Here is a 115,388-nt window from a genome sequence, read left to right on the forward strand (position 1 = left end):
CTCATCGAAAATAATGACAAGGTTTTCACCTTCCTGACCCTGGGTTTCGATCTTGCAACTTTTCAACAGTACTTACTTTGGAATTCTTTAAAATACTCATATTATAGGTTAGATGTTGTAAACTGACATTTGCCGGAGAATACTATATTACACCAGGTAGTATTATTTTATAATCTGAAGTGCTTGCAATAGTATTTTGTAATAAACTATAGAAAACTACTCTTAACTGGATATAGTATTTACATATTATCAATGTGTAATTATTAGGGGCATTTAGAGATAATGCTAAAACATTTTAGGGGCAGTTACATGACAGCATGATGTAACTGGAGGCCTCAGCAGTCATGACTGAATGGAACACATCTAGTGAGACACCCCAGGACTTCCTTATCACTAACAATAGCCCTGATGGTCAGCTGACTTGTGTTGTCCCCGCAAGTCTACCTCATTAGTCAGTCACTCAATGTTGGTGTGAGGCAATACGCATGACAAATCTTCTGACAGTAACTAGGAAAACCCTGAGGTACTTTAGGCCTCTTTGAACTGTCTGGAGTGTCCACTATGGAACTCACAACTTTGCCTGCTTGATGTTTTTTTCACAGATTGTTTTGTGTTGAATCGTTAATTGTTTTGACGTTGTTTCTATTTTTAGACTGTACACCTATTTTTTGCAATGTTAATAAAACTTAGTGGAGTCAATTTTTAGTAATTATTTAAATAGCATGGTGCATGTAACTTTAATATTGTTTCTAATCAGATCGACCAGCTCTACTTCAGAAAAATAATATATTAGCAATTGTCTTCCTGTTTAAAAGGCAGCCCTACAGCCCTATGAGGCTAATACAGAGAAATAGTGACCTCTGTTGAATGAGATGTTAAAGCTCACATTTAATCAGAATACAGTTATCTATGAGCACGTTAACCACCTAGTGGAGTGTAACATTCACTGCAGTTCTAGGTTTTTGAAGGACTAGGGCAGTGAACATTAAGCTTTGTTCATAAACTCATGGAGGTAGAAAGATTACTTATTCATAGAGATGGATTACTATCCGAAGAAGTCATCTTTCTATATGAATTCATGGAGATGGATAGATGTGCATCAGATAGATAGAGTTGTCTCTGAATAAGTCATTTTTAATAAATGATAAATTACCAATAGATATAAAGATGACCAATTCATTGAGGAAAAATAACTATCTGAATAAGTGATGTATCTGTCTTCATGAATACATAGAGGTAGATGAGATACCGATAGGTTGATCAACAATAAAAATAATAAAGATAGTTTGTAGCCAGTTAATACAGTGATAGGTGATCAAATAGATTAATTCAGGTACATTAAAAAATTAATTACAGAGATATGTAGTTGACACATTTATAGAGTAACTGTAGGTATACAACTCATTCATAGACATAGATTAATATGAGAGTTTGGGGATCTTATCATCTATGGTACATATTATCGTTAGAAGATTCAGAGAATCCAGAGAAACTCTGTACACAAGGGACAAGAACAAAAACCAATATTGGATGGCCGTGATCTTTGGGCCTTCAAGCAGCACTGCATTTAAAAACAGACCTGATTCTGTAGTGGACTGCATAGGCTCAGGAACACTTCCAAAAACCATTGTCTGTGAACACAGTATCACTGCATCCACAAATGCAAGTTCAATCTCTACCATGCAAATAAGAAACCACATATAAACAAGATCCAGAAATGCTGGCGGCAGCTCATTTAAATGGACTGATGCAAAGTGGAAAACTGCCCTGTGGTCTGACAAATCAAAATTGTTCATTATTTTTGGGAATCATGAATGCAGTGTCCTCCGGACTAAAGAGGCAAGGGACCACCTGGCTTCTTATCAGTGCACAGTTCAAAAGCCAGCAACCGTGATGGTGTGGGGTGCATTAGTGCACATGGCATGGATGACTTGCACATCTGTAAAGGCACCATTAATGCTGAACACTATATAAAGGTTTTGGAGTAACGTATGCTGCTATCTAGACAATGTTTTTTCAGGGACGGCCTTGTTTATATCAGCAAGACAATGCCAATCCCATCTGCATGTAACATAATGGCAGGCTCTGTAGTAAAAGGGTCTGGGTGCTAAACTGTCCTGGTCCAGACCTGTCCCCTATTGAAAACATTTGGCGCATGAAAGGAACGGACATACACAGTGGGGGCCAAGGTAGCCCCATCTGCTCAGACAAACTAGGTGTCAGGATGGACCAATCAACAAAGTAGAAATATGACAAAGTAGAAATATGACAAAGTAGAAATATAACCGTTGGATTAACTGCACTGATGTTTGGTCTTTTACTGTGTTTTCCTTAAATTGATGAACTCTCCAATAGGTTTCAATGCTGTACATGTTATTTATTGTTTGTTACAGATAAATGTTTACTGGATGAAGAATCCTGCAAAACCAAGTGTCTAGTTTTGGATGGTGCTAACTGAATATATGTAAATGTTTGAATGCCCATTGCTTTGTTTTCATTGTTTTAGCCAAGGTGAGGTGATCCTATTATAGATGCAATGGGGGGTTTGGAATTGGTCTGTCTGGGTGGGAAAAATAGGGAGGCTTGACTTAGTTCTTGGAGTCTATATTTAACAGAAGCTCCTAGCAAACCTTTGTGCTAGAGTGTCTTAAATACATATGGTGTACTTAGTAGACTTTTAGGCTAGTTGGAAGGACGTTGAATTGTGTTGGTATGTAACTATGTTTTGTATTGTAACTTTATTACTTGATTGGAATAAATTGTATTATAGATGAATATAGATTACCACGGCATTCCTTGTTCATCTCCATACTCAAGTTCGCAGGGTTACTGGTAATTACACGCACATAAGTAAGTCTAATCGAACAGACTTGGTGTCACTGAGTCCTAGATTCTCAAAGCAGTCTGGTTAGGCCCAGGAACACATTACATGGACTTGTCATTCGTGAGTCGTGGGTTTCGTAATATTCTGTGTAGCCCCAGGAACACATGCCATTTTACTGTATGGTTCATGTTAAATGACCTACACCTTATGGGTAGATTAGCTACCTTTTCTAAGAACTTCCAGCATATCATGGTCATTTATGATTGCGTATGTTTACAAACATTATGGAGTCTAAAATAAAATACTAAATTGTCACATAGGTCATAGATTCTCTTTGCATACATTTTCCTACCTGTCCACTCAGTAGCATTCAAAGGGGTTTACCTTTATCCCCCATACTACATACATTTCCCTTTCAAAACTACTGCAATTGGTCTCCTCAGTTCCCAAACGCTTACAGAGTGTTGTTAAAAGAAGAGGTGATGCAACACAGTGGTAAACATGCCCCGTCCCAACTTTTTTAAAATCTGTTGCTGACATCAAATAAAAAATGGGCATGTATTTTTCCAAAATATATATATATATTTTTTACATTTGATATGTTGTCTTTGTACGATTTTCAATTAAATCTAGGGATAAATGTATATTAAATATAGGAATTTGCACATCATTGCATTCTGTTTTAATTTGCATTTTACACAGCATCTCAACTGTTTTGGAAACATAGAGACAAGTAGATGCCAATCCACACAAAGATAGGGAATTAAATACATTTCATGCAGATACAAAAATGATAAAATCATGGATATTTTAAATGTTAATAATATTCCTCAACCACCACCACCTAGAGCATTGTTAACTCTGAAGGAACTACCGAGTTATATAACCAGAATGGGAGAAAATCTTATATTGTCAACTATTTCCCAGGTATTCCACAATGCTTGGCTATATGGTATTTGGAAAACACATCAATGATTTTGCAAAATGTTATCTGGCCAGATGATAAAGTGAAATTGTGCTTTTTGTCTAAGTTGCAAAACTATGTGTGTAGGGCCCAGCAGATTTTCCTGGGAAATCCGTTCTGTTATGGGCATGCTTTTCTTTGGCAGGATATGGGAAAAATTGTTGACAAGATTGAGGACAAGATGGATATAAGAACATCCTAAAGGAATGCAATGCTAATGTGCAATGCTGGTGGGGTGTAACTCAAAATAATCTCAGCTGTAATTGGTATGGTTTTGCCATGTATTGATTCAGTTTCAAAGGTATGTGTATGTGGTATAAATCAAATTTGGATGATCCCAATTAAACCCCTGTTGTTTCACTTAAAAAAAAACAGGTATACAGTACCAGTCAAAAGTTTGGACACAGCTACTCATTCAAGGGTATTTCTTAATTTTCACAAATTTCCAAATTGTTAAATAATAGTGAATCCATCAGAACTATAAATTGACACATGGAATCATGTTCCTCAAATGAAAGAATGTTTTAAACAATTCAAAATACATTTTAAGTAGCTACCCTTTGCCTTGATGACAGCTTGATGATACACTCTTGGCATTCTCTTAACCATCTTCCTGAGGTAGTCACCTGAAATGCTTTCCGTACAGTCTTGAAGGACTTCCTATATAATGCTGAGCACTAGTTGGCTGCTTTTCCCTCACTCTGTGGTTAATCCCAAACCTTATCAACCCTGTTGAGGTCAGGTGATTGTGGAGGCCAGTTCATCTGATGCAGTCAGTCCCGGCTCTAGCCCAAAGCAAAATTTGATTTGGGGCCCCTTCTCCCCTAACGGTTGGGGGCCCCCTAGCTGTGGGGGGCCCTAAGCTACTGCTTATGTCGCTTATGCCTAGAACTTGCCCTGAGTAAATGTACAGGACATTTTGGGGTGTGTTTCAAATATGCCCAGTCTACTGTTTCGGTTTGTGCACCATGTCTGCAGATCAGAGACGTGTTAAGGCATCTGTGAATGTGTGTGGTCACATAATCTTTTCGAGTGTGTGGGTCTGTGACTGATAAATGTGTTTTTGCTTCCCTTTTAGCCTCAGTGGCTCCTGAGAGAAAAGCAAGCGTTCCTTTGTCTGTTTCCCTCCAAGTGTGCTGCGCGCCGGCTATCTGTGTGTTCCAGTGAGCGTGTGTTTGTGCCCCCACCCCACCCCACCCCACCCCACTCGCTCCAGAGCGGCTGAGTGACAGTGATTCCGGCAAACTGAATGGAGCTCTTATGAGGCTGCATTCTTCCGTCTCTCAATGGAATGTTTACAGAGTGGTTTACAAGCCCGGCGATGCCTGCCCGCCCCCACCCCCCCCCCCCACCCCCTCCCCACACACACACACCCGCACCCCACCCCAGTTCTAAGCCTCTTGTGCCAACGTCTTATAATACCCTTTGTTGAGTTTTTAGCGGCTGCACCACACTGCACTGCTGTGGCTCGGCTGGACGGTCAGAGGCCTTGCTGCTTGCGAGAGGATGAGATCAGGGTGGAAACGGCAACGCTGCAGCTCTCCGTGGGGGGGACGCGGCTGGGCCCCCCTCCTGCCTCGGTGCGTGGGAGGGTGGTGCCACCTAAGCCGCACGCACGCACGCACGCACGCAAACGCACTGAAATCCTTGCGTCTCGAACCTGACTACGTCACTGCATTGTGCTGACTACGTGTTGTATTCAGAAATAGTTTTGGGTTCTAGTGGTCGACAATCATTGACTGAATCACAGATAGTGGGATGTTTTCATAGGCCAACGGAAATTCTCCTTGTTCATTCTCTGTACCAGTTTCCCAAGCTGTCTTTTTGCTCTGCAAACTTTCTTCTAGGATGGATATAAAGCTGCTTTATTTACCATGAGGGATATTAGTGTGGTGTGGTGGTTTCTGGATGGCTTGGTTTCTTTGATGTTTCATTGACTGAGCCCTCACTCCACAGTGCTGCTCAATTTAGCCTGAGGGCCAATGGGTTGGATCCCTGCCCACTGGATGCATTTGTACAAAGTGGTGTAGCTCTAACTGCCATTGTGGCACACTACTCCTTTTACAAAGTGCACTTCTTGTTATTTAGGTAATAGGGTGCAATTTGGAGCAACAGCCAAGCATAAGCCTGAATGTAATTTAAGAAAAATCCAAAATGTACAGCTACAATAGTATACATTAATAAAAAATAATCATGCAATATTCATGAAAATAGGCAACTGAAAACAAAAATGCAATAGTGAGCTTAAAATATGTCAATTTCTGATACACAAACATCCAGTATAACTCTTGTCAATGTTCCACAAAATAAGTTGATATTGATTACATTTCGTGTCTCACACATAAACCTTTGACAACTCTGTCCTTTAATCTGATTCAAACTGCATTCTGTTCCATTGGCCACTGGACATGGAGACAAATACCATTAGGAAGATGGCAAATGAACGGCACAGTTCTTGCACAATCGAAATGCTTTGCTTACACCACTCAAACGGTTTGTGTTCCCACAAAACATTTTGTGAGGCCCGTGCGAGAGGAGCAGAGGGCCCCCCTCCTCGCTCTTAATGTGCCCATAAGTACTTTGTAGCAGCGCCAAACGGCCAGACCCTTTATGTTTTGGTGGGGCACTCAAAGGGGCGAGTAGGCAGGGGGTTAAAGAATAGTGCAGATATCAGAGGCTTACACTGGATACGCAAAAATATCCCTGATAAAAACACAACACACGGGGACGTGGACACTATGAAAAGTGAAATTGAAACATCTTAGAGTCATGACATTGCCGTCTTTGTTTTCTGTTGCAACCGAGCTGAAGAACAAAAAAAATAGACGCCACCCTTTGCCAGAAACAGACCTATCAGGCACGGAGATTGATATCGGGGGTCTGTTTTGAGAACTGGTCGTCCCCCAGTCGTTGTCGTCGTCACCCCCCCCCCCCCCCCCTGGGAAAACAGCGACAACAAATTAGCCTTCTTTTATGTCCAGACCCAGGGACGACACTTGGACAGCCTTGAGATTGTCCGCCCGGGTTCCCATGAACCTCGCTAACCTTCCCTTTCAGCTAAGAAGGAAGCAGCCATTGTGCCAGCACCTGTTTCTGTGGAAATTGGTAAAATGATGGCTTTGTTAGGCATCACCCAGGCAACCAGGAGAAAGGGGACGTAGTGGGGATTGGCGGTGGGGGGTGGGTGCAGGGGTTGGACAAGGAGGGTCCCAACATGGGGGTAGATAAGGAGGAGCGCCTTTTCTGGGGATCAGGAGATGTGTTCCCTTGCCCTGATTCTGGCGTGACCGAGATAGGCTTCTAATCACTGATCTAACCAGGGGTTTTCAGAAAGCCTGGCTGGCCACACTCTGGGTCCAGCCCTTCCTTCTCCCACTCATCAGTCCTGTTTAATACTGTGTCAGTGAGCTGGTTGGGCTGAAACCGGTTCAATTGCTGAAAGGAGAAGAGAGGAGGGGCATGAGGTTATTCACAATCATATCCATGACACAGTCCATCCCAGTCATAGGCTATTTTCTGTTACAACAGGTGATATTTTGAGATATCGGTGGTTACTGGTGAAAACAGGTGTGGCCACATGAAAACATGTAATTGCCTTGTCTGGTCATATATTTCTTGTTATGAATGTTTACAATTTAATCTCTAAAGTTTTGCTTTTTTTGCTTTGTCATTCTTAATTACATTCTAGGTCGCTATCCTTTGTGGACGAAGCTGATTTGCACAATCAATCTTGTAACATGGAATGGCAATTTCCTCGTGGAGAGGGAAAGAGAATTCCTGACTTTACCACCAGATGGTGGTCATTCATTGCTACTACAGGTAAAGCCAAAGAAAGTTAACATCACATTTTCACCACAGTTTCCTAATGATTTCCCAATGCTTTAAGTTATTGTCATGTGACATTCAGGAATGGAACCATAATAACTTACAGTATACTGACAGTATAAATGGATCCTTGATACGTTTGAGTTACTAATATGGTTTAAATCCCTGGACAGACATGCTTATTTGCCTTGGTAAGGGTTTGAAATGCCCACCACTTCCCCTGGGGGACCAGCCACCCTGGAGAAGCCCACATATGAAGGCTTGATAGATATAGCCTTTCCAACAATAGAGGACTTACTGTACATCAAAACACAGTAAACTTTTTGGAGTAAAATGTAAGTATTTCACTGGTCAGAAAATATGGAAAATCCTTAACAACACACATATTCTCCTTTCTCCTGAGCCCAGTGGTTAACTAAAACAAATCCGTTTTTCATCAAAGAAATACCTAGTCAATCATTTAAAACTTTCTTTGGCATGGAAATCAGCTTTCCACTTGACAACATCAATTATGTAATCCACCTAATAACTAATTATTCTGAAATGTCCTTGGGTTTTCAGCGGTGAAAGGTTAAGTACAGGACAGCAGGCGCTAGTTGGGCAGACAGGAAGTAAATCATTGGTCTAATTTTGGATTTTGGCCATTCTGCCACAATGTTTCTCTCTCTATCACTCTCTCCCTGTCTCTCTTTGTCCTTCTTGCCTGTCTAATGGTGTTATACAAGGTGGTGGCCAAGCAGGAGATGCCATTCCTCTTAGATGTCTAATAGGGCTAGTATGGTATGGCATGGCATCCGCAGGGCCTTTCAGAGGCACAGAGACGGGCACTTCAGCCATAGAGGTGGTCCTTTCTCCATTGGGGCACCCACACAGGCTTTGTGCCAGGGATGAAAAGATACTTTATTTAGCATGCAGGTTCACTTCAGCCCACTTGGTGCCACGTTGACCTAGTCGTTCAGGATCACTGTGGGCAGACTGGTTGAGGAACAGCTCAGTCTGACTGAACACAGAGGAAGGCACAGTGAGATGTGCAATGATATGTGCACAGTGAGATGTGCAATGATATGTGCACAGTGAGATGTGCAATGATATGTGCAGAGTGAGATGTGCAATGATATGTGCACAGTGAGATGTGCAATGATATGTGCACAGTGAGATGTGCAATGATATGTGCACAGTGAGATGTGCAATGATATGTGTATAGTGAGATGTGCAATGATATGTGCACAGTGAGATGTGCAATGATATGTGCAGAGTGAGATGTGCAATGAAATGTGCACCTCTCTGCAGCATGTTATGGTGAGTAGGGTGTCTGCACGTATTTTGGAGAGAATGAGTGAACTCATCTTTGTACCTGCATCTTTATGGTGTCTGACAGCACAAACGGCTCATTTGATGTTACCTCTATTTTAAAATTGTACCAAGCATCAGCGACTGGGCTGCAGAACCCCATGATGGTTGTGGATAACTCCAATATTTTTCAGGAGAAAAGCTTTGAATCTTCAGATGCATAGCCAGCAGATTAACTCCAACAATTTATCTTGGGTAGTAAGTGATTATTTGTAAATATAAACAGCGCTAGTAGTACATCAAAGGTAATTTGAATAAAAAAATAACAATTCAGCATGACAAATGAGTTGAAAAGGAGGGTTCAATTCTCGCTTTACTGGCAGAGGGATACAGTGAATGTCAGGTTGCTCCCTACCTGAAAATTTCAAAGACGGCGGTTCATAAGAACAAGGTCAAGCAACAGACATTGGGGACAACAAAGTTGCAGACTGGCAGAGGGAGAAAACGACTGTCCACTGACTGAGATGACCGTCAACTCATTTGAATGTCATTCAACAACCGTAGGATGACATCAAGTGACCTACAAAAACAATGGCAAACAGCAGCTGGGGTGAAGTGCACAGCGAGGACGGTTCAAAACAGGGTTCTAGGGGCAGGGCTGAAGTCGTGCAAAGCTAGAAAAAAGCCCTACATCCATGAGAAGCAAAGAAGAGCCAGGCTGAAGTTTCCAAAAGACCATAAGGATTGGACCGTAGAAGAATGGAGTAAGGTCATCTTCTCTGACAAGCCAAAGTTTCAGCTTTGCCCAACACCTGGTCATCTAATAGTTAGACGGAGACCTGGAGAGGCTTACAAGCCACAGTGTCTCGCCCCCACTGTGAAATTTAGTGGAGGATCTGTGATGATCTGAGGATGCTTCAGCAAGGCTGGAATCGGGCAAATTTGTCTTTATGAAGGACATATGAATCAAGCCGAGCACAAACACATACTTATGAATAGTAAAATCAGAGAAACTGATAATTTTTCAGTGGTCTCTTAATTTTTTCCAGAGCTATACATCTATATACACATATACACTTACCTAAAGGATTATTAGGAACACCATACAAATACTGTGTTTGACCTCTATTCGCCTTCAGAACTGCCTTAATTCTACATGGCATTGATTCAAAAAGGTGCTGAAAGCATTCTTTAGAAATGTTGGCCCATATTGATAGGATAGCATCTTGCAGTTGATGGAGATTTGTGGGATGCACATCCAAGGCACGAAGCTCCCGTTCCACCACATCCCAAAGATGCTCTATTGGGTTGAGATCTGGTGACTGTGGGGGCCATATCAGTACAGTGAACTCATTGTCATGTTCAAGAAACCAATTTGAAATGATTCAAGCTTTGTGACATGGTGCATTATCCTGCTGGAAGTAGCCATCAGAGAATGGGTAAATGGTGGTCATAAAGGGATGGACATGGTCAGAAACAATGCTCAGGTAGGCCATGGCATTTAAACGATGCCCAATTGGCACTAAGGGGCCAATATATATATAATAGTGTCACTGCAGTATGTTAAATACGTTTTTATATTTTACAAATAAATCCTAACTACCTAAATTAGTGGCTTTGGTTCAAATTTCAGGTGCCTTAGACTTTTGCACATTGCTGTATTTCAAAAAATGTGTTTTCCACTCATTATAGGGTATTGTGAGTAGACTAATGCAAAAAACATGTAATCTATAACTAGAAAGTGAATAGGTCTGAATACTTTCCAAAGGCACCGTATATTATTTAATTTTCTCCAGATATCACCAGAAATATTCAAAGGAAGTTCAAAGGAAAAGTGAGGTAGGTAGCCTGTCAGACCTATTAGCATTTAGTGTAGCTGACACAGTGTTGCAGACAAGAGTAACACTGTAATGCTAACATTCATTGCCATTTGGGAATATCATAAATGTATTCGTTCATTGGTGTAATACCTTTACTTGCTACTAATGTTTAAGACACATGGGCTGGATTTAATTTAAAACTACTTCATACAATAGGCCTTTGGCCTCTACTTTTGGTGATTCTGCAGTTTCAAAACCTCCAATAACATTTGAATTGGTTTTGATAGACATATCATTAAATATATCATATTATTTTACCCATTGGTAAGAATATTTTTGTTATTATTGAACAGCTTAAAATGTTTCTACTGAGGCTTCTTTATCACTAGGACCCATCTCATACTAAGTTTTGGCAACCGGTAATCTTTTTGGTTAAGTTCTGCCGGAAAAGTCTGAAGGTTGCTGTTATGCTGAGGTTGTATTTTCATGTACTATGTTTCATGTTCTTATGCACTGTGACTGTGTGGACCAGACACATGACACTTCAGTTCACTTCGGAGATGATGTACATCTGGCTAAGTTGTTAAAGTTCCTTGGTGGGGGAACTTGAAAATCAACTGTAATGTTAGCAGTATGAACAGACTCAAATTTGACAAAAAAATTCCCCTTGATTACATCGTAAAAGCGTAGCTAACTAGTTAAGTTACTAGTTAACACCAAACTTTGTATTAATACATGCTTAGTTTAAGCCTAGAGATATCACAACCATTAGTTATGCAAATACTATTAGCCAGTGCCTAGCTAGAAATGTTAGCTAGTCTACAAGCCAATGAGTCATCTAAATAACGTTAATAGCATAGCTAGCTAGTTAAGTGAAGTGAAGTCATCTCCATTCTTTGTAATACGTGCACACCTCCAGGAAGTGGAGGTGAGTGGCAACGATTGGGGCTGATCCCTCTCATCCTGGAAAGGGACTATTCAGAGCTCTGCCCTCTGGCAGAAGGTTGAGGTCTATCAGGACCAAAACCTCTCGCCATAAGAACAGTTTCTTTCCTACAGCACCAGGAATTATGAACATGCCCCCAGAACCAAAATGACTATAGCCTCCATACACACACAACCCTCAACTGGAAAAAGACATAACCCCTCCCCACATATACACACCACCCTCAACTGGACAAATACATAACCCCTCCCCACATACACAAACCACCCTCAACTGGACAAATACATAACCCCTCCCCACATATACACACCACCCTCAACTGGACAAATACATAACCCCTCCCCACATACACAAACCACCCTCAACTGGACAAATACATAACCCCTCCCCACATACACACACAACCTTCAACTGGACAAATGCATAACCCCTCCCCACATACACACACAACCTTCAACTGGACAAATGCATAACCCCTCCCCACATACACACACAACCCTCTACTGGACAAATACATAACCCCTCCCCACATACACACACAACCTTCAACTGGACAAATGCATAACCCCTCCCCACATACACACACAACCCTCTACTGGACAAATACATAACCCCTCCCCACATACACACACAACCTTCAACTGGACAAATGCATAACCCCTCCCCACATACACACACAACCTTCAACTGGACAAATACATAACCCCTCCCCACATACACACACAACCCTCTACTGGACAAATACATAACCCCTCCCCACATACACACACAACCTTCAACTGGACAAATACATAACCCCTCCCCACATACACACACAACCTTCAACTGGACATATACATAACCCCTCCCCACATACACACACAACCCTCAACTGGACAAATACATAACCCCTCCCCACATACACAAACCACCCTCAACTGGACAAATACATAACCCCTCCCCACATACACACACAACCCTCTACTGGACAAATACATAACCCCTCCCCACATACACACACAACCTTCAACTGGACAAATGCATAACCCCTCCCCACATACACACACAACCTTCAACTGGACAAATACATAACCCCTCCCCACATACACACACAACCCTCTACTGGACAAATACATAACCCCTCCCCACATACACACACAACCTTCAACTGGACAAATACATAACCCCTCCCCACATACACACACAACCTTCAACTGGACATATACATAACCCCTCCCCACATACACACACAACCCTCAACTGGACAAATACATAACCCCTCCCCACATACACAAACCACCCTCAACTGGACAAATACATAACCCCTCCCCACATACACACACAACCTTCAACTGGACAAATGCATAACCCCTCCCCACATACACACACAACCTTCAACTGGACAAATACATAACCCCTCCCCACATACACACACAACCTTCAACTGGACAAATACATAACCCCTCCCCACATACACACCCAACCTTCAACTGGACATATACATAACCCCTCCCCACATACACACACAACCCTCAACTGGACAAATACATAACCCCTCCCCACATACACACACAACCCTCTACTGGACAAATACATAACCCCTCCCCACATACACACACAACCCTCTACTGGACAAATACATAACCCCTCCCCACATACACACACAACCTTCAACTGGACAAATACATAACCCCTCCCCACATACACACACAACCTTCAACTGGACATATACATAACCCCTCCCCACATACACACACAACCCTCAACTGGACAAATACATAACCCCTCCCCACATACACACACAACCCTCTACTGGACAAATACATAACCCCTCCCCACATACACACACAACCTTCAACTGGACAAATACATAACCCCTCCCCACATACACACACAACCTTCAACTGGACATATACATAACCCCTCCCCACATACACACACAACCCTCAACTGGACAAATACATAACCCCTCCCCACATACACACACAACCTTCAACTGGACAAATACATAACCCCTCCCCACATACACACACAACCCTCTACTGGACAAATACATAACCCCTCCCCACATACACACACAACCTTCAACTGGACAAATACATAACCCCTCCCCACATACACACACAACCTTCAACTGGACATATACATAACCCCTCCCCACATACACACACAACCCTCAACTGGACAAATACATAACCCCTCCCCACATACACACACAACCCTCTACTGGACAAATACATAACCCCTCCCCACATACACACACAACCTTCAACTGGACAAATGCATAACCCCTCCCCACATACACACACAACCTTCAACTGGACAAATACATAACCCCTCCCCACATACACACACAACCCTCTACTGGACAAATACATAACCCCTCCCCACATACACACACAACCTTCAACTGGACAAATACATAACCCCTCCCCACATACACACACAACCTTCAACTGGACATATACATAACCCCTCCCCACATACACACACAACCCTCAACTGGACAAATACATAACCCCTCCCCACATACACAAACCACCCTCAACTGGACAAATACATAACCCCTCCCCACATACACACACAACCTTCAACAGGACAAATGCATAACCCCTCCCCACATACACACACAACCCTCTACTGGACAAATACATAACCCCTCCCCACATACACACACAACCTTCAACTGGACAAATACATAACCCCTCCCCACATACACACCCAACCTTCAACTGGACATATACATAACCCCTCCCCACATACACACACAACCCTCAACTGGACAAATACATAACCCCTCCCCACATACACACACAACCTTCAACTGGACAAATACATAACCCCTCCCCACATACACACACAACCCTCAACTGGACAAATACATAACCCCTCCCCACATACACACACAACCTTCAATTAGACAAATACATAACCCCTCCCCACATACACACACAACCTTCAACTGGACAAATCTATAACCTCTCTCCACATATACAAAACTGGACAATTCTTTCACCTTATATACTTTTTTGTATATTAATGTATATTTTTTTGTAATTTATTAATGCTCAGTCTACTGTTTTTATGCTCAGTCCACTATTCTAATTTGTTTTTATGTATTTTTTACAAAATTGCTGCACTAATGGACCAGAATAAATTCCTAGTTTGTTGTGAAACTTGCTTGGCAATAAAACTCATTCTTATTCTGATTCTGACATACATTTCCAAACTATCACACCTAGTAGCTAGCCAACTATTAGCTAGTTTGTAAAACTATGTCAACGCTACAAGGATGTCTTTATTAGCTTCCACTATTAGCTGATTGTCCATGCACTGTCACAACTCAATGACAATAATGTTGTATATTTCTCATGCTTACTATTTACCTAGTTTGCTTGTAAACAATGCATGTTTTCTAAAATATATTACAAGTTACCATACCAAAAACAACAAGTAGAAGATATAACTGTAAATGACAAATGTAGGAATTAAGATGAAACAGTGTTCCTTGGCACACTTTCGTAACATCTACCTGACCATCAAGTTCAAGCATCAAGCATTGACTGCATCGCTTTAGCTGACGAGGGGATGGGAAAAGACTGCTCAGCATCAACAACAGGGTCCATTATTCCTGCTGGACAATAGCATAATGGTGTGTTGGCGTCTCTGTGCGTCCATTTGTGAGAATAGATTGACTGTGGATCTGCGAATGCAAGTAAAAGAGAGGATTGTTATTTCCTGGTGCGTGTATGCATGGTTAGTGTACATGAACATATTCAGCTAGCTACTCATCATTTCTTTGACTCATTCTTGTCTTCTTTTTTTGTTAAATTATCTGGAAAGTAAGTAATTGATTAAAAAATATATAAAACATTAGAAATTTCAGCTGTGATACTTTTAAACAAACACTTTAACTACAAATACATTTGTCAGTACAGGATGTCAAAAGGTCTGTTACACTACTAGCAATATGATCGATGTTACCTCCAAACAAGCATTTGTGCTGCGGCACCGTGAGAAGTCGCTGGATGACCGGGGTCTTATGAAACCTACTAAAAGTGTCTTCACAGCCATCCAATGTGTGTTATTTATCCCTGCTGTGTGTGAAGTTACCTTGACTGTGGGATGAGACCAGGACATCTGGACTGGGAGGTTCTGTGGGGGAAAGATTCAGTATGGGGAGTTGAAGCCCGTCTGCATGAGTCCTACTGTTACTGTCAAGCCCCCTTTTTAAAAGTCATCTCCTGGTTTTCTGTTAAATAGTTTTGTGTAGGAGGGGGAATATTGTTCCAGGGGTTTGGAGAAAAAAATGGATCCAGCTGCGCGCACACACACTCACACACACACACACGCACACACACCCACACACACACCACTGTCACACGCAGACACACAGAGAAGAGAACACATGGCTGGTTTTCTGGACTGGCCTCTGTATGGTGTGTGAGGGGGCTAGTTAAGGATGATTTATTCCCGTTCAGGGATTTACAGGATGCCTCCAGTTCAACTGATTTCCCAGAACCACCGGAAGCTGCTACCAGCCACTGCAGGTAGGAATTCTCATCCCCTCCTCATCATCTGTGTGTCAGACAGTGATAGGCAGGAGCAGGGAAGGCAAAGAGACTTAACTGTCTCTTTTGGATTGTATGGGTTTTATATAGTGCTGTAACAGCCCTATCTTGCTGGCTTGGATGAAAAATTAACCCAGTCATTTTCCAGATTTACCACAAGGGGGAGCTATTACAGAGTAAAATCCAATTGTCAAATCAGATTGAATAAGTGGGTAAATAAATTACACAAGGTTAATAATTGCTGTAAGTCCACTGAGTTTTATTAGACTTTTTTTTTAACTTTTTTTATTGAAGCCTCATAATACACACAATTCTTTCCACATATTTTATGGTGCTTGGAGTTACAGTCCTATGGGGACATGAGCAAATGTTAAACCATGGTGCAGTACCATTTATTACAGAATATATTTACAAAGTTATTTATTTAACTTTTATGGCGACAGTTATATTGTTTAAGCTACAATGTTGGACTCAAAAAATGAAGTTTATGTTAAATTAACGTTATACATGTTAAATTCTACATTGTATGTCCATTTCAGCATCACTTGAGGTAAAATACCATCTTAGTGCTGTCATATATATACATATATGTCATAGAATTGTGTATTAGTAACAACATAATGTGTTTGAGAGTTATCTGGTGAATGTTTAGCCAAAAGTAGTCAGGGCTATGACCCTAGTTGTCTCAGGGGCCCTGTGGTTCCAGCGGGTCCTGGTGTCCCAAATGGTGCTATATTCCCTACGTAGGGCACTACTACTGCCCTCGTCAAAGGTAGTGCACTATATAGAGAATTAGTTGCTATTTAGGACACGGCCTAGATGTGCAGCTGTGCCTGTTTACATTCAAATAGCTCTGAGGGTGAAGGACCTGCTAGGGTGGAGCTCTGCTTGTTTCTTCGGAAAGGGAATTGTTACTCCATCTCAACAATTGCACATGTAGGCCTAGCTTGCCATGGGTGATCTTGTAATGGTTACTACGTTGCACACACACAGACACACAAATACACACACACCTATGCACTTACACGCGCGCACACACACACACACACACACCTTAGCCATGCTATCCCACACTGTGCGCTGATAGGACCACACGTAGTGTCTCACACAAAATGTTTGGAATGCTGTAAACATTTATTTAAACAGAATGTGCCTTAAACCAGTGTATAACTGCATGTACACTGTTGATTACAATGTGTAAGGAATAAAACATGACCAATGAATGGAATTTTAAATAAAACATTTAAATAAAAAGTTGTGCTTTTATTTCAAAGGATCCTGTGTGAAATTTAGACTACAGTATATGTGAGCTTGACACAGAATTATAGCTACGACACTCAAAAAAGGGTTATACCTTAGTCCTAAATGATAATGATGATGAATGATGAACTTCAAAACATTATTATCCGAAACGTTCTTTTAGTGAAACATTTCATTAGTTACCATTTTAACAGTGTTGTGTGACTTAATAATTGTAGAGCAGCACAGCTCAAAACATCAGGATAATATTCAGAAAACTGCAGGGCCATATGGAAAATCAGAGTGTGTCTTCAACGCTGGCAGGTGTCTTCACTGATATTTTCAGACCGACCCAGTCATTCATATCAACTTGTTTCAAGCGGACCACCACAGCTTGTATGCCCAAGAATGCAAAGGCATCTTTCCGAAACAAGTTTAATAAAGTAGCATTATATAAAATGCTGCACATTACTCACATCATCATCATCTTCTCTGAAGAACATCTAAAAGGGGGAATAGGAGAACATTGTTAGTAATGCTATTCACTTCCAGCGCATCGGTTAAAACACCATAGTGCCCTCCCAAACTGTTACTCAGTTCAGGACCCTGCAATCGAACCCTCTTTGCAACTGTCCTGGACTTTCTGATGGGACACCCCCAAGTGGAGAGGCTTGGTAACAACACATTTTGCCGTCAACACGGGGGCCCCTCAGGGCTGTGTACCGTGCTCCTTGTCTACTCACAAATGGCTGGCCATGTACAACTTCCGCACAAGGTTGCCGAAAATCTCCTGATCTCCAAACGGCAACAAGACAGCATATAAGGAGGAGAATCAGAGACCGGGCACCGTGGCGCCATGACAACAATCATTACCTCGACGTTAGTAAGTCAAACATGCTCATTGTGGACTATAGGAAATGAATGCCCGAGCCAGCCCCCACCAACATGGCAGAAGTGGAGCGGGTCGAGAGTTCGAAGAGGTTAACACACCCTTGATATCATCATCATTATCATCATCTTCCGCTTATCCGGGGCCGGGTCGCGGGGGCAGCAGTCTAAGCAGAGACGCCCAGACTTCCCTCTCCCTAGACACTTCCTCCAGCTCTTCCGGGGGGACACCGAGGCGTTCCCAGGCCAGCCGGGAGTAATAGTCCCTCCAGCGTGTCCTAGGTCTACCCCGGGGTCTCCTCCCGGTGGGACGGGCCCGGAACACCTTCCCAGGAAGGCGTTCCGGAGGCATCCGAAACAGATGCCAAAGCCGCCGGGACCCCATATTCCCGAAGCACTCTCCACAGGATGCCGTGAGGGACACAGTCAAATGCCTTCTCCAAATTCACAAAACACATGTGGATTGGTTGACCAAACTCCCATGAACCCTCCATCACCCTATAGAGGGTATAGAGCTGGTCCAGTGTTCCACGGCCCGGACGAAAACCACACTGTTCCTCCTGAATCCGAGGTTCTACTGTCGGCCGTATTCTCCTCTCCAGAACCCTGGCATAGACTTTCCTGGGGAGGATGAGAAGTGTGATCCCCCTATAGTTGGAACACACCCCCTTCTTAAAAAGAGGGACCACCACCCCGGTCTGCCATCCCAGAGGCACTGTCCCCGACTGCCACGCGATGTTGCACAGGTGTGTCAACCAAGACAGCCCCACAACATCCAGAGACTTGAGGTACTCAGGGCGGATCTCATCCACCCCCGGTGCCTTGCCACCTAGGAGTTTCTTGACTACCTCTGTGACTTCAGCCCGGGTGATGGACGAGTCCACCTCTGAGCCCTCATCCTCTGCTTCCTCAATGGAAGACGTGACAGTGGGATTGAGGAGATCCTTTTTTTTTTTTGGATGGTTTGCCAGAATCTCTTTGAGGCCAGCCGATAGTCCTTCTCCATGGCCTCACCGAACTCCTCCCAGGCCCGAGTTTTTGCCTCCACAACCACCCGGGCTGCAGTCCGCTTGGCCTGTCGGTACCCGTCAGCTGCCTCAGGAGTCCCACAAGCCAACCAGGCCTGATAGGACTCCTTCTTCAGCTTGACGGCATCCCTTACTTCCGGTGTCCACCACCGGGTTCAGGGATTGCCGCCTCGACAGGCACCGGAGACCTTACGGCCACAGCTCCGAGCGGCCGCTTCGACAATGGAGGTGGAGAACATGGTCCACTCGGACTCAATATCTCAAGCCTCCCTCGGGATCCAGTTGAAACTCTTCCGGAGGTGGGAGTTAAAGATCTCTCTGACAGGAGACTCGGCCAGACGTTCACAGCAGACCCTTACAGTACGCTTGGGTCTGCTGAGTCTGTCCAGCTTCCTCCCCCGCCATCGGATCCAACTCACCACCAGGTGGTGATCAGTTGACAGCTCCGCCCCTCTCTTTACCCGAGTGTCCAAGACATACGGCCGCAGGTCAGATGAAATGACAACAAAGTCGATCATTAAGCTGCAGCCTAGGGTGTCCTGGTGCCACGTGCACTGATGGACACCCTTATGCTTGAACATGGTGTTCGTTATGGACAAACTGTGACTAGCACAGAAGTCTAATAACTGAACACTGCTCGGGTTCAGATCAGGGGGGGGCGCTCCTCCCAACCACGCCACTCCAGGTGTCACTGTCGTTGCCCACGTGGGCGTTGAAGTCCCTCAGTAGAACGATAGAGTCCCCAGTCGAAGCACTTTCCAGCACCCCTCCCAGAGACTCCAAGAAGGTGGGGTACTCTGCACTGCCGTTCGGCCCGTAGGCACAAACAACAGTGAGAGACCTATCCCCGACCCGTAGGCGCAGGGAATCGGCCCTCTCGTTCACCGGGGTAAACTCCAACACATGGCGGCAGAGCTGGGGAGCTATAAGCAAACCCACACCAGCTCGCCGCCTCTCACCATGGGCAACTCCAGAGTGGTGAAGAGTCCATCCTCTCTCAAGGAGTGTGGTTCCAGAGCCCAAGCCGTGCGTAGAGGTGATCCCGACTATCTCTAGTCAGAACCTCTCAACACCTCGCACGATCTCAGGCTCCTTCCCCGCCAGCGAGGTGACGTTCCACGTCCCTAGAGCTATTTTCCGTGTCCAGGGATCGGGTTGTCTAGGCCCCCTCCTTCGACTGCCGCCCGATCCTCTCCGCACTGGCCCCTTATGGTCCCTCCTGTGGGTGGTGAGCCCACGGGAAGGCGGCCCCACGTCGCTCCTTCGGGCTGAGCCCAGCTGGGGCACATGGGGAAAGGCCCGGCCACCAGGCTCTCGTGTACGCGAACACCCTTGATAGTTGTGATGAAATCATGTCAGAAATAATGTCCTCCCACTAAGGATGATGGAATGGTTTGGCATAAGCACATAACATTCTCGAACGGTTCTACAGTCGCACAACAGTTCTACAGTCGCACAATGGTTCTACAGTCGCACAACGGTTCTACAGAGCATCTTGTCCAGATGCATCATCTATTAGCCTGGCAACTTTACTGTGTGTTCAAGGGCGGTGTGAACGGCAGAGTTAATCATCCGGGACAATCTGTCTGCTAACCAGGACACCTAGTGCTGTCAGAGAAAGTGCAATTAAAACTGTTCTTTATACCAGCAAATGGAATCAATTGGTAGGCATGGCAAGCGGACAAATGGAATCAATTGGTAGCCATGGCAAGCGGACAAATGGAATCAATTGGTAGGCATGGCAAGCGGACAAATGGAATCAATTGGTAGGCATGGCAACTGGACGAAGGGAATCAAATGCTAGGCATGGCAAGTGGACGAAGGGAATTAAATGCTAGGTATGGCAAGTGGACGAAGGAAATTAAATGGTAGGCATGGCAAGTGGACGAATGGAATGACATGGTAGGCATGGTAATCGGACAAAAGGAATCAAATGGTAGGCTTAGCAAGCGGACCGAGGGAATCGTGTCTACAATCAATCAATTAATTGTATTTTATAAAGCCCTATTCACATTAGCAGTTACAAAGTGCTTATAGGGAAACCCTGCCTAACATCTCAAAGAGCAAACAACAACAAGAAACTGATGCACATTGATGCCCTTCAATACTGAATTAATGCACACACACTGGACAAAACCCGTAGACTCCACATGCTCATTTACACATTATGTATGCATGCATACTGATGCCACAGCCTCACACACCCTCTCATACACACTTTTAAACATATCAAATACACTGCTACTGTCACAAATGCTGATATCCTGCCCTCTACTGCATTTGCCCAAACCCAGTCTATATGTGCCAGCAGCTTCCTATATGTCTGCACATTGACTCCCTAATGGTACCCCTTGTTTGTGATCACTATTGTCATTTGTTGTTGTACTGTAATCTATTTTGATTGTGTGCATGTTTCTTTTATCTTTCTATTATCTCATATGCTCATTGCTCATTGTACATAAAAGTCTGTCAAGTTTATGTACATTTTTGTGCATTCTGTCCAAAATGTTTATTTTCCACTGACAGCACAATTACACTTAACAAGAATATGTTGTACTTGTTTGTGAAGTCTTTTCCTAAGTCTTTCTTTTTCTAACTCTGCATTGTAGTAAAAGGGCCTGTATGTGAGCATTTCACAGTGAGTATACACCTGTTGTTTATGGAGCATGATACAAATACATTTTGATTTCATTTTATTTGACATAAAAACTGCTCTGGCTCAGCCGCTGTTTATTACACAGGCTTATGGTTGCTATCTAGAGATGTAGAATAGCTAATCAGAGCCAACGGAGGTCTGTAGCACAAATACACAATGTTTAAAAGGGCTTTCGGTGATTATGTGCCTGCATGTCAGTGGAACTCACTGGGCTTTAAGGCATTAGGCATAACTATTAACTGAATGACAAAGTACCCATAAAGAAGCATTGTCTTTGAATGGAAGAAGAAATGAATTACACTAATGTACGGAGAGGGAAAGAAGAAAAATAAAAACAGGACAAAGGACAGAGTCAGTAAGATGCAGAGTAAGACAGAACCAGTGAGAGTTTTGAGTAAAATTGGTCAGAGACCCCGTAATACTGCTGTAGTCTATGAGAGGGAGAGAGTTGTACGGTCAATGAGAGGGAGAGAGTTGTACGGTCAAAAAGAGGGAGAGAGTTGTACGGTCAATGAGAGAGAGAGAGAGTTGTACGGTCAATGAGAGAGAGAGAGTTGTACGGTCAATAAGAGGGAGAGAGTTGTACGGTCAATGAGAGGGAGAGAGTTGTACGGTCAATAAGAGGGAGAGAGTTGTACGGTCAATGAGAGGGAGAGAGTTGTACGGTCAATGAGAGAGAGAGAGTTGTACGGTCAATGAGAGGGAGAGAGTTGTACGGTCAATAAGAGGGAGAGAGTTGTACGGTCAATAAGAGGGAGAGAGTTGTACGGTCAATGAGAGGGAGAGAGTTGTACGGTCAATGAGAGGGAGGGAGAGAAAGCAGTATAGTCTATGAGAGAGAGAGAGAGAGAGCAGTATAGTCTATGAGAGAGAGAGAGAGAGCAGTATAGTCTATGAGACAGAGAGAGAGAGAGAACAGTATAGTCTATGAGAGAGAGAGAGAGCAGTATAGTCTATGAGACAGAGAGAGAGAGAACAGTATAGTCTATGAGAGAGAGAGAGCAGTATAGTCTATGAGAGAGAGTTGTGTAGTCTATGAGAGAGAGCAGTATAGTCTATGAGAGAGAGAGTTGTAAAGTTTATAAGAGAAAGAGAGCTGTATAGTATATGAGCGAGAGAGCTGTGTAGTCTATGAGTGAGAGAGAGCTGTAAAGTTTATAAAAGAGAGATGTATAGTCTATGAGAGAGAGAGCTGTGTAGTCTATGAGTGAGAGAGAGAGAAAGAGAGAGCTGAATAGTCTATGAGTGAGAGAGAGCTGTATTGTTTATAAGAGAAAGAGAGAGCTGTATAGTTTATAAGAGAGAGAGCTGTATAGTTTGAGAGAGAGAGATCTGAATAGTCTATGAGTGAGAGAGAAAGCTGCATAGTTTATAAGAGAAAGAGAGAGCTGTATAGTTTATGAGAGAGAGAGAGAGAGAGAGATGTATAGTCTATGAGTCAGCCCTGCCCTTCTCCACTGGGCTGCTTCCTCTGTTTAATCAAATCAGAGTGTGTGATGTGAGCGTGGTTGTATATGGTGTCGTCCCACCCATGTTTATTCTGCCAGCAGACTGATCACCCTGTGGAGGTGGAAGAGGACCGCACACAGAGCAAAGCCAAAGCCACAGTGCTGCTTCCGACTCCACTGCAAGCCTGGCAGACACTTCAGGGAAACAGAGGAGGTTTTTTTTCATGAATTACAGTGCCTAGCCAAATTAGCCCAAAGGCCGGTGGGTAATGTTCTCACTAAAGCTGTGATTAAGACAGCTGGATATCTGACTCTGTGACATGGCTTGTCTTCACGAGAATGTGTGCCAGCATACCTCCCTCCTAGCCTGGGAATTAGGATTACAAGTAATCTCTAACTCAGTATAATATATGTGTTTGGGTGCACATTTTAATTCACTAAATTCAAAGGGCTTCTAGTGTGTTCAGAATTGCTTGTGTTCTGTATATATTTATGGTGATTGTGAACATTGATTTCAGTAATTCTCTATGCCGATCTTGTTTGTTAAACATATCAAGGCGTAAACGCAACATCTGAGTGTCACACAATTCTCCCCCAAGTGGTGCAGTGATCTAAGCCCCGCATTGTTGCTGCTTCACGTCTCCTAGGAGGCCGCCTTGTCCACTCAGGGATTAGAATCAGCAACCTTCGGTTTGCTGGCCCAGTACTCCTGAACACCAGGTAAGATGTAGAACAGAGGACACGTCTTAATCTTGGACTGTCCCGAACATGCAGAGAAATTCTTGTGATGCTTAAGACATGGGGTAAAATGGGTTTAAATGAAAAGATATTCTGTAAGTAAGAACAATTATAAAAAAACAAACACATAATCGTTATCATGTCATACCAGTTCTACTGTATGTCTATATGACTTTCTGTCTTTCCAAGACAACATTTCAACATCAGTCAAGGAAATCACAAATCTCTCTCCTACATGTCATCCGGTGATAAATCAAAGCAAGTTATGGGAGCTGGTTCCAGACTTTTATATCCTCTTTAGCCCGAGGCCTAGATGTACTGCTTCCCATGTGTAATGAGGATGTGACTGTTTCTGTCCAGCTCAAGGCCCCATGCCAGACCACAGAGCTAAGGCACCCAGGCCCATGAAGGCAGAAGAATGTATGAGGCCTGTCCCCCACTGCACCTTATTTCATTTTGTCAAGGCCCATATGGATTCGGTCAAAAATGAAGGAATAAGGTGCCATATTAGAAACATGATAACAATGAACCACATGTTCCCACAGTTAGATCCCAGGCTGAAACTCTATTGAACCGTGTGATGACACAACTGATGTCTTGTTTTCGTCAAGCCTGGCTGGTGGAGCCTCTCCACTCAGTGATCACATGGCATGCCAGAGTTTGGAGTCACGTCCGTCGGGGGCCATTTTGTTTGTATTTATGTTGAAATGTCACAATATCCCATTCCCCCTGCAGCTTTGCGCGCTGGCTGATGGGTGAGTCCCTGGGGACCCATTCCTGCGTCCCAAACGGCACCCCGTTGCTGTCGGTCGTGAAACTACATTGGGCCGAAGCGGGCCTGAGCCAAAAGCAGTTCACTGAATAGGGCTCCAGTTGGGGTAAACAACTGAGTTAGTGTGGATTCTTCCCCTCGGAGGATGTCCTCTGTTTTGGCCTCTGGGGCGGTGTGTGCACAGGGGGGACACCTAGTGGAGCCGTGTCTGTCTGCCTCGGTGGGGAGGCTGAGGAGCGGTGGTCTAGGGACCTCACAGACAGACAGACAGGCAGACAGACAGACACACTGGGGTCTGCGGGCCTGACACAGACAGAAAGGAGGAGACACACACGGAGATCAGAAGGGCTCTCAGCCCCCCACCCCCGAAAACCGTCCCCAGCCGAGCCAGGGTATTCGCCCACACGGCCTACACCACAGACGCAAACAGATGAACGTCCACATGCAAGAGCGGCTATAAACATGCACGCACGTCGAGGAACAGACTCGCACACAACCCTGTGCTCATGTTTTAGGTACGTATTGTCGATTTCGCTGTATGCAACCACAATTAGTACCAGAGGAGGGGAATTTCTGTCGAAAAACACCAAGGAACAACCTTCATGTTTTCATACTTAGAACCCACAACATACTTCCATTTTCCCAGCTCTCCCTCATCCCTGCCTGGGTGGGAAATTTACTGTAAATCCAGGTTCTACTCCTACAGTAAACTCCCATCTCTTCTTCTCCAGGGTGTTTTTCATCCCAAGCTACCAAACTCCAAGCTGCCTAGAGTTATGGGAATCATTAAGCAGTGGAAATAGCGCCAGAAATGTGTAAAATAGTCGCAGACTTGACACATGCACACAGCAGACACAGCACAGTGTAGCACGCAGACACGACAGCCCCTTCCGGCAGGGAGTTGCCCACGGTTTATTGCTTTGGCTCATCAAACCATGCAGTCGAGATATTTCCTGCCCTCCGTCTTGGGACTTTTCATGTTGAGGTAGTAGGTGCTTTACGTTAAATATGTAAAGTAAATATAATCAAGGTTTTATGAAGCGGATCATTTTAATTGCAGTAATTATAATTACTCAGAAAACACATTAGCTGAAGGGAACAGCTAAAGGATTGTGTCAGAATCTCCAGGAGTGTGTCAGAGAGTACAGTATCACTGCTGTAAAGATTGTACCCTCATTTCTCATAATCCAAAATCATTGAACTCAGAGTATATTACACGGGTGATTTTCTGCTTCATTTCAGTTGTTTAATCTTTATCTGAAGTATCACTTATGGTAGTCAGTTGAAATTAGGGTAACTGGCATTATGGGTAAAGTTGATTCATCACTTGAACAAATGATGTTTAAAGAGTTGATGACATCAGAAGGTCTTCATTTACCAAAACTATTAGCACTACTGATGGTACGATTATGTAATCACTGTCAGCATGGTATAATGTGATGAAGCCATTTAGCATGGACAGAATGAACACAAATCGAGAAAAGATTAGTTACGTTGGTGGAATTCTTTTCAAAAGGCCATATGCCACCATTCTTCAAGAAGGTATATGATCTAGATAGATGTGACCCCATTGCCTGACAATAAACCTTTTTTAGAAGAAGTAAAAAAGTCTTCATGTTTACTGACAGTTTACAGCATGCTTGAAGTTTACTGAAATCAATCCTGGAAGTTTATTGGATGTCAAGTGAGTCAGCCAAAGATTTTCACAAACTGTCAAAACACCTCTCAGTGCTAGAGGGGCTATAACGCTGGAGCCCACATACCTATCCCTCATATGAATGAGTTCCATGTTTCCGTGTCTTGGAACGGAGATTCTTCATCTCCTATACTTAAAGTACACAGCAGAAATAGAAAATTTTAATTGTATTCTTCATCCTTTCTTATAGAAATTCTCGACATTCATGAACCATATTCAATATCATTTAATGCTCCTTGTAAAGACACTCCCTCTTTTACCAGAACAGAAAAGTAATATTCCACATATCACTTGTCACCACTTCTCTCATAATCCTTCATCTTTCATGCAGACAGTAAAAGGAGTGTTTTCATACTTTGTAGCTTGTCCTGACATGAATCTCACACATTGGGCCATGCTATCATGTCGGGTAGTGAGTGACACATGTCCTTTTACCGTTGCCTGAGGCAGAATAAAATCTCAAATGTGGACGCACGCACAGGCTCGGAGTGTATGTTTATCTATGTCATCGGTGGATGACCGTGAATGGGCCTGTTTTTGTTTCCATGGCAGCTGGGGTCGCAGAGCTGGCCCTGGAAGTGGCGCAAACACAAACCACACTGAGCATGTTGTGCTTCGGCCGCACTGCAACTCAGAGGGAGGCGGCGGTCGGGCCCAAGGCACACTCCCTGGGTGGTCTGGCCGGTGAATGTTTATGATCTAAACCAACGTAATCCAACTGGCTTGTTTAAGGGAATTGAGAATGATTTACAAGAGCTGCTACAGCCAGGAACAGGAAATCAGAGGAAATCACATCCGAGCTTCAAGTCAGTGGCAGCCTAATAGAGGGGCAAGGCTTTCATTCTACCATTCTATCTCTTTATTCTCAGGGTGGCCCTCAGAGTTCTTTAGATTGCCTTTGATTGTCAAAATGGTCAGGCTTTGATTGTCAAAATGGTCAGGCTTTGATTGCCGCGGTTGAGCATAGATTTGGAACAGGTTGTGATGTCATGAAATCTTACACCTGTATTTCCATAATTTTCTTCCAACTCATTTCCCACAGAAAGAAGAAAGGACAATGTTATTGGTGGTTTATTTTTTTTAAAGTATCACTTTTTTTTAAAACAGAAAAGTGTCAGTAGAATTTGATCTATTTGAACAATGACCCCATTTCCATTCATGCTGTGCATTTTCACATGCCAGTTTAGTAGAACTAAATGTATTAAATTAATCAGTCATGGGGTCACTCAAATCAGGCTTGAAATCATGGTTTCATGGTTTCTGTTGAATAACCATATATAAAAAAGATATGACATTTTCAAAGCAATAACCTTTGCTTTAGATGGATACTGTAACATTGCCCGAAAATAGCATGGTCTCATAATACTGCTTATAAAAGTTAATTTACCATTTTAAAACACTTCCTTGGGCTGTACTGCCACAATACTGAAAAACACATTTTGTACTAGTCACATTATTATGAGTTATCAGTTGGACCTCCTAATATTTTGGGTCAGAAATGTGGAATGTCTTGCTCATGTTGTAAAAAAGGCAAGGGAATAATCTCATAGTGTCAGTGCTATGGGTTGACTTTTATGATAGCCTTAGTTCCAGCCAGAACCCCTTTTTATGACAAGAGTGATGCCACTTCCATGTAGAAAACACCTTGTAAAGGACTTGATGGGGAGGACCAGGAGAACTTAAAGAACCATATGTAGTACAAGCACAACATATTGACCAGATTTGAATAATCTTTACATGGGTTTTAGTCCATTAGAGATAACTTCATGCAGTCACATTCTTTACCGAGATGAGTTATAGAGCCAGACTTGTACTTGGACTTTGCTTGGTTATGCATGTTACTTTTATATATACACAGTATATTATATACACTTATGTACAGAGTGTATAAAAAAATTATGGATGACCTAGTTTTTGTCTTTCATTTCTGGCTTCCATTTTATAAAAGGAAAATGTGTGTGTTTAGGAGGTTATAAAATTGTTAATACTGTACCACTAATATTTGTTTGCGATTGTTAAATGGGGTTTCATTGGCAAAATATCAGCAGCCCAGTTGTGTACCTTTCTCTTGAGGTGGTATGTCTGCAACACTACCTGCCAGTTGGCAGACTTAACTCCCATCATCAGCACATAATTATTCAGGTGGCCAAATTGCTGCTTTCCCCACAGTAAACATTCTTGTGTTTGAGCAGAGCTATGTCAAGGTGACCAGAAAGGGTTTCAAATGTGTCATAGTTGTGTCACTGAACATTTATATTACAAAGTTACATTATATAAAGTCATGACTGAAGAATCACAGCAAAGGTGCTGGAGGAGACCTAAGATATGTCTATTTAGCAGCCATGTTATTTAGTGTTCTCCCTCTCTTCAGAGTAAACTGCATCAACTTGGATGGCTTCAGTGTTTCCTTTAAAGGCAGCCACCAATGAGGCTCATCTCCTGTCCAGAGAAAACAAAGCCAAGCCACATACCCGGAGTTCAATTTGCTGTTACATCAGAGGTCTGAGAATTGGTGTTTGGGCTCTGTCTGGATGAGGTTGTTGGCCGGAAATCTGCACTAGTGGTGGGGGGCCTGGAAATTACTGGTGTGAATCCTTAAGGAACGCTCAGTGTGTAAAGGCAAGCAGCAGATATTCATCTTTTCGTTCTTAAATTGTTTAACAAAATAAACAAATAATCATACTAAATTATGTTAGTGGATATAATTGCTAATACAAACATTACAATTTAACGTTGTCAAATAAACATACAATCTAATAGTCAAATCAACACGGTGATTGCATATATTATAAACTGATATAAAGGGATGTAAATGCAAACGATAGTAGTTTCCTTTTTTTTTTGTAATCCGGTGTACTTGTAATTCTGTTTTATTAGATTCTGACCATTGTAGGTAGGAACTATATACACTGCATCTGTGTCCCTCCGTACCGGTTTCATCAACGGCACCAAAGTGTCATCATAGAAGTTAGCGTGCTTAGTGAGTTTGTCGAACTGTCTCTAATACTATTTCAGTACCATTAATAAAGGTATTACTACGTAGTTGAACGGTGTCTTTGCATATTATAACAAGGTTGCAACATTTTCTCTTGATTGGGGTTGTGGAACCGTTGAGGAAAGCAGACTAGGGTTGCTTGTTAGCTAGCTAGCTAGCACAGTGACAACATTATAACGTCATTCGGGTGACAAGAGTGTTGCTGAAGAATTCCGCGGACTTTATCCAACAGGTAAGTGACGAATATGGGATTTCTCATTGTCTGCTAATCATTATCTGACAGTTGCAGTTTGCATGTGTTTGCTAACCGTGGAGCCGATTGCTAGCTAATTGGCCAGTCATCTAGTAAGAAAGGTTGACAGTGAATCTGTTTTGCTAATTGAACATATGTTTGCTAGTAACGTACCTGTAGACTACTGTGCCGTAGTAAGATACCTGAACATCTCACTTTTAAAAACGTAGTGCCATTAAGGTATGATGTATTCAGCTAGCTTGGTTGGCTTGTCAACGAACATGCGTCCAATAACTATAAACGAATGAGCTTTATGTTGCTTAAGTTATACGGCAATTTACATTTTAGTAACGAGGTCGTTTTCTCTGAAAGCAAGTCTGATGAATAGCCTACATCTTGTGTGTTTTCCAGGTCTTCCCACGTGAATAGCAAATGATGGAGTTGCAGGCCATATTGATGGCTGCTGGTGGTGGGTCCCGTATGATGGACCTGACCTACAACACCCCCAAACCGCTGCTACCTGTAGGGAACAAACCCCTCATTTGGTACCCTCTCAACCTGCTGGAGAGAGTGGGGTTTGAAGGTAAAACATTATACAGAAATAACATTGCAATATTGTCAAACCAATACTGTATCAATATTACTAATCAACCCCATTACTAATGTTTCTTATAGGATGCAATAAAAACTTTTGCCACTCTCAGCTTTCGAGTAGGCACACAGTTGCTCACTGCTTGAATGCAACAGCACTGAATTGCTAAGTGTAAAGAATACCTCATGTCCATGTCATGTATGTCCAATGCTATGCGCCCTAATGGGTGGCAGGGTAGCATTAGGGAATTAAAATAAATGGTCTCTGGTTCTAATCCTATAACCGGCAAGGGGAAAAATCTGTTCTCTCCATGAGCAAAATAATTCGTTTTTAGTCATACGTACCTGGTAAAATAACGGTACAACCAACATACCACCCTGGTCCAATGCGCATATATATGGACCAGCTTTTCCAAAAGAAAATAAACCACAGTTTACCTTGGCCTACTGATGTTTTTGTATATATTTTTTATTTCTGAATGTACAGTAACAGTACATTCAAGTTTGGACACTTTTTTTTTACTGTTTTCCATATTGTGGAATAATAGTGAAGACTTTACAATAAAACATCAAACACACTATGCATTATGAAATGTATTTTGATATGTTGTTTAACACTTTTTTTGGTTAGTACATGCTTCCATGTGTTTTTTCATAGTTTTGATGTCTTCACTATTATTCTGTAATGTGGAAAATAGTAAAAATAAAGATATACCCTTGAATGAGTAATTGTGTCCAAACTTATAATGGGTACTTTATGTAGAAGAGTTAGCCTATAACCCAGACTTGAAAGTAGATTTTATTTCTGACTAGTGCAGGACCTACTTTGTTTTTGTATGGGTCTAATCTTGAAATTATATCTCATAATGACATTCTATTTATTAGGGTTTTAGCAGTGGAACATTTTCCTTGCAGCCTTGTTTTAGGTTAAATATACCTGTCTGTGGGAGACATTTTCCCACATTTGGTTACAACCCCCCCCCCCCCCCAAACAAACATTCAAAGCAGATACAGAATAAGTTCCTTCAAAAGCACCAATCAGGGGTAGAATATAAGCACGATTCCCAGGCAATGAATATCCTCAAGAGAATGTGTCACAACTGTGAATCTTTATAGAACAGGCAAACCTCCAAAATTGGGTATCAGGGCTAGAAGGTCTTCTATGTCTGAGCTGGGAGGTTTATTTGAACAGTGAGAGACATAATAACAACAAAAAAATCCATGAAAATATGTCACATTTTATAAATTGATTTGCATTTTAATGAGTTAAATAAGTATTTGACCTCTCTGCAAAACATGACTTAGTACTTGGAGGTACTCACAGAGGTCAGACGTTTCTTGTAGTTGGCCACCAGGTTTGCACACATCTCAGGAGGGATTTTGTCCCACTCTTTGCAGATCTTCTCCAAGTCATTGGTAACTCGAACCTTCAGCTCCCAATACAGATTTTCTATTGGATTAAGGTCTGGAGACTTGCTAGTCCACTCCAGGACCTTAATGTTCTTCTTCTTGAGCCACTCCTTTGTTGCCTTGGCCTTGTGTTTTGGGTCATTGTCATGCTGGAATACCAATCCACGACCCATTGGGCTGAGGGAAGGAGGTACATTTCCCCGTCCATCCTTCATTTGATCCGGTAAAGTTCTCCTGTCCCTTTAGTAGAAAAACACACCCAAAGTATAATGTTTTCAACTCCATGTTTGACAGTGGGGATGGTGTTCTTGGGGTCATAGGCAGCATTCCTCCAAACACAGCGAGTTAATGCTAAAGAGCTACATTTTGGTCTCATCGGACCACAACAATTTCACCCAGTTCTCCTCTGAATCATTCAGATGTTCATTGGCAAACTTCAGACTGGCCAGTACATGTGTTTTCGTGGGGGACCTTGCAGACGCTGCAGCATTTCAGTCCTTCAGGGCATAGTGTGTCACCAATTGTTATCTCGGTGAGTATGGTCCCAGCTGCCTTGAGATCATTGACAAGATCCTCCAGTGTAGTTCTGGGCTGATTCCTCACCATTTTCATGATCAGTGCAACTCCACGAGGTGAGATCTTGCATGGATCCCCAGACCGAGAGAGAATGACACTTATTTTGTGTTTCTTCCATTTGCGAATAATCGCACCAACTGTTGTCACCTTCTCACCAAGCTGCTTGGCGATGGTCTTGTAGCCCATTTCAGCCGTGTGTAGGTCTACAATCTTGTCCCTGACATTCTTGGACAGCTCTTTGGTTTTGGCCACGGTGGAGAGTTTGGAATCTGATTGATGGATTGCTTCTGTGCACAGGTGTCTTTTATACAGGTAACAAGCTGAGATTAGGAGCACGCCCTTTAAGAGTGTGCTCCTAATCTCAGCTCATTACCTGTATAAAAGACACCTGGGAGCCAGAAATCTTTGATTGAGAGGGGATCAAATACTTATTTCTGTCATTAAAATGCAAATCAATTTATAAAATTCGACATTCGTTTTTCTGAATTCTGTCTCTCACTGTTCAAATAAACCTACCATTAAAATTATAGACCGATTTCTTTGTCAGTTGGCAAACATACTAAATCAGCAGGGGATCAAAAAAAATGTCCTTCACTGTATCATTGTGCGTGCTCTGTTTTCTTTCATATATAGCTAATGTACTGAAATGCAGTTAGGGCATAGTGAATACATGCGTAGATCTATTTACAGTTGGAGTCTGTTTACTGCCAGGCCTGCATTCGGGTAATGATAAGTCAGAGGTGATTATTGGGGGATAAATGACAAAGATTGATATAGAGGGCTACTTCCCCTCTAATCACATGGCACAGGGCTTGATATAGGACTCCTCTCAGGTCTAGTTGTAACTTTCATAGCCATGATCCACTGTGGTCTGAGAAAGCTGTTCTTGGGTCCCCCATGTGCTTTACTAAAGTGGACATGTGGGATCTCCGCTGAAGTGTCCGTCTTATGGAAGGTGTGGTGTGGTGTGGTGTGGTTGGTTAGGAGTGAGTGGGTCTTGGGATTTATTTGATGATTTTGTATTGAGTTTCTGATTATGGTTGGTGTGGATCTAAAGCAAGGTTTTATTGTGCATAATATGATAATTTCAACAAGGGGAAACATTTGGACATTAACTGGCATACAAATTTGAAGTTTGAAACCCTGATAATGTAGCAAAGGTTTACATACCATCTCACCTGGAGCACATAGTCTTTACTCTCCCAGGCCCTATAGCAAACATTGTGTGTTTACTGTGAGCGGCCAACTAGCAGAGCCTGCAATTAGGTTTTACAATGCTGAATACAGCAATAGTAAGCAAACGTGTTAGGGAAAAATATTTATTCAGCAGTTAGATTCCTGTAGAATGTTTTTAATGAGTAAAAATTGGCTGTGTAAGTTCCTCACAATCACAGATTTCCTTTGAAGTGTTTTGAAAGATTGTTCTAGGCCCTGTTTTTGCTAGTAAGTAACATTCTACATGTTCCGTTTGAGTGAGTTCATTCAGCATCCCTAAATGTATTTGGTGCTCCTCAACAGAGGTGATTGTCATCACAACCAGAGATGTGCAGAAGATGATCAGCACCGACCCAAGGATGAAGCTGGATGTAAAAATGAAGTTGGACGTGGTGTGTATCCAGGAGGAGGCGGACATGGGCACCGCAGACGCCCTCAGACATATCCAGCAGAAGATCAAGGTGGGCCAAAGACTCTTGATATTTCCCATGTAACAGGCAACCTTTTCCTTTCATAGGGCGCTCCCTTTGACCAGGGTCCAAAAGTCCATTGGAGGAAGGACTGTTTGTATCTTAAAAGAGCAACCAAAAATAGGTCAACACTTTTGTTATTACATTTTTTTTATTGTTAAATGTTTTATTTTTGCAACAATGAAACAAAATTATAAAACAAAAAAGCATTTAATTAGAGTGCAATCTTGTCTTTGCTTGTGATATTATACCTGAGGATTCAGCATCCAGATCCATTAAGTTTGTATATAATTTAAAAAAATGGCGAGTGGGAGATATTTTGATATATCTATATTTTGAAAGAGCAATTGCATTTACTGATTTGACCTCATTTTCAGTCTTCCAATCATAGCACTAGTCGATTTGGCCCCAAACATTCTACCTATTATTATTGTGGAATTTCTGTTCATACAATATAGATGACAATAAATGAATACAATATGGTAAATTCTTTGAAAAATAAAGCTGTTCAGCTTCCACAATAACACAGGGGGGAAGATTGTGACTTGATCACATCAAGAGTGTTCACTATCCAAATACAAATAATGCATCATAAAATCAATAAATATTTATGCCCATTATATTACTTTATAGCAGATCAGAATTTACAGGGAAACTCACAATGAAATATGAAGTCAAAACAAATGCGCAGTCCAGAGAAATTCTGTTCCAGATAGAGAATTTTTTTTGATTATTATAAAAAGTATGTGAGTCCCAATCATGCTACCTTTTGTGGCTATTGCAATACGCACATAAGTGAACTTGGAACATGGAAAATTATTCAAAGTGTCCAAGGGAACAGTCTTAAAAATCATGACACCATACAGACACAGGTCTGTACTTGAATACGTAGAAAACTACAAATACCTAGGGGTCTGGTTAGACTCTTCACTTTCCTTCCAGACCCACATCAACCAGCTCCACTCTAAAATTAAATCCAGGATTGGCTTCCTATTCTGTAATAAAGCCTCCTTCACTCTTCCTGCCAAGCATGCCCTTGTGAAAATGACCATCCTCCCTATACTAGACTTCGGTGAGGTAATTTACAGATCTGCATCAAATTCCCTCCTTAGAAAATGAGATGTTATGAACCACAGCGCCATCCGGTTTGTCACCAATGCTTCATATAACACTCATCACTGCAGCCTCTGTAGTCTAATCGGATGGACTTCACTACACACCCGGCGACAATCACACTGGTATCGCCTCATTTACCACTGTCTACTAGACAAAACCCCACCCTACCTAAAATCATTAATTTCCAGAGCAATAGCTTCCCTTAATCTGCGTTCTAGTAGGTATATCTCTCTGATTGCCTCAAAAACCTGCACCTCCTTCGGCCGCCTCTCCTTCCAGTTCTCCGCTGCTAACAATTGGAACGCACTGCCGAAATCATTGAACCTTGAATCTGTTATCCCTTTAACTACCTTCAAATTTCTATTATCAAATTTATTGACAGACCATTGTACATGCTGACTCTATCTGCTCTATTCGGCGTTAGTGCATTTTGCACACTCAACCGTACAGCTGTCTTTGTATGTTTTTCACATTGCCTTGCCCATAGTCTTGATTATTACGCTACCTACTAGTTTTATTTTTGTACTGCCACTTTGTACTACCATAAATCTACCTCTCTCTCTCTCCAAGACTCTGTGTCACATTGACTGTATAGTATATTACCATGCCATTATACTTACCAAATATCTACCTCCATAAGTTGCCATTTGTTGCACTAACTGTACAAACCCTTAATTTGTTTATTATTATGTTGTGTATTCAGGTGTAACTCTGTCTTCTGCACCATGGCGCCTTATCTTGGCCAGGTTGACGTTTCAAATGAGAAAGTGTTCTCAAAGTTCTTACGTGGTTAAATAAATAAAACATGGAGAAATTGCATTGGTTTAGAGTGGCCGCAAGTCAAAGCTGACTGACAGGGATAAACGGGTACTTTACAGGGTAGTTGATCAATGCCCGAAAGCAAAGTCTCGAGTTCAAAGGACAGTCTTTCACTATATTTCCTACCTGCGGGTGGGTTTACATTTGTTGAAAGCCACGTCTGCTGCCAACTGTTAAACATGGTGTGGGACCTGCAGTTGTATGGGCACCCATCGTGGTAATCATTGGGTCCTGTGGTTGCTCTGGATGGTCGTATTATGGGTAAGAGTAACAAAGCCATTTTACAGAACCAGGTGCACCCTAATGTGCAAACACTGACCCCTCATGATCGTTCAGTATGCCAGGATGATTAAGATGGGGACAAGTGCGCATCGCGAGGCCCAGCGTATACCCAGTTTTTGCAAATTAGCAATAATTTACATAATTTTCTAGTTTAAGCACTCAGTACAGCCTAGCATACAGTATATATGGCTGACAAGAACTCCTGGAAATTGGAATACAATGCAAAGTTTTTGACAACTTCCAATTACCTCCAGAGATTGTGAAGACGCCCAAGGAGACGCCAACTATACCACCGATAGGATGTGCACGAAGGCGGCGTGAAGACCGTAAACAAAGGTGAGGGAAGCGGGGTGGCCTCCGGGTTAGGCTAACGCTAACCCCCCATCGGCCATCATTACCTAGCCTTTTCCTCGCTAACATACGGACGCTGGCGAACAAAATGGACGAAATACAACTAAGGAAAAAAAGGATTATGGATTGCAGCATCATTAATTTCTTAGAAAAGTGGTTACACAACATAATCGAGCTGGAGTGACTGAATAGCGGTGGATTCTGGTAAGACCAGAGGTGGCCTGTGCATTTATGTAAACAGAGCGTGGTGTATAGACACTAACATAACCAGGAGTCACTGCTAATCCAATCCGGAGTACCTGGTGATTAAGTGCAGGCCGTTTTACTTGCCTTGGGAGTTAACATCTATTGTTGTTACTGCAACCTACATACCACCGGATGCTAATACTAAACTAGCAATGGAGGAGATGCTATTATTAGAAGCAGCAAACTGCCCAGCGTATGGTGCCTTTATTGTAGCAGGCGATTTCAATCACTCAGATCTGAAAACTGTTTTTCCCAAATTCCATCAAAATGTCTTCTGCCCCATAAGAGGAGACAATACACTGGACCAGGTGTACACAAACATTCCAGAGGCTTACAAAGCCATTCCCCTCCCCCACATGGGTCAATCTGACCACCTCTCATTGTTCCTACTTCTCAAGTATTTACATTAAACAGGTGAAACCATCAGTGAGGTCAGTCGAAGTGTGGCCAGAGGGAGCAGACTCACTACTAAAACACCAGCTTCAACATACAAACTGGAGATTGTTTGCCACTCAAGCCACCCTTGAGTCCCAAACGGACATTGAAACATATGCTTCCTCCGTTCTGGATTACATCAACACCTGCACCAACGACATCACCACCCATTAACTGATTAAGACCTTTCCCAACCAGAAGCCTTGGATGAACAGAGAGGTCCGACAATTGCTAAAAGCACGCAACACTGTTCAGATCCGGCAATACGGAGGCCAACAGCTCATCCAGGGCTAACCTGAAAAGGGGCACCTATGAGTTAAACAGGTTCTACACTCGCTTCGAAAGGGACAACAAAGAGCCAACCATTAAAGCTTTCCACAATGTCATCCCCGCTAGGCTGGTTAACTAAATCCATCACCTAGGGATCAGTCCTTCTCTCTGTAACTGGACTTTGGACTTTCTAACCAACAGACCCCAGTCTGTCACGTTAGACAACTACACCTCCATCCTGATTCTGAACAACTGGATTCCACAAGGCTGTGTGCTGAGCCCCCTCCTGTACTCCCTCTTCACCCACGACTGCGTTCATGTACACAGCTCTAACATTATTGTCAAGTTTGCAGACAAATCCATGGTGGTAGGCCTGATCAGTGACAATGACGAGTCAGCCTACAGGCAGGAGGTCAAGTGCCTGGCGGCATAGTGCGCTGATAACAACCTGGCCCTCAATGCAAAGAAAACCAAGGAACTCATTGTGGATTAGAGGAAGTCTAAAGGCTGCAGTCACGCATTGATGGCACTGAGGTGGAGCGTGTGTCCAGCTTCAAAGTCCTTGGTGTCCACATCTCCAAGGACTCCTCCTGGTCCATCAACACCTCAGCCCTGGTGAAAAAGGCGCGGCACTGCCTGTACTTCTTGAGGAGGGTGAAGAAGGCCCGTCTGTCTCCCAAGATCCTTGTGAAATTCTATTGCTGCACAATAGAGAGCATCCAGGTCTCCACGTTCTCGTACCAGCAGGATCAGGAACAGTTTCTTCCCATCTGCTATAACCCTATTGAACTCTGTGACTTCCCATCACTGCCCTTTGTACTACTGGACTCTGTCACTGCCTTATACAAGTCTGATAAGGTTTTCAGTTTTCTACAAGTACGTGTCATTCCTATTCTTGTACTTTATTTGCACATGCCGACTTGCACCTTAAACTTGCCCTCATTTGTACATTAAAACTGTCACTTTACTTGCATCTTCTATTGTTACATACACATCTACCTCGGGAACCACATTGCTGCTATCCCTGCCTTTTTGTCCCTGCTACTCTACTCCTAGAATTTGCCTCGATTGCAAATTCAGAATGCCATTGAGAACGGCCACTTGTACCCGCACAACTATTTATCCCACTTGCACATTGATCTTACTTAATACCTGTAAAATGTCTGTACATTTGTACATTTTCCACTGCACACTTAGAATTGCCATATGTAATGCATTTAATTGCACACCTATACATTCCACTTGTACATACATATACTTAATATTTGTACGTTTTCTGCCCTCGTCTATTTGCACTTCTGGTTAGACGCAAACTGCATTTCGTTGTACTTGTACTGTTCAATGACAGAGATGAATGTAATCTATTGATATTGCCCCCGTACTCACTGCTAAACAAATTCAAGAGTGGTTTTATGAACACCAGGATGACTTCAAGCACCTTCCGTGGCCTCCCCAATCACCAGATCCAAAAGTGATTCAACCTTTATGGGACGTTCTGGAACACCGAGTGCGAAAGTGGATTGCTACTTTCTTCATCCCTTGAATAACTGGAGGCTTTCCTGCTTGCAGAATGGTGCAACTTCCCACTATATATAGTTTAGGACAGCAAGAAATATATATTATATGATATTATATTAATATATTGTCAGGTGTTTCTGTCATTTGGTTTACCTCGTGCGTGTGTGTGTGTGTGTGTGTGTGTGTATATAACCGCAACCGACAATAGAAGTAGTGTTGTTCTTTAGGATATCCATTAGTTGTTGCACCTGCAGCATCTACTCTTCCTTACATTAATGTAATTGTAGCAGCCACTCTTCCAGAGCCATTTACATTAGCCAGTACATACTTTCTGATACTGGGGTCAAAATAATATATGTACAGTATAGTTGTAGACAGGACAATGTTCATTTATATTGAATTGAATTCAAATACATAAATAATATATATAAAAAATATGTACTGTGAAACAATGTTTTAAATTGTATTTATCAAAGCTAAAGTTTTGTCTGCCTGAGTAACCCCTTATTGCAGAACATTCCAGAATGACGTGGCTCTATTAAGTGACTGATGCTTTCAATCTGTTTTTGGTTTGGGTACAGTGAAGAACCTTATTGTGGTGAGGGTGGTTAAGAAAGTTTTGACATCGAAAAAGTTACTACACCCATACCTTTATCTAGGGCTAGGCAATAATTAGATAAATGTCGTTATGTTATTTAAGTAACGCAATAATAAAAATAACCTAATTCTTGATATTGCAAACTTTGCTAATAATTTATTCAGAATAAGAAAATATATTTCATTTGGGATGTAGTTATAATCCTGCACACCAGTGTGAGTTTTTATTTTAGAGAATAGGTTGTACAAAACCGTACCTGTTTTCTTTTCCGATCTATTGCATTTAGTTGTTTTTTTAAGTTGTTTTTTTAAGGAAGATTATAATGATGACATAAATCTAAAAATTGATATATCATAATACATATAATTTTGATAAATATCTTGTGATGTTACTGTTGCCCTACTATGTCCAACAAAATTGTTGAAATTAGAAAATCTTTCATCAGTAACTTGGGAGGGTCCAGCCCTTCGTAAGGTTAGCAAGTTGATCTAGTTTGGTCTTAACCACATAGGTGTGTGGTATCATGCAAATATCAAAATACATATTTGACAAAAGAATATTGATGCCTAAGAGTCGTAGGTGGGATGCAAAGCCATTTTAAAGTAATGTAATTGCTGTTGAAGTGCGTACAGTTCAACTTTACACATTTTGACCTGATTTAATTTATTCAATGTCAGATATAATTGATTAAATTGCATTGTTTTTGCCATCAGTCCCCACAGACTACCCATAATGACAAATCAAAAATAATGTTTGATTGTCCTGACAATTGATTTAACAATTAGTAGACCTAATGCTCTGTCAAATTGTATGGGGAGATTCAGTGAAGTGTGGTCTTCACTTCCCCACATATGTTCAGTGGGGTTGTTGTATTGAAAGATACATTTTTGGCTCAGTCTAAGGTCATGTGTCCTCTGGATCATATTTTCTTCAAGGACCACTGTATAACCAGTCCTTGATGCTGAGAAGCATCCCCCATAGCATAATGCTCCCACCACCGTAGGGATGGTATTGATCAGATGATGAGCAGTACCTTGTATTTGCCTGATGTAAAATTCAGTTCTAATTGTTAGATTTTCTTGTCATCATTCCAGAGAATGTTTTTCCTAATGCTCTGTCAGGCATATGACATGGCCCTTTAGGGGTCATGTCATATGCCTTTTACTCAGGAGTGGATTCTATCTAGCCACTCTACCATAAAGGCCTAATTGATGAAGTGTTGCAGGGATGGTTGTCCTTCTGACAGGTTCTCCCATCTCTGCAAATAAACACTGATGCTTTGTTAGTGGCCATGTGGGTCAAGCAGCTCTAAAAAGAGTGTTGTTGGTTCCAAAATCATTTTCTTTCTAACCTTCCCCTGATCTATGCGTCGATGAAATTCTTTCTTGGATGTCTACGGAGAGATTTTTTTTAACTTTTTGTGAAGTTTCTTTTTCCCTGGACACTTTATTCTTGCCATCAGTTCTGTTGGATGTTAATCTGTCTCATCTGTCCTCAATAACTGTTTCAGTACTGTTTTTTGTTGCAAACTGTAACCAGACCATCCTTTGTTTTAGGCTTACTAGTGGTTTGCACCTAGCAGTGTGTCCTGTGTCGTTCTGCTGGTAAAGTCTTCGCAAATTGTAGAGGCTGTCATCCATGACTACCTCCTGTAGATCTTTCCTCATCTGTCAGACAGTTTATTTATATTTTTATTATGAAGAGCATTCCTCAGTCATCCAGTTTAGAGGTCTTCCTTGGTCTACAAGGCTGTTTGCAATTGCTGAGCTTACCACTGTTTTTCTCTTTTTGATGATGTTCCAAAATGTTGTTTTTTGTGAGGCAATTTTTTTCCCGGTTTGTAATATCTATTTAGTTATTCCAGGCTCATTCCTTGACTTTTATTGACACTTCTTTGTCCCTCATGTTGACTATGCTTTGACATCTCTTTTCTGCACATACTGCTGATGTGATGGAACACACCTGGCTAACCAACAACACCTGTCAACCCAATTGTCCCAATAACTTCTGGTGTTTTTGGAAATAGAATGGCTCTGTACAGTGTGAATCAATCCAGACCAAAGACTGTTTTCTGCCAAGTTTAGGCTAAATGATCCTACTTACACATTGTTTATAATTTACACAATTCTTACAATAGAATCTTTTTGGTTCCTATCAGTGCCTCGTCAGGTGTTTCCTGTCAATGTGACATAGATTTTTAAACCAGAAACCAGAAAATGATTATAATTATATTGCATTATTATATTGTTGTTTGTTTGGTTCATTTGCTTTTTAAAGACTTATTGAGAAATATTTACTTGAAGTTGGAATATTTGTGTCATTCTTCATTGATATTCTATAATCAATGATTAATTGCCTTTCCTTTTGGGGGGCCACAGAGTCTGCTTTGGGCTCTGTGGATGACTGATCATTCCAAAGAAGGAAGGGGAAAATATCCCTGGACAAATGTTCTCACAGTGTCAGTGTTTATGCCTTGCCATGCGGGGAGGTGGTGGTTTGGCCGGTGAGGGGAACGAGGGTGCTACTAGCCCCTGAATGAGCCCATACAAGACATCCACTCCATGTTTCACCTGGACAACGTATGGAAAAGGCTGAGGTCAGCGAGGCTATTGAGGCCGGAGATCCTGTGTGCCGCTGGGCGACCACTGATCCGTGCGTTCCTGGCCTCGGCTATGCGAAGTGCTTCATTTCACCTGCTGAAAACCAGCCTCCCCCGCCCTGCTCCCCTCCAGCCGGTCCCCTCCCTGAAGCCTTGCTGCTCTCCAAACAGATGATGTCAGCAGCAGCCCACTGCCGTCCCAACATGCGGATCACTGAAATCCACCCCGGTTTGTAGCCAGTACAGCAGGGGTGTGGGGATTCTGGGTCTGGGATCACTAGGGGTCCAGGGAGATATGGATGCACTCTTGGCAGCATAGATATCGTTCTGCATGTTATCGCTTTGTCTCATTGTTATTATCCAACAATGTTTCAGGTTTTATACCAATATATTACAGTTAGCGGTATGTAAACCAGGTATTTGGAAATGCAACTGTCCACAGGATTAAGACAAGTTCAGACTGAAGAGCAATCTTGCGTCCTATCATGAGCTTCCATTCATACTGCCTTGTTTGCATGAAGTCGTCCTGTTAAGACACATTTCAAAAACAGATCTATCCATTGACTGCCTGGTGGCAAACGGAATCAAGTGGGCTCAGCTGGCCTCCAGGGAGGGGAAAAGACTGGCTCCAGCATGCTGCCTCCCTCCTGGTGCCCCCACATGCCTTTATTCCTAATCCACCACAGTCATGTAGATTAAAGGAATTGAATTGCACAGTTCCCTCAGCAAACAGGCAGACGCAGAGGTGATGAGAGAGGACACCTGGCAAGGACATCCCTCCGGTCACAGACCATCCCGTCACACCCCTGGGTGGATCTGACAAAACGCTAAAAGTTCCATTTGCCCAAGTCACCTATTGAGGAAAAAAAAAAAGATTAGTGTACAAGCACTTTGTTTTTAGTGTGGCGATTTAGGATTTAAGCCTTGTTGACACATTTTGGCAATGTGTGTGACACAGCAGGCGTTTCTTATGAGTGGGACACAGGATACGTGGTTGAGTGAGCGTGTGTTTGCACAAACACACACGCAGCTTTAGGTAGAGCGCACCCTCTGTCATGAGTGCATCCAATAGAAGAGACTGTGCTGGATAATTACTATTTGAATCACTATATAATTGCAGATTAGTTTACCTTGTTTCTGTGGACTCTCATTATCCTCCCTCCTAGTAGGGGGAGACAATTTTAAAAATATCTTAAACGCATGTGGTTTCGGCAACCGAATAACAAGACTATATGTCTGAAAGATCCGGAAGGCATATTTTCAGTGGAACTAGCCGGTATATGTTGTTATTTGTTTGCAAGTGTCATTACACCAAGATGATTGTGTTTTAATGTTATTATGTGTGTGTGTGTGTGTGTGTGTGTAGAATTTCTTTGGTAGATGTATTCAATTTATTTCATCTGCTGGAGCAGAAATCAAAACCTCTGCTTATAGCTAAAATGGGAAACCATAAATATGGCCTAATTTGCCCAAATATATAATCTTCTTGTTGGTGCTACTGGGTCCTTGAACGTGGAAATGCCCTACAGGGACATCCGTTTGGTTCATGTCAAACGCACACATAACTCCAACTGTTAAATAGAGCTCAGTTGTCACCCGAATGTCTCGCTGCAATTGTAAATGCCAAGTTGACGGCGCTCAGCAGAGACCCGGCCCAACGGCTGAAACCAGAGGTTTCTGACTGATTGCTCTGTCAACTCAGGGCGTGTGGACTGTGCGGAGACAGCAGGAGGAAGGCAGGCCCTCCTGTCAGATAGAGAGAGCCCACCCTCTCTCCAGTGTGCTGCGTGCCTGGTGGGTGGTCTCACCTGGTTGGTTGCTGGGGTTGGGGGGGAGCAGGGCCTTGGGGCAGCCAGGCACAACCAAGGCAGTGTGTGGGTGGCCCTGACCTAACCACCAGAGATCAGGCCTGCTGAAAGGCCCCAAACCCCGTCAGATGACCCTCCAGCTGACACCCTTCCAGTGTCATAGTCACTGTGGCTCTCTTTCATCTATACAGCCCTATTGGTTCTGGTCCAAAGTAGCGCATTATGCAGGGAATAGGGTGCCATTTTGGACCTGGACACCGACTACCATTAGCCAGGGTCTGCCTCAAACGACGGGCCGGCCAGACAATATGTGGGGGAAAGAGCTGCCTTAAGTCAGGTAGCAGTTAAGGGCTTTTTGCCACTTTTGACGCTTGGTTATCTTGGTACTCCAAAAATAGAAAGGGGTGCTATGTGTTTAACCATTAGGAGCTGCCCAGCGGATCGTTTTACTTTGACGTTGTGACTTCAGCTAATGGGGGATTATCCCAGCCGTTGACAGCACATGTCATTGTGTGGCCAGATGTACCTGCCTGTGTAAAACCCTGCATGTGGCAACGTGAACTGATTATGATGAATGTAGCCTTTTTCCATTTTCAGCTCCGCCTGCCACCCGACCCCTCATCAGGCTACGTTTCTAGCGAATGTTACCTTGTCGTGATTTAACGCAAACAAGCTTCGGACCTTTCCTCCAAAATATATTCAGAGAGGCCGCTGGACGCCGTCAGCGTTGAAACCCAACGCCGCCAGCCCCCGCATGTCTGTTCCGACCATTTGAAAAGCCGGGGCTGAAATGTATAGCCGTAGCATAGTGGTGGGATTAGCGGGAGAAGACGTTCCTCCAGCGATTCCAGTAGCCAGGAGACCCGGAGAGACGGTGGGAGTGAGGGGCCCAGGCCCGGTTGTTATCTGTCCACCATGTGTGCCGCTTCGGACGGAAGGCCAGACGGCGGAGCCGGGCTGCTCAGCTGCACGGGCCGAGTGCACAGCGTCACGGCGGGGGCCTCTCCCCGGGCCTCCCCAATGAGGCATGCAGCCTTTATAGAGCCAGGCACGCTTTAACAGGCCCCTCTCCTCACTCGCCTCCCCTGTTTATTTATCCACAGGCCCGAGATGGCCAGAGCAGATGGGAACCAGACATCTCCAAACAGAAACAATGGCGAACGCAGCGCAGGATTTATCGCTGGATTCCCCCCCGCGCCCCTCGCTACACTAGGCTAGGCTGCCTCGCTACGAGTTAGGAGAGCGCTGTGTTTATCGAGGAGGTTCAGCCTCTCTCTCTCGCCTCCCCCCCACCCGTCTCTGTCTCCACCTCGCTCTTTGTCTCTCCATCTAATCTCTTTCTCCACTTCGCTCGCCATCTTGGTCTCCATCTTCTCTCTCTGTCTCTCATCTCTACCTCTTCATCCTTTTCCCTCCGGCTCCCTCCACCTTTCTGTCCCAACCCCGCCCTCCCCCAGCACCACCATACCCTTCATAAACCCAGCTTTCTGTTGTGACTGTTGTTAAGAAAAACAGGGCCAAACTTTTCACGCACTAAATACTTTTTATGGAGCATTTTTGTCTCACGTGTTAACTTTGTTTTCAGTGGTGAGTGACACAGCTGTGAATAAGCGAAGGCGTTTTGAGCGTAACGTAAAGCTGGACAGAATAAACTGTAACTTAAGTTTGGAGTGCGTAATACCTTCTTGGCCGTTGCCAAGGGACAGCAAAATGTCTGTTCAATTTCAGCTGAAGGGCGTTCCTCTTGTTAGGCCGAATAATGTCAATGTCACTCTGATGCAATGGGGTCTTGGGGATGCTCCTTCCTCTCTTTGTTTGATTATGGAGTTTGCTGACATATTTGTGGTTCAGTGTTTGTCTTTTTGACTAGCAGCTGGTAATCTGCTATTCATATCAATGAATGCTGTGTATTCTCTGTTGAATGGACATAGGCAAACTGTTTGGTGGGGCCCAGTCGTCTTGTGAATGTCCATCCATTGAATGTGGAAGATCAGTGCCTTAATGTTACAGCATTCACTAACAGACAACATCCTGATGAATGTCCCCCTTCAGACGGACGTCTTGGTGGTGAGCTGTGACCTGATAACGGACGTCGCTTTACACGAGGTGGTCGACCTCTTCCGTGCCCACAACGCCACTCTTTCCATGCTGATGAGCAAAGCCCACGAGTTCACAGAGACTGTCCCCGGACAGAAAGGAAAGAAAAAAAACGGTATTTTATATAAATATAACACAACAGACATTATTATGGCTGGTCCGGCGTTGAGATAATACACAACATGCTTTGTCAAATCACCTGTCAATGATGTAATGGTTGACATAGTAACTGCTGACGCTGCATTACTCAGTAACCAACTGTCTATTGCTTGTTATAACACTCTACTCTTAATCCATTATAAACTCGGGAATGATAATCATTTTTACCAGCCAGGCAAACAGCTTGCTAGATGTGAGATTTTGTCCCTCTGGTGATTTCTTTCTCCCAGGGGAACAGAGGGACTTTGTTGGCGTGGACGGGACAGGGAAGAGGCTACTCTACATGGCCAACGAAGCTGACCTGGACCAAGGTCTGGTCATCCGTAAGTCCATCATGAAGAAGTAAGTATTACTCTTGCAGCACATCATATTATATCATAGTTCATCCCTCTAACCGGATTAAGGCTATTTTCTGATGATCATGGTCAAAATGCACAAGTGGCTCTTGGCTGGCCATGCTCAGCCACCGTTTAGGGAGCGCCTTCCCGCTACCAGGCAGGCTGTATTGACTGCCGTTGTTAAACAATCCAGTAAGGGTTATTCGCTTCGATTGGTTACTCGTGCTGCATCATGGCCTTTCATCTGCGTAACTTTAAACCTGGCCTGTCTTTTGTCCCACCCTCTAATTTGTCGGAAGGTCCTGTGCCCACCTCGCTTCTTGCTTCGTTCCTTCTGTTAAAAATGTAATACAAGATGGTGTTTCACAGCTGGATGGCGTTTCATGGTCGGTATTTTTAACTATTTATTTTTTTATTACAGAATGTTTAATTGCTTTGTTAAATCAAATCACTGTTCACACTATTAATGATGTGGAGTTTTCATAACCTTCCCATAATGTAACCTTGGTCCTGGCATAGGAACTGGGGCACAGCAACACCTCTTTTATTTTAGCTATAGGGATAAATCTTATGTAGGTACTTCTGTTTTGAGTCTGAAGGGTAGTTTGCTAGTTTTCTCACAATATTTCTTCTGTGCTGTCTCATCAACTGACCTGTGTTAAAATGCTTTATCTGGGTTTGATTAAGCTTCCCTGGCGATGCAACCGACAAAATAGTAGAACAGTATTTGGACCAAGGTCTGTCTAATCAAGCCCCCAGGTCTGGACTTGTGTGTAGGTGTCTTGTGTGTCCGTGTGTGTGCGCGCATGCAACAAGGAAAGGCAAGGGGTTTGGAGTGTTGAAGGGAACAATGCAAACTTCCTCAGCTCTGACCCTGCATTTGTGTGGGATTGCTAATAAAAACACAGCACTCCCCAGCCTTGGCTGTCATGAGACTTGCCAATTACTCGAGCTATACAGGGATTTGCTCCTGCTTTGGCTGTCCTCTTCTGTTTTTCCACGGCAGACCTCCTGTTCCAGCTTAGCGCATGCTGTGGCCCCTTTTCTTTGCTTTCACTCTCTTTCTCGCCCCCACTTTTTTTTTCAAACATCCATGTAGATTTGTTTTTTCAGGAGGTTTTAGTGTTGAGGTGGGTGGTTGTGTGTGTGCTTGCATTTGGCAGCTCTTAAGCCTTTTTGTTAAGCTCTTATTTCATCGCCACCCTACATCTTAAATGCTTTAAGCAGAATTCATTTTGTTAGGTTGCTGAGGGGTACATTCTGCATTTCTACCTGACCATATCAATACAATTACTTATTGAAGTCAAGTATGTGCTGCCCACTGTGAAATACATGTCGGGATTTATGTCATTTAGAGTTGATAAAAGTGGATTTGTGAGGAATTATTGGAAACTAAAACAATTAAGTTCTGATCCTTGGCCTATGTCCTGGGATTTATGGCCTTGGTTCCTGGGCTTCTTATGAGGGAATTGGTCCTGTAGCTCTGGGACTTGGTCCTGTAGCTCTGGGACTTGGTCCTGTAGCTCTGGGACTTGGTCCTGTAGCTCTGGGACTTGGTCCTGTAGCTCTGGGACTTGATCATGGGGTTCTGCTCCTGGGCTTTCGGCTAGGTTGTGAGCTGCGGTAGCTGGTTTGTTGGGAGCTTGTAAATACTTAAGGGAGCAAGAGCCACTTTAAATGCTGCCCAATAAGAGAAGGGTCTGAGCTGCATTCCTGCCAATGGAAACTGGCCACACACGCTCGCTAATGTTGTGATACCCGGACACATGTACAATGTGAAAAAGTAAGTAAAACTAAAGACAGTGTATACACATTTTAAAGAGCGTAGAAAATAAGTACACCCCTAGCTTCAATAGCTGTTTTGTCCCCTTAGGCCTTAACATAACTTCATGTAGCCGTTTCTTGTAACTGTCTGTCAGCCTCTTTTATCGACTGGGAGAAAGTTTCTCCTACTTTTTACAGTACTGCTTCAACTATGTCATTTGATGGCTTTCTTGCATGGCCTGCTTCAAGTCTCGCCACAGCATTTCGATAGGAATGAGGTCTGTGCTTTAACTCCTATTTGTGCACCATTCTGTTGTATATTTGCTTGTGTCTTTTGGATCATGGTCTTGTTGCAAGATATATCTTTTGCAGTCCCAAACCATAATGCCACTGCCTACATGCTTTACTGTTGGTACGAGGTTCTTCCTTTCAAAGGCAGTGTTTCTTGCATTGCGGCCAAACAGATCCTCGTTTGACTCATCTTTCCAAATCACACTGCTCTAGTAGTTTTGGTTTTAATCCGGGTGTTGTCTGTCAAATGTCAGTAGTCTCTTGATATTCTTTTATTTTAAGAGACAACTGGAAGGAGGAGCAGAGGCTTCTTCCTTCCTGACCTTCCATGCTTGTGCAGTCTCAGACTCGTACAATTTGACATTGATTGTGCCCAGTGAATATGTAGATCTCTTGATGTTTCTCCGGGGTTCTTGGAGACTTCTATGTGCATCTTTCTGTCAGCTCTTGGGCTGAATTTGGTAGGATGATCTGTCTAATGTATATTGCCAGTGGTCTGGAATTTTCTCTGTTTTTAGATGATCCTACAGTGAAAAGAGATACTTTGATTTGGATAGGTCTTTTGAATTTGCGTGATCTGTTCTAATCCACACCCACATGGTTAAGACCAAACCAGACCAAGTTATTTATCTTTATGGAAGAATGGACCCTACCAAGTTACTTTCTGAAGATTTTCTAATCATTTGCGTCTGTTTTGGTTCACCTGATACATTTTATGTGATGGTAATGGTAGGGGTCTACAAACTATTTTTTGCAAATTTTTAATTCTAAAATGGTATCAATGTTTATTTGTTTTCTATGATTTGTTACCTTGGTTTCCCTTCATTCAGTGAATAAAGTGGTTGGGATTCAGCCCAGATATCCATGTGTCCTAATGTTTTAAACTTGTACTTTCTTTTTCACCTGAGTTTTACACACGCACATTTGTATCAACGCTTACTGTATATTCTGAAGTTACTTGCATGTTTGAAATACCTGAACATTTGCACATTGAAATGAACAGGATATACAGAATGAGCAGATACAGTGGGGAGAACAAGTATTTGATAAACTGCTGATTTTGCAGGTTTTCCCACTTACAAAGCATGTAGAAGTCTGTAATTTTTATCATAGGTACTCTTCAACTGTGAATGACGGAATCTAAAACAAAAATCCAGAAAATCACATTGTAGGATTTTAAAGTAATTAATTAGCATTTGATTGCATGATATAAGTATTTGTATTTGATACATCAGAAATACAAATACATCAGAAAAGCAGAACTTAATATTTGGTACAGAAACCTTTGTTTGCAATTATATAGATATTTTCTGTAGTTCTTGACCAGGTTTGCACACACTGCAGCAGGATTTTGGCCCACTCCTCCATACAGACCTTCTCCAGATTCTTCAGGTTTCGGGGCTGTCGCTGGTGAATACAGACTTTCAGCTCCCTCCAGAGATTTTCTATTGGGTTCAGGTCTGGAGACTGGCTAGGCCACTCCAGGACCTTGAGATGCTTCTTACGGAGCCACTCCTTAGTTGCCCTGGCTGTGTGTTTCGGGTCGTGTGTCTTGCTGAAAGTCCAAGCCACGACCCGTCTTCTTCATCCTAACATGGCGAGTGGAGTTTAGACCAAAAGGCTCTATTTTTGTCTCATCAGACCACATGACCATCTCCCATTCTTCCTCTGGATCATCCAGATGGTCATTGGCAAACTTCAGACGGGCATGCGCTGGCTTGAGCAGGGGGACCTTGCGTGCAATGCAGGATTTTAATCCATGACGGCATAGTGTGTTACTACTGGTTTTCTTTGAGACTGTGGTCCCAGCTCTCTTCAGGTCATTGACCAGGTCCTGCCATGTAGTTCTGGGCTCACTCACCTTCCTCATGATCACTGATGCCCCACGGGGGTGAGATCTTGCATGGAGCCCCAAACCGAGGGAGATTGACCGTCATCTTGAACTTCTTCCATTTTCTAATAATTGCACCAACAGTTGTTGCCTTCTCACCAAGCTGCTTGCCTATTGTCCTGTAGCCCATCCCAGCCTTGTGCAGGTCTACAATTTTATCCCAGATGTCCTTACACAGCTCTCTGGTTTTGGCCATTGTGGAGAGGTTGGAGTCTGTTTGATTGATACAATGTGATTTTCTGGATTTTTTTTAATTTAACTATGATAAAAAGTACAGACCTCTACATGCTTTATAAGTAGGAAAAACTGAAAAATCTGCAGTGTATCAAATACTTGTTCTTCCCACTGTACATTAACAACTTCAAAACATCACACGCCTGAAGTTTTTCTTAACCTTTTCAACTTGTCAATTGACAATGTAATTTATATTTTTTTTAATTCAGGGAAGGGGTGAATGCAGAGTGCGAGGGGAGCTGTGTGTAAGGGGTATGCCAAGGGTCCCTGCTTCAACGAAACCATTCAACTGTGTTGAATGACTTGATATCTTTGCAACAGAAATGGACACCTAGTTGTGATTCCTGATTGAACTTTGGCCATTAGTATCGTAGGAAAGAGAAAGCGTCCCCTGCCATTGAAATTTCTTGAAATCCTACACATTTCACCCAGAAGTTGCTAGAAATTTTTCATTCGTCTCTAGTATTTTTTCCACTGAGCTGAGAACAATGGCTCTACAAACACTGCACACACATTCAACAGTTTAGAAGATACTATCCTTTGTAATTTTTGTTGCCACAACGTTCTGACAATACCATATCAGCAAAATGACTTCAAACTGCCTTGGATATTTTACTGATATCTATTTCTTACCGTGTTGTATCAAAAATTGTTACACATTTTGTGATGGAGTAATGTTTTTATTTGTTAATCCGGGCTTTAATGCCATTTGTCACTTACTAGACAGGCAAAAAAAAAAAAAAAAAACGTATAAGCAGCCAGCCTGTTTAAGAGTTTCTATGTCAGAAAAAATCCCTGAGTGAGAGTACTAGGCTACTTATTGAGAGTAAGTAATACGTTTTTCAGTATTTTGATATCTTAAAGTTGTCATCTAACTCTTTACCTATAGTTTAAGTATAACTTTTTTGCCTTTTATTTTAGCCTCACATGTCTCTGTTTTGACTGTTTTCCAAAATTTACCATATTTTTCTTGAACTTAGGAAGTTTAAACACAACGTTTGACGTATGAAAGTCTCCCCCAACAGCTCCAGTCGTTCCCTGGCTGTTTGTCTAAGCTGTCTCCGAAATCTTTACATGTCTGCTGTTGTATTTATACAGACATGGACAGGGTGAACGCTCTCTCGACTGCTGTCACACATGCTGCTGTCCTGGACTATGTAGCTTATTGCTAACCTGGGAACAATATCTCAACCGCCACTCGCTTTCCTATTATTAATGCATGAGTTATGTGAATGCGCATGCTGCATACGCTGAGCATGTGTTTAGACCCTTATGTTAGCATTTAAAGATAATAGTTCTCACACACCTTCCCCCTAACTTTCTTCGATAGTCTGAAATGTGGCCTACATATTTGGATGACTATAGGCTTTGTTGGATTACCAGTATTTGTTTGTTATTTCCGTCAGACTGCATGTTTTTTGTCATCCACATTTTTGTTCCCTACCAATCTGTGTGGTAACTTTGCTTTTCTACCCATTTCCACATGTCAACTATAAAACGAGGCTGAAAACGTTACGCATGATGCAAGTTAACTGTTGAATTGATTTGACAAGTGTAAAGACGGCTTCTGCACATTCCTCTCCCACAGTGTTGCTTCTTCCTGAATTAACAGTAATATGCATTACAAATATTTTAAATATCTATAATGCCTCAGCTTTTGTCGTCGTATAGTCAACACCACCCACTCGTGCCAAAAAGAGAGGTACTAAATGGAAAAAAGTAATGTAAATTGTAATATGTTATGTAATAAATTAAACGTTTTATTTAAAAATGTAGTTAACAACCTCAATTACTTTTTAGTATAACAAATAGGCTAGATATAATTTTACTCGGGATTACATTCAGATTCTGAAATGCCATAACAGCGGCAAATAACCTAATGCGTAGGCTTGTCAAGTCGTTAGTACAACAAGTGATTTACTTAAAAGTATTGTTACAAGCTTTTCCATTCATTAAAATTGCAAATGAACTAAAAACGTTGTAAAAACGCGCATCCTTTCCATCAGTTAGCCCAGAGATGTATACATTGCCTTACATTAGCTAACGTCTTTGTGTCAATGTTTTCTGGCCATAACAACAAAATGTATTAGACCATATAGCCAGCTATTTTTTACAGTTAAAACTATACTTTTCAAACGAAACTACACCTAATATATAGACTAACAGAGTTACGTTACAGTCGGCATTAAATCAAACAAACCTACCGATGCGTTCCAGTTCCAGTGAATAAAACATCCTTGGAAGGAATAGGAATAAATTCTATAAAAGGAATGAACAAAAACCAAACAAAATCTGGCTAGCACATCCATAGATGCAAGATCTTGACAAACAATGTAAAGAATTATTAGGCAATGTCCATATTATCTTGATCATTTATTATTGTTTAGAAAAATTAGCATGGCCACGTGCTCCAGGAGTAGACAAGTAGGCTTACGTAGTCTGTTGACTATCAGGCCGGCAGCCGAGAAAACCCTTTCATCCGGTAGGCTACATGTTGCCAGGATGCACAGGTATGCTTTCGCTTGTGTCAAGCCGTTTTAAAATGTATTTGCTATACTTGACTATCCGGAATTAACATGACAGATTCATAATTTTATTTTTGACTAGTCGTAATTACATTGTGACTAGTCAGAATTTTGATTCAAGATATCTGTAACGTCAATCTGACTAGTCAAAAGTGAATTACAGATATCAGCAATGACCACTGAAAACGACCCTCAACTCGTTACACATCCCAAATGGAAATCCGTTATTTAGTTTTGTCTAGTCAAAATAATAGATGCATATATCTCAAACGTCATTATGACTATTTCGAATTGTTTTGCATGACGTTTCTCATGCGATGCATCAGATCATATTGGCCCAGCAATGCATTTCGGTGTTAGCAGCAATGGCGGTTTCAGCTGTGGATAGAATAGTTAAAACATTTCATGAAATAGAACGAGCTTATCATCGGGGTTTTTGTGGCGAACAAGAGTTTTATTTCATTTAAAAAAAATTGTATGATCGACTTTTTGAAAGAAAAGAAATCTTCTGTATTTCTAAAAGCGCCTGTCGTGCACTGCCTGCAGTCTTAAAAATTCTGTCAAAAACTAGAAATTCGGCCTCACGCAGGTCTGACATGCTGGTAAGGCTTGCCATATGCTTGAAGTGTAGTATGTTTGAATACAATCGAGACACTCACTCCCGCTCCTGACTCCTACATGTATACTACAGATATATACAACGTATTTTTTCCTAACTAAAACCAATTCAAGATATGTGTAATTACATTTTGACTAGGCAGAATGAAAGTTAAAGATATCTCCAATCAAAATTAATTCGAAGATATCTATAACTTGATAATAGATTTATATAATTACATTATGACTGGCTGTAATTCCATTTTCAGATATCTTCAATTTAATTCAGACTAGTCAGAATTCCAGTTCAAGATATCTAGAACTGATTTATGACTAGTTAAAAGTTTCTTTAAGATACCGCAAAAGAACGATCTAGATATCTTAAACAGATTTGTTTAGCCTATGGGAAATAACCCATCATTACTTTCCCCAAGTGAGTCAATTAGTAGTACAGAATTTTTTTTGTTTCTTTCGAAAATGTAATTAACTTGTGGGTAAATGCCATCGACTGTTTGTTCTTACCCCTAATTAACAGTAGTCCCCCCTTTCATTGTGATTTCTGCAGGGTTGGAAAAGAAAATGGGTTCAGCCAATCACATCAGGTCTATGCTGTACCTGTCTCAACCCCCCAACACAAAATAAATGTGACAACGCTTGTACAGTTGCAGCAACGAGTAGCATGTCTTGTCCCAAGTGCCACATGACGCACACCCCTCAAAACATTCTTCTATCTGCCAAGGGTGGATGGGATAGCAGCACAAAGCCACACATTTAACTAGCATTTAACAAATGCTGTTACTACCCAATTCTGGAATTTCTCTATCCGTCTTTACCTTCGTTGCTCAGAGAAAGGATACAAAGACCATAGGTCTTTAATGTAAGGCACAGTGTAACTGACAGCTTGGGAGCAATGTACCCGGGCCTTTTGGTGTCGACACATGCTAGGTCCAGAACGGCAGTTAACACCGGGAAATCAAGCACCGTTACCTCACTGCACACCCCGGAAATCGGGCACCGTTACCTCACTGCACACCACAGAAATCGGGCACCGTTACCTCACTGCACACCACAGAAATCGGGCACCGTTACCTCACTGCACACCACGGAAATCGGGCACCGTTACCTCACTGCACTCCATGGAAATCGGGCACCGTTACCTCACTGCACTCCACGGTAATCGGGCACCGTTACCTCACTGCACACCATGGAAATCAGGCACCGTTACCTCACTGCACACCATGGAAATCAGGCACCGTTACCTCACTGCACACAACGGAAATCAGGCACCGTTACCTCACTGCACACAACGGAAGTCAGTCACCGTTACCTCACTGCGCACCACGGAAATCAGGCACCGTTACCTCACTGCACACCATGGAAATCAGGCACCGTTACCTCACTGCACACCACGGAAATCAGGCACCGTTACCTCACTGCACACCACGGAAATTAGGCACCGTTACCTCACTGCACGCCACGGAAATTAGGCACCTTCCATGGAGATGTGCTGTTTAGGCCTGTAACCACACCTATAAGCTTTGCTCCGTAAAGGGCACCTATCGACCCTCTCCAACCTGCTCGCCACACCGCACCGAACTCCAGCCTTAGCACCATGATCCCTGGGCTGCTTCCCTGGACCCACAGGTGCCAAACAGTGATGTCAGATACTGGGTGTTCCTCTAAATCACATTCGCCTCCATCTGCAGTTGGAATACAGGATTTGACAACCTGGTTCTGATCTGTGTGTGTGGACCGGAGCACGACATTGGGACCATGTGTGGGTGGTATGTTGTTATTTTCGAATGTTCTGGTCTCTTGTTTCAAGCCCCTTGTTGGAGCAGTCTAATGGAATGGCTCAAAGTTGTCATAATTGACCTCCTGCTTGTTTACCCCTTCCCGGTCGTCTCCTCCCTTCAACAGCATGATTTATACAGCCCGCATCTGGTTGTGAAATCTGCATGCAAACAGACCTCCTGGCTAATTCTTGATGTTTCAAATCGCTTCCTCCGTCCAGGAATGGACAGAGAGGGGGAGGCTTTTGCAGAAAGCCCCGGAGTGGAGATGGTTTTCTTATGTTCTCGCTTCATAAATGTCACATTGGAGAGGGGAACAGGGGGCCCAGCCCAAGTCAACACCCCCAGGCAGGCCGGGAGGTTGGGTCGTTATGATGTTGTTTCACCGCTCTGATCATCGTGGGTGTTTGCCATCTCGTTGACCTGATGCTTCAATAGTCTAACTGCCCAGGTTCGGTCCGAGGAGCTGTTTATGGAGTTTGGAGTCAGCCAGCATCACGCCATGTGAGGCGTTTATTAGAAGCCCAGATGAAGCCTGCTTTGACCATGGCAAAACATCTACAGTGAACACAGCGGAAGCCTTATCACTGTCTTGAAGAGTCGACGTGGGCAGTTTTCACTGCAAATGTAGTGTGTGTGTGTATATATATATAATCTCACGAAAGTGAGTACATCCCTCACATTTTTGTAAATATTTGATTATATCTTTTCATGTGACAACACTGAAGAAATGACACTTTGCTACAATGTAAAGTGGTGAGTGTACAGCTTGTATAACAGTGTAAATTTGCTGTCCCCTCAAAATAACTCAACACACAGCCATTAATGTCTAAACTGCTGGCAACAAAAGTGAGTACACCACTAAGTGAAAATGTCCGAATTGGGCCCAAAGTGTCAATATTTAGTGTGGCCACCATCATTTTCCAGCACTGCCTTAACCCTCTTGGGCATGGAGTTCACCAGTGGTTCACAGGTTGCCACTGGATTCCTCTTCCATGACGACATTACGGTGCTGGTGGATGTTAGCGACCTTGCGCTCCTCCACCTTCCGTTTGAGGATGCCCCACAGATGCTCAATAGGGTTTAGGTCTGGAGACATCCTTGGCCAGTCCATCACCTTTACCCTCAGCTTCTTTAGCAAGGCAGTGGTCGTCTTGATAGTGTGTTTGGGGGTTATCATGTTGGAATACTGCCCTGCGGCCCAGTCTCCGAAGGGAAGGGATCATGCTCTGGTTCAGTATGTCACAGTACATGTTGGCATTCATGGTTCTCTCAATGAACTGTAGCTCCCCAGTGCCGGCAGCACTCATGCAGCCCCAGACCATGACACTCCCACCACCATGCTTGACTGTAGGCAAAACACACTTGTCTTTGTACTCCTCACCTGGTTGCCGCCACACACGCTTGACACCATCTGAACCAAATAAGTTTATCTTGGTCTCATCAGACCACAAGACATGGTTCCAGTAATCCATGTCCTTAATCTGCTTGTCTTCAGCAAAGTGTTTGCGGGCTTTCTTGTGCATCATCTTCTGGGACGATAGCCATGTAGACCAATTTGATGCAGTGTGTGGCGTATGGTCTGAGCAATGAGAGGCTGACCCCCCACCCCTTCATCCTCTGCAGCAATGCTGGTGCACTCAACTTCTTTGGTCGACCATGGCGAGGCCTGTTCTGAGTGGAACCTGTCCTGTTAAACCGCTGTATGGTCTTGGCCACAGTGCTGCAGCTCAGTTTCAGGGTCTTGGCAATCTTCTTATAGCCTAGGCCATCTTTATGTGGAGCAACAATTATTTTTTTCAGATCCTCAGAGAGTTCTTTGCCATGAAGTGCCATGTTGAACTTCCAGTGACCAGTGTGAGGGAGTGTGAGAGCGATAACACCAAATTTAACACACCTGCTCCACATTCACACCTTGTAATGCTAATGAGTCACATGACACCGGGGAGGGAAAATGTTTAATTGGGCCCTATTTGGACATTTTCACTTAGGAGTGTACTCACTTTTGTTGCCAGCGGTTTAGATATTAATGGCTGTGTATTGAGTTATTTTGAGGGGACAGCAAATTTACACTGTTATACAAGCTGTACACTCACCACTTTACATTGTAGCAAAGTGTCATTTCTTCAGTGTTGTCACATGAAAAGATATAATCAAATATTTGCAAAAATGTAAGAGGTGTACTCACTTTGGTGAGATACTGTATATATATATATATATATATATATATATATATATTATATGTATATATATGTTTTCTTTACAAAAGGTACATATATTACCAATTCTCCAAGGGTATGGAAACTTTTGAGCACAACTGTATATAGTGCCATGTTTTCAAAATGACTTTCAAGACTACAACGAAAACTGTCTACAGAATACCACGTCGACTCTCCATAAGCATGTGTGTCACGATTTCCCCTGAGCGCTTCGAAAATAAACCCAAACAGGAATTATTGTCGTCCCCATCAAAGCCTCTCAGCACTTTGCCCCCGCGCTCTCTAATCCTGTTGAGTTCCTTCCTGTCTTTCTTCCTCCGCGTGGCCACTCTGCCTGGCTCAACAGCCTCTGGTTTACCTTCAGCTGCACCTCGGCCACTTCCCACGTCACTCACGCAGCCCACTGCTGCTCTCCAAAGAATTACACCGGCCTCCAGGGCAGCCAGGCGGCTCAGGGCTGCCAAACAAACGTCCCCCTGCCCTTATATAGTGCACTACTTGAGCTGGTCGAAAGCAGTGTCCCGTGAAGGAAATAGGGTGCCGTTTGGTTCAGAACTCCAGGTTCTTTAGCGGCCTGGTGAATAGATGCTCGACTCCCATGAGTTTTATATTAAGTTATCCATTTGGATTTTGTGTTATAGGAAGGACATTCATGGAAGTAGAATGATTTGAAAAGGGGTCCTGATTCAATTCAAAGATTTCTCTGTTTATTATTTTTGGGGGGGGGCTCTATGTATTTTATTCTATCTGATCAATCTGGGTAGATGACACCACATTCTAATGTCAATCACAGGCTGTAAAACCCAGTCTGGTGGAGGGGCTTGTGATAACATCTGACAGGTCAGCAGATCTTGCTGCCGTCCAGACTGGACACAGTTTCCATGACAGCCAGGGCTGCGGGGGCGGGGTCTGCGGACTGAGGTTTGCTGGGGACAATACACAGACGACGTCCCAGGAATGTTCTGTTACCGCCTCATTTTCTCCTAACAGATGTTCTGTCGGTTCTGTAGCATGCCGCTTTAAGCCGAGCAATTAAGGGGAGGGGGGGGGGGGGTCAATTGAAAAGCGCAATGAAAGACTGTCATTATTTTAACTCTTTGTCGTCTAATTAAAAAAGCATCTGGAGAGGAGAACCGCGATGGGGGAGTGGACCTGCTCTTGTCAGGAGGCATGGTGCCTCACTGTCTGCAACACAAGGACACTTTATTGCGTGTGTTGTTTTGTTCCATTAACAGACAGTGACATGCACTGTGGTCCTGGCACCAACCATGTGAAAGGCAGGGAAATGATGGCCTGCCGGAGACAACAAACTCCTAATAGATGGAGTGTGTGTAGAAATGTTAATGGACCGTCCAGTTGTTAATAACTGCTCTTTTCTGGCCCCCAAATCTCAACGGACCAACCGGAAGGGGTGATACTAGATACGTGGACAGCGTAATCAAAGTCATAATCTACCCAGTAAATTAGCTTCTTGTTAACAACTCCCTTGTTATTACACAACTATATCCAGTAGCATGATGAATATAACCAGATCCACTGGCTTTTCAAGTCTGAATGGGGATCCATTAACCGAACACGTCTCTGTCTCTCCCTCTGTCTGTCTCTCTCTGTCTTTCATTCAGACATCCAAGGATGCACATCAAAACCGGCCTTGTGGACGCACACCTGTACTGCCTGAAGAAATCCGTGGTCGACTTCCTTGCAGATAACAAGTGAGGCCTTTTCACTTGTTTGACTCAGGCCCCATCCTAAATGGGGAGATGGAGGACGGTACCCAGTAGCCCTCCACATGCTACATGTAAATGCAGTGTATTGCTAGAAGAGGGTAAAACAGCCATGTGTATCAATCTCACCAAGAGCCGTGCGTGTGGAGTTTTCGAGCCAGCTGTGGGAAGGCTTTGAGGCTGTTAGGTGTTCTTGTTAGGTGTTAATTTGTTTTACAATGTGCGACTTGAGCAGTTTATTAGGCGCTCAGCCCCCTTGTGTGTCAGTGTCAGAGGTTCCCCTCATTCACGACTGTGTTGACCACCTCATTTCCTTATTTCCTAATGAGTTTTTTTTTTTAAACAAATGTAACTTTGGACCTATCAGATTGTATTTGTTGTTGTTGTGTACATGTATATAGACACAAGGTATAGTTTAAAACACAATTCATAGGATATCCTCGGGACGTCACCATTCGATCACCTCATCCCCAAGTCATCAATCACTGCCCTTGCTTATTTTAATTGATGTGGCAAAGGTCGTTTATTGACAGTGTGAGACGGGTGGAAGGGGTCACAGTTGGAGGGTGGAGACGGGTGTTGAACCCTGGTTCCTGGGAGGGAGCTGTGTATGTGCCTGGCACCAGGAGCATTACCTCTGGACAGGGTATCTGACCAACTCATCCACAATTTTTGAGATTTCCAACAAGGATCTACACTCGTGTTTGTGTAAATGTATCTCTGTCAGATGCTGTATAAATATGATTTTTGACTTTCTCAGTTTTGCATGTACTGAGTTTCCATAATGTGATTTCAAAGTTCCAAACATTGGTCACCAGCAATCTGCCTCCGAGGAGTTAGAGAGAGAGAGAGGTGACCGTTTTCAGCCATGACATTTTAATTGCTGAATAATACTGCAATCTTACCTACGTGCCTGATCATTCACATCAAGACCAAACAGTGTAACGGAGAGAGGTAAACTGCTGTCATGTATACAGCCTGCATCCTAGTGATTTAGCCTGGATGTCTGATAGCGGTGCCGTTAATCTGCTCACATTCTGCTGGCCATACATGCCAAGCAGGGGACTCTTCAGAACCAGGGAGGGGGCAGAACAGGGCTCGAATGAGAAACGGGCCCAGTAATTGCTACCCACCCCACCACCACAAGCAGCAGAAACGCCTCCTCCGCCCTCCTCCTCCGCCCTCCTCCTCCGCCCGCCCTCCCCAGTCCCCACAGCAGTCCCACAGACCCTTTGTGCTTGTTAAACCGGCATTGTGAGGAGTCCCAACAGCTCCTTTAAGTGCTGTTGAAAATAATCTCAGGTGGCATTAACTGGGTAGTTCATTGACTCACTCAACCCCCCCCCCCCCCCCCCCCCCATTATTTATATATTTTTAAATAACAGGAATTTTTGGCCATGGGTTTTGTTTAAATACAATGCATTGCAGGTGCTTGTTTGTGTTGCTGCCCATTGCTGTGGCATTTTCATGTCTAAGTCCTCCTGATATAACTATCATTTGGTCTAATCTGCTTGCCCCCTAAACCTGGAAGACCCCAAAAGCCCGACCCCCTTCTCCCTCCCTCTCTCTTCAAAGCAGGGGGACTTTTTTTTTTATCCAGGCCCCTTTTTCTCTGCTTTTCTTTCACCTTCCACTCCCTCTCTGTCCTGCACTTTCTCCCTCTCCTCTCCATCTCTCCACTTACTTCATTTTTCTCTCCACTCATCTCTCCTACTCTCCCTCTCCAGTCCCTCTCTTCATTTCTCTTTCCTCCTCGCTCCTGCTCTCTCAAAGCTGCTCTGCCGTGGAGCGCTCAAGGAGAAAAATGGACAGAGTAACTGTTGTTTCTTTCTGTGCATTCAGATGGAAATTCTAATCTCCCTTAAAAGAAAATCAAAAGAAAGTGAGGAGGCTCGATGGAGAGGGACATAGAGTGCAGGGCAGAAGAGAGGAGGTGGAGAAGTGAAAAGAGGAATTGCCTACAGGGCTTACACAGAAGCTTGAAACCATGAGTCGGCCTAATCTGTTTTTAACCTCTTAGGAAACCCACAAACGTGAACACTGAAATGATTGCGTTTGTCTCCATCATTCCTGGCTAGCCCAAACCCTCATGCGCCAGTCATGTATGCACCTTCAGCTCGTGACAGTGTTCAGTTAAACATGCACCCCTCCAACCTAGTCTTTCCATAATGTTGATTAGCCACAAGGAAATATCTGCCTCCACTGCAGACATTTATTACTTGTAAAAATCAAATCAATATAACGCTTGTCCCCATTCAGGTCCGTTACCACGATGGGATGTTCTGTGCCGGTTGCATGCTTATTGCCTGTGCCTTCTCATTCTACTGTATGCTGTTACTCTTCAGTAGAGTTAGGCTCAAATGTGACACAGTTCCTCAGGGGGAAAATACCTGTTTGCAGAAATGTACAGTACATGTTTCAGCAGTGAAGTAACTAGTGTTTTGTTTGCTTCCTCTCAAAGATCCATCTCTTCGATTCGGGGAGAGTTAGTCCCATATCTGGTCCGTAAACAATTCTCTAAATCCACCAACTCACCAAAGATCAAGGATGAAGCTGATCAGAACCTAAAGGGAAAGGACGTCAGTGTAAACCCAGGTAATGCATATACCCAATACAGCGTGCTCCAACACGTACATGTCTCCTTAGCTATGTTGTAACGCCTGTGTGTGTGTGTGTGTGTGTGTAGAGATCCAGATCTGGTTTAGAGATGAGAAGCTTCTGCAGCTGTCCCAGGAGAGGTCCTGCTGGAACGACCACCGCGGGGACATGGGCGAAGCCTACCACGGAGGGCGCCTGCGCTGCTACGTGCACATCATGGAGGAGGGCATGTGTTACCGTGTCAACACGCTAGCGGCCTACATCGAAGCCAATCGCCTGGTAAAGAGACAGTCAGACGATCGCCCCGTCTAATGTCCAAACAGAAACGTTCAGGAGAAAGTCCCATTCCCCTGTGTGAAAGTGACCCTCAATCCCAGTTAAATGGAGGCCCAGGTGTGACGCAGGTTTTTGGGGGGTGGGATGCACTGCTCGGTATGTTCCACCAAGCAACAACCTTGTTGTTTCTCATTTGTATTCTAAACCACTGATTTGTTAGCCAGGCGGGATGTTTCAGATGTAATGAGAAAGCAAATATTCACAGGAATTACTAAACTAGAAAAAATTCTAACTTGGACATTTTAGATCTGATTAATATAACCTTTATCTTGAAGTGTTTGTTGACCGTTTTCCTTGAACAGTTAGGACGTTTCATCATGGTTTGTGCATTAAAATCTGTCCTGTGTGCAGGCCCCCAAGCTGTTTGAAGAGCATGCAATCCATCCGTCAGCAGTCATATCCGAGCGATATCTGGTGAGTAGCCCAACGTGGAAAGCTGTGAGAGTAGCTCGGTGGGTGTTCGGCCTCAACATCTGGTACAATGAGTCTGGAGAGTCTTTGTCATCAGCAGGTTGTTGGATGAGTGTTGTCTGGAGAGGGAGTAAGCTGCTCGTGCGGTTTGGCGTAAAGCATAGTATTCTTGCTAGCTGTCTTCGAGGTTGGACGCTTTAGGTGCGAGTCATACAGGCGCTTGGCTCCTCTTTTCTTGCCCCCGCCTCTCAGGGTGCCTCTCCAGTATTTTCATCTCCTTTCTGAACTGTCATTAACCATGTTGGTTCTAAAATGCAACCCTGTTTTCCATTTGCTTCACAATGACATCAGGCAGGGATGCGCGTGCATCTTGGAGGCTGAAAGAACACACGGACCACTGTGATCAGTCTGAAACGAATTAAACCGATGCAGTTCTGTTGTCGCTATGCCTGTTTGTTTTGGATCCTGTTGCAAGATCCATGTTTGGTTCAGCTTCAGCTTTTTGACTGATGGCCTCACGTTGTCCTCAAGTATTCTCTGTTACAGTATATAATTCATGGTTGACTCAATGATGGGAGTTAGCCCGACTCTAAGCAGCTCCAAACCATAATGCTACCACTTTCATGCTGTACGATTGGTATGATGTTCTTCTGTTCAAAGCTAATGTTTTTATTCTCGCAATGTACTGCAATCTGGTTTTGCAGCCAAACAACTCCACCTTTTACTAATCTGTCCAGAGCGCATTGTTCCAGTAGTTTTGGTCTTCACCCAGGTGTTGGCTGTCAAACGTCTGTTGTATCTTGATTTCCTGATTTGAGAGCAGATGTTTCTTTCCTGACATTCCGTTTAGGCCAGTCTCTTTCTGACAATAGGCCCTTACACTGACATAGCAGCAAGAGAGGTCTTTAGATCACTTGATATGTGAGCATCTTTTGGTCAGCCCGACACCTGGTGGAACAACCTGTAGAACATGTAGAGTCCCAGCTGTCTGGAATGTTTGCCATTTGTAGACCATCCTCAGACAGTGGAATGATGTACTTCTAATGGCTTTGTAACCCCTCCCAGACTCATGGGCATCAATAACCGTTCTTCTGAGGCCATCAAATAGGTATTTTGATCTTGACATGATGTGTCACCACACACCCACATGGTCAAGACCAAACCAGACCACGTTTCTAATCTTTATTTTATAATAATTGGCACCTGTTTGGTGCACCTGATTCCATTTTATGTGATGGTAAAGGTGGAGGTTTACTAACTCTTTCTGCTTAAGGAAATTGCATTTCTCTTTATTTTAATTGCATAAATGGTCTCAGAGTTTATTTTCTTGTTGTTAATGTGGGTTACGTGTTTGGAATTTATCTCAGATGTACGTGTGTTCAAATATGTAGAATATTTGAACACATCCACGTCTTTACAGGGGGTTTACTTGCTTTTTCAAATGACTGTACACAGTACACAGTCAAAACATTTGACACCCCTATTCACTTGAAGTGTGTCTAAACTTTTGACAGTACTTCATATAGTTATATTTGTACGGATGTTTAAAGAAGTAATTTTTACATACGTATTGACATTTAGGTCATTTAGCAGACACTGTTATTAACTGAAGTATTATTATTGTACAGAATCTGTTAACCACAATTGCCCCCAGGTTATTGCTGTAAACACTAAAGTATTTTTATTATATGTACCTAGTAAAAGAAAAAAGAAAAGAACTGGTTTGTACCGATATGTAGGTATAAAGCTCCAATAATTCTGGTGGCCACTGTATGAAGATATGTACAATGGGAACTGGATTTACTAGCACAGAATCATGCAAGAGAAAGAAACCGAGTCGAGTGTAAATTGTGGAATGGTCTTCTCTGGGTCAGATCTCTTTTTTTTGACAGTGACATTGTTCTTCCACGTCTGCTTATTGTCCGTCAGATTGGTGCGGACAGCATAATAGGGGCTTCCTGTCAAATCGCAGACAAGACATCCATCAAGAGATCAACGATTGGCATGTCTGCCGTCGTCAGAGAGAAGGTCAAAGTGACCAACTCAATCATCATGCATGGGGTGACCATCGAGGAGGGGTGAGTAGTGGCGGGCTGCTCTGTGCAGATTCTGTTTTAAGTGTTGTTGTCTATAATACTCACAATATTTTCTCTACATGTGTTCATTTAATGGTTCTCTAATCAATTGGGTTACCACGAATAAATATCTGGGCACATGTAATTTACTGTAGCACTTTTCCCTTTTTTAAAGTCTAAAACCAGTAGAGAGAAACCACATTCACACAATACAATAGTTCATGTTTTGAGAAACTGACCGGCCCTACTTTATACTCCTAATGTTGTCTTTATGAGTGACCCGGGAGCGTGCGTGTGGGTGTGTCGGGTGTGGGCTTGGGCAACCAGATGGAGGACACTATGCTGACAATGTTCATTAGTGTGCATTCAACCAGAACACGCTTACAGATCAAAACATGAACACATATGTGATGAATATACATGGTCTATATGCTTTAGTTTCTCAGCAGCAGCCTCTTTCACTATTTTTGTAGTCACACACATCTGAACATATTTTGACTCAAACTTTGGTGATGCTTTTCTTCCTCCTGTCACCACAGTTATCTTAAAGATTTAATTTTCAACTATTTGTTGCCGTTGAAGGGCTGACAACGGAACGTAAATCTACTATGAATCATTCTCATTGGGAGACTTTTTATTTTTTTATTAAAAGTGCCTTCACTCGTGCTGGTCAGTTGAAAGGATGTCCTGGCTGGCAATTGAAAACGGCGAGCATGACATGAATCGCAGGAGAGGGACCACTGAGAAATGAAATAAAAAAACAACAACAGTCTGTTATTTTAAATTCAGACTTCCTCAAATCCTGCTGAAGAGCTTTATCTGGCGGAGTTAGTCATGGAGGCCAGAGCCAGCATGTGTATCCTCATGTCCGAGTTAGCAGACGCATAAAGGGAAAGAAAGAAAGAAAGGAGGTAAAGAAAGAAATAGCAATTCTTTCACAAGATAAAAAAAAAATGTAAGAGGGGATTAGCAAATCCCTGGCATGTTAAAGAAGGCACTTTGTTTGCATGCAGGAGTGCTTGTTTACAAAGCGGAGGATATTTTGGGGGGGGGGTACACAGAGGAGCTGGGTGGTTGAGGCGGGGAGGGAGGGGTCACAGCAAGGAGGTGCATAGTGTCAGTAATTAGTGGCGTTTCAGCCGGGCTTCTTTGGTGGTCTCTCTGTTTAAAACTCCAATCCTTGTAATCTCCCCATTGCCATCCACCCCCCTCGCCCGGGGGCCCCTCCTCCACACCTCCCTCCACCACCACCACCACCTGAATAGAATTCCCCTGTGTGGCAGCGGCCAATACAAACCTGCCTGTGGCAGTGGCAGCAGGGCCAAGCGCGTCAGAGCCCCTGGAAGGGAGAGACATGCACGTCGCTCCCCCAGCCCGACCCACAGAGCACCGTCTGTTTCTTCCCTCCGGAGGAGGCCGACTTTACGGTGGCTAGCCCCGGCCCTGGCCGACGACCCAGGTGGGGCAGAGTGCCTTCCATCCCCAGGCAGGGCCCTCCAAGCTAGGTAACCAGGCCGACCCAACATGCAACCTCAGACTTTCCGTCTGAGGGGTCGTTCGGTGCCAGACACCAAGGACCTGGATTCACACTGAGGCGGTTACACGTATGGAGCAGAGATTAAACCATCATTTCACATGTGTTTTTAAGGGGCATGCGGACCGACCCGGTTGGTAATTGTTCAGCTTTTTCAGAACAGATGAAACTGTGTCTGAATGACGGGGAAGACCGGGGGATTTGGGGTGGGGGAGGGATGTCAAAGGTCAGTGGGCCGGATTTGAGCCCACGCCGACTCTGGTGTACATGTGTGCCAGGGTCAGATAGTTGGACCTCTAGGCCACCGGAGGTTAAATCCCGAATTGAGATCCATTGTAGGGTTTCTCTTCCTGTTTAACAATCATATTCAACTGACTTTTTTCAAATTGCATTTAACATTTCTGTCTGTTTTCAAGTACAAGTGACTGAATAACATGACTGAGGGGACAATAAAAATGTAAAAGATGATGGACAGTAAATGTTAATTAGGTTAAGAATGTAAAAGAATCACTGTATAATGTATAAGATCACTGTATAATGTAAAATAATTACTGTATAATGTATAAGATCACTGTATAATGTAAAATAATTACTGTATAATGTATAAGATCACTGTATATTAAGCTTATTCAACCATATTCGCCAAGTCTCTCAATTAATATATCTGCCCAATCAATTATTATAATGCGTACCTAGACCCCAGACAAGCTTACCGTCTGAAACCCTGTTTGACTGAGATCTGCGCCTGTAATAATTAAAACCCAGGACCCAGAAAGCAGGTTAAATTGCAACATGGGGGTGTGTTTAGCCTTAGCTTTGACAAAACACCTGTCTACCCTCAGTAAAATAAACCTGACATATCGTATGCTGAAGTTGTATCCCGAATGTTAATGGTAGTGTAACATTCGCACACGCAAGGTAAAGGCCGGTGCTGTTTTTTTAATATGTATGCTAATCTAGTCTCTTAAGGAAAATAAAACAAGACAGCTGAAAACTCTGAGGGATCCTGTTTCCTTTAGTTGGGGGGAGGGGTGCGAAGCAGAGGCAGTAGAGGACAAGGCCCTCCCTCAGCTGTGCAATTAGCTGAAGACATGAAAGAGAAATGTTCATTGTAAATATGTTCTCCACGCAGCAAGAAAAAAACGCTGGCCAGGCCCAGGCCTGTCAAGTAAACATCAAACTGTGCAAATAAAGTCGTACAGGTTTACAGTGCCAGAGTGATCCCAGGAAAATATTATCCTTTGAGTGTAAACACACAGCAGTATTAGGCCCGCGCGGGGGTGTGTGTGTGTGTGTGCGCGCGCGTGTGTGCGCATACAAGAAAGACTATGCCATTGAAAGTGTCCAGACAACATCATGGACAATAACACACTGTTCACCTTACGATATATTGCATCCAGAAAATGACCCCTCCCTCTCGGTCGCCGAGAGCTTCCGACACCGTACATGAGACCAGGCTTTTGGCTGAGCGTCAGGTCAGAGAGCAAGTGTCCACTGGCCCGAAATCAAGGTCTGCCCAAGCAGCACAGAGGGAGACAGTGTGCTGGTTCTCTGGGGGAGACTGGTGTCTAACGGTGCCACTGGGCTTTTTCCCCAGGTGTAACATCCAGGGCAGTGTGATCTGCAGCGGCGCTGTGATCAGCCGAGGCGCGGACATCAAATACTGCCTGGTGGGGAGTGGCCAGCGAATCGATCCTGAGGGTAAGACCATCTGCCCAGCACCACCTTCCAATCGCACCCCCCCTGTCCCACTTCACCCAGCAGCGCCCGGGGTTGCACCTCTCCGCTAACCCCCGGCTTTGCCAGAAAGCCCAGAATCAGGAGAGAATAAGTAGGAAATCCATGGAAATTCCACCTGGGATTTTCAGGGAAAGGTTTTTTTCCTACCCTAAGCAGCAGATAGCACACACTAGCCATGTAGGTTTGCGGTAGAGAGGAGAGGAGCGTCATGTGGGAATGCGTACGGGTCAGTGTTTGTGACTGTTTTGAATGTGCGCGCGTGTGCGTGGAACTAGCCTGTTTGCGCCTTCCCTTTTATTCTACTCTTGGAGCGCATTAAAACCGAAACCCCCCCGTGTTTAATGGAGCTTTATTTTTTATACATATATTTCTAATCCGCTTGTCCATGCTCCCTAGATTGAGCTGGGCGGTTCGTGTGTGTGTTTTGGGGGTTGGGGGGTGGTGTGGAGGGAGGAGGGATGTGGAAGCTGTTGAATTCCGGGTGGTCTTGGCCTGCTCTCTAACCTCTCCATCAATGACACTGCCAGAGGCGCTCCTACCATGTCCAGGGCCTGCTCAGCCTAATTGACTGAACAACAGGGTGCTGCTACACCACGGCCTCCCTTACCAAATACTGCAACATTATTTATACCCCCCCACCCCCCTCCACCCACCCAGCTATGGTCCAACTTCCCAGACCGGTCCCTTATCGAACTGGACCTGATTAGTCTGCTGTAGAGCGGCTCTAAACAAAATCCAAAATGACAAGCTTGATCCTTGTAGGTCCCACCCACTCATCCCCACAGCCCAGCACCACCCGCCCCCCCACACGTTTTCAGCTTTATGCACAGCAAGGCGGCACAATTCAAAGATATCCCTGAAAATTGAGCTAACCGAGGCTGCAAAAGGCAGAGGTTAATGTAACCTGTCATTATAAAAGCATTACTTATAATAACTGCCATAAATGTCTCAAAATAACTCAGAGGATGACAACAACCGCTCCCTTTAAGTTCTAAAGTCAAAAGGCACTTTGATTTCATCATATCAAAGTGCCAAGATCCCCTTCAATTTGAAGTCTCTTATTCTCAGTGAATTCCAAGGTGCGGTCTTTATTTCTTATCTGATATGGACGATGTAGGCCAAATGATTACCCTCACCTTCACCATACACTTCAGTAGTGCTTAGACTGCAGTAGTGCTTAGAATGCAACCACACTTCATCTAGGCTACACTGTCTAAGGTGGATATACTTTCAGTTAGTTTTAAAATAAAAGCCCTTTTCCATAATCTGTGGTCCTATTCATCTGTGTAGATCTATCAGATCTCTAGCTTTGACTGCGGGTCCTCCCCAAGCTATGGGCCCACTCTGTAGACGTTACATGTATATCACATACACTATCGTTTGGGATCACTTAGAAATGTCCTTGTTTTTGAAAGAAAAGTAATTTTTTTTGTCAATTATAATTACATCAAATTGAAATTCAGTGTAGGCATTGTTAATGTTGGAAATGACTATAGTAGCTGTAAACAGCTGATTTCTAATGGAATATCTACGTAGGCGTACAGAGGCCCATTATCAGCAACCATCAGTCCTGTGGCACGTTGTTTGTTAATCCAGATTATCATTTTAAAAGGCTAATTGATCATTAGAAAACGCTTTTGCAATTACAACCCGGTTTCCAAAAAAGTTGGGACGCTGTATAAAATGTAAAAAAACAGAATGCAATGATGGACAAATCATTTGAACCCTGTATTCAATAGAAAATAGTACAAATACAACATATCAAATGTTCAAACTGAGACATTTTATTGTTCCTTGAAAAATATATGCCCACTTTGAATTTGATGCCAGCAACACGTTTCAAAAAAGTTGAGACAGGTGCAACAAAAGACTGGAAAAGTTAAGCAAAAAAAATAAACCTGGAGGAACATCTCCTGACTAATTAGGTTAATTGGCAACAAATCTGTAACATGATTGGGTATGCAAAAAGCATCTGAAAGAGGATGAGTCTTTCAGAAGTAAAGACCCAAACTCTGTGAAAGACTGCGTGGGCAAATAATGCGTTTCTCAACATATAATTGCAAAGAGTTTGAGGATCTCATCATCTACAGTATGTAATATCATTAAAAGAATCAGAGAATCAGGAGAAGTCAATATTGGATGGCCATGATCTTCAGGCACTACTGTATTTAAAAAACGACACGATTCTGTGGTGGACATCACAGCATAGGCTCAGGAACACTTCCGAGAACCATTGTCTGTGAACACAGTATGTGGCTCCATCCACAAATGCAAGTTAAATCTCACAATTCAAAGAAGATCCAGAACTGCTGTGTTCTCTGGGCCCGAGCTCATGTAAAATTAACTGAGGTGAATTGGAAAACTATCCCGTGATCAGACTAATCTAAAATTGTAATTATTTTTGGGAATCATGGACGCCGTGTCCTTTGGACTAAAGAGGAGAGGGTTGTTATCTGGCTTGTCATCAGGACACTCTTCAAAAGCCAGCATCTGTGAAGGCATCATTAATGAGGAACAATATATACAAGTTTGGGAGCAAAATATGCTGCCATCCAGGCAAAGTTTTTTTCAGGGGAGGCTTTGCTTATTTCAGCAAGACAATGCCTGACCACATTCTGCACGGATTTCAACAACATGGCTCCGTAGTAAGAGTCCAGGTACTAAACTGGCCTGCCTGCAGTCCAGACCTGTCACCCATTGAAAACATTTGGCACATTATAAAACGAAAAATACGACAAAGGAGACCCCAAACTATTGAGCAGCTGAAATGCAAATATCAAGCAAGAATGGGAATATGTGTTTCTAGAATCAAATTCAAAATGGGCATCTGTTTTTCCAAAATCGATAACATTTCTCAGTTTCAACATTTGATATGTTGTCTTTGTACTATTTGCAATTAAATATAGGGATAAATGATCTGCACATCATTGCATTCTGTTTTTATTTGCATTTTACACAGTATCGCAACATTTTTGGAAACAGGGTTATTTGTTAGCACCCCTGAAAATGGTTGTTGTGCTGATTAAAGAAGCAATAAAACTAGCCTTTACACTAGTTCAGTAACCGGAGCATCAGCAATTCTGTGTTCTATTACAATCTCATAATGGCTATAAACAAAGAACTTTCTTCTGAAACTCATCAGTCTATTCTTGTTCTGTGAAATTAAGTTTATTCCATGTAAGAAATTGCCAAGAATCTGAAGGTTTTGTACAACATTGTGTACTACTCCCTTTACTGAACTGTGCAAAATCGCTTTAATCAGAATAGAAAAAGGTCAAGGTGCACAATTGAGCAAGAGGACAAATACACTTACAGTGTCTAGTTTGAGAAACAGACGCCTCACAGGTCCTGAGCTTCATTAAATAGTACCCACACAATACCAGTCTTCATGTCAACATTGAAGAGGCGACTCCGAGATGCTGGCCTTCTTCGCAGAGTTGCAAAGAAAAAGCCATATCAATCAATCAATCAAATGTATTTATAGAGCCCTTTTTACATCAGCAGTTGTCACAAAGTGCTTTTACAAAACAACCAGCCTGAAACCCCAAGGAGCAAACAAAAAATGTTTTGATGTTCGAAAACATTGAAAACTTTTGGACGGTAGTGTACATACAGAGAACCCTAGGTATCTTACACAGAAATGACATCCAAATGCAACAAAGCAGTTGCCTTATTCAGTCGGATCGCCTCCCTCGCCCCAGGATAAACGAGGAGCGTAGCTGGTAAAAGCATTGCGCCTCCTTTTCACGAAGCATTCCGACGGAAGTGTCCGCCTGGCGGTCTCGGCAGAGGAGAGAGACCACCCTGTCGGCGGCCACAGACAGACGTCCGGCCTGCTGAGTGGGCAGTCAGGTGCCGGGACTCTGCAGGTGTTGTTGCTTTATAAAGAAGTGTGGACTGTTCCCAGGCTTCCGCTCTTGTCTAGCGCTCATCTTCCGCCGTTCCTCGCCCTCTCCTTGACCGTCTCATGGAAATACACTGCTCTCCCGGTGTTCCATGCACCGTTTCTTTTTCCTATAAACTCAGAATGCAAAAGGAGCCTTTTGTTCAGAGTCATTCCCACTCAAATGTGTCTTTACATGGACCGTGAATAACTTTCTTTGCAGTTTGGTTTGGATTAGTGGTGTAGTTCTGGATGGATTGCAGGCTTGTCTTGTTTGTTTTTCATCCCTCTTTGATGGGAGGAATCATCTTGTGTCAACCTCTTTTGTCTGTGTCCTTGTCTATCTGCCATATAGAGAAGAACCATGTAGAAATCCTAGCAATGTATGAATTGGATTGAGCTGGTTTTGGCATATACAGTGCCATCAGAAAATATTCAGACCCCTTCCCATTTTCCACATTATGTTGTGTTACATGCTTACTGTATAATTGATTAAATATAGTTTGTCCTCCAACAATCAACACAACACCCCAAATGATGAAGCGAAAACAGGTTTTTGGAAATTTCAGCCAATTAACTGAAAATGAACAACTGAAATATGTCATGTACATAAGTATTCATACCTTATGCCATAGCATTCCAAATTGAGCTTGGATTCATCCTGTGTCCCTTGATCAGCCTTGATGATCTAGAACTTAAATGGAGCCTACCTGTGGTAAATTCAATTAATTGGACATGGTTTAGAAAGGCATACACTAATGCCGTTCTAAACAAGGCATGAGTGTATGTCTCACACTATGATGCCTGAATGCCTGGTCGCACAACTTGTGAAAACAAGGTACAGCTCATCACCTGGCTAATAGCATCCCTAAGGTGAAGCGTGGTGGTGGGAGCATCATGCTATTGGGATCTTTCTCTGTGGCAGGTACTGGGAGACTGCTCAGGATTTAGGGAAGGAGTAAAGCAATGTAAAAGCACTTTGTGACATCTGCTGAGGATGAAAGGAACAAAATACACAGAAAATAGGGACTCATACTGGGATGATGCACATAACCAAGACAATGCCGAAATGGCTTCTGGACAATTCTGTCAATGTCCTTGAGTGGATCAGCCAAAGCACAGATTAAAGACATACCCAAGAAGACTCAAGGCTGTGAGTGCTGCCACAGGACCTTCTACAGAGTACAGAATAAAGTGTCTGAATTTTTATTTACATTTCTCTTTTTTTTCTTTTCATTTACATTTTTTTTTCAGTTGAATGAATTGGCACAAATTTCAAAAGATTCATTTTCGCTATGACATTATGTGGTATTATGTGTTGGTTAAGGGCAAAAAGTAAACACAATCAATTACTAATTAAGTCCATAACATGAAATGTGGAGAAAGTGAAGGGGTATGAATGCTTTCTTAAGGCACTGTATATGCTTTGCTTCTGTGTTGAGTTTATTCACTCTCATGATATTTCTGCTGGAAGCAGCTATTTAAGAAACAGAACTGAGAAAGTGTCTCAAACACTTCTGTTATATAAAACCAATCAACCATTATTAAATTTCCCTCAAATTTCTGTTTCCATGGAAGGCCAAAGAGTCACTTTTCTAACTCATATTTTTAATAATGTGTGGTTAATTTCTAATAATGTGTGGTTAATTCTCTTTCCCCTGTAGCTGTAAGGACTAATGAGGTGATTGTTGGAACCGACCAGCTGATGGAGATCTAGGCTTGGAGAAGACTGACCGAGCGACTGGATGGCCGCCTTGGTGACCAATCCAACAGATTGCAACAGCAGTTAGACTAACTGACCACCAGGCAGGTCCACCCACTACCCATCATCTCCTCATTGGTTTTCTTTCTTTTTTCTTTTTTTTTTTTTTTTTACATTGTGTCCAAATAAAAGCGACTTTATTTATCCCAAGGCTCTGATTCAGTTGTGTTCTTTGTGTGAGCCTTTTTTGTTGTTCCTGGGTAGTTCTATAAAGTTTTTGTTATGTGTTTGTTTGGTCAGTGTGTGCTCGTCTATAGATACATTTCTTCACACGATTATGCAGCCTGGGAGGCTGTCACCATCTCTCTGTGTGGTACGCCAGTGGACCAGAGAACCACAATGGGGGTTAAGTTTATTTGTACACAAAAATGGTTGGACGGACCACCCAGGGAGATCTCATCAAGTAACACACAATCCCTCCCACTTTCACAAACTGCTCGAAACTTAGGAGTAGATCTTTGGTACCCCTCCTTCTGCTTCCTCGTTGCTGTCAAAGATTTATTGCATTCCTTCGCCAGCGCTTTTCTTAAATTACAGGTCTGAAGTTCCTTAGTCACGAAAGACGACAGATCTCCTGGAAGATGTCTTGTCCACTTGGTTTGATTCGCAGTGGTCTGATTGACGTCGTGTCTGTGACCAATAAGTGTGAATAATAACTCCGCTTTCAACTCACTGTTCCTCTCATTTTCTGATTTCTGTTCTAATGAAAATGTATATATAGGTCAAAGGACCCTTCTTGTGTGGGCATTTTAAATATGTTATACATATTAAATGTCTGAAAATTGATTTGGTTCATTTTTTTTGTTTTGTTTTAGTTATTCTTCCTGCTTTAAATGTTAACCCCTCTCAGCAGTGTGTGACCTGAGACCATCAAGTCCAGTTAATGAGATCTGGCATGGGTTGTTTTGGAAAGCCAGGTTTGTATGTTTTTACAGCAGCCTGCCCCGAGTCCCTATGGCTGTGCCGGTTAGGTGAGCGGCTAACCAGCTTTGTGTTCATTGTCAGTCCCCACCCTTTTGGCCAAATGTGACAGATGCTTGTGTTTTCTAGGGTTCAAGATCAGATGTCATCCAACAGATTATATATCAGCTCTCGCCGTCTCAGGGTAGGTTTGGGTTACTATACACGATTAGTCTCCATAGAGCTATTTGTTACTGTTAGATAGAACAGACCTGCCAACTCACGCTGTAAAGTGTTGAATTGACCAGGGTGATCACTCGCCACAGTTGGGGAATCCTTTCCAAACAGTTAAATCGGAGTCCATGTTAAAGTTTGTCTGAGGGATCTTTATCTAACACTGTTTATGATTGTCGATTCCCTCTCGTCGCACCTCTGTGTGTTTCTCCTCCGCTGCATGGTGTGTCATGAAAGTTGGCAGGCCCTCTCATCCAAATGGAGATGCTAATGTTACAGACGGACCGTGCTTCAATATGCGTTTGGCAGCTACTGTAAGTAGTGTAAGTGCAGTGGTACTTGTGAGGACCACAGTGGCATAAATCATGAAGACATCATGTCGACATCGATATAAATACTTCCCTGGAGCTGGTCCAAGGGTCTGTGTGCCAAATAATGCCCTATTCCCTTGCTGGTTGGGTGCTAGATAGGTGATAGGGTGCCATTTGTAAGCGCTTAGGGCAAAAGCGAGCAAGATGCCACCAGTTCTGCTGGAGCAGTTCTCGCTGACTTCCAGCCTAGTAGTTTGCGCTGCCCAAGTGTCAACTAGGCAGAGACAGGAAAGATGTTTCAGGGCTTGGAGGAAAAGGGGCGGTCACCCGCTCTCTGTTTAGAGGGAGGAGTGTTTGTGTGGTGGGGAGGAGTTTGGTTCTTTGGGGGCGGGTGCTGTGTGGGTGGGTGGTTTTTGAACGTGTTGGAGGGCGATAGTCTGTCTAGGCCACCCAAGTGGCAAAAACCTGCATGTTTGCTGCTGACCCCTACACATTAACAGAACACTTCCTCAATTTGTCTTCTGTGTTCTTGAGGCACAAACAAATTTCCTCCCTTTTTTCGCTACACTACCTTTTAAGACACTGCTGGGTCCCCATGCCTCCCTCCAAACCACACGCCCACCCTCAAAGAAGTGCGTGCGCGCGCGCACACACATCCACACACACACACACAAACACAGAAAGAGCACTTGCTTATGCTACTTTAACAAAGGGCTGTGTGGATGGAGCATCGGATCCGTGTTTGGGATAATAATCTCCAGCAACATGTGAAGCACTCTAACAACCGAAATCTCAGTATCTCCACCACAGTGGCTTTGAGCTAGCTGTTAGCTATACAAGCTGTGTAGCAGTCTAAGCCTTGTTGGGCCATGTGAACAGCTTTTGTCACCAGTTAATGTCTTTGATTGAGTCTGTCAAGCTGTTTTGGGACTGACTATTTTGCCTTTAGTGTTGCCGGATCCAAAGAGATGCCCTATGTGATATGTTTTGTCTTCTGGGTTATTTAATTGTCAGATGGTCTGTTGTTTACACTCTGCTTATTGTACACATTTGTAATTTTTAACGGGCAAGGTAGTGAATTTCACATTGATTCAATGGATTGTAATGCAAAGACCACATTATATATATATAAATTGCTTTCTTGCTTTCTCTTAATTTAACCTGTTTCAAAATATAGTAACCATAAAAATATTCCTTTATATGTATGATTGTAACATAAAACATATGGGATTCATTAACTAGGTTTACGAGCCCCATCAACAGTCGAATTCTGCCTTAGTTGCCACCTGCTAAAGCCTGACAACACGTCTGTTAAAGAAATACAAACAAAGACAGAAAAGTGTGTTTTTTCCTTTATGGGAACCATTCATTACGATGACAAAAGGGGAAAGAAATACATTATCATAATGAATCTTATCTCTGACTGTGGGTGGCAGGTCCCTTCTTTTTGAGACTGACAGAGCCCTTACAATGGCTACATGTACACGTCATTCTGTTACAATGCACATTTTGGCTCACGAATATTTAAGATAGCTCTTTGTAAACACTCATTAAACATTCACCCACTGAATTTTGGTTTAGTTCTGTGTGTCTTTGTGTTACTCCAAACAACAGACCAGCAGTAGAGGATGATGAGTAATGATGATGAATAAACCTTACTGAAAAAAATAATAATATTGAATAGTAAATATCGCCCTCCGTGGATTATTCAAGTGTTGTGTGCCTATTACTGTGTAATTATACTAATATTATTACTTCAAATACCATTAAACTGCTAGCTAGCCATTTGCCACTTGTTGATTCCTATGTACATTTGGCTCAGTTTGTTTCATTACAGTTGCAATGCCAAAGTTGTGGGTTTGATTTCCCATGGAAACCAGAATGAACAAGGATACAATTTGTCACACTCACCATTGTAATTTGTTATTGTAAATGACCGAAAGGTAAGGACAGTTTTGTTGTTATAGATTTTTTTCAACCATGAAGTCAATGTAGTTGGTATTGATTGTAATGAGGACCTTTGTTTGAACATTTAATGTTTAAATGTGCTTGGTGAAATTAATCTGATACAACAAAGGAGAACACTGTAAACTGCCCATATAAAATGTTGAACATTGTGATTTCTCTGGCTACCCAAGTGTTGTATTCTCATAACCAGAGTGAGGTTACATCTAGCCAATCTGCCATAGAGGGTTATAACTAACACTATCATTATGAAAATGCATTTATCTACAGAACTTTAAATTCAGTCAACTCGTCCAGTTCATTTTCATATGGCATACCCAAATGGAACAACATGTAACGTCAACTGCAAAGTATTTAGTTCATGTGAACTCTTTAACCCAGTTCCTTGCCCGTCTCCACTGGTCCATATGAGAATAAATGCAAGCATGCCTAGGTTTATGATAAATAAACACACGGTCGGCCCACTGCAGCACAGCTCAGCCGTCATGTGACGCGTGAGTGCAAGAGTGGTTCCGTACTTTGCGATTGAACACACAGAACCGGGGATAGGCAGGCCGGGCCAGAGGGAGAGGGGTTTATGTTGGGAGGCCGTGTGATGGCAGATATCTGGACAGGGGCATGGTCATCTCTGGGGTTTATTTATCCAAGGCCTCTAGACCTCGGCCCAGACCTCCCTCAGTTTGTTAGGCTTCAAGGGGCCCCCTACCACACAGGGCAATTCCTCACATTCCACATTAGCTCCAATTTCCAGCTGCCTTTTCCTCTCATCCAATTCAACAAATTGAGAAACTATCTGATTACTACAGTACCGGTCATGTCCGCCACTATGATATGGGTGGGATTATTGGCCTGAGGGGGATCGATTCCCGGCACTCCAGTCTTCATTCAAACACACTGTAAGCTAGACCTTGAGCCTGAGGTTAATGGTTGTATGAAATTAAAAAAACTGTTGACTGATGTAAAGTTGGATGCTTGTAAGTATAAAAAACAGTCATAGGGAATCTTAAAAACGTGATAGTCCAGGGGAAATTTTAAAGGACTTGGGTTGAAAGTGTGCAAGATTAAAAGGTTAAAAAGAGGGTGAAAAATACCTCCTCGGAAATGGGCATCTATTGCTATTATACATCTATAATACAGGTAGCGTTTTTTACTTCATTTATCGGCAGTTTGTTTTTTACTTAGCTGGGTTGTCATTTATGACTACCAAATTCATATTGTTATAATATTCCATAATAAAGAGTTGATGAAGACAAGTTGCTTGGATTGTTTTCACTACTCCTTTTTATGAAACATATAGAGCACAAAGCTAGGTGTTATTATGCAGTTGTTCAATGCACATGTTACAATATACTGCATAATAAACTAAATTGCTTTGAGAATCTGAAATAAAATGTCAGAATAAAGGACTTGACAGTAGGCTGTGAGAGAGGAAAGAAAAAACTACCTGGCAAAAGTAGGATAGCCTTTTCAAACCCCGTTATGAGTTTTATGTCCTACACAAGAGCTATGGACCTACAGCTGTCAACGTTGGATTCCAACACCACACACACACACACACTCTTCACAGCTGTTTGGCAAACTGCACAGCACAGTGGAATTAAAAATCTGTCAGTAAGTCCTGAGAAATTAAGTGTAAATAGACAAGACCACTGTGCACATCATTCAGTTACCAAGGGATTACGCTTTGTTTTATGAAATAGTAAGAGTCTTAATTAGGTCAAGAAGATTATTTCACTTTCAATATGTGAAACATTGGCTGGGGGAATTTAAGCATTTGTTTTAACCTGCTTTTTAACTAACCTTGACTCTTTTACAATTAATAGTTCAGGGTTTACTCTACTAAAATAAGAACCCTCATGCCAATTAAGTAGGCTAATTTAATACACAAATTTGACTACTCAGTCTTTTCTCCCTTTTATGTTAGAAACTGCTGCAACCATTTTTCTTTTGTTTATGTTAGATTTTGGATAAAAAATAAAATTGTCTGTTAAATCAATAGATGGCATGTGTGATTGCTTCTTAAAACCGAACTATGGCAATTGGAAATGTGCAGAGCAGGGCGGGCAGCAGTGTGCTAAGTTTATTGAAAGAGTTCCTCTCTCTGACGCCCCCTCGCCGCAGCGACCCCCCCCCCCCCCCCCCCCCCCCCCCTTCCCCCTAGATTTGAAGGGCTGCCTGGGTGGTCTCCCTCTCTCTCCACTTTGGTGAGCTGTTGCTTAGCAGCTAATAATAGGAGATGTTTGCAAAGTAATTTGCCTCTTTCTTGGCCAATGAGAACCAGAGCACTTTTCCATCAAACCACCCTTTTCAGGATTTGCGGAGGGGCTAACTTCTCCAAATGTTACTGCTACAGGATCAGAGGCAGACTTAGAGATCTGCTCGAGACTTCGAAACGTTGTTTTTTAAGCTATCTGGACGGATGAAGACTGAAGGATCTATACGGATTTGGGCACATAATGTTGGGATGGAGTTGCAAGACTTTGGCTCAAGGAAAGACTAGACTAAATTCTTCATTTTTTTTACCCGGTGGATGCTCTTGTATTCTATATTGGATTATTGTCGCTTTTGCAGAATTCGCACTGTTTGTCTCTTGCTTCGCCCTTTGCTTCGTTTTCTTGTTTGGACTATGGCCTCGGATCTCAGAGTCCCAGGGGCCGGTGTTTTTGGAGTTTTACCCCCAAGTTATACGCGTTCTCCGCCGCCAGTGAACTCAGATGTTCTCCGGAGACCCAGTTATTGCCACGCTGCTTTCGCATTAAAACAGATTTCAAAGGTGAAATTACATTTAATGGAATACATTTACTGTTAAATTAATCGTCTCTGTGAATGAATGTTATGTTGTAATACTTATGAGAAAACGTTGGTGTTATTGCTTTGGCTAAGCTACTACTCAAAACAATAAATAGTCTCATGAAGGTGGTTTATGTCAAAATGGGTAAGAGTGTGATATGCCGGAGTTTTAGACAAAGTGAATATACGCTAGTGATATTTCGGTGATTCGTGTAAATATTCTGGCACGCACTCATTCAAAACGTTCAGCGTCGACCGCACTATGAATGAAAACAGCTTTCACCATTCATTTTGGTAGCAATACAACTCCAAATAGTTTTTTATTTGGGAACTGATCAACTTAATTTGTAAAAAGTTACACTAATGGTCCCCGTGGTACGCTAGTTTGTTTGAAAATGTGGTGGGTCTTACAGAGGAATTCACTGATTAAGTTTTATCTAAGCATCACTGGACCGCATGAACGCTTGGATATGTGTCAAATCTCCTTAGTGAAACCAAAACATCTGTCCACTGTCTCTGAAGGCTACTAGACTGAGGACATTTTTTGAATGGGTAGACGGTCTTCAGACAGTGTTTGAATTCCAATTCTTTAGGAGTATGACTATTTCGTATAGGAACTGCTTATTGTGAAATCCTTGTATATCCTGTTAGAAACATATACAATAATGTGTTTAATCGTGAATGTCCACCCTCAGTTAAATTTGTAACTAATTCCAAAAGCAATGGATTTTATCGATTTTAGCCGGGTTTTTTATTTTGTGTGTGAGTGTGTGGGGGTGCTGCATATTGAAAATATGCAACTATAAACACTCCTCCAAATGCACAGCATTGGTTAAATCTGGATATACCATAGTCCATAGCTGCTTATTTCATATTGATTGCTGTTAATGCTATACATGGCTAGCAGGCTACACACCAATGCAGGGTAATCACTTGATATCTCATTATCCATTGACAACTATGCTGTTTCTTTTTTTGTTAAAGTCAGAAACCATGAAACCATTGTGAAGTAATGGGTTTTGATTCCATAGCCAACCCCCATGCCCCTGGTGATGATAGGCATGCTGACCCAGCTTGTGCCAACTGTGAGGCCCTATCCCAACCAAAAGACTGTGTGGAGTTGGGCCCTCAATGGCCTAACTAGATAATGGTTTCATGTCATATAATGCAATCAGGGTGTCTTCTGGCTTGATATGTTCTGACATTCTTAGGGTCTCTAGATCTGACAGTTCAGGTGCACTACTTCTCAAGGAAATGTTTTGCTCACATGACAACTGACATGTTGCTCAAGTAGATGTCTAATTCCATTGGCTGAACACTGTAATGTTGAACATGCCCTTAGTTTTGTCACACTATCACAATGAAACCTGCATTAGCATAGCATTATTAACACATCATTATCTGCCCTGCGTGATTTGTCCATGTAATCCTACAAAGACCACTGTTCATTTAGATAACATTTGGTCATCCATACCTGTACTGTCCAATGCAATAGCCATACATTCCATGTAATATGTGGTTAATGTGGTTAACATTGTAATAACACATTTCTCTCCCACCATGTTCCTCCTGTCTCTTTAGGGGAAGGCTGTGGGTCAGAAAGCCCCGTTGTGGATTCGGGCGCGGTTCCAGGCTCTTCTCTTTTCTTTGGGCTGTCACATCCAGCGACATTGTGGAAAAGTCCTTTTCATTGGACTGCTTGTGTTCGGTGCCTTGTCTGTGGGTTTGCGGGTCGCTGCCATTGAGACGGACATCGAGCAACTGTGGGTGGAAGGTGAGTCAGGCGTTCAGTTTCGGGGTATGTTTCGGGAAGGGGGTGGTCTGTGGGGAGAGGGGTATCTTTTGGCACAAATGAACTTGTAGACATTCTGCCATTTAGGCTACTTGAGTGGGTTACAGTAAACTGTATTGTTTTTGGTTGATTGACCTGTGGCATAGTTAGTTGGGTTGGCAACTCGCATGATGTTTGATGGGTACTGTTCTACACATTCATGATCAGGTGTTTGAGAAATCAGATAATTTATTGTTGATTTTGACAGTAACTTGTCATTGTATTAAAGGCTTTCACTATGTTCTTCATGCTATGCACTTGTGTAGGTGTACTTAGCCGATGGTAAAGTTGCTTCGCACTGAGTGGATACTGGTCAAAGCCATTCCAACTTAATTGCACACATGGAACTAGCATTCTTTTCTCTTGCTGATGTATGTTTTTTTTTTTTTTTTGCCAAGGCAGTGCCATGTTCTGTATTTTATTTGACGTCCTTTCCATTCACAGGCCGGGTTATCTGTGCATATTCGGGCAGCTTTATTTGGTTTTCACACTGCCAAATTCCTTTTAAGCCCCCTAGGCTTTTGCCGCACTCCTGATCCCAAGAGCAGATGGGCTGTGTGAATCGTTAGCAATCTTTGAGGCGCTGACCCTCCCCCCGAGCTCCCTGTGTGGTCCTTAACTATTCTTGGATTCCATTCAACAATAAAGGCACCCCCTTTCCTACAAAAAAAATAAGTGAATACAGCTGAAGTTTACCCACCTGTTTTGCACACTCGAAAAAAAGAGTCCCAGCAGTTGTAGTATAAACACTCCCTAAAGGTTTTATCTTTCACTATCAGGGTATTGTATTCCTTTCCAAAAACTTTGGCTGGGAAGGAGCTGCTCTGAGGCTGTCAATGAAATGCCTGTGGTCTGACATTCTGTGTTTGAGTTTTTATCAGATTAGCGAAGCCAAAGATTTTTCGGATTTGACTCGCTCACTTGTCAGCTTGTACAGTAGTGTTGATGTCTGACTCACATCACAAAAAAAGATATGAAATGGTCACAGTGTTGTTTGTCGTAATGATAGTATTTTGGTTATGTACTGGTGTGTATTTCATATACATTACAAAAGCTAATGGTTGGTCTTCTGAAAAGAAGCTTGTTAGATGTAGCCAGAGGGTTTGTTGTGCCTAATCATGGAATCATTCTGAGAGGGAAATGCCCAGATGCTGAAAAGGAATGCTGTTCCTTTAAGAGGCAGTGCCCATGTTTCTAAAGGAATGCTGTTCCTTTAAGAGGCAGTGCCCATGTTTCTAAAGGAATGCTGTTCCTTTAAGAGGCAGTGCCCGTGTTTCTAAAGTTTCTGCATGCGTTGTTTCCCCCAATAGCCCATTGACAAAGCTGCTCAGAGCTGAATGGAGAGTAAGTGGTTTGGTAACAAGGAGAGGTTCGTTCTCACACACACACATTCACACTCACTCACATACACACACAGAAACACATGCACACATAGCTCTCTGGCTCTAACACGTTCGCACACGAACACATACACACACAAACTCTTTCACAAAAGAGAGGAAATCTATTATCTAATTGGGCATCGAATTGTATTGCTCTCTAAGAAAAAAATTGATGAGTTTCCAGCAGTCGTTAACAGCAGTCAGTGCCGATTTTGTTATTCTATCTCGACAGGCATGTTTACAACTATCTCATTAGTCAACACCTCACGAGTTGGGACCCAAACATCAGAAGTAGCAGGTGATGCAATACAGAATGAAATCAGCCAGTCTTCTTGTTAACATGAGGTCGAGCCTCAACGCGAATGACTGATCGAGGTGCTGATATAAACCTTCATGGGCTCATGGTGGGACAGCTGTGAGCACCGGAAGCATATGTTCTCCATCGTATATCTTCAGGCCTTATCTGTCCCCAACCTAACCCCTACCCCCACCCAAATGACATGTTTGCCACCTAGCTGGTGTAGATATCCTGCTGCGTGTGAAGACAGACCACCAGGCTCTTTTTTAAATAGTTTCCTCCAGCCAACCCTGCTTTACCCTAGACCTGGGTAATGGGCTATGGGCCATATGACTATAGAAAGGGTTGTGTCACCCAAGGCTTAGCGGTGGCTAGTTAAGTCTGTTCTGAATGTGGATAGAATCTTGTAATTAAACCAGTAGTGTTGTTTATCAGAAAAGCATTAGAGAAGGTTGCTAAACACTCCGTGTCAAATTAGGACAGATTCTGTCTATAGGTGGACAAACGTTCACTGATTGGATAATAGGACAAAACACTTGATCCAGTTAGTCATGTTGTTTTTCTTTTGGACATGTATGAAGTTTTGCTACTGCCATGGAGAGCAGGCAACCACACAGGAAAAGAGCCTAGCTGTCATGGGTGGGAGCAGGGAGAATGTGACCTAGCGTGTATTGTCTGGGGGAAGAAAAGAGGAATAATAAAGTGAAGTGTAGGGAGATGGGGGTGGGGGTGGGCAGTATTAGGGGTGAAGGTTTTAGGGGTATACACTTCAGCATTTTCCCATTCCCTAAAAACAAGTGTGGCTTCCCTCTCAAAGGCCACATTTATTTCACGTTTCAAGTTCAAACAGGTTCAAAAAAGTATATTTACCGAGTAGGGAGTGTATTTTCTGATGATAAGAGATTTTGGTTGAGCTAGCATTATTGCGTTATAGGTTAGCCCGAAATGCTAGCTAGATATTTTGTAGTGGATAAAATGATTACCACTGAAAAGCATTTTAATATGGTATTTTGAGTTGAAAATAAAGTTTTACATATAAAGGTCTTGTAGCCCAAATTAACTACACTGATTTGTCTGGACACAGTTTTGGTGATCGTGACAGACGTGTACACACAGCCAAGCTGTGCAAATATTGCAAAGGGACCTGGGTAGCCAGTCCACCATATGTTTTATAAAGACACTGGTAGTGGAGGGGAAAAGAACATATACACAAAGCATGAATGACCTGCTCCACATGGATAACAGTAGGAACCTTCCAGAACGCTGGCAGCGCAAGCCAGGGCCTTTTGCAGGGGAACATGTGGACTTTTCAGTGTTTGGAACAGTTATCTAAACAAAAATGCAAGGTAAATGTTATAATTCATCAGAAAATACACAGTCTTCCAGTTCAGGGACTTCTACAAGAGAAAGACCGCTCTATGAGGCATTATTGGAGGTGAATGGCGAGCCACAGTGCCCCGGCTAGATAAATAAACTCCAACTGCTGAGCCTCAGACCTCACCAGTAGAAAGAACAAACAAGGCCAGAGTCAACCTGGGCCATTTGAAAATGTTTATTTCAAACCCCCGCCCCCCCAGCTCCTCCAGTCTCAAGAAGCAGACACCATTAGAATACAAAACCTCTCCAGCTCCCTCCATTACTGAAGTTGCCATTGACTGTCCACTGTGGATTGAATTATAATATGGGCATGTGGCTCATAAGATAGATCCTTTTTACATATTTACAGTATTAAAGCAGTGATTCATCTAGCTGTGTACGTTTCCACGTGTTATGAAGTGTTTAATATTCCGTGAAGACAAGTGTTTTTATGGGACTTGATTTTTTGACGTTCACAGCAGCGTATTACATTTCAAGACTGTAAGTAACCGTAGACCTGTTTAGCGTCCTGTAGTTTATGTTGCTTGAAAGTCACCGTAGACACTGGTGTCCATTTTTGGGAGTGCTCAAGGCCTAGCTTGGTTATAGACCTCCTGGATGTCTAGTCTTTTCCTGTACAACCTCTATTTCATTTTACTTTGACAGTTTTTATATCCAGCCAAAAGAGGTTGTTCTCCTTGGTCAACTTTTTTAAAAATTCACACCAGTCACCTTTTTGGGGAGAGTTTGTCCACTTCACTCTCTCAGACCGTTTGCCCCCTCTGAAAAAAAAGAAGGGAGAAAAACATTTTCTTGCTACTTGGGGGGAAAAGAAATGGTCCTTGGGCTCAATAAATTCATTTCTAGGCTGAATGAGACCAGCAATGTGGAAAAATTTAGCCTTTCACCATGGGATGAATGTATGTTTCAACCACACATTAAGCTGCATTAGCAGCCAGTGGAGTGCCTAATGTGACTATTTTTCACAGCAGCCAACAGTAGGGATGATTAGCATAATTAGTACAGGCAAGGCTATACATATGGAAATGGCAAGTGCCTAAATGCCAACACCAGTGGAAATTTATGTCAATGCTGACAGAAGTATCAAGATCTGAATAGAATGTAACTGATGCCGATAATTTTTTGCCTTTTCATTTGATGATATTGGTACAGTTTTCACTCTCAAATTGAACTTGTTTTGTTATCTTCGCTGTTTAAAAAGATATATACAGCAAAATCTCATCTTCCGCCACCCTGTCCTCATTACACACCCGACCCATGCCCCCTGAGACAGACACTGTATTTCCAGATAAGGTAGAAAGCCAAGGCCCCCTCTCCTGCATTGTTTTATTTGCTGGGAAAATGTCTTGGTCCATTTGCTTTTGTTGTGAAAGTTCCCTCTTTATTTTTCCCCCCTGTTTGTTAGGAAACATCTGAAAGAAATTCTTGAGGGGAATGACAAAAGCCTGTATTCAATGTCTGCTGCCCTGCCCGTATAGGTTCTGTCGGTATAAGGAGCCTCTCCATCTGCTAAGTAGCACATTGGACTGAGCAGGGGAGGTGCGGTTGGATTTGGTAAAGGATGGCCTATTGAAAATGGCTGTAGAACTGAATTTCAACAAAGACTTGTTTGACTTGTTTGTTGGCCCGGCTGTGCCAGCCGGGCCAGGTTTATCCCTGTTGTTTTACAGTGCATGCTTCTTAAAAACACTTTAAATGGATAACAAAGACCAGGGAACGGTTAAGAGGGTCTGAGAATCAGTCCATCGAAGTCTATTTATTATCTGAGTGAGGGAGTGGCTCTGTGTGCTTTTGAATTGGTACATTGGCAACTATGTGTTTTAAAACGTGTGATTTGTGCTACAGTAGCTGGCAACACTTTCTTTGTTTTATTCCATGGGTGGCTGAAGCAGGTAAAGCATGTCTCTTTCAGTATGTCTCTTCCTTGTGGGACTTCCTCTAAAGCAGCATGGGTCCTTTCAGTGGCCTCCTAATCCAGCTAATCTGGCCCACAACACTTTGAAGGTGGCCCCTGCTAATGGAGACTGGACTTGGACCTAGAGCTAGCATGTGAATGGTGCTGCTGCTGCCGGCTCAATCCTAATTGTTAACTGTTTCAACAATTCGTTTTTTGTGACGGCGCCCGAAAGTCTCTGAGCGAAGCCGGAGAAGCAGCTAGGCCTCCCGCGTGCGACCTTTCTCCGCATTTGATTGGTTAAATCGTGACTATTCTGGAAGAAGCTGTTTGTCTTTGAAGGTGACTGTTTGAAATCCGTTACCTGTTCACAACATAAGAGCTGACAACATAACACACAGGCAGCCTCGGAGAGGGTACACATTGATACACTGTCTCCTGTGACTGAGGTCTCTGCGGCTGGGCTGGACGGTGGTGGGCTGGACATGAGGGAGATTGGAGGTGACAGGGTCCAGCAGTGGTCTGACACCAAGGAGCGGAGGCTCAATATCTTGCCTTAATTACATGCCACTTTCCATACTGCCCACTGAGAGGGGAGCTAGCCTTCACTGGTGCATGCACAAACGAGCGTGGACGCACACACACCAACCTGATATGGCTGCCCTAGGTCCGAGCTCTGCGTGGGAGCCCTCTTGCCTTTAACATGCTACCCTTGTCTGATTTGTTTGTCTTTCTGGTCAGCCCCAACTACAGCTCCTTCTGAGAGAAAGGGAACTCCTATCTGGACAGAGATAAACTTTAGCCTGAAGAGATAGTTTGGGCCCTTCATCTTCTTAACCAATTAGATTAAGAGTTTGATGGATGGATTTTATCCCTGCATATGCTTACAGAATTATGGACCATAATTGTGAATAATTGGTCTTTATTGGATAGTCACCTCAGGGGTTATTGTGAAAAAGGATGAAGAGTGAATGCAGGGTCTTTTAGTTGGAGTGTGGCATCTTGGGGGGAACGTACAAACTCCTTGTCTTGTTCTGTCGCATTACATTGATATGATTTAGCTGTTATCTCATTTCCCCTTCCAACAGAGGGATGTTTCAGGACACTCATGTCTCATGTCTGACTCATGTCTGTATTTCTGGCACCAGTCTCTTTGTCAAACGTTATTCGGTCCTAATGCTAATTCTGGGTTTCAGCTCCACGGCCCGCCAAATTCAGACACTTTTCTCAGACTTTTCTCACCGCTTGGTAAGAAATACGCCTGTCTCTTTAAGGGCTGCTTGCAGCAGGCTGGAGCAGAGTGAGGTAGAGCGACCTCCATCTGGCGAGTGGCTGAATCTAGCAGAGCTCTCTCTCTCCCTCTGAGCAGTGACTGAGTGGCGGGCCGGGGCCCTGCCGGAGCTCTATCTGGGTGGTCCAGATGGGCGGAACGAGACACAAATAGCTATAATTTACTTCAGGAGCCCTGTAATTACAGGCACAAAGATTGAAACTCAGTTCCTGTAGATGCCCCAATGCATTAAACATGAGCGCGATGTCTCAAGTGAAACAAGAGTGTCTCTTCTTAAACGTGGTTTGATTTTAATCTGCGTTCGATGACAACTTAGCACATACTGGTGTGGCCCATATGTACTGTAAGCTGTTTTTGCTGGCCTGTCGTTTATTGGATCGGGTGGTTTCTTCACAACCAGAACGAAGCTTGACTTCAGAGGTGACAGGTTCCCTGAATGTGCAGCACTTTGCTTTTGGTTATTTGGTGGGTATAGGTACATGGTCGGTATAGGTACATGGTTGGTATAGGTACATGGTGGCTATAGGTACATGGTCGGTATAGGTACATGGTGGTTATAGGTACATGGTCGGTATAGGTACATGGTGGTTATAGGTACATGGTTGGTATAGGTACATGGTCGGTATAGTTACATGGTGGTTATAGGTACATGGTCGGTATAGGTACATGGTGGTTATAGGTAGATGGTTGGTATAGGTACATGGTTGGTATAGGTACATGGTGGTTATAGGTACATGGTTGGTATAGTTACATGGTGGTTATAGGTACATGGTCGTTATAGTTACATGGTGGTTATAGGTACATGGTCGGTATAGGTACATGGTGGTTATAGGTACATGGTTGGTATATGTACATGGTGTACTATCACAAATAAGTCACCTGCATTCTTCCATGAGTTCCCAAAATCAAAGTTGGCTATGTAATCTAGAAGCCTGAGCGACTGTGATGGGTTTCCAAACCAGTTATAACTTGATATTACACTTCCAGACTGTAAGAGAGCTGGGGATCATTTCTTTTTTCCTTCTCCCTCAATTAGAGGAGTTGGGTCTGGTTTGGGGGGAGGTGGTGCGAGGAAGACAGAGAGGAAGAGGGCCGAGAGAAGTAGAACGGCAAGGGAGATAGGGAGAGGAGTTAGAGAAACCGAATGAAACAGACAGGCAAAACAGTGAGAGGGAGAGAGAGAGAGAAAAAGAAAGGTAAGGAGAGAGAGAGAGAGATGTAAGAGGAGCAGAACTGCTAGAGAGAATTAGAGAGAAGAAGAAAGGCGAAGAAGAACGGGGGAGAAGCAGAAGGGCTGAGGTGGCCGCAGCGAGAGCCAGCCTCCGCCGGGGACTGTCATGTAGTGGAACACGGAGGGGCCGTCAGGACCACTCAGATCCCGAGCGGTGTGTTTCATGTGCCCCTGGCATGGCTGCAGATACCCTGCTCCTCTGGTAATTAGGGGGCTGGACTACGGAGTTTCCTCTCAGGGCTTTGATGCTTTCATCCCAGCTCTGCATACCACATCGACCCGCAATTTTTGCCTCGTTGTTCTCCCTCATCCAACCCTGCCAGCACCTTTTGTTCTTTCATCCACGCTACTAGTTTCTCCCTCTCTTTCTCTGAGGGGTTAGTTCTGGTGTGATGGAGGTTTGCGATAAAGAATGGATGGCATGTTTTGCCTAGTGCCCTGCACTGAAACAGTCTGTCTAGGCCAGTGGGGTCGCCAGTTTCTTACACTGTCTTGCTCCGAGTGAAACAGACAGTGAAACTGGGGATGGCGGTTCTGCCATTCCGTGTCATGCCGTGTTGTTACTGATGGGGTTTAGGCTCTGGGCACCAGGGCACGGCAAGGAGGATTTCCCTAACAGGACACATCTGTTTCACAGAGGAAGCCAATGAGGAGCTTCGACTCGTTTCTCTTGGCTAGACGTTTCATGTCTGAAGTGCCTTAAAGAGAAGGGGGGAAAAAAACAAAGCTGGCAAGGGCGTCGGTCGATCTGTGCTCGCGTGCGCCCCTTCTCCCCAAACACTCGTGGCGCGCTGGTTTTTAGACCCGTGGTTCCAGCGCTGTGCTCGTCTGTGTGCGTCATGTGCAGTGCTTGTTGCGCTAGTGTGATCATGATTTGAGCTGTGCGTAATCGCACGCCGCAGATCTCCAAACCCCCCCCCCCCATGCCCCATCCACCGTCTCTCCCAGGCCAGTCTGTCTCTCTCCATCTCTCCACCCCTGTCTGTCTCTGCTTTGGGTGTCTGTATCCCTTGGTCCTGTGCCAAGGGGTCTGGTTTGTACTAGACAGCTATTTAGAATGGAAGTGTTGGGGAGGAAGGAGGGGGTGGACAGAAATGTGAAAATTGGAAAGTCAGCCTAATTAATGACCCCTTGGTTGCTATTAAATACAACAGTCCTGGAGCGTTTTCTACCCGAGCCACAAGAACTCTGCAATTTGTGGACTTTTCTTCGCCTCACTGTGTCTGTTGATTGATGTTTCCTCTCCTGTGATAACAGGGTCAGTTGTCATGCCACACCACAGACACAACGAACTGAAATAATCCGTTAGCTCTTAAATACGTGGGATATGAGTGTCTGAACCCACCCGTCTCCATTTCTCTTCCTTTCCTCTCTTCTAGCTGGAAGCCGGGTGAGCCGGGAACTACGCTACACCAAGGAGAAGCAGGGAGAGGAATCCGTGTTCACGTCCCAGATGCTCATACAAACTCCCAAACAGGAAGGCACCAACGTTCTGACCCAAGATGCTTTACTTCTTCACATGGAGGCAGCGCTCTCGGCCAGCAAGGTCCAGGTGTCTCTGTTTGGAAAGTAAGTCAGCCCGTGGGATCACAAGGGATTTACGTTCCAGCTGAAGAAAGGGGGCTGTCTGCCGGCAAAGATATCTAACGTCCTGGGTGTCTTTTCTCCTCAGGTCGTGGGATCTTAATAAAATCTGCTACAAATCTGGAGTTCCTATCATAGAAAATGTCATGATCGAAAGGGTAAGTGGAACAAATCGCTCCCTGTTATTTTCTGGTCTTTTCCTGTTAGCATGTACATGCTTGGGCTGTAGGGCTCTGTGTTAAATATCATGCGCTCGGCTGTTTGCATATTAACTGATGAATGCATCCTTGGTTTGCAGATGATTGACAAGCTGTTTCCCTGTATGATTGTTACACCGCTGGACTGTTTCTGGGAAGGCGCAAAGCTCCAGGGCGGGTCAGCATACTTACCGTAAGTCCCGTGACATTTGTTCTTCGAATGGCGCTAATTGTTTTCATCCATATTGCTTGGTTTTCATCCATATTGCTTGGTTTTCATCCATATTGCTTGGTTTTCATCCATATTGCTTGGTAATCCTGAATGTGTTTTAGTGTTTACACGAGTCAGCTATCTTGAATCCTAGTATTAGAGTTCCATTAGCAGCCATGCTCGGCGAGCTTGGCCTGTCATCTTATTCATACCTTGGGTTTGGCAGGGCCAAGGAATGTGACTTGGCTACAACATCCCAATTGACCTCCTGGTTCTCACACACTCTTCATAACAAGAGGGCTTTAGTTTGGGTCCGACACAGTGGCAGCAGCAACGACCTACAGTGGAGGCAGTAATAACCTAACATCAAGCGTTGACTAAGGGGCCGGTTAGTTTTGTTGTTAGTCGTGAGGCCTCGTTCAATCGTCACCTATGCTTCTCCTGTCGTCAGAGCTGCAAGGGGGCTGAAACACACACCCACAGTCCCCCAGTCAAGCAGGGGAAGGCCCTCATGGAAAGGGGACAGGGAGGGAGGGAATGGGGAGAAGCCTGCTACTGGGTGGGTTGGTAAAGGGGGGGGGGCAGGGGAGCCTTTGGGTCAGACAATGGTAAGCATTCTTTCAGTTTACGAGTGAGTGTCCATCAGTGAGGGGCCCTGAAGGGGGGCTCAGCTTTGTCTGCTGCGGGTAACACTGTGCATTCTCATGGTAATCGCCGGGGCTCCTAGCTGTACGTTGTCCAACAAATAAAACGGGCATTATTCAAGTCTTGGTCCCCAAAGAGCGTACAAGAAATTAACAGTGGGGTTTGGTTATTTTAATACGCTTTTTTACCATACTCTCCCTTCGAAAAGTAATACATCGCTATCTAAATTGATATTTCAATTACTCTTGTTTTTTCACTTTCTGCCTAAAATATACGTTTAAGTGACACCATGGTTCAGTTTGAATGTGGAAGAGTCTTTAAAGGGGTTTTCTGTGGGCACATGCCTGCACATTGAACAACAAACAGTGTTTTCACCGGGCGGGCGGGCGGGCGGGCGGGCGGGCGGGCTGGCGGACACGCAAGCAGGCAGCTCCCTTCCTCTCTCTTGTGGTGTGAGAGGGGAGAAGGGGGAAGGGCCTTTGATGATCACAGATCCACAAGTATTCCCCTAAATCACAGCGTTGAAATATTTTTTTTCTTCAAAAATGTCGGTGTTGTTATTTATTTGCCTTTTCTTTTTTGCTGGGCTGAAGAGAGCTGGGGGTGGCCACAGAGGCTAAGCTTCCGCTTCAGTTCAGCCGAGTTTTTTAATGTAAAAAGAGGGAGAGAGGGAGAGGGAGAGAGAGAGAGAGAGAAAAAAACTTGAGAGAACAAAGAGCAGCAATCTATGGAAAAACAAAAGGGCCTAGGCCGGTTCACTCAAGCAAAAAATAGCAGATAAAGGAGGCTCTCTTTGCAAGCAGGAGCAAAGGCGCTTGGTATGTGGGAATGGGAGAGTAGCAGCTTTATTTGAAGCCACTCTTCATGAGTCACTGGAGTGAGGTTGGACCCACAGTTTGGACACTTTGGGGTTTCAGTTTTTTCCCTCTACCAGCTAAAGTAAATGCCCTCGAAGTTCCTACATTTTCCTTAAACAGATTTTACTTCGCTTACGATCCGTTCAACTTTAGGTCTTGTTGTTGTGTTGATACTGAGGCTAGTTGGATTATTCCATTTGAATATAAAAATTTAACATAAAATCCAACCAAATGGGTTTTAGACAGTGTTTGACATTAGTAATTGTCAGACTATCATGCAGAATACGTGGCGCAACTCTCACCACGGGCGTAAGGGAAAGCTCAACAAAAGACAATCATCAAAAACCACCTGGCTACTCCAGAAAAAGGTGACCTTACGACCCGCGAAGGCGAGGCCATTTCTGGTCATCGGATGTGTTCCGGGTAATGTGGTAGGATATAGACGTCACCAGGGCAACCCCGTACAGCAGAGGGTGCTTCCTCTCCACAAGTGCTCCCCTCGTACCGGTCAGAGCCGCCGACTTGGCGCGCCGTACAAAGTTGACTCGGTATGGCCAAAGCTGTCAACTGACACCAGAGCATTATCCCGCAGGCCACGTAATTGTCCGCTCTTTGGAGCAAATGATAAATTTAGCATTGGGAGGAGGACCCAGAGGCGGTGTCGGCGGCCACAGCAGCAGCGAAAAGCCTCCGGATTAGGCCTTTTGAAAAGGCTCTGTGAACATCACACCGCTAAACAGCGTGAGAGGCGGGCGGGCAGGCAATCAGCCCCCGGGCCTCCCAGCTGAGAGAGCACACAGACAGGCTCCCTGCTCGGCTCGCCCACCGTCCAGCCGGGCCTCTCGCCGCTCCGCTGCGGACTTATCAAGATGTTTGAGAGGCCGGAGGTAATTGTTATGACTCGACGCACAGAGTTAAGAAATGGGAGCGAGCGGCCTGCCCGGCGCGCCTTTCCCTCTGCATTGTGGCCCCGTGTAACAGGATAATAAACGCTACTTTACGGAGGCAGCGTCTGCAGCTCTCCGCCACCAGGGAAAGGCCGGGCGGAGGCGGGGCGGGACACGGACCTGCCAGTGGCGTTCAGGGAAAGGGAGGCGGGAGGTGTCAGGGCGACGGCATGGGTGTGAGCGGAGACAGAAAAGGGAAGGGGCGGAATGTACCGTGGCGTGGGGCCCCGGCCTGAACCCGGGCCACGTCGTTAAGACGGGGACTCTGGCCTGGCGTCTCCCACCACTCTCCCCGCCAGCCCTCCTCTAAGCCAGCGTGTTCCTCCACAGGGGGATGCCTGACATCCAGTGGATGAACCTGGACCCTCTGAAGCTGATGGAGGAGCTGAGCCAGTTCACCAGTCTGGAAGGCTTCAGGGAGATGCTGGACAAGGCTCAGGTGGGCCACGCCTACATGGACCGCCCCTGCCTGGACCCCAACGACCCCGACTGTCCCCACAGCGCGCCCAACAAGGACCTAGGAGAGGTAGACCAGTGCCACAATAACCCCATTGCTCTCCTTCTACCCCTTTTCTCTCTCTCTTACTCTCTCCCTCTACATATCTTCACCACCTATGTCCGTGCTTTTGAAGAGGCGGGGCGTGTTTTATGAGTCAGATATGCCTGGTCGTTAAACCGGCTAACCGCTGGTCCTGCCCGTCTCCCTCCACAGAGTCCCGACATTGCCGGGCGGCTCCAAGGTGGTTGCCACGGATTCTCCAAGAAGTTCATGCACTGGCAGGAGGAGCTGATCCTCGGTGGTCGGATCAAGGACACCCAGAATGCTTTGCAGAGGTAAGAGGGGTTGCAGGGAGTGTATGTGGGCAGGGGAAGCAACAGCCTAGCTAGCGGCGAGGAATCCCTCTGACTCCTAATAACCTCACACATCTGAGGAATCCCTCTGACTCCCAATAACCTCACACATCTGAGAAATCCCTCTGACTCCTAATAACCACACACATCTGAGGAATCCCTCTGACTCCCAATAACCTCACACATCTGAGGAATCCCTCTGACTCCTAATAACCTCACACATCTGAGGAATCCCTCTGACTCCTAATAACCTCACACATCTGAGGAATCCCTCTGACTCCCAATAACCTCACACATCTGAGGAATCCCTCTGACTCCTAATAACCACACACATCTGAGGAATCCCTCTGACTCCCAATAACCTAACACATCTGAGGAATCCCTCTGACTCCTAATAACCTCACACATCTGAGGAATCCCTCTGACTCCTAATTACCTCACACATCTGAGGAATCCCTCTGACTCCTAATTACCTCACACATCTGAGGAATCCCTCTGACTCCTAATAACCTCACACATCTGAGGAATCCCTCTGACTCCTAATAACCTCACACATCTGAGGAATGCCTCTGACTCCTAATAACCTCACACATCTGAGGAATGCCTCTGACTCCTAATAACCTCACACATCTGAGGAATGCCTCTGACTCCTAATAACCTCACACATCTGAGGAATCCCTCTGACTCCTAATAACCTCACACATCTGAGGAATGCCTCGTGTGTAGCAAGATCGGTTTCCTCCCCTGACCCCTGTGTAGGATAGGCCAATTAAACATGACGGACAACCACATAAACCGGGAACAGATTTGTTGTGGAGAGGAGTGAAGAAAAACCGAGTACACCAGGGAAAATGTGCGTTGTAAGGAAATACTACATCACATTTCTAATGCTAAGGACTTTTTGTAATGCTAACATTTTAACGTGCTGTCATACGTGTGTGAGATGTGACCCCTGGGCTCTTAAGTATTCCGAACACCTTATTTCATTTCAATTGAATTTGAAAACCACAGCACAAATAGGAATGGAGTGACGGTGTTCGTCCTCAGCAAATCTGGAAGTGAAAGGATACAGTCCACTAAAGCCACAGACTTTATTCTATAAAGATTTACGATAATCTCATTCACATTTTTTGCGTCACAGTGCCAAGTCGACGGATAGGTGGCGGGACACCTGCCTTCACCTGTTCAGGCATTAGATATCAGCGTTCAGGAAAACTAGGCAGCTGCTGACTTCACTAGTCTTTTCCTCTGCTTTCTTTGTGCAGACCTGGTCTGTTTTACATAATATCGAAGACAGGAGCGTCTTGAACAAAGATGTCCTACATTTTATAGTATTTCTGTGGAGTGGGAGGTGAATGTTGGGATTTGTTATGGGGGGGGGGGTGACTTGACTCCTGTGTGTGACCTCAGCTCACTTGGCCGTGCGTGTCTGACTGTGTCTCCCTCTGTCTGCTACAGTGCCGAGGCTCTCCAGACCATGTTTCTCCTCATGAGCCCCAAGCAGCTCTACGAGCACTTTAAGGACGACTACGAGATCCATGACATCAACTGGAACGAGGACAAGGCCACCGCCATCCTGGAGTCCTGGCAGAGGAAGTTCGTTGACGTACGTACGGGTCAGAACAACAGCATTAAGTGGCGCACTAAGTCTGCTACCAAGCATTGGACCGCGTAGGGCATAGGCCGCCATTTAGGACGCGGCCCTGCGTCTCTGGGTCCCAGCTGCGCTGCCTGGACATTTCACCAGCCTGTCTACGCCCATTTGAGTTATACGGCAGGGAAATGAGAAACCGCGGAAGAAACCGGTGGCGTACATGAGGTCGTCTTCACGTTGGCTCCTTTTTCCTTTTAAGTTGGAGTCGTCCACTTTACCTACCATGTTAATGTCCCTCCTTCCCGTGTCCAAGCCTTGTTTTGCTTTGACCAAGGGAATGCAACGTCTGCCTGAATTCCATCAATCCTCAGCTGCCTAGTAAACGGAGTCCTCCAAGGAGGCCACTGACAGACTCTCAGTTATAGGAACAAGCTGTTTTTGTGATAGCTGACACCCAGCATGTTGGCTGCAGGGATGGGGGGGGGGGTCATGCCTCCAGCAATGCCCACTCGCAGGAGGGGGGAGGGGGGGAGGTCACTGTAAAAACAAAGTGCAGGGTGGTGGGTTCCCCTGGGGTTGTCGGACATTCACGGTGCTGACGGAGGAGCTTGGGGGAGACCATGCGATCTCATTTGACCCCCCCCCCCCCCACCCGACCCTTTGCTCTCTGGCATCTGTGGTCATTATTCCTCAGTTGTCAAGCTTCTACACACATAGCTTGTTTGTGTGCTGTCGGCCTGGAACACTAAGTTACGAGCATGCCCTTGACTGTTGAACAACACATTGTTTGCATAGGACTGTCAATAGGAATTCGGGTGTGACCTGACTTGGCCTTAGGTACCTGACTTGGCCTGACTGGGGGACACGCGAAACTGCTACTGACTTACATCATAGAAGTCTCTTAAATCAACTAAAGATCCTCATATTGACTTCACCTGTATTTGTATCCCTCAGGTGGCTCATGGTAGTATCCCCCAGAACTCCACGTCGAAGATCCACGCCTTTTCCACAACCACCCTCAACGACATCATGAAGTCCTTCTCCGATGTCAGTGTTATCCGGGTGGCTGGAGGCTACTTGCTCATGGTAAGGGACAGTAACACTCCTCTGTACCGTCCTCATTGGCAGACAGCACGCTTACCCGCTGCAGCGCTGAGTTAAACACCCCCCCCCCCCCTTCTCTTGTGCCCTTGTCTTAGCTGGCGTACGCCTGCGTGACCATGCTCCGTTGGGACTGTGCCAAGTCCCAGGGAGCCGTGGGGCTGGCCGGCGTGCTCCTGGTGGCCCTGTCAGTGGCGGCTGGTCTGGGGCTGTGCTCCCTGCTGGGTCTGTCCTTCAACGCCGCCACCACACAGGTTCTTCCCTTCCTGGCTCTGGGGATCGGTGTGGATGACATGTTCCTCCTGGCCCACTCATTCACAGAGGCTGGCGTCAACATCCCCTTTAAGGTAAGCTAGCTAACTCCCTTCCTCAGGCGCCAGGCGTTCAATCAGCTCTACTGCCCCTCTAACTTTTTCCACGGTATGCGTTTCGAAACACATGGCACTGACTGCAGAGCTGACCTCCATCAAGGAGTGTACTGAATAAGGAATTGGGGGGTGTTTGGGATGCTCTTGCTTGAATCTGTTGGACGGACAACAGCTACTTCTATTCATGTATTCTGGTTAGCCTGGCAATAACGGCTGTGTTTTGGTTCCCCCGTGCAGGAGAGGACGGGGGACTGCCTCAGGAGGACTGGCACCAGCGTGGCGCTCACCTCCATCAACAACATGACGGCCTTCTTCATGGCTGCCCTGGTTCCCATCCCAGCACTGCGCGCCTTCTCCCTGCAGGTACCAGACGGAGCTGCACGCCCCACACTGTTTACATTGCCCAGCTAATTCTGCCACGGAACCAGTAATGCCAGGCGCACACACACATACATACACACACACACACACACAGACACACACACACCGACACGCTACGCAAAGTGGACTGCAGGCCTTTGCCATAAAAATAAAGAAAGAAAAAAGTTTCAGAAGTGACATTTATTTGTGTGTGCGGGAGGGGGGCTTTGTTCTTTTCCTCTTTTTATCGCTCCGTGCACCTACTGGGCTGGACCGGGCCCCCTCCCTCCCCAGGTGGGGAGGGCCAAATAATCAGAGGGGGAGTGGATCAGTATATCACCGCGCCGTCAGCCTCTGTGATCTGCCCACCTCCCCCTGGGTGGTCTGTGGTCCACTGGAACCATGCAGACTATAATATCAGCCCCAGGGCTCTGGAGAAGGGGGGTTGGTGGTGGTGGTGGGGGGTGGGTCCTGCACAGACTCGCACAGAGAGAGCGAGCGGCGGCCTTGTGAGCCCCCTGTCCTTCTCCTCAATTCCCCGGCTTGTTGACTGTTTTTTGCCGGTGATTTAGGGAGCGTTTTCTTCCCCCTCCTTCTCTGGGACTAAATCCGAGGCCCTAAAACAGCAAGGGGGATCGAATGTTGAGCCTCCCTTTTATTTTTTTTTGTGGTGCTGAAGGCGGCAGCTGTGGGGTCGGGTTACGGCATGGAAGCCGAAGTCGCAAACAGGGCTGGCCCCTTTCTTTAACAGTGTTTCTCCCCCCCCCCCAGGCAGCTATTATTGTGGTGTTCAACTTCGCCATGGTGCTCCTCATCTTCCCGGCCATCCTGAGTCTTGACCTGCATCGCCGGGAGGACAAGCGCTTGGATATCCTGTGCTGCTTCTACAGCCCCTGCTCATCCCGCGTTATCCACATCCAGCCGCAGGAGTTCTCCGACGCCAACGACAACGCCACCGGCCGCGCGACCGCCTCCCAGACCACCACCACCTACACAGGCTCCACCATTACCACCAGCACCCAGATCACCACCACCGTCCAGGCCTTCACCCAGTGCGACGCGGCGGGCCAGCACATAGTCACCATCCTCCCCCCGACCTCCCAGATCTCCACCAGCCCCCCCTCCGTGGTGGTGGCCTCGTCCCCCGCTCCCCCGTCCCCCACCGACCCGTACGGCTCCCAGCTGTTCACCCCATCCAGCTCCACCCGCGACCTCCTGGCTCAGGTGGACGAGACCAAGGAGGCCCGGGAGTGCGTCCCGCTCCCGTTCTTCCGCTGGAACCTGTCCAGCTTCGCCCGGGACAAGTATGCGCCGCTCCTCCTGAAGCCGGAGAGCAAGGTGGTCGTGGTGGTCCTGTTCGTGTCTCTGCTGGGCCTCAGCCTGTATGGGACGACCATGGTCCATGACGGCCTCTACCTGACAGACATCGTGCCTCGCGACACCAAGGAGTATGACTTCATCGATGCCCAGTTCAAGTACTTCTCCTTCTACAATATGTACCTGGTGACCATGGACGGCTTCGACTACGCCCGGTCGCAGCGCCTCCTCATCCAGCTGCACAACTCCTTCAACTCTGTCAAGTTCGTGGTGAGGGACGGCAACCAGCAGCTGCCCCGGATGTGGTTGCACTATTTCCAGGACTGGCTTCTGGGTAAATACACGGGGAGACCTGGTTTTATTTCATTCCGCGAGGCGTAGCAATATTGCCGCTAGGCTTAGTCAGTGTTTGTGTGTGTTTCGAAGGGAACTCTCGTCTGCGGGGCCTTGGGGTTCCATATCGTTTTGCGGTGTCAGGGTCTTTTGAAGTGCCAGATTGTTTTTTTTAATGTTTACCTTCAGTCTGAGGGGCGGACAATGGGAGGCGGATGAAAGTTAAAGCCTGTTCGGAGCGAAAGTTCAGTAAGGTGGTTTTCTCCAGTCCCGCCCCATCCACTAGGACTGGAGGCTAGGTGATGTCGATGGAAGGCCAAAGGTCATCTCCCTCACCTCCAGCGAAAAGGTGTCGGAGGTTATAGACTAGTCATCGGGAGGGAGTAAGCTAAGAGGCATATCGAGGGCGGGTCGCAGGAAACCAGGCCCACCCGTTCCAAAACATGAGGAACCAAGCTTTTCAATATATAGAGAACTGGAGTGACATAAAAGGCTCTCTCTCCTCTCTCAGCCTGCCCCTCCTCGCTATTTCCTTTCTAGTCAGGATCTCCCTGTAATTAGAGAAAGGCTGTGGAAACCGGTTCAGCTGCAGCGCCAAATTTTGTCATTTAGAGAATACGAAAGGCTTTGCTGGTTGGTTTATTCAGCCCACACATACACACAAGGAACAGATATGCGTGTTTTTGGAAGTATTTGTGGGGTATGTGCGTGTGAGTGTGTGTGGTATTGTAGGTGGTTGATGTTTAGATCCCTCTGTAAAACGACTTATTTTAGTTGGCTGACTCATTTGAAACGTGCCAGTCCGCCGTCATGTTTTCACTGGTCCAAAGGAGCGTAGTACTCGAAACATCTTGTATCATTTTGTGGCCCTTTCATTACAGGAACTCTATAATATTACCACCATTGGCAAGCAGTGGTAACAATGGACCGGATAGGTTTAACTGTTTGTTCCAATCTTTTCGTCTTCTTTAGGACTACAGGCTGCCTTTGACGCGGACTGGGAAGCAGGCCGGATCACTCGGGACAGCTACCGCAATGGGACCGAGGATGGTGTTCTAGCCTACAAGCTTCTCATCCAGACCGGCTCCAAGAAGGAACCTTTCAACTACAGCCAGGTGCGTGGACTTACAAATAACAATCCCCTTACTGAGTTCAGTAGAACTCTGTTTCCCAGGTCTCACCTCACTCTATTTGATGGCGAGGTCAAGCCACTGCAGACCCTAACCCCCCCCTGTCTCTCCACCAGCTGGCTTCACGTCGCCTGCTTGATGAGGATGGTCTGATTTACCCGGAGGTCTTCTACATCTACCTGACGGTGTGGGTGAGCAATGACCCTCTGGGCTACGCAGCGTCACAGGCTAACTTCTACCCTCACCCCCGCGAGTGGATCCATGACAAGTACGACACCACTGGAGAGAACCTACGCAGTGAGTGTCTGATGAGGCCCCGCGAACCAATCATCCGTTCATTCAATTTTTTTTTACACCGCTTCCACCCCGCGGACGTGTGTCTTTCGTCTCTCGTCCCCGAGGGATGGTCAGCGCTGGCGGTCGCTCGTGAACGACAGCAAGTTTCGAACGGGAGTGTCTAAACCCTCGTGCAAACCTCTCGTCCTCCCTTTCAGTCCCCGCGGCCGAGCCCCTGGAGTTTGCGCAGTTCCCTTTCTACCTGAACGGCCTGCGGCAGGCTTCCGACTTCATCGAGGGGATCGAGAGCGTGCGCGCCATCTGCGAGGAGTTCACCCGGAAGGGAGTGCTCAACTACCCCAACGGGTACCCCTTCCTGTTTTGGGAGCAGTACATCGGCCTGCGCCACTGGTTCCTCCTGGCTGTCAGTGTGGTGTTGGCGTGCACGTTCCTGGTCTGTGCCATCCTCCTGCTCAACCCCTGGACCGCCGGCATCATCGTAAGTGCCCTGAGCTCAACGCCCCTCCTCCTCTTTCTCCTCCTCTTTCTCCTCCTGGGCCTCACTCCCTCAGCACAGCTCAATAACCCTGCCACGGAGGGAGAGGAGGCCCCGTCTCTGGGGAGGGCCCTCGGCGGGTTGGCCAAAGGGTGCTGCTCACACCCCCAACGCCTTTGTCATTCTAATCTGGCCTGGCCGGGCTTAGAAAAGGAAATGCAAAGGAGCGGCAAAGCCTCTCCTGAAGGCTTTACCTCCAGTTCCCTTTGTCAAAAATTGGGGACAGGACGGATCTGCCCAGTCGCGACCTTGGCCTGCTAAACCCATCCATCAGGCCTGGGGGGGGGAGCCTGTCAGCTCAGCGGCTGGGAAACATTTCACACAGCCGGGTGGTGAGGGGTGGGTCCCCGGGCTGCCCTCCCGGTCGGCCCACACCGAAGGGTGACTCTCGTGACCAGCCGTTGGGGCTGTGGTGGCGCAATTCAGTCAGTGTGGGGTAGGTTTTAGTTGGAATACGATGGATTCAATTAGTAGTCAGTCAGAGGGATGGAAGGCACGATCTTCCAAACAGAGAGAGAGAGAGAGAGAGAGAGACAGAGAGTGAGGGGACCTTTCAGGCCTGCATGTGCACAGTCACATTGTCTCCCTTTAAGCTGAAGCCTCTATAGTTTCACTGCCTATATGTGGCCATGCAATAAAAACAGGGTTTTATCATTTCCAATTTGACCGTGACCAAATTGGGACCCCTGCCAACATCAAAGGTTCACCGGGCTAAGGATTTTCCGAGTCCTCTCTATCTTGTTAAAAAGCGAGGGAAATTTTTTTTTTTTTTCTGAACAAGTACATTAGTGGTGAAATGGTGTTGGCAGGAATGACAGGCAGTAGAAGTGGAGCTGTGAGAGCCTGTATTTTCTTTTGTCTGACACCGTCACTCATTCCGACAACCCTGAAAGAGACAGCAGCCAGGAGGATGGTGGGGATATGACTGAAGGGACTATAGGGAGAGGAACTAGTGGGACTAGAGGCACTAAAAATAGTGGGACTGGGGCCTGAGGGTCATTTGATGAATCCTCCCGGACGTAGGGTCGAATATTCCCTGATCTAATAATACCCTGTAAATAGAGTTGTGGAAGATGTGCTCCGTCTCTCAACACTTCCACCCCGCTCTTCAATGGTCACGTGTCACTGTGACGCCAGAGATGTTCCGTCTAACCGACTCATCCTCCTCCCTTCAGGTGTTCATCCTGGCCATGATGACGGTGGAGTTGTTCGGTATCATGGGCCTGATCGGCATCAAGCTCAGCGCCATCCCGGTGGTGATCCTCATTGCCTCAGTGGGCATCGGCGTCGAGTTTACCGTCCACATCGCGCTGGTGAGAAAAAGCTCCGTTGCTCCACGGTCAGGGGGTTGAAGGAAGCCTTGGGGGAAGTCAGTGGAGAAGCATTTGTCATGGACAGATAGGATGCGCACACTAGTTTTACCCCTGGAGCTGCAGGCGGCCTAACCCTAATCTTCTGTGTCGATCTCTTCCCCAGGGCTTCCTGACGGCCATCGGCAACAGGAACAAGCGTTCCGCGGTGGCCCTGGAGCACATGTTCGCCCCTGTGATTGACGGGGCCATCTCCACTCTTCTGGGCGTGCTCATGCTGGCCGGCTCCGAGTTCGACTTCATCCTGAGGTGAGTGGGACAGACCATGACACCCCTCCCCCCCCCCAACACCCCCCAGTCCATATGTCGCCTTTGCGGAGGAAGCGGCGGTGTTGTTTTTATGCTGCTGAGAGTTGGCTGAGGAAATGAAAGCTTGGAGACAGTTGTCCGTTTCTTACCCGGGGTGAGGGAGGCTCTCCGGGTGGGGGGTCAGGGGTGCCTGCAGGTGGGAATGCGGTTCCCTCCACCTGGCCCCGTCTGTCAGGGGGTGCCGCTGCGTGCTTGTCTCCCTTAGCGTCTCTGCGGACTCGCCCTCGCGGCAAAACAAATGGAGAAAACATCAAGGGTGTGGAACAGCTGCTCGTAAACATGTAAATGTTCACCGGGTGGTGGCAACTTGGGCGCGCGCGCACGCACGCACGCACGCACGTACACACCACGTCCGGACCATTATTACAGGGAATCAGGGAACACTGCAGTCGTCTGGTCGAGAATAAAAAAGGGATTCCGTCTAATAAGATCATGATGTTGAAAAAGGGCCTGGGTTAGACCTGGCCTGTTGGACCACCACCCTCACCCAAGGCCTCTGGCTTCTGTTTCAGGGCTCTTTTTTCACTGACAAAATGCCTCAGTGGAAAAAAAGCAAATAGCAATGTTTTTCAGCTGAATCTGCCCTCAGCTGGAACAAACCACAGCCTTGAGAGCAGCCTCAAACAGGCCCATGACATAAAAATCGCTTACTGAGAAAGCAGGGCAGCACATTGAAAATATAAATACGCTCAGGGTGGCTTTTTGGCAGAAAACGTACCAGGCATCTCTTAAGTGTTTGAGTCAAGCAACATGGAGAAACTGGGAAGGAAGGAGAGTTTTTCCAATGTTGAAAGGGGAGCAAGAGTGAACAGGAAGGATAATAACAACAGGCGAGAAGACTGACGAACGGAGAGTTGTTGGGAGAAGATCCATGGTTCCATAGTCTAGTGGTGGAAGTCGGTTGGACAGGCTTATTGGTGGGCTAGCGAACACCAGGAGGAGGGCATTCTCGCTAGGAGGTCCTGTTTAGATGATATGAGAGCAGAGCTGTCCCTCTTGCTGGGGAGTAGCATAAATACATTGCTGTAAACATCTCCTGGCGGTGGTACACTGAACAAACAGCCCAGCGAGTTCAGCTGCCCCCTCTCTGAGGGAACCGCCCCTTTCCAACCCCCAACTCGGAATGGAAAAGATTACAGTTTATATAAACAACAGAATTCCTAACACTATGTCTTCTCTGGAGGTCTAACCCAACCAGGGCCTGTGGATAGTTTAGTTTCTCTTTTTTGTCATTTTTTTTGTTTTACCCCTCAAATAAATCACGCTCCACTTTTGGAATGTTGACTTAGTAAAATAAAGAAGTGACTTTTTTTCTCCTGATGCGGGACGGTTATAGCGAGAGGCTGTATCTATTGAGTTGAGTTGAGACGGTAATTAGACGTGAACAGAGATGGCTGTTTCTGTTTGGTCTGGTTTTCTGCTCTGCCTTAGAGCGTGGTTCGCATTTGAAACTAATTTCAGGAGGCATAAGAAATGACCGGTCATCGATGTTGAACTGAAACTTGCTGAAGTATTGTGTCATAACACCTTAAGTTGAGGGGCGTATTCCCAAAGTAAAAGTGAGTGGCCTCCACTGACCTTGTTAGGGAGACAATCACACAGAGAGTGGAAGTTCAAATGGAGAAGAGAAGCATGAGGAGCAGGCAAAACAAACCAAACCTTAGGAGTGACCTTACTTTCTGAGGTGTGAGGCGAACAAAGCCCTAGTGGTAGAGTTGGGGCGCGGATGAAAGAAAGTTCTAGAACGCTTTTCTCCTTGTCTTTCATAATCCACTGTATTTCTTACCCCTTTAAGTCTGGACCGCAGTTAAAAGGGCTGAGCTCTCTGTTTTCTGTTAGCGTTTAAGTGGAGCCCTCTCTAATTTTCTCTTGCGCTCTTTCTTGTGGCAGCATCAGCCCTCCCTCAGAGAGCAGAGAGGCTCAGAGAAAACCAGGCAACCTCACAGCTCTGTGGGCCATTACACAGTGCCCGTCACCACGCAGCCGTTTAGGGCCAAGCTTGGAACCACAACAGCTCCATACAACTCCAAGAGAGACAAAAAAGAGGCTCTCAGCGGCATCAAAGACTGTTTTAGTTGGAGCATGTTGAGAATCTGATTTACCCCCTGCCCTTAATATACAAACACACATATTCTTTCCCAGACCAACTTCCCATCTACTCTGGTTCCCTTCAGATACCAGGCCGAGTTTCGTCCTGGTCCTCGTCACTGACTGTAAACACTGAGGCAGTCCTACCACCCTGACTGACAGTAATGTAAAAAAAAAAAAAAAACGGAATAAGTTAGATGTCTGTAGTGGCGTGTGTGTGAGGTGTGATATGAAGTGGCTGACGTAGGCAGGCAGGAAGTGAAGGCCGGTCTGCTCCACAGCCCAGTCAGTCTAGTATAAACACTGAGCTGCTTCGCCCGCGCCACGCTGAAATTGGAGCTCAATGACTTCGGATATTAAGTTGTTGAAGGGAAAATTACATTAGCAGCAGAAGCGGCGGCAGCGGCTTGGAGGCCAGGAGGGGGGACGTTACTCCCCCCCCCCCCCCCGGCCCCAGCTTGCATGCAGTCAGACTTGGGGGGGGTGGGTTGTGGGGGTGGCTGGTGTTTCTGACGTGTAGGATCTGCCGGCTAATGTAAACACATAGTTTCAGGAAGTGGCAATGCTGTGGTGATAGATGAGGGCTCCCAGAGGGAGAAGACGGAGCCCAGGAATTTTCTTGTCAGGTTGCCAGTAGTGGAGAGGGACGGAGCGAGAGAGAGAGAGGAAACCGAGGGGAGGAGAGGGGGGCATTGAAGAAGGGGGAAAAGCAAGGGCCAACCTCAGGGCCGGAGGGAGGGTGGTCTGATTAAACCCACCCCTCCTAGCTCTGCAGGGGCCTCTCCTCCAGTGTGTCCTCATTGGGGGTGTTTACTAGTGCAGATGGAGTGCTTGTGGGTCCTGCTTATTGCTGCTCGGACGGAACCTTGATGACTGAAGGCCTGTCGGTTGTGTTCCCAGGTACTTCTTCGCGGTGCTGGCCATCCTGACCGTGCTGGGGATCCTGAATGGACTGGTGCTCCTGCCCGTGCTGCTCTCCCTCGTGGGCCCGCCACCCGAGGTCTCGCCGACCGACGACAGCAGCCACCTCGCCAGCCCGTCGCCCGAGCCCCTCCCTCCTCCCATGACCCACCACGGTTACTACGCGGGGCAAGGCCGGCGCCGGCAGGCGTTCTCGGAGTCCTCCGACTCGGAGTACTACTCGGAGACGACCGGCACGTCGGGAATAGGCGAGGACGACTACAAGTACTGTGACCGCAGTTCCTACAGCGCCCCTCCCACCTCCCGTATACTGCTGGAGGCTAGCGAGAACCCCAGCTTCCCCAGGCTAACGGTATGCTAGCGCTGTCATGTTACTGCTGCCGCCCTAACATAGCCCCCACGGGCCTGTCTTCGCTCAGAAACGTACGATTTGAAATCTCACGCCTGTCCGTCCTTCTCTCCCTCCAGGTGGTCAAGCCTTTCGGAGAGGGCGCCGGCATAACCGCCCGGAGAGAACTCTTAAACGAATCTTTGCCGAGTGCGGTGAACTCATTCGGCTCTCGGCTGGTGTCTGACCAGGGAGCCAGGACGCAACATTTACCCAGTGACAGGACCCAAGGTCCTGGGAGGACTAACCACTGCGCTCCCAGGTCTCAGACCAACAGAGGGCCTCATCAGAGCAGGACTAAGGGGCCGACCTATAGCGGTGGCGCGGCGCCCGGGAGCGCGGTCACTACAACGGTGACGGCCACAGCCTCTGTGACGGTAGCGGTCCACCCCAGTCTGCCTGGGGCTTACCAAGGCTACATGCACGAGGGCTATGAGGACAATGAGTCAGACTGTTCTGAGGACACTAAGAGGACTTCACAGTGTTACGGGAAAGAGCCTCGGTCTTCCAAGCGTGAATCCTTGGAGCTCCAAGACCTGGAATATGTACAGAACCAACATCAAGGGAAACAGGCACAAGGTGGGTCTCACGCCGAAGCCAAAGAACCCTTTTAAATACTTCGACTTGGATTTTATGCTGGATCAACATTGGGCCACATTTGCATATTTTCACATGAACGTTCTGTACCCGTCTGTGTGTATGTCTGCTTGTTTGGAGTTATGACTGCTGTTCAACCATGATCCTCACTGTTTTCCTCCCCCTGTTTTCCAGGTGGCCCACAGATCCAGGCAGCCAAAGATTGCTAGACACCCCGCCCTTGCGTCTGGAATCCCTCTCTTGATAGGCTCTCGCCTGAGCGCCCCCAATACCCAGCCCTTTGAACTGTTCATAGACCTCACACTGAGAAGAGGATTTATTTTTAAAGATATAAAAAAGGTTTTGTTTTAAGAATATATAAATTTATGAGTATATATTTTAATACTAAAAAGAGGGGGGAAACTATTTAAAGAGTACTGTATAAGTTGGGTATTCTCTTGTGTAAAAGTCAGATGTATACGATGATGTGGTGGGTTTCCCACTCCTTGTATAGATTAAGAAGATGTGCTATATGTAAAAATATGGTCTGAAAAGTGAGATGTTATTAAGATAATAGGTTATTGAAAATACAAGGTCAGTGTTTTTTTTTTTGCTGCTACTCTTCAAAAAAATTGAAATTATTTGCCTTGAAAATATGCAGTACCCCCCCTCCCCCAGCTTATCTAAGCGGATAAATACATTTCTACATTCTAGGTTTTCTTACACTGAGGTTGGAGGACGTCTTATTAATTAAGCTCTGTAAGACACAAACGAACATCCACACTGTGATCCATTCTGATAATCCATCATTGGTCATTCATTGCACTGTACAAAAACAAAAAAGCTCAGTAAATCTTCTTCTTCTAAAAGTAACAACCTTTGTGCCTTCACAACACCTTCCCTCTTGAAATTCATGAGCACAGAATATGTATTTTAAGTTGGATGTAAATATGATATCCGCCCTGTTTATTTTAGGGCATTTTTACAGTTGAGTGTTTAGAAACCCCTGGTATGTAAAAGACATGTCTTCATTCACAATTATACAATCCACCCTGTTGCTTTCTTCCATAATACACAGGCTGTTTTTCAAGAACAATATGTGTGATTAGACTGGATGTTAATATATTACTATGTACTGTATTTGTCCGCATCCACAACCTGCAGCACTGACGTGTGTCTGGGTACTGTCAGCATCTTGACCTGATGTCCCTTTGGGTTGGAGATTCTTGAGCGTCGTTCGTTGTGTTCTTTGTCTGGTTGTTATATGTTTTATTACTTGAAGGAGCTGTGACAAGGCTTTCATTTCTACCCTGAGTTTATCTAAGCTGTACATTGGGTGAGGTCAACATTGTCTTCTTCCGTTGTCCTCAACTGGGGACTCTGAGGTTCGTTTCTGACAAATGTTTGGTGTTTGCCCAATTTCATTTTGAAAGGGAATTTTAATCCAATGCAAAGGGAGGTCTGTGTTTTCTTTTACATTTGTCTAAAGGGTTGTGGTAGAGATGATTTCAACCCTGTGCAATTTATGACTAGATAGTGCATTTTGAGCTGGACAACTCCTCCAGGAACCAGTTTCATGGAGAAAATGTGTGCTCAAGTGCAGTAACATGCTCTTCTCTCTGCCTCTCTCTGTAGTCATTGTAGGCATCAAGCAAGCCAGCATTTCCGTGATTTTGTTTCCATTTCATTCTTATCGTTTTTAGTGTGGACGGAGTTCAGTCGTTCAGTATTGGTCACATCACTGCCAATTTTAATGCAGGGAAATGCAATAGATTGAAGCGGCAGCCTGGGTTTCTTCTGTAGATAAGCCTTATGAAAGAACAAGTAGCTACTGTGCATTCTGGAAGTAAACAAAAAGGAATAAGAGAACAACTTTAATTCACTGCTTCAATACAGATATACACAAGTGTCTAAGTTATAGGAGCTCTAGAATGGGGTGGGGGGGGGGTGTTCTGCATAGGGTTATAGTTTTATTTCAAATGTATGTCATGCCATATAAATTATTTATATTAAATTTTTATTTTTGTAGTTTGTACAGATGTTAGTCGCTAGACTGAAGTTCTATTTTTAAAGAGTAAATATATATTATATATAATTATATCTATTGTTGCAGAGTTTTGTTTTTGTTTGATGTTGTTTTTGGGGAGGGGTGGGAGAGGAGGGGGCTGCAGGTGTGGGAGGGAGGGGTCCACAGTGAGTAGAGGGTTTCAGAAAGACCCTACATTTTAGTTTTTTGGAGAAAGGTGCACTTGGAAAATGAAGGAGAGGTGTGGCAGACACTGTCCACCATGTTATGTTTCCTTGCCTTTCCTTCTTCATGTGATGATTTGAAGTGTTACTCTTTCTGTCGACTTCCGAAAACTACGCTCGAGAAAACCCTTGTGTGACCATTATTTTCCCTCACCTTCTATAGAAATTTAACTAACAAAATAAATTTTAAATGGTAAAAAAAAAAATCGGTGTCTTCTCTCAATGTTGTTTTTTCTGTTAGTCCAAACCTTTAATAGGAGTTGTAGGTTTTTATACAGTGCCTAAGACGAGTCTGATTTCACTTTACCATGGGAAATTGAGCTACAATGTAAATACTGCATTGCATGTTGAGCTCCTAGGTCATTTTACAACTTGTTGGTGACAGATCTGGCTGGGTAAACAAAACAACTGCTTCAATAGCCCAGCTGACCTCGACAAATTCTCCAGGGTACAATGAGATGCTTTTAAAACAACAAATATTTAAGAGTGTGTCTACGAAACCCAAACAATCTGCCTTTCTGTAAGGCAGTGGGATCAAAGTCTAATTTTTATTCAAGCATTTTCCAGAGGACAAGACTGTCACCAACCCAAGCCAGTGTATCGCATGTCATTTGACATGCAAATTACAATTTCGTCATGGAGGAATGTAATTTTCTCTCCCCTGTTGTGCTAACAAAAGCTTCAGTTAGCCAACATCATAGATAGTACTCCCCACCAAGATATTGTTTGAAAGGGAAAGAGAACCATGTTCAGTTAGTAGTACTAGCGCCTGACTTCCTGCCTCTTTGTTATGACTCCAACACCACTGTCCCAGTAACACAGGCCCACCTGTGTAGATGAAAGCTGTATGCTGTAAATTCCTTTGCTTCCCACAACAACATCTCATTTGTCAGCTACCTTGGGCTTGTCTGAATCTGATATGTCTGGTTCTTTTGAAGTCAGTGACATGCCCCTAGAGCCTTAGCAAAGAGAAGGTGGCTGAAGGGAAAGCTTCTGAAGTATATGTGCAGAGGATAGTTCTTTAACATGCTGTAACACTGATCATTTAATGGATTACATAAGTGTAAAGATCAGAATCATTGTAACCCAATTATGAGTTTACCAACACAGCACGACCATTCAGGATCACAGTGTCTTACAGGCCACCTGTACGAACATTTTTGTTTCAATATTGCAGTATGAAATGTTGATGCGAACTACTTCCTGCTGTATTTTTTATTCTGGATAAGTATTTATCATCGTTTAGAGATGCACAAAAGCAGTGCCAGTGTCCATGATATTACGGAAGATGTTGCTCACTTCCACGGGTCAGTGGCGTTCACACGTTGCAGCGCTTAGGGCTGTCTGCACCGCATGGTTTACCTCAAACCGGAGTTTACACGTCTCCTCAAAATAGTGTCCAGGCCGCTGTTAGACTATGTGGGCGCATTGTCTGTCTTCAACACAGGATTCACACACTCACTCTCTCACCCTCGCAGATCTTGTTTACGCGTAACAGTTGACGCAAGAACCCGGAGTTTCCCACGCGAATTATTAAACTGCAAAACTGTGACAACAAAAGTAAATGATATATTATTGAGGAAACAACGTCACAACTTCTAACCGGATCATACAATTTTAAACACAGTCGTTGAAAACTAACAACCCCTAATACGGGATGAAACAAAACCTCTTTCGATTTATTTCACATTTTTCCGGGGACATTGGTTGAGGGGTGACGGCCAATACCGGAGGTCTTGGGGACGTGTTTCACGGGACTGGAGAGTTTTGCTTCGTGGATTTAAGTGGCTTTTCCTGTGGACCTCCGTGACGTATGCTGTAACAGAAGGCAGCAGGCTGATGGTGGGAGTTGATATGGTACTGCTCATTCATGCTTGTTCCTGGCCTGGCACAGCTCTGACTGCATGGGCGCTGAAGCCAAGAATCATAGTGAGTGGCACTAGGCAAAATGGGGGAGTTCTCTTCTGTGAACTGTTCTCTCTCTCTCTTTATCTCACCCGCTTCTATGAACTTTATCAAGACAGCTTAGTGTTGAAGTTTGTAAAGGGGGTGGAAAAGAAGGATAGTGTGGGGGAGAGACGTGTGTGCGTGAGTGCGTTTGTGTGTGTCTGTGGGTGTGTGTGCGCGCGCGTGTGTGTGTGTGTGTGTGGTGGAGGTGTGTGGAATTTCAGGGTAGCTAGCTTGGGGAACTATAGACAGCTGCTGGCACTAACTGAAAGACCTTATCCCTCTTAAATGGCCAGCTATATGTGGGTGAGATAACAGCTGACATCTAGATCATGGAGGCAGAAATCAGGACCAACCAGACTCTGTAAAGAATTGGCAGAGGACAGAAAACTCACTGAGAACCAAAGAGCTAACACATGATCTGCTGTGCTTCTTGGGTGGCCAGAGGATGAGCGTCCATTGTTGTTAGAATTCAATAGGGCTGATTAGTAAGAAGTGTGTGTGTGTGTGAGTGTGTGTGAGTGTGAGTGTGTGTGTGTGTGTGTGTGTGTGTGTGACTGCGTGTGTATGTGTGACTGCGTGTGTGCCCTGGAATGTTTGTTTGATTGTCTGTGAGGGGGCTGTTCTGTGTTTGCACATTTTCAGCAACACTGGAAAAAGAGGATGAATAGAAAGACCAATGAAGATAGAAACATTCTGACAAGTTGGAAACATACTTCCCAAATCGTATTCCATCAGGGAAGTGTTATTTTTCTGTAATACCACAAAAGCATTAAGTGAAACATTAAAATGAGTATATACCATACATTACCAGAGTTACAATTTGTATATAACAAATCCCATTGATTTCACAGACACTCAAAATCAGATACCATTAGTCTACATCTAGCACATGGAAATCTTGAAGCAAATGTGCATTGGTGCATGTTTTTGCAGGCATCCATCTACAGATTATTGCTCCTACTCAGTGTTACTCCTTCCATTTTGTTTCTTCAAATCAGTCGTCTCACTACACTCCATAACACAAAGAGATCAATATTTACAAAATGCACGTCAAACTAAGAAATGTGTTTGCAATTTATACATTCTCTGACTGGTGGAACAATATGAATTTCCAGGCGGGCCCCTGCAGTGTAAACATGTTTTAAATAAACAGGAACCAACATAATGCCATTTTAATTGATTCATTCTGGCCTGCCATGTTTACAGAAGGGCCTAAATTTGAGCTCGTAATGCAACTCCAGTGTTTAGAAGTGGTTTGTTTGGTTGGAACAATAACAATTTGAATGCTAGACACATCGGTATTGGTCACATTGTGTTTCCATAGTGGGGCTCTGTTTCGGGGACTAAAGACCAGTGAATCCACGCTGGCTGCTCCTTTACAAATTACACACCGCATCTCAGTGTGACTAGAAAATAACTGGGTTCTACATTCTAAACGGAACGTAGGAGGTGGCATGCCATTGTACAGCAATCGTAACTGGGAGAGAACCAAGCATTGTAATTAAACACATGCAAGTGTCAGTAAAAGCTGATGAAGGCATAGTGCAGACAGGCAGTTATTTAGTGTGGCCAGCTCAACTCGGCGTAGAGCTGTGGGAGCTTGTCCATGTGCCCTCCCGCACTCAACGCAAACATCTCAGCTTGGTCCATGAAAAAAGATGCTTGCAACCAATGCTGAGGGCAAGCTGGTATGTTCACAGACAATGCTGTTCTTTTTCATGTTCTCCCCAGACATACCTCAATTTCTCTGTTCAAAATCCCACGAGAATAAAATAGGCTACGTTGTAACACGGAACAGTGTCTGTCTCATGAATGTGCTGAACTTGATCAGTGATTTTCTACAGCGAACAACCTCAAAAACATGAATCTACAATTGCCCCCTAATCCATATCTAATGCGCTATATTGACCAGAGTCCTGTTTGGCCTAGGGTCCCATTTGGATGCATCCTGGAGCTTTGTCCAGTTGCCTGACTCCTCACTGCACCACACTTGAGTCCACAGGGTAAAGTACTGCAGTGAGACTGAACACCAATAGGGAAATTGTAAAAGACAGAGTGGCCCTATGGACTACTTACCACATGCAGGAACGAGGGAAACTCTGGTCAAACGTAACAGCTGCACTGGGAAAGGCATCTGAAGGAAGTCTGTTCACATGGGGGACCTACAGTACTTGTAAATGTAATACTAAGTCCAGTACTGACTGTCATCACTGACGCATGTTAACAACCACTCTTTCTGTGCCAGAGGAACGCCGTAAGGCACACCACGTGTATGCGCAGAATTTTGGTTTCCAACCCAGACGGAGTATAAACCCTACTAGGCGTTTTTTACACTACAGTAGTTTGATTTTGATGAATGAGAATTGTGGCCAGATTTGCATCAGAGACAGTACCAAGGAAAAGTTTAGACACACCTTCTCATTCAAGGGTATATCTTTATTTGTAATATTTTCTATACTGTTGAATAATAGTGAAGGCATTAAAACTATGAAATTACACATGGAATCGTGTAAAATACATTTGTATTTTTAAATTCTTCAAATTAGCCACCTTTGCACACTCATGGCATTCTCTCAATCAGCTTCATGAGATAGTCACCTGGAATGCTTTTCCAACAGTCTTGAAGAAGTTCCCACATATGTTGTGCACTTGTTTGCTGCTTTTCCTTCACTCTGTGTTCAAACTCAATTGGGTTAAAGTCGGGTAATTGTGGAGGCCAGTTAATCTGATGCCGTACTCCATCACGCTCCTTCTTGATCAAATAACCCGTACACATCCTGGAGGTGTATTTTGCTGGTTGAGTATGCCTTTATATTATAAATAAATCACAGACAGTGTCACTAGCAAAGCACCCCCACACCATCACACCTCTCCTTTATGCTTCATGGTGGGGACCACACGTGCAGAGATCATCCGTTCACCCACTCTGCATCTCAGAAAGTCAGTTGGAACCAAAAAATCCTTAGCTTATGCTCTGCAATTGAAGTAACTCTGGGTCTTCCTTTCCTGTGGCCGAGAGCCAGTTTCGTAATAGTGCTTGATGTTTTTTGTGACTGCACCTGAAGAAAGTTCTTGACAATTTCCAGATTGACTGACCTTCTGTCTAAAGGTAATGATGGTCGTTTCTCTTTGCTTATTTGAGCTGTTCTTGCCATAATATGGACTACTACAGTACAAACATGATGACGGCCTTCTGTATACCAACCATACCCTGTGTCACAACACAACTGATTGGCTCAAATGCATTAAGAAGGAAAGAAATTTCACAAATGAACTGTTGAAAAGGCACACCTATTAATTGAAATGCATTCCAGGAGTTGGTTGAGAATGCAAAGAGTGTGCATAACTTTCATCTAGCTATTTTGAAGAATCTACTAAATGAAATTTGTTTGGACTTGTTTAACAGTTTTTTTGCTACTACTTGATTTTAATTCATAGTTTTGATGTCTTGGTCACATGGCACACTTTTCCAACACTGCGGCTACTGAAGTAGTCCGAAGACAACTTCACATGCAATA

General features: G+C 44.4%; 2 protein-coding genes across 3 annotated transcripts; both read left to right on the forward strand.

Moving 5' to 3' along the window:
- The first annotated feature begins 29,604 nt into the window (after positions 1-29,604).
- On the forward strand, positions 29,605-74,330 carry eif2b3 (eukaryotic translation initiation factor 2B, subunit 3 gamma). 2 transcript variants are annotated; one of them, XM_010891338.3, is made up of 12 exons: positions 29,605-29,911; positions 30,323-30,494; positions 34,007-34,164; positions 46,268-46,427; positions 46,702-46,813; positions 59,746-59,835; positions 62,309-62,442; positions 62,534-62,724; positions 63,133-63,195; positions 65,122-65,270; positions 68,399-68,502; positions 74,089-74,330. In XM_010891338.3, the coding sequence occupies exons 2-12, from the start codon at positions 30,344-30,346 to the stop codon at positions 74,139-74,141; spliced, it is 1,365 nt and encodes a 454-aa protein (XP_010889640.2). In that variant the 5' UTR covers positions 29,605-29,911; positions 30,323-30,343; the 3' UTR covers positions 74,142-74,330. The 2 variants fall into 2 exon arrangements, with proteins under 2 accessions (XP_010889640.2, XP_010889642.2); XM_010891340.4 differs by lacking the exon at positions 29,605-29,911 and adding an exon at positions 30,050-30,151.
- A 5,543-nt stretch (positions 74,331-79,873) lies between these two features.
- On the forward strand, positions 79,874-110,106 carry ptch2 (patched 2). The gene is made up of 20 exons (XM_010891341.3): positions 79,874-80,369; positions 81,968-82,160; positions 91,070-91,259; positions 91,363-91,432; positions 91,573-91,664; positions 94,462-94,657; positions 94,844-94,965; positions 96,442-96,589; positions 97,532-97,663; positions 97,777-98,025; positions 98,284-98,409; positions 99,178-100,057; positions 101,029-101,171; positions 101,303-101,483; positions 101,681-101,961; positions 103,194-103,331; positions 103,495-103,637; positions 106,686-107,058; positions 107,175-107,673; positions 107,866-110,106. The coding sequence occupies exons 1-20, from the start codon at positions 80,127-80,129 to the stop codon at positions 107,898-107,900; spliced, it is 4,434 nt and encodes a 1,477-aa protein (XP_010889643.2). The 5' UTR covers positions 79,874-80,126; the 3' UTR covers positions 107,901-110,106.
- The last annotated feature ends 5,282 nt before the right edge of the window (positions 110,107-115,388 follow it).

This window comes from Esox lucius, chromosome 3, assembly GCF_011004845.1.
Source record: "Esox lucius isolate fEsoLuc1 chromosome 3, fEsoLuc1.pri, whole genome shotgun sequence".
In the NCBI taxonomy this organism is placed as follows: domain Eukaryota; kingdom Metazoa; phylum Chordata; class Actinopteri; order Esociformes; family Esocidae; genus Esox; species Esox lucius.

Bases quoted from the DNA above. Each gene is read 5' to 3' on its own strand.
- eif2b3 (XM_010891338.3), top strand. From the start codon at position 30,344: ATGATGGAGTTGCAGGCCATATTGATGGCTGCTGGTGGTGGGTCCCGT. The intron at 34,165-46,267 runs GTGGGCCAAAGA...GTCCCCCTTCAG, and splicing joins ATATCCAGCAGAAGATCAAG to ACGGACGTCTTGGTGGTGAG. The intron at 59,836-62,308 runs GTGAGGCCTTTT...TTCCTCTCAAAG, and splicing joins GACTTCCTTGCAGATAACAA to ATCCATCTCTTCGATTCGGG.
- ptch2 (XM_010891341.3), top strand. From the start codon at position 80,127: ATGCTCTTGTATTCTATATTGGATTATTGTCGCTTTTGCAGAATTCGC. The intron at 91,260-91,362 runs GTAAGTCAGCCC...TTTTCTCCTCAG, and splicing joins CAGGTGTCTCTGTTTGGAAA to GTCGTGGGATCTTAATAAAA. The intron at 107,674-107,865 runs GTGGGTCTCACG...CCTGTTTTCCAG, and splicing joins TCAAGGGAAACAGGCACAAG to GTGGCCCACAGATCCAGGCA.